The sequence below is a fragment of the Lemur catta genome, chromosome 10 (genome assembly GCF_020740605.2).
Source record: "Lemur catta isolate mLemCat1 chromosome 10, mLemCat1.pri, whole genome shotgun sequence".
Classification (NCBI taxonomy): domain Eukaryota; kingdom Metazoa; phylum Chordata; class Mammalia; order Primates; family Lemuridae; genus Lemur; species Lemur catta.
This window is the reverse complement of record NC_059137.1, coordinates 28,573,272-28,717,450: the sequence shown is the minus strand read 5'-3', so window position 1 is coordinate 28,717,450 and position 144,179 is coordinate 28,573,272. Positions and strand designations below refer to the sequence as shown.

General features: G+C 35.9%; 1 protein-coding gene and 1 pseudogene across 3 annotated transcripts; both read left to right on the top strand.

The window, feature by feature from the left end:
• The first annotated feature begins 26,473 nt into the window (after positions 1–26,473).
• Positions 26,474–49,152, top strand: LOC123646713 (annotated as a pseudogene).
• A 23,972-nt stretch (positions 49,153–73,124) lies between these two features.
• On the top strand, positions 73,125–120,628 carry SMC2 (structural maintenance of chromosomes 2). 3 transcript variants are annotated; one of them, XM_045562436.1, is made up of 25 exons: positions 73,125–73,281; positions 74,107–74,335; positions 74,941–75,090; positions 77,021–77,143; positions 78,241–78,279; positions 78,706–78,816; positions 79,009–79,053; positions 80,056–80,289; positions 80,515–80,664; positions 85,722–85,955; positions 87,499–87,658; positions 88,149–88,266; positions 89,223–89,361; positions 93,570–93,689; positions 95,885–96,089; positions 98,050–98,185; positions 102,252–102,376; positions 103,751–103,944; positions 105,103–105,246; positions 105,717–105,911; positions 107,803–108,003; positions 110,058–110,174; positions 114,627–114,787; positions 117,738–117,885; positions 118,788–120,628. In XM_045562436.1, exons 2-25 carry the CDS (start codon positions 74,168–74,170, stop codon positions 118,962–118,964), a joined length of 3,594 nt encoding a protein of 1,197 aa, XP_045418392.1. In that variant the 5' UTR covers positions 73,125–73,281; positions 74,107–74,167; the 3' UTR covers positions 118,965–120,628. The 3 variants fall into 3 exon arrangements, with proteins under 3 accessions (XP_045418392.1, XP_045418394.1, XP_045418393.1); XM_045562437.1 differs by lacking the exon at positions 73,125–73,281 and adding an exon at positions 73,429–73,452; XM_045562438.1 differs by lacking the exons at positions 74,941–75,090; positions 77,021–77,143 and having other exon boundaries at positions 74,107–74,111.
• Positions 120,629–144,179: the final 23,551 nt, after the last annotated feature.

Sequence of the window (144,179 nt, the reverse complement as noted above, 5' to 3'; positions counted from 1 at the left end):
CCTGATGAGGTAAGCCTTTCCAGGTACCTTACCAAATACACTTAGGAAGTAGGACAGAGGATGTGGAAGTTGAAACCCTACATTTTACATATATTATAGTAATCTGAAACCCCAGTAAAATGAGTCCCAGTGAATGTCTCAGGTTTTGACCAGTTTAGCAATTTCGTGTCCCTTAGAAAGGCTCTAGAAAGATGGTTAGACAAAGTGACCATGTGTGTTCCCTGCTGCTTCCTCTTCTATAAATTTTTATATTTTATAGCAATTTACAATAGTCAAAGTCTTGCCTACATTATATCACATAATCTACAACGAAACTCAGTGTTGAACATTAACATCTCTTTTTTTTTTTTTTTGAGACAGAGTCTCGCTGTGTTGCCCAGGCTAGAGTAAGTGCCGTGGCGTCAGCCTAGCTCACAGCAACCTCAAACTCCTGGGCTTAAGCGATCCTCCTGCCTCAGCCTCCTGAGTAGCTGGGACTACAGGCATGCGCCACGATGCCCCGCTAATTTTTTCTATATATATATTTTAGTTGGCCAGATAATTTCTTTCTATTTTTAGTAGAGACGGGGTCTCGCTCTTGCTGAGGCTGGTCTCGAACTCCTGACCTCGAGCAATCCACCCGCCTCGGCCTCCCAGAGTGCTGGGATTACAGGCGTGAGCCACCGCACTCAGCAACATCTCTTTTGACAGACATAGTACTTGAAGATAATAAATGTGAAATGTCTAGTCATGGTCATAAAGTTAATGAGCAGTAGAATCAGGAAAATACCCCAGGTCTTCTGAATGTAAAACTGTGGTATCTTCAACTGAGTGATTTGCAACAGAGCATCCTTCAAATGCCCATAGGAAAGCAATTCACAACTGGGGCGTCAGAAAGACTAAATATGTTAGAAATACCTCTGCAGGGTTCTCATAATTTACATGACCTTCCTTGCAGCCATTCTCAAACCCACCCAGATATGCTGCCTCAGCTGCCCAAGGAACTCAGTTATGCCTCTATATTGAAAACTCCATGTGTGTACAGTACATATATAGTATGGAAGAAAAAGAATGTAAGCAAAAACTTGGTCACTTGAAACACTTTATGTATGCATTTATGTCAAGAATCTCATGTATAGCTAGTTATTTCAATCTACAATTCAGACAAGTTCCTACCTTCTTGTAGGACTAAAAGATTGGAGGGACTGAAATTTCCTTAGGAAAATCTCAGTTCCCTAGGGATTGAGATTTCTGTAGGGAATCTCCACCCTAGAAAAGAGGAAGTTTAAACCATGTTGTGGTTCTGGGAGAAGAAATCTTTCCACTTTTGCCTACCTCAGGATTTGACCTCAGGAGAGAAGGAAAAGGTAGGCTTTGAAGTTTCTTTCATGTTGTTTATCCTAGCCCACCAGATCTCGACAAAAGTCAGAAACAGAGCAGAAGCTCTGTTTGTAAATAAGACATATATTTGAGGTGATAATTGCCTCCCTCTTCAGTTGTAAAGACATTAGTGCCAGTAAACATAATGTATGGTAATAGGACTTTTCCATGGTTGACAACAACCCCCAAGTCATCTTACAAAAAAGTTTTAAAATTCAAGTGTGAACATTTTGGAAATTCAGTGAAATGTGTAATGTTGTTTTGATATATTTCCACCAAAAATGAATAAAAATTATTTAACTGTCACTTGAAAGGGATCATTACATTTAATTGGAAATATGTTTTGTAAAACACTTACATAATTCTGTGGTACACTAGATAAATAGATACAAAAATAATGGGAAACTTCCTTAATAGTCTCCACCTCAGGTCTTTGATACTCAGATCTGCATGGTCATGATTCTGACATAAATATATGTTGAAGTACTTGAGAAACATGTAGGCTTGTTAAAAACAATTGTGAACTGACAATCTTCTAACCTAACTACAAGATCTCGTCTCCTCTGGAATCTAGTGCTGTCATCAAATATCCACCCATTTGCTTGCCAGGATATGCTTTTTGCTTTCTCTCAACCCACGGACAGAGACGTTTGATAACTTACAGCAAGAAAAAAAATGTTTAAAGTGGCCAATCGGTGTGAAACAAATGGAAAACTCTACAAACTAGAACCATAATTTACATTAAATTAGCAAATTAAACTAGGAATTAGGGACTATGGAGAAATCAGCCAAATAAATAGCCCTGGTTCTTTTTTCTGTAGATCAAATAACACCTGTCAGAAAAAAATAAGCCAATGAAAGGGAATATATATAAAAATTGTGAGAGTTACATGAATATAGGGGAGGGAGAGGGAGTTGGTGGGAGTTTGCCAGGGTTATAAGGAAAAATTTACTTTAAAATTTAATGCTTTAGTTTAGGGCTATAGTAATGTTCCTGAGTCTCCAAAGTTCATTATTAAAAAGACATGAGACAGGGTTATATCCCGTAGTGTTAATTTTGTAGCGTTTTTTTTTTTTTCTTCTCTCTTGAAAGAACACTGGGTATCATTTATCCTCCTCCACCCCACTTTAAAACAGAGATAAAGATTCAAATCTCATAGACTTACTTTAAAATGTGTTTTTTACCCCCTCTCAGAAACTACTTACAGTTAGGCTGGAGAGACAGAAGAAGGGAAGGAAAAGTGGCAACTTATACATAAGAGAGATTCATAGGAAGAATAAAGGAGAACATAATTGAGAGGATAAAGAAGAAACTTCTAGAACAGAGTTTCTCAAGCAGTGTTCTCTAGAAACCTAGGGTTACACAAGATGTCATGAGGGTTTCCTCAAAAGATTGTGAATGAGAAAAGAAATTAAATGTGATATTTGAAACTTTGTGCTCTGTGGAATGCTAGCATTTGCAGTGGTAGACAATTACCAAGCAGCCTTGTTTTGTGATTTCATTAGATGTCTTTTAGCCCTAAATAGCAGTGTGCAGAGGACTGTGTTCACTTGGTTGAGAACATTGTCAGTTTTTGACACAAGATAGGGGAGCCCAATGATAGTTGATGAGCATAGGATCACATTATCAAGGAGAGGATAACACGTTGATGACATCAGCCTCTCCCTTCCAAAATACCTTCCTCAGCCATCCTTGAAGCTGTGTTCCTTGGGTCCTCCTCTTGCAGGTGCCAGGATGGAGTTGGAAGTGAAAGAGATTTATTGGGGGAAATACCTATCAAAGATAAAGGAAAGAAAGAACAGTAGTAGTGGGGAAAAGACTGTAATGCTGATCTGTTATCTGTTAAAGGGGAAGGGAAGAAAGAAGAATTGGGTAGAAAGACTTCATGATGACAGTGCAGTTTGGTGAACACTTTCCCTAGTCTTTTAATCTCTTCCTACGTTCTTGACTATAGCTGCTTTCTACTGACTTCCTGTGAGAGAACAACTCTCCTGATATAATAGACAATAAAAGACAATTTTTCATTATAAAAAGGTATTTTTATCTGCAGTAACTCAGGTATTTTATTGCCACTTTGTTGTTATAAATATTGCAAAATGTGAATTGTGTGGGTTAAAGTAAATTGCAATATGATTATGAAGTTTTATTTTGCAAAGTTCTCATTTACTTATTTATTATACCCTTTTGTTTTATATTTTATTAGCATTTGTATTTCACAAGCAATTCTGATGGTCCAATGTGGTGATTTTTGAAGACAGGACGTGCCATGAAAGAGAAAGATTTTAGACTTAGGTCTATGAACAATTCTTGTAAAGTTGATGATGAAGAATTACAGTCTTCTCGGTTATTTCTTTGCATTAGTACCTCAAGGGAGACAAAAATTCTGTGTTTACAAGGAAAGCCATTTATTCATGAGTTTTACATGGGGTGGTAAGACAGGTTGTCTTGGTCCATTCTATCTTGTCTGTGGTAGACAAGTGAAAACCTTGCAAAGCCTCCAGAAATCTTGAGAAGACACTTAACTACAAATCACATATATTTGACAAGGAAAAGTGTTGATTATTTTAAACAGCAATTGATTAAAACAGAGTGAAGATATTGTCAAGAAAAGTCAGTTAGACGAAAGTCTCAAAATTGAGTTACTGAATAACGAAACTTTATCTAGAAGAAAGAAGTTACACAGTGGTGAGACACTAAAAAAAGAAAAAAAACAGCTTATGGTGAATAAAACAAGATGCAGTAGGAGGAGTTGAAAGGATTCCACTCTTGAAAATATATAGTAAGTTAATGTAGTGATGATATGTCATTTAATATTGAAGTGGTTTTGTATAATGAACTGAAAAACAAGAGCTTCTCTACCCAGGTTGATTGGAAAACAGATTTTACCAATAAAAGTCATGCTATTGCACTTGTAAGATCTGTAAATGATGGAGAAATTCAGGAAAAAGTTTACTGCTACATAAGTTTCTCAAAGCAACAGAGGTCAAGATATATTTAATGTTTTGTCTTCATACTTGGAAAAAAATAAAGGTATATCTTGTAGAAACTGCATGAGCATCTGTCCTGATGGTGCCCCGTCAATGATTGGTTCCATGAGAGGGTTTATCTAATTGTTAAAAGATGTCCTAACACTGTCTCGACACAATGCTTTCTTTGCAGGGAGGTGAAGATGAACTGAAATACATTCTGGTGGATGCTACAAAAGTGATTAATTTTATTACCCAAACACGAGATTACTTAAAAATGTTGTAAAAATCCTGGGCAAAGAAAACATGTGTTTCCTATCCATGCAGAAATCTGGTGGTTGAGCACAGAAGAGTTCTCAATATGGTGTTTAAGCTCAAAGAGTACTTTCAAAAAAAGTGCTTTCAAAAACAGTACTTTTAAAATAGTACTTTCAAAATAGTACTTTCAAAAAAAGTACTTTCAGAATAAGTAGAATTACAGTACTTTCAAAAAATAGTAGCTGGTTTTTGCTGAATGCTTTGAAAAAGAAAAATTCCATGGAAACTAGCCTACTTAACAAATATTTTTCTTCATGTGAACTAGTTGAACACAACTGGAAGATTCTTAGACTTAAAAGGAAACTAAATTTTTTTTTTGCGGGGGCCGGGGGGAAACTACATTGCAAAAACCTACCTCTTCCCTTTCTGAGTCAAGTATGATGAAACACAGAGGCAAAATAAGAGATAGAGCTGAGAGTATGTGAAAAGGTAGAATGAGATGAAGGTTTCAGAGCTCCCCCTTACAGTATTTTCTTACTGAGTACTGGCCATATGGGTGGGTTATTTTTAATTTTATTGGATCATTATTTTCTTTGGAGTGAAACTAGAGACTCCTCTTAGTAGCTGGATCCTAATGGCTTAACTCCTCATGGCTGATACCAGCTAAGTCATTGTCCAATAAATGCAAATTACAAATACTTAGGCTTCAAATTCAAACATTCAGCTGTTTCCAAACCACTCACTAACCAGAAACAATTCATTTGCTTTACAGGCTAACTGCATCTTGAAGCATATTTGCGTACTCTGTTCCATTTGGAACTCTGAACAAGTTTCTTTGGAAAAAAAAGAAGAGAGAAAATAATAAAAAAGAGAACAAGCTAATAAATTTTGGAAACAAATCCCATATTTTTAATGAAGCCAAGAAGAAGGAAAGGCATATAATTTGTAAAGTACCCACAGGTCCTAAAACATGGTTAGTCAAACACATAGAAAACATTTTCAAACCTTTTCTTAATTGTAACAGATGGTTGAGCAATAAATTTCTATTTCAGGCTAAAGGATATATCTGGCTGGAGCCCAGGTTGGCCAGGATAGATTTTCGTTGTTCAGAGAAGATTGTGTTTGTATTAGTGAACTGTTAGAATACTCCTACTAGCTGCCTGAGAGGAACTATTATTATTAAAATTGAAACCCTTAGTATAATAAAATTTCAGACCTAAAAGGAATAATCCTTCCATATTCCTCTCGTTTTACAGATAAAAGCAAGTAAACAAACAAAACTAAGGCCGAGACAGGTTAAGTGCTAATCCCCAAACCAAACAGCTGATTCATTGCAGAGCTGGAACCAAAACTTGAAACACCTGATCTTTAGTCAAGTGTTATTTCCATTCACCATTACATGTGTACATGTGTGATACTACCAGTAATAATGAAATTCAAAGAAATTACAAAATAACTTTTATAAAGTCATACAGTTAGTTCATAACAAAAGTCTGCATACATCCAGAACTTCTCACTTGAGATTCTATGATTTCTGCACTATGGTCCGTATGACAACTTGTAAAAGAATTCCCAGGACTTATTAGTTCTTATAGCAGAGAGTATGAAGCAGAGAAATGAGCATTGACTTTGGAATTAAATAGATCTAAATTCTAATCTCAGTGCTGTCACTTGCTGGCTGTGTGCAGCTTAGCAATAGACAAGTCTCATTACGTATCAGAATATTGGTTAATTTTCCATATAATCTAGACATTAACACCAAACATCTTAACTTGGATACGAATTTTAAATAAGAATATATGTAAAATACCTAGCACAGTGCCTGGCACATACCAGGTACTCGACAAATACTATTTTTGCTAGTTTCCGTCTATGTCAACATCAAAATGTTCAGATTCTTTAGGGTGGATGTTGCCAGTATGTCAATAATTTGAAGTAGGGAGAAGAAATTCTTCTACTCTGTGCAAACCACATCAGCCACTTACTCACAAGTTGAAGTCAGAGGTTGGGGCTGGAATAGGAAGAAGGAGTAAAAAAGAAAGTAAAAAAGGTATATCTAAAAAAATTTGCATCCACCTACTGTAGGGGCTGGACCTAGAAGAAAGGATGGCTGGATGGAAAGTGAGCAGGGTGAATGAAGGGTCAGGTGAAAACACCTGCCCAAAGCTGCTTGTTTGCTATGTTTGCTATGTTTTCAGCTGACCTGTATGGAAGTTGTTAAGGAAATTAGCAAACGGCCCTGACCCGCTGCACGTGTCCTTGGAAATAAATAGGGGGAGGAACTTGCCTGAGGAGGCCATTTTCTCCTTTAGGTTTTGGCCTCTCTTCTCTCTATAACACTATGTCTTTTGAGTAATTATTCTATTCCTTCACTATCAAATTCATCCCTTTGCTACCGAGCTCAGGAGCGAAAAGCAGCTGAATTGAAACACCAGAAATGATGTAGGCTTTGAATTCTAATGTCCCCTATTTCAGACCCTGTATGTTGTTATTTATGATATGACTTACCCGTAGGGAATCTTTCAAATACCAACTATAGCTAGAACCTTCTAACAGAAACTCTCACTTCACTCACTCCCTTTCCTCCCACCTCTATATGTAGAAGAAACATCGTCTCATCCTCAAGTCAGACATGAAGCCCTGTGGGGAAAGAAAAGAGCAATAAGAAGCCATGTAAACTGGATCCCCCTGGGAGGGAGGGTAGGTGAAGCTGGCACTTGCTGAAGGTACCCCAAGGTTGGGATGCCTTGAGCCTCTCACTGCTGTGATTCGGGAAGCCAAATGGCAATCCCAAAATCCTGACTAAGAGAGTTGACTTTATTATTTCCATTTTATGGATGAGTACCTGACCCTGACACAGATATTCATATATTGACCAAGTTAACATAGCTTCCTAAGTGACAAAAATCAGTATTGATAGAACATTGCAAGCAAGGGATGGAGGTCCAGAGTGAGCCATCAGAGCAAGAATTACAGAGAAAGGTACAGGGACTGGGGACAGAGCCCAGAGGGTCAAACGACTCAGAAACGGAGGTGGCAGCCACTCCCAGCAGTATCAGATTGACAGAGCTGGCAAACAGGCATAATGAATTCCCCTGACATTGGCGAACAGCAAGCCAAGGGGGTCCCGGGCAGATGCTCCCTGTTGGGCATTTAGAACATGGGTTTGTGCACAGGCTGTTTATTCTACCTGGAACATTTCTGTCTCTCAAAGTTATCTGGGATATAAATTAAAATATTAACCATATAGAGAGTTTTAGCTTTGTTCCACTGAGGAAGAAATATTGGCCTTCACCCTGTCAACATACACAGAAATTGTCTGGGTGTGTCAGGTTCTATTACCACAAACTCAGTGCCTTAAAAGCAAGCCAAATTTATTTTCCTAAAGCTTTGGAGGTTAGAAGTTTGAAATGAGTCTTAGGGGCTAAAATCAAGGTGTGTGCAGAGCTGCCTTCCTGGCTTCAGGCAAAAATCCATTTCCTTTCCTTTTTTAGTTTCTAGGGTCTGCCTGCATTCCTTGCCTCCATCTTCAGGGAACATCACTTTAACCTGTGCTTCCCTCATCACATCTCCTCTCTCTGCCTTTGACTCTTTTGCTTCCCTGTTATAAGGACCTTTGTGATTACATTAAACCCACCTGGGTAATCCAGGACCCTCTCCCCATATCAACTTCATTAACTTAATCACTACTGCAAAATCCCTTCTACCATGTAGAAGGGATAACACATTCACAGGTTCTAGAGATTAGGACATAGACATATTTAAGAGGCCATTGTTCTGTCTACCAAATAGATCTTAAATTGTTTCTTTAGAGTTTTAAAAACTGAGTAAAACCTATCCCTCTGTATTCATCAATCATAGTATCTTTCACCTAATATACTGTCCTGAAAATGTTAAAAACCACAGTGACTCCTTTCTCATTCCTGCCCACATTCAAACTCTAAAACATCTCCAAATTTCCCCCTCTTAATCCTATTTACATCCTTAATTCCAGACCTTTCTTAACTATTGCATGGATTATTTCAAAGACATCCAAACTTACTGTCAGGCCAACATTTTCTCCCTGCTCGAATCCATTTTGCAAAGTGCTTTCAGAGTTAAGTCTTAACCCACAATTGTGAAAAGAACTTTAGAAAGATTAATTTAACAGTTTATTTGAGCAAAGAACAACTCATGAGTCAGGAAGCGCCAGCCTGCACAGAGGTTATGGGCTGTGCTCCAGCAGCATGAGCAGTGAGTTTTATAGGCTGATCACAAAAGCAAAACAAAGAAATTACCTGATTGGCTACAGCAAGACACTTCGTTTGTTTGGGTAGAGGGTTTCCAGTTATATAACCAATCACCTGGTTGGCTGTTTGTGATTGTCAGAAGGTCAATTCAGTTTTTTTATTTTATTTTTGTTTTTAAGTCAGTTACAAGAAATGCCTTCAAGTCAAGTTTCAGTTTGCTTACTGAAGACCTCCTGTATGGGACAACCTCAGATTAATGGCCTCCTCATTTGCTTTAATGCAGTTATGTGTCAGATTCTTGTTTAAAGCCTCTATGGACGCTCATCATCTAACAGGATAAAGTTCACGTGCCTCAGTTTGGCAATCAAAGTCTCTTCACGATCTTATCCCAAATTACTCCTCTTTCCAACTGTCTTTCATATACCTAACATCCCAGCCACACAGAACTCACTGTTTCCCTAAGAGGTCTGTAGGCACTTGAGAATGCTTTGACTTTACCCATTGTGTTGCTGGATGACCTTAATCTCTTTTTCTACCTCCTGAGATTCAAGTCAGCCTTTTCATACACCCACCAAGATACCAACCAAATTTCACCTGCTAATTTCTCTGAAAATCTTTTCTCAAAACATCATATTCTATCAAATTAGTCATTCCCATATGCGTCCATAACAACCCCTAGTTCTCTTTATTATTGTATCTATGACTTCTTATTATTACTTGGTTATTATTGCTGTATGACATTTCTTAAACCAAGATCTCATTGAAGGCAGAGGCTGAGTTTCTTTTTTTTTTTTCTTTTAAATTTCTGGCCCAGCACTTAATACAGGCCTAGCTCATAGTAGATACTCGATAACGTTTTTTTCTTCTGAGCAAAACTGGGACTCAGTCTGGTTCTTTGCAGAATAATGGGTCAGTGACAGCCTGGGGAATCAATTATTAATATTGATATACATTTTCAATTTTGCTTGGTATGGATTATAAAAAGAGAAAAAACAATTTCTTTTATTTTTTTCTTTTTCTAATTGCACTGATATCTCGAGGGAAAGATGAAGAAATGGAAGGCAAGATATGCCTGTTCTGATCCAGTCTAAGAACTAGATCTGACATAGATAGAAAAACAACTAGAAAAAGCTGAAGGGATCATCATACAAAGGAATCTTGTGAAACTTAGGGAAAGAAATGCTAATTCAGAAGTCTTCATAGCAAAATTTCACAGAGGTAGGTACAAAGTAATCATCCAATCTTACTACAGTCTGTGGGATAAGAGGGTTTGAGGTGGTGACCTGTGGAGAATTTCTGTTCTGGCCAAGTATCAGGGGAGATTAAGGCACCCACCAAAGTCTCATTCTTACAGAAAGTCTGGAGGTCGTGGCAAGTGCAGAGGTTCTCCCTCATGTGGCTTTTGGGCATCAGATCTTCAGCAAAATATTGAAGCAGAAGAACATGAAGGAATTTATTCAGTTATAAGCTCCCTCCTGGGGATTCCCAGAGATAATCGTGGCAACTCCAGACGCATTAAGCAAGCTGAGGCCCTACAGCCATGCAAATTAGAGATAAAATTCATGGGAAACTGAATGTTAAAGTTCATGTAACCTCATATTTACACAAAGTTGGTGAGGCTCGAGGCCATTCAGGTTAAATAAAAGATTTAATGAAAGAATGAATAATAAGTGAATGATGAGCTGGGGGGGCTGAAGTTTTTCCACTTTTGCCAAAATATAGGTTTTATTTTCAGTACTCTGGTCTATTCTTAGCAGGACATTATTAACCAATTTCACTAAAGAGATGTTTCAAATAGGAGTTGAGTATTTTAAAAGCTTAATTCAGTGACTGGCACATGTCCTAGTTTGATTCCTGAGCCTATCATCCTACCTGAAATCAACTGCAAGCTTTTTACAACACTACACAGTAGTCTCCCTTTATCTGAAGTTTTGCTTTCTATAGTGTCAGTTACCTGCAGACAACTAAGGACCAAAAATAGGTTCGTACAGTACAATAAGGGACTATAGTCATATAACTTATTACAGTGTATTGTTTTACTGAGGTTCTATTTTTTATCAGTTATTGTTAATCTTTTACTGTGTCTAATTTACAAATTAAACTTTATCATAGGAATGTATGTAGAGGAAAAAACATAGTACATACAGGCATACCTTGGAGATACTGGATGTTTGTTTCCACACCACGGAAATACAGCAAGTGACATGGATTTTTCAGTTTCCTGGTGCATATAAAAGTTATTTTTATGCTATACCTTAGTCCATCAAGTGTGCAACAGCATTATGTCTTTTAAAAAGTACATACCTTAATTTTAAAAATAATTTACTGCTAAAAAAAAATGCTAACAATCATCTGATCCTCCAGAGAGTCCTAATCTTTTTGTTAAGTGGAGGGTCTTGCCTTTTTGTTGATGGCTGCTGAATGATCAGGGTGGTGGTTGCTGAAGGTTGTGGTGGCTGTGGAAATTTCTTAAAATAAGACAAAAATAAAATTTGCTGCATTGATTGACTCTTCCTTTCACAAAAGATTTCTCTGTAGCATACAATGCTGTTTGATAGCATTTTACCCACAGTATAAATTCTTTTAAAATTAGAGTCAATCCTATCAAACAAACCCTGCTGCTGCTTTATCAAGTAGGTTTATGAAATATTCTAAATTCATTGTTGTCATTTCAGCAATGTTTGCAATATCTTTACCAAGAGTAGATTCCACCACAAGAAACCACTTTTTTTGCTCATTCATAAGAAGCAACTTCTCATCCAATCCTGTTTTATCATAAGATCGCAGCAATTCAGTCACATCTTCAGGTTCCACTTTAAATCTAATTCTCTTGCTATTTCTACCATATCTGCAGTTACTTCCTCCACTGAAGTCTTGAACCACTCAAAGTCATCCATGAAGGAGAAAATTAACTTCTTCCAAACTCTTAATGTTTTGACTTCCTTTCATGAATCACAAGTATTCTTAATGGTATCTTGAATGATGAATCCTTTCCAGAAAGTTTTTAATTTACTGTGCCCAGAGCCATTAGAGGAATAACTCTTATGGCAGATACCACCTTACAAAATGTATTTCTTAAATATTAAGACTTGAAAATTAAAATTACTACTTGATACATGAGCTGAAGAATTGATTTTTCTGTTAGTAGGCATGAAAACAACATTCATTTCTTTGTACATCTCTATCAGCTTTCGGATAAGTAGGTGCAGTATCAATGGGCCTCAGGTAATATTTTTGAGAGGAATTCTTTTTTCTGAGCAGTAAGTCTCAATAGTAGGCTTAAAATATTCAGCAAACCATGCTATAAACAGATTTGATGTCATCCAGGCTTTCTTGTTCCATTTATAAAGCACAGCCAGGGTAGATATAGCATAATTCTTAATGGCCCTATGATTTTCAGAATGGTAAATGAACATTGGCTTCAACTTAAAGTCTCGTCAGCCTGTATTAGCCCCTAACAAGAGAGTCAGCCTGTCCTTTGAAGCTTTGAAGGTAAGCATTGAGTTTTCCTCTCTAGCTATGAAAGTCCTAGATGGCATCTTCCTCCAATATAAGGATGGTTTATCTACATTGAAAATCTGTTGTTTAGGTAGCCACTTTTATCAATTATCTGAGCTACATCTTCTGGATAACTAGCATTTGCTCCTTTACCTTGTGCTTTTATGTTATAGAGATGGCTTCTTTATTTAAACTTCATGAATCAACCTCTGTTGGCTTCAAACTTTTTTTGTGCAGCTTTCTCACCTCTCTCAGACTTCACAGAATTAAAAAGAGTTAGGGTCTTGTTCTGGATTAGGCCTTGGCTTTAGGGAATGTTGTGGCTAGTTTGATCCATCTAGACCAGTCAAATTTTCTCCATATCAACAATAAGGTGTTTTACTTTCTTATCACTCATGTGTTCACTTGAGTAGCACTGTTAATTTCCTTCAAGAACTTTTCCTTTGCATTTACAACTTGCCTGTTTGGTGCTAGATGCCCAGTTTCAGCCTATATTGGTTTTTGATGTGCCTTCCTCATTAAGCTTAGTAATTTCTAGCTTTTGCTCGAAAGTGAGAGACCTAAAACTCTTCCTTTCATTTGAACACTTAGAAGCCATCATAGGGTTATTAATTCATCTAATTTCAATATTGTTGTATCTCAGAGAATAGAGAGACCAAGGAGAGGGAAAAGAGACGGGGAATGAATGGCTGATCAGTGGAGCAATCAGAACACACATGATTTTCATCAATTAAGTTCACCATCTTATGTGTGAATTGTTTGTGGTGCTCCAAAACAATTACACTAGTTAAACATAAAGATCACCGATAACAGATCACTATAGCAGATTAATAATAATGAAGTTTGAAATATTGTAAAAATTACCACAGTCTGACACAGAGACATGAAGTGAGTACATGCTGTTGAGAAAATGGCACCAACAGACTTGTTTGAAGCAGGGTTGCCATAAACATTCAATTTGTAAAAAATAATGAAAAAACACAATATCTCCAAAGCTAGGTATGCCTGCTTAGGGTTAGGAACTATATATGGTTTTGGGCATCCTCTGTGGGTCTTGGAAAATATCCCCCATAGACAAAGTAGGCCTACTGTATATCAATTTTTTTTGTCCATGGAACAGAACTCTGATTTATCCCCTACATCATGTAAAGGAAAGGTAGACATGTAAAATGGTTTTTACTAAGGAATGGAAGAAGTGTACCAAATAAAGGATGATGATCTTCATAACCTTGCTGTTAACTGAGGGGGAAAGACAAAACAATATGCAGAGTTAAAAAAAAATAAATATAACATAGTTTATCCTTTCATTATGTAACTGCCTATGAGATGCTAAGTTGAAATATTATCTAACATTTTGCCAGTAGGGAAAAAAAATAAAAGCAGATGGGCCAAACAGAAGGCAGAGCCAAATCATTTTGTATTCTTTTCAATGTAGGGTTTTTTTTTTTTTCAGTTTTATTACAGATATGACTGTGATAGATAATCCTACATCAGAAAACATGTATCAGACATTCTTGTAATTACATCACACATGTGTTTCTTTTAGGGCCACTTCTATAGCAGGATATTATGATTATAGATAAAACTGGGAATGCTTGGAGAGTGGAAGAATTGTGTAAGAATGACAAAAATAGAGAGGCTACTACCAGGAACTGCATATTGTGATGCCACTGCCCTGCATTTGATGCTAACGGATTTTACCCATGAAGATGCTTATTAGTTACCATGCACTAACTCTGCTCCTGTTCAATTTGTCATCAGAAGCTAAGTGGTATAACAGCAAAGGCAACAGATGTTGGGGATGACAAGCCAAATTGCTGAAAACTCTGCCAATTATTTCCCCTCAAAAGTAAATGGTCTGACTTTCTAATCTCCTGAATTCATTTCTTTCACAAACAGTCTAAGAGTTTGCCTTGTTGAATTGTGGTGCCATCTGTTTCCTGGAGGCAGATAATCTTAGTTCCTGCCACACATAAGTTTACCCATCACAGTTCAACCATGTGTGTCATTGCAAACCACTTCTTCCAACGGCAACATTCTCAGTCAGGACCACAACTGGAAGACGGGTAACATTCCCACAGGAAATTCACATATTTTGGCAGGCCCACCGCAAATCCAAAGTTTTGAATTGCACATTATCCAGGATATTTTTAAAGTATTACTATAATTTTATGTTAGTAATAAGATTTATTTAAGTAATAACTTATACTGGATTGCTATTTGTAAAATATATATTAACTCATTGATTGTAACAACCCTGTGACTATTATCTATTATTTACAGAGAAGGAAATCAAGACCTTGAGAGTTTAACTAATTTATCAATTTTTATTGAGAATTTCTTGAGTGTTGGACAAGAAAGGCACCAAGGATGTAGCTATAATGAAATGGACATGGATTCTGCCCTCATGAGTCTTAAATCTAATAAAGGAGTTAGGTCTTAAATATGTTATATGATTAACTATGACAAATTCTATGAAGAAAAGGGTGCTATCAGAGATTATAGCAGTATGGTTTAATTTAGGCTGAAAGGTGAGGAAAGCCTTTTCTGAGGAAGGGACATTGAAGCTGAAACCACAAGGATGATTGGGAGTTAGTCAGGCAAAAACTAGATAGAAGAGCAGGCTGGGGATCCCTTTAGGAAGGCTTTAGGTGGGCAAGAACTTAACCCTTTCCAACAATGAATGGGAGACTAGTGAGCTGGTTTGAAGGTAAACCAAGGGAAAAGTGACTTGAGGCAAACCTAGGCAGGAAAGCAGGAGAAATACATGAGGTCACATTAAAAATACAGCTGACTTGCTTAATCCCAACAAATGGAAAGTGGCTTTGCTGAGACTAGAAATTGTCTCTTATTTTCTATCCCACTGGCTTTTCCACTCTACCACTGCATGGTCCCTTTATCAGTGAGTGAACAGAGATACTCCCCTATTTTGAATTCATGTTTTCAGATGATGTTCTTTAAAAGCTAACAATTGAATAGTGAATTACCACAATTGATCTTAGGCTAAATCTATGTCTGGATAGTGAGTTCTTTATATTCATTATATTAGAATTTTAGCGATGCAAAGATATATTGAATGCGTTCAATGTCCCAAGCTTTGAGCTTTTTGCTTTTCCCTATAGATTAATTACATTTCATCTCCATTCAAACCAATGTCTACTTTCTAATTTGGGACGTTGAAATTCTGGAAACCTGAATGCCTTTCCCCAAATCACGTAAATACAAAATACTGGAGCCACAATTTCAAAACAGGACCATCTAACTCAAAAGTCAATTCTTCCTATATTATTTATTATACTATCCTTTCAGCAACATGAAAAATTAAAGCAGCCATGATCAGTTTATTACTACTTCTTTATGGTGCTTTCTTCATTAAAGAGAAAAATGAGGTCCTCGTACAGAATCATGCATGTGTATAGGTGAATAGATGTTGCAATGAAATAAAACATACAACAATTAAGCTCATTTGCTTCATCATGTCTATTACCTGAAAACATGTTTGTTTTTGATTTTGTTTAGTTTTGTTTGGTGGAAGACTTAGGGTGGTCAGGTGATGATACATTGGCGAGTAAGCTTATTTTTATTGTCAAATTTAACCATCATGGGCAAAACAGTTACTTGAGCAGCTTGTCTCGTTGCTACTCTGAAGAAAAGTTGCCACTGTGTTATGATGGCTCAGAAATTTATTGTATCAACTGGTGTGAAATATTGAGTTAATCATTTATTTGAATATGCTTAAAGCAAGAAATACTAATAACTTTCAGGTCAGTTGATAGAAAGTTTTGTAAAATATTTGTTCAGACAGGCCCAATAATGTTGATATCAGTTAAAATATTTTATTATTTTTGTGCATTTTATATAGAACTTATTTTATGCCAAACTTATTAAAACATCATCACTAATAATTTTTACACACCACAAATTTGATTTTATCTAGAGCACTGGCTGCATCTACTAAAATGTAATCTCTACAAGGGCAAGAAGTTTCATCTATTTATTTCATCATTCCATCCCTAACAGAATAACACCTTACACATGTTGGAATTCCATATTTTTGAATTAATTAATGAATGTATCTTTGAGCCAAATAATTAATTTCTTTGGGGAATAGTTTCTTTACCTGTAAGAGAAGGCTGAGAAAGTTTTCTCAGAGGTCTTTATCAATTGCTCCTGGCAGTTATCTGCTAACCACAAGGGAATCAGTCTTAAGATGCAGACACTGTAGATTACAGAATGGAAAGAAGAAAGAACACAAACCCTTGATGAAATTAATGAGGGTTTCCATCAGTCAAACACAAAGCTTGTTCTACTTCTCTGCTTTTGGTAACGGGAATAGAAAAATAATAATAAAAGCATTTATGATTAAATTGATATGAGGTGAAATGTCCCCAACTGCAGTTGAAACCATTCATATTTCTACCTTTTCCATTTTAACATAGATTTAACTTGTTCTAGTATATTTTGGACTTACTAATACAAATTTCAAAGACACAGTTTTCATGTGCTTAGACAGTACAAAATTTTATACTGGGCAAAGATGAATGAGGTATGCTCCTAGAGGAGCATACAAACATGAAAGAGCACAAAATAAATATATAAATACCAATTATCTAAAGCAGAATACATACTTATTATGAACATATGTATAGATATGAGAGAAGGTATTTGCATTGTACATAAATATGTACATTTGGACACTGAACTATGTGATATTTAGTTTCCTATTTTCTTTTTCTTCTATGTATTATAATTCTCTTCCATTAACACCAACTATATAGTGAGTTGAATAGTGTCCTCCAAAACTTCATGTCCACCCAGAACCTCAGAATATAACCTTATTTAGAAATAGGATCTTTGTGGGTATGAATAAGGTGAGAATCTGGGGGAAAGCATACTAGATTCAGGCAGCCCTAAATCCAATGAAGGCTCCTTATTAGAGACAAAAAAGGACACACACAGAGGAGAAAATGCAGAGGCAATCTCTGGAGGCAGAGATTGGAGTGGTGCAACTGCAAGGGAATGCCAGTTACTGGTGGAAGCAAGGAAGGACTCTTCCCTAGAGCCTTCGGAGGGAGTGTGTCCCTGCTAGCACATTGCTTTCAGACCTCTGGACTCTAGAACTATGAGAGAATAAATTTCTGTTGTTTTAAGCCACCAAGTTTGTGGTAATCTGTTATGGCAGCCCCAGAAAACTAATACAACCATCATTTTGTTTTGTTACATATTATAATTAGGTTTTATAATATCTGTGCTTTGGGGGGGGGTGGTCTATGTTCACACTTCCCCAAAGTTGTTTTAAAAAGCTTGACCTGTCATTGCATAAAATAGCAACTACTAGTGGGAAACAATGATCGGTAGAGAATTTAACAGTTGTCAGAAACAAAGGAATTTGCTAAAGTGACCAGCACACAACAGGTTGGACTGTGGTATGTCTAAGCCTAGAAAAGGATTCATCCCTTCCCTCCCCTCATCGATGGTTGAAAATGAGAATCAAAAAAATAAAATAAAATAAATAAATAAAAAACAAAGATGTAACTTCTGCTCATCAATTTAAATGGGTTCAAATCATTCTAGGCTATTAAAAGAAATGGCAGTCCCTAAAAACCAGGAAAGTCAAGGGAATATAGGTTTACATAAGTGCATAGAGGAAAAAAATATGATAAAATTGATTTAGAAGAAGAATAGTGAACACTCCAGCTTCCAAAAGCGAATGTACCTTATTAGATACCTTATATCTTATTACCAAATTTCCACAGAAATTTTTTTTAAATTGGCCACATATTAAGTCTCCAGTAAAATTTTAATGAATTATATTATAGATCTTATAAACTACACTTTGTGATCGTACTTAAATAAAAAGAATAGTTTTTTAAAATCCAATCTCTTTAAAATAAAAAATAAATAATGAGAATAAAGAGAAAATTATAATCGGAGGAATAGTAAAAACTAGAATATTACAAAGCAAAACTGCAGTATTCCTGAAGCCCTAAATGTTTTCAATGTTCAAAAAGAATGAAAATAAAATAAATATCTCATTAAAACTTAGAGGAAGAAAACCAAATCAAATTTTTTAAAAAGGTTATTTTATTGTGCACCAGATATTTTTTCTATTATGCTAGGATATTCCGGGTCCTATATAAGTCTTTTATTTTAGCAGGCAGTCACTCTATTTAAATTTAGCACACAGGTCCTGGCCGACTTTTGCGGGCTGTGGTTCCAATGACAATGTAATTCTCAGAGCCTTTGCAGTGTGGCCTTGGCTGGCTTGGTTGATTTGGTGCCTTCAGGGCTCCCATTGGTACCTTCTGGTACTGCCTGAGGTGGGGAGATCCCCTTGTTGCCCCAGGTTTGGGGAACGGAATCTTAGGCCCCAAGGATAAGGGATACTCAGAGGCCAGCCACCATTGTGGCACAGTTCCCATGGCCAGTGTCCTTTAGCTGCCCCCATATCTCTCAGTGGGCAAAGGGAGTCTTGGCCCTAGGATGAAGAGACTTAGCTGTCCTGGATGCTTGTTGTGGAAAAACTCCCTGACCAGTGCCATTGGCCTGCTGGGTATCTCTGGGTGGCAAAAGAGAGTCTTAGGCTAAGCAGGAAAGGAGAGAACTTTTCCTGGCTACTTTTTTTCAGCAGGGATCTCAGTGGATTTACTCCTTGAGAATACTGACTGTTTTACTGGTTTTGTCTGCAGAACTCGGTCAATCTTGGGTGACGGATGAGTCTAGCTAGACCGTCCTCTGTTGCTAGGTTGGGGGTTGGAAACACCAAGCCTGAATTGTCTTCTTCTGTTTGGTGGGAATCATAAGAGGTCTTGTAGCTGTGTTCTTTCTCTAGTCCCGGGTTCCCTAACCGGTTCATCTTCCTCTCTGCCTTTCAGAGTTCTTTTTCCATTGCCTTTTGCATCATTTCTAGGTTTGTAGTTGTACTTAGTGGGGAAAAGCAGGAAGGAATTATCTGGTTATTTAGGCTTTTGGAACTGACACTTCCAGATCCCTCAAGGGGAAAAAGCCAGAAACAGTATGAATCCCTAGTCTTTAGTTTAAAGAAACAAAACAAACATAAAAACTATGGTCATATTATAAACACAGAAAAATAGAAAAAGATTGTCAAGTTCTTGTGTCTTACCTAAGAAGAAATTTTTAACAATGAAAATCTCTCTAGGTTGTCAGTAGATGAGTTGAAGAGCAGCCCAAGGAGATGACATTGTAGGAATTCCCTAAAACAGAGTCCTGAGCCTGTCCTCAGTTAGCAGTAAAGATGATGCTGCAGGAAGTCTTCAAGATGAAGTCATGAGTACATTGTAGATTAGCATTAATAAGGAAGGTGGCAGAAGCCCCACAAGATGTTTGGTGACCCAATAATAGAAGAGATCTATTCAATTTCCCTTAAAAATAACAACACTGTTAGTATATCTGGGACCCTGGGAGACCATAACAGGAGTTACAGATGCCACTGCAAGAAAGACACAGTAGAGATGATTGCTTAGGACTTGAGGTGAAGGCCCATACTTTCCCTAGGTCTCTAAGGGGGACAAGAAAGTTAACTGGGGATAGAGAGCTGAGGGCCTTAAAGGAGTTTCCCTGAGGCAGAGTGGACAACCCAACTGTAGGCAGGTAGAGGTGAATACCTCAGCAGATACTAGATGAAGGGATGATAATGGCCAAAGGCCAGTCAAGGCACTGAATTGTGGTGGATGCTGGCATGTGTTCCTTATTACCTTCTCCTGATATCCTGATGCCATGTGTCAACCTCTCTGTACCCCCAAAATTCCACCCACATTGAAAAGCAATTATAGGAAGAAGTGAAAAGGAGGAAATAGTAATTTGATGTAATAACACTGAAGTGACTGAAAACGAACCTGAATTTACTGATTTTACCTAGAATTGCCCAAATTAAGTTTCTCAACCATCAGGTGAAACAGTAGATTAAAATACAGATTAAATTTAGTTATAGGCATGACATCTAATACTCCTCTTTTGATATCCAAAGTCCAAATAGGATTACAACAACATGTATGTGGAGTAAAATTAATTATAGAAAAACAAATATATTTATATTTGTTATAGTCTTACCCAGCTATAAAATTGAATGGTGTTCAGAAAGTAAGTCTGAATCATTGTATATTCCCTAACAGCACATATTCTGTATGATTTTACCTCTTTTCCCACGTGTGATGGTAACACATAACATTCTGTAAGCAATTTCCCTTACACAGAATAACACCTGGTTTTTTGCCTCACTTTTTGAGGTGACATAATTGCAAATAGAACTTTAAGAAAACTGTAGTTTTCCAAAAATGAAAAAATGGGAATACCCTGAACATTTAAATATAGAGCAGTAATCAAGTAAATGATAATATATTGTGAATTATTTATTGTCAGTTACTAAAAGTCAGAATTTTTAAAAAAAATTTTTACAAAGTGATAAAAACATTCAGGATACATCTACCTGTCAATGTTATGGAATGTGAAAGATATAATACGCTTTGTAAAGCCCTGAACTTCTGCCTTTCAGTTTGAGGATATTTATACATTAATTCAGTCCAGTACATTTGTTCTTCATCCACATATAAAAGTCACCTGTTCTCTGAAGGTTTCACGATTATCAGTCAGAACGAATCAAAACCATCCCCATTTGTGCTTCATCTGTACTCTGCACTTAAATTTAATCAACACTTGTGGCATTGACTTCTTTCTAATCTTTCTGTCTTATTTTTGTGTCACTAACCACTAGTATTGAGATTATCATACATTAGCTACTCAGTCCATGTTTGTTGAACACATAAATTTATACAACTATTATGTGCCCATAATAAATTAAAAAATAATTTTTCTAAAAAAAGAGACAGAGCCCCGATTTTAGATGACATACTAAAAACAAGTTTCTTGGTTAACTGAAGAGATTTACACCTTAAATGGGAATTGTCAAGATGAATAAACACCAAAAAAGAAGAAAGACAAAGGAAAAGGAAAACTGACATTGATTTCAGAAGTCACACACAAGTTTATCAAATGTTCACAAAGTGAAAGCTTCAGAAAATACTGTGGAAGGCCTGAACATGTATTTGAAAAAGGATATCTTTCCTTCTTGGATTCTGTCAAGAGGTCAATTGATCAGTTAGAGACCTGCCACACAAGCACTTTGTCTGACAACTAGAGTGTTCTTAGCAAATTTTTTGATTAGCATAAAAGTCATAACACTGTATTTAATTTGAATTATTTTTTCTTTGCTAATTTTCTGGAGGGGAGAAAATTAGCCAAAAGGAAGAAAAAATGGTGTGAAAAGACAAATTGCCAACCAATTGTTGTAACTCAAAATTCCATTTATTCCTGTTGTTTATCAAGAATACAAATTAGAATTTCATTAATATTTCACTTTAAAAATCTAATTGCAAGTCTGTACTTTAATATGATAAGCATAATCTTGTAGTCAGTTCTAATTCTCAATATGTAGCACTTTTAGCTATTGTAAACTCTATTTCTAGTTGCTAGTTTAAAATTCTGATAATGGAACTCCATTGTGCTTGCAAAATCTTGGTGGGTCTTTCAGTATTTGTCATGAGTTTGACTAAAAAACCCTCTGAAGTTCTTGTATTAGGGAGGGCTGATGTACACTAACAGAGAAGTAAGTGTTAACATCCTCCACCCTGCAAATCTATCAAGCAAATTAATGATCTGCTCTGTTATGACTAACCAATAGTGTAAACCAACCATTATCTAGGGCCTTCAGGAGAAATTTAAAGTAGAAGGAGCAATAACCTGGGACATTTAGAGATACAGTTTATTTCAGCTTCACTTTATACCCTTCCACATCTGTCTGCTAAGTTACACTTTAACATTTTCTCAGAGAGATGAGACTCGGCAAAGTCTGAACACAAGTCTAGCCTCCAGACAAATATCCTATTACAATTTCACTAAATATTTTGAGTTTTGAATTTACCAATTCTAAATTCCATTGACTCTTAAGTTCCTGCTGCCCCCGTAAATGTAATGGAATCATAGATTGCGACCTCAGCCATTATCTGTTTCTCAATAGGAGTAATAGCACTTTCTAAGGGAGTATTTTAGAAATTTGTATATGCACTTTTCTTTGGTTGTTGAAATTACTGAGAATGCAACTAGTATTTAGTGAGTGGGAGTCAGAGATGCTAGATGTCCTATAATGTGTGGGACAGCTATCCAAAATGAAGACATCTCACATGCTCTGTGACTTGCAAGCATCCCTGGAAGATCAGTGGTTCTCAAACTTGAGCCTACATCACAATCGTCTGGGAGGGCTTATTAAAGCACAAATTACTGGTTCTCACCAACAGTTTCTGATTCAATGGGCCTGGGGATGGAGCCAGATAATTTGTATTTCTAACAAGGTCACAAATGATGCTGATGCTGCTCCAGGGAATGACACTTTGAGAACTATAGCTGTAGACAGATAGTCATGTACGTAAAAAATGATTTGTACTCATAGTTATCTGAGCCAGAAAACCAGCTCCATTTTATACAGAGAGAACTATTTTTGAATAGTTTTAATATGACTGAATATTCTAGTGCTACATCTACCATATAACTTTAGAAAAGAGACTTGAACTTTGTTGTGTTCAGACTTTAACAAAAGTTGTTTAACATTTCAGAACATCACACCACCAATAAAAGGTCATCATCAGTGACAATGCCAGCAGCAATAACACACACCTCTATCTGCCTACATTTATCGCATTTATGTCTAAGTATGTAAGAGAGGAGATTGAAATTCTGTTTAACAAATTTGAAACCAAGTATTATTAAATTATTAAAGTGATACAAAAAGCAGTGGTCTCTCTGTATTTCATTAATGTTAGTTACTTCATAATATTTATACCGTTGTCATCCTATTGCTGAAAACTACTTATTGTAAAAATTATTTATTAAAATCATTGATTTGTTTTGCATATGCCAGTTGGTTTTGAATCTTTTTCTGATGTCCTTAGAGATCTATCACACAACTTCTCTACCTCTTCATTAGTGCTTACTTTTCAATCCATCCTCTATTCCCCATCACTTGTCAAAGGCTATGGTTTCTAAGGTCCTTTTAAGTATTAGAGACTCATAGAAGGGCATATTTTTTCTATCGCTACCCTTTTCCATGTTGTAAAATAATGAATTATTTGACAATACACTTAAAAATAGGGCCTGCTTTATTTGCAATTATTTTATGGTCCCTCATCGTATCCACTTCTCCATCTCTGATTTGTCTTGGCATGTTAACCTGTTTTCAGTGAAGGTTATTCCCTCTTTTTCCTACTATATGCAAGGAAATATGACCTGTTTTTATTGACTCTAACAATATTTTTCTTATTTTAATGCACATGTTTATCTCTCTTATGTTCCTATACTTCTTCTATAAAATGGTTTTGATCACCTGCTGTTTAATCAATCCAAACATTTGTTGTAAGAAAGTACAATTATCTGACTACTTCAATGTGTTCTTCTGTGGAGTCATTACTCAACATTTGCCTATTGAAATATAGATGTGTAATTTTCTTAAAATATTACTTTCTTTTTCATTTATCTTTATATACAGTTAGGGCGTTATACATATTTTACTGATAAATATATTTGTAGGTTGTATTATACATGAATTTTATTTTAGATAATAAAGGAGGCATTAGAAATATTTGTTATATTAATAAAAGTAGATATTGGCCCTGATAAAGCTGAGAATCACTGATCTAATTCAATCCCTTCAGCTATTTTTTGTGGAAATGGAGGCTTACGTTTTTCTCAGGCAAAAATTTATTTGCTTGAGAACACATAGCTATTTAGAGAAATTGACTTCTAAAATCTGAATTTACCCATTTTAAATCCAATGATCCTACAACTAGAATAAAAATAATGCATCTAGTTGTTTTTGTCCTTTTCTTATTTCAACGTAGAAGGCAAGATGTTGAGTAGAGAGATGTACGTAATTTCTGATCATGAATGATAACATTAATTGAATTTTTTCATGGCTTCAGATATTTTTTATATAGAAAATTTCATTTATTGGTTTTCTCCACCTAAAATCTATAAATCCACAGGTTCTTATTTGAGCCACAGAAATTGTGTTGTAGATGATCCCTTTTTCATTATAGCATACCTTTGCTCTGCCTTCAAATGCTAAGAAATTGGTTCAGGCAGCATTTTGAAAGGGATACATTTCCCAGGAAATGGCACAGAATCGGAGGCAATCATCTTCAACTGACAGAGAAGAGTGGTGAGCTCAGAAAGGCTGAGAACTTAATCAATACTGAATCAGACTAAGCACAATGAAGTACCAGATTATTAGATAGTAGTCTTCAAAAGTGCAATACTTACAATTCAGGAGGAGCATAGGTTCTTTGAAAACTTGGCTAAGCATTTACTAAGCACTCCCATTGCACACATCATGGATTGCTGAGAGTTGGTCAAAAGTTTACCTCCACAAGATGCAATAACTGAGTATGTCTTTGTATGTAACCTAGAGAAATGAATCATTTTCAGCAGCATATATATTTTAAACTTATTACCTTAGCCTTGCACATAATCAGTGCCACTGCATTGGTTTCATTGGTGGTGGTGTTGTTATTGTTTTATGGTTTTATGTTTTTGGTTGTTTGTTGTTTGATGTTGCTCTTTCAGCAATAAGATCATTGTAAGAAACAGCAGTGTGAAATTGGTACAGGAAAAGGTTTAATTATTTTAAGGAATCACAGAATGTTGTTTCTTCTCTGATCACAAAAAGTGCATAAAATATCTGATCTCTGCTTTCATCTTTTCTGCCAGAAAACTCAGAGCCCAATTTAGAATACAACTATGGACATTTGGGTGCTTGTAGGCATATTTATCTTTTCTTTCCCACTCCTCTATTTTTTTCCTTTTTATGTATCAAATTAGTTATTAGTGCAGACTACCTCAAATCCTTTATTGCATGATGTGGAGGGTGGACAAATAGATTTGAATAAATTGGATCATAATGCTTGCCCTACACCAAACCACGTTAATCTCAATTATGTGTCTTTAGTTTTCCTTCTAAAGTTTCTAGTTGCCTTGAACCCAAGAGATGTTTTCTTAGGAAGAGAAAATACCTGAGAGCCTTTGTTGGGATCATTTTAAAAAGATAACTAGGGAAGAAATATTAGGTAACAGGATAGATTTTATATCTAATGAAAGAACATACTAGAATGAAATTACAATATGTTAACAAAGATATCTTAGCCCTTAGGTTAACACAGGAAAAGAAATTGTAAAATGAGCTAATTGAGGGTACAACCTACCTATATGAAAGCAGGGAAAAGAAGAGGGAAAGATATAAGGATATCCTGGAATTAGCAACTTAGAAGTCAACCAATAAATTTACTTTAGCTCTTGTGATCATGGCTCTGAAACTCTGCATATCTTTCAAGGAAAGTAAAGTGTGCCGTGAGAGAAAACGACAGGATAATTAGCAAAAGCATCTCTGAGGAAACAACATGTTAACTGAGATTCAAAGAATAAAAGGAGCCAGTCAGGTGAAGAGGTGAGCAGAGGAGAATATTCCAGAGAAAACCACAATAATAGATGTCTCAAGGTAGGAAAGAACTCGATGCATTTGAATAAAAGATTAGGGTGGTGGAAGTATAATGAGCAAGACTAAAAGAAGTAGAAGATTAAGTTGAAGACCAGAACACAGGGAGGGTTTACACAGGGCATTGCATAATCTAGATTCGCATTTTTAAAATAGGACTTTGGCTTCCAGGTATAGAATAAATTGTGTCTATTGATACAAGGAAGGTGAGCAAGAGAAGGCACAGATAGGAGACTATTGCAGCCGTCCAAGTAATAGAGAATGATGGCTTGGACTAAAGTGGTATCTGCAAAGGTAGTGGGGGGGGAGGGGTCAGATTCTGGATTTTTTTTTTTTTTTTTTTTTTTGAGACAGAGTCTCACTCTGTTGCCCGGGCTAGAGTGAGTGCCGTGGTGTCAGCATAGCTCACAGCAACCTCAAATTCCTGGGCTCAAGCGATCCTACTGCCTCAGCCTCCCCAGTAGCTGGGACTACAGGCATGCACCACCATGCCCGGCTAATTTTTTTTTTTTCTATATATATTTTTAGTTGGCCAGATAATTTCTTTCTATTTTTAGTAGAGACAGGGTCTCACTCAGGCTGGTCTCGAACTCCTGACCTTGAGCAATCCACCCGCCTCGGCCTCCCAGAGTGCTAGGATTACAGGCGTGAGCCACCGCGCCCGGCCTTCTGGATGTATTTTGAAGGCAGAATTGATATATCATTGGGAAAGAATTGATATAAGAGAGTAGAAGATCTCAGAATGAGTCTCAGATTTTTGGCATGAACATCTGGATGGATTGTGTTATTCTGATTAGTAAAAATGAGAGAATTGTGGAAATAAAATAGAAAAAGTGATAGGTTTTATTTGGAGCATACTGTTTTTGACATTCCTGTAAGATATCTAAGAGATGTCAAATAGTCAGTGGGATAAATAAGCCTCAGGCTCGGATCTGAAGTAAAGGTACATATTCTAGAGTCAATGGCAAATACATAATTTTTAAGGTCATGGGAAGAAGAAAATTGAGGAAAGAATCCCATACTTCTCTGTGTCTATTCCTCTTTCTACCCCTTCACTCCTAGGACCAAGCCAAAGGAAAAATATAAAGAAATATGTGCCCTATCATTACTTACTTTCAGTAGGTAAAAATTCCACATCACTCAGCTGTCAGTTATGCTAATTTCGTTTATTCAGTGGAGGATTTGCCTAATAACTAAATTGCAATCTTATAACAACTTTATCTCATAAGGGAGTTATTAGTTTTTTTTTGTTGTTTTGTTATGTTTTTTATTTTCATCTTTTTGCATTTTGTTTCTCACTCATTTAAGCAGGGAAAATACCATGAACCCATAATTCTAATTTTCCCATTACTGCCACCATTGTCTTTGGAATAAATAAACAAAATCCATGGAGTCAGAAGTTAGGGAAAAGGAGGCACAATAATATTATAAAGGAAGCCCAAAGAAAATAAATTTATATAGGGTTTTTAATATTTCCTAATTATGTTCACCTATGCTTTTCCTACAGCAAATATTTGAGGTAGAGGTATCTGACATGTCCAAATATCCTAGGCATCATGTAGACACTGGAGATAAGGATAAGCCTTCAAAGAGCCTACCCTGTATTGTATAGTGTATTATACTTTATTTAGCTTTCAGAACAGCATACAGTTGGGGTTTTTTTTAGTTATATGTTTAAACTCTGTATTATATATATATATATTAGTAATACATATAAGAAGGAAGAATCTAGAGTTGTTTTATAAATGAAGTCATATTTTTATCCAATTAAACAGATTTCTCAATTATAGCCAGTCATTATAAACTAAAATCCATAACCATTTTACAGCAAGCTCAGAAGGATGCAGCACAAAGTGTTTTTAATCTTTTCCCAAAAGATCAAGAGTTTCATTCACATCTTCAAAAAATGCTAAACAAGAATTTACATGAAATTAATTACTGAGGAAATAAAGAATAGTACAATTTTTAGAAAATTGAGAGATAGCATAAAATACTGTTCTATAAAGAGGTCCCTGTACAACAATGTTTAGTACATTACCTGACTGTGTGGTTAAAGATGTTTTTTAATAAAGATGCAAAACATGAATCTGAGCTAGTTCTAGGATAATGGCTAAGTGTTCAGTGGGGGTGGATGTTAAGTACTCTGGTTTATTACATTCTGTTTATAGCATTTTGAATACCTTAAAATGACAATTTAATGTAGCTAAAATTATAAGGAATGTATTTTCTGCCAGCTTCTTTTTAGTGAAAACCTATGAGATATGACCAGTGATCAGAGGTTAAGTCTCTATTACGTTTATAGAAACAAGAATGAATTTCTAAAAATGAAAGGGTAACTCCCAGCTGTGGAGAGTTTTATGTTTGTTTTTAATAGGCTTTCTACTTCTAAGCCATGAGTCACATTTAAGAGTTCTCCACTCTAGAACAGACCCTTGAGGCAGAGAATTTTAAATCATAAACTTAAGAAAACATTGATTTGTTGAAACTTTTAAAGGCATAAATGTAATCTTTGTGTGACCTTAACCAGGATGGGGAAACAGTGGTCAATCATGAAACTCGGACTCACTGGAGGGTAAAAACCTTCAGTGGAGTATCATAGCCAAGAAAAAGAAATCATGGGATGAGGTGTTTTTATGTTTGTTCTTAAGAAAACTAAATATAAACTATTATATTTCCTGGCTTTAAAAAGTAAGAACAAGAAACATAAAGTCTGTATATTTTAACTCTCATTGCTTTGGGATGATTCAACCAAAAAAATAGGTCTATTACTATTTTTTATATTTAAGGGAAGGGAGAGGAAGAAACAGAGGCAAAAGAAGATAGAGATGAGTAAAATAGGGTGAAGATGATGACAGAAGAGACAAACCAACTAAGCAGGGAAGAGAAAAAGAAAGAACCACATGTGTAAAAACACAAAGAACATCTTTATCAGTTAGGATTAGGTTTTGCTGAAGATAACACAAAAAGCCAAACTAACAGTTGCTTAAGCAAAGCAGATGTTTAATTCACTCCCACATAAAAGCCCAAGCAACCAAGACACTTCTAGCATGGTAGTCCCGCAACTGTCAGGGGCCCTGGCTCACTCTGTCATGTTGCCCTGTTCACCTTTACATGGTTCCGTACAAACCAAGATGGCTGTTCATGTGCTCATCCACCAAGGCTATATTTTCACCACTCTTTAGGAGCAAGGGATAAGCATGCCTTCTTCCATTGGTCAAATTTCCCTGAAGTTGCACACACTTAGTCACATGGCCAGACCTAAGATGTAAGAGAGGCCAAGAGATGTAAACATTATTTCAAGTTAAAAATTGGAGTTTCTATTCTACAATTCTTTTTTATTATCATTTCAGAGTATTATGAGGGTACAAATGCTTTGGTTACATAAATTGCCTTTGTACCACCGGAGTCAGAGCTACAAGCACGCCCATCCTGCAGACAGCGTGCACTGCATCCGTTAGGTGTGGATCTACCCATCCTCTCCTTCCTCCCACCTGCCAGACACCCTATGAATGTTACTTCCCATATGTTCACGTTAGTGTTGGTCAATTAGTACCAATTTAGTGGTGAGACATAATTTAGAGCTGAATCTATTGGTGTGATTAGCTAAAGCATCAAAATTTTATGTATTCTTTTCAGTCAAGACAAATTGTAAAATGTAATATTACATAAAATTAAGTCTGTTATCCTTTATAAGGCACTGCATGTAACAAATTAATGGGAAGATGTCATATTTATTCCAATATGCCCCTATTTAGAATTGAGAAAATAAGGCAATTTCTTCTATTGGGAAGAATTCTAAATATAATCATGTGAAAGGAAAAATTACACTAAGAATTTCACTTATGTAGTATTTACCAATATTAAAATACATGATCAAATTCTGATGAATATAATGCTGTGTGACTTCCAAGGCTAGGTCATAAAAAGTGGTTTTCTTTCTTCCCAGCTTTGTCTCTCTCTGGGGCATGAACCTTTGGAGCCCTGAGCTGCCATGTAAAATAGTATGTATCAAAGCTTATTGAATCTATTGATTCGCCCAACTAAAATCTATTCAATAATGATCCAGAACCCATCTCTAGAAAGGTTTTGAAGTGTAAGGCAAATAACTAAAGAATTGAAAGACAAAGGCAGTATATTTATTTTATTTCAGAAAAGAAAAATAAAAGTATTTTATTCAATGATCAAAGACTTTGAGACTTTGTGACTTTTAATTATAATAAAACACTACTCTTAGTTGAAAGAGAAGAAAATGTGACATATAGAGGGGACATAAACCCAATGGAAATAATACTATATAGTTTTCATGCCCTTTCATACATGCAGTCATGCCTTGTTGAGTATTATGGTGGGGATATGTTCTGAGAAATGCATCATTCAGCAATTTTGTCATCGTGCAAACATCACAGAGTGGACTTAGGCTCCGCCATCCAGGTTTGTCCACTACACACCTAGGCTCTATAGTATAGTCTATTGCTCCTAGACTACAAACCTATATAACAAGTCACTGTACTGAATACTGTAGGAAATTGTAACGCAATGGTATTTGTGTATCTAAACATACTTAAAGATAGAAAATATGTAGTAAAAATATGGTATCATAATCCTGTAGGACCACTGCCATATATGAGGTCCATTGCTGATGGAAACATCCTTATGCAGCACATGACTGTATTATGTTTTCCAAACTTTATAGCACTGCTGTATAGGATTAAAGGAAGGTTTTATTTGCACTCTAGAGATGAAGAAACTGAGATTCAAAGACACTACTTGGGTCTCTCTTCAAGCACCATTTCCTCTACAACCATCATGACTAGGTCTCATCTCTCTTTCATAAGTGTTTATAGCACCATATTCCTTTCCATCATAGTGCTTAAAATACATATAATTTATATTTATTTGCGTGATTTATTTAAATATTAAATTTGTCTTCCCCACAAGATTGTACATTTTATTGGAGGATGGACTGTATCTGTTTTTGCTCACTCTTGTAATCCCTAGCACGTCCCACATGTCTAGTTTATTGTTAATATTAAGGCATATTTTATGGATGAATTAATTTAGTCATATTCTCTGACAGTGATGAAATAATACCCCAGAAGTAACAAACCATTGAAGTGAATATGGGCCTCCAACTCTCCTGCTTTCTAGTTCTTCAAATATTATGAAAGGACTTAATCTCAGTGCTATTTGTGGTGAAAAATCATAGAATCACATAAGACTTTTAAAATGCTCTTCTGCTGAGATAAAATTCAGATTTTTAAACTCAGTCACCAGAAGAAAACAATCACTAAAAAAAAATCCTAAAGTAGAGGTTTGTTTCAAAGACAGAGTTTTCATTTATTCAATTATTTTTGCATTTTTTTCAACAAATACTTTTAAGTACCTTCTAAAACCACATTGGGTGCTGTGGGGAATAAAAACTTCACTGTAATAGGTAATCAGTGTTCTCAGGGTCCTTATAATCAATTTTAAGAGACTAGAAAATTATATGTCACTTTTTAAAATGAAAAATGACAAAAGATGATTAAGTTCCAAAAGTGTTGTGCAGGGAATTAGCGCTATTAAGCATTCATTGAAGACTGAAGTGGTTAAGTGTAGTTCCATGAGAGAGGCTGGACAAAAGTAGGATAAATTACGGATTTACAAGGAAACTTCAAGTATGACTCAGGAACTCCTGGATGTGTGGTAAAGCAGTTGGGAGAGGGAATGTGGTGACAATGATGGAGAGGTCAGCAAAGGCCAGACTGCAAAGGGCCTCCATCCTGAAATCTATTGGAAACCATAGCATAATTTTCCTGTCAGCAAGTCACCTGGAAATAATGTAGATTATGAAATGGGATAGGGCATGGTGAAGTAGCTTACAGAAGACAAGGAGATGAGCTATAAGTATCCTAGATAGTATAGATATGAGACATTGGAACATAAAAGCTATAATTCTTGGTTATTGAGTGAATACTGTGGGCTGGAGGGGAACGAGTAAGATATAGAAATAAAGCATGAGTCCTAGGATTTTTGTTTTGGAGGTTGGGAAGAAAATGGTGCCTTTTACTGAAGGAGAAGAAAGAACTGTAGAGCATGCGAATTTATGAGAGAGAATAAACCATTCAGCTTACATAAATATAAATTAAGGTGGCAGTGGAAGGTGTAATAGTAGATACTCAAGAGACAGTTGAAATTTTTAAAAAATATATTAAAAAATATAAATAGAAGGCAGAAGGTAAAGAATTGCTGTGAAGTAGAACAAAAAAGAGGGAAGATACATATTTGAAAGTTATAGCACCTGGGAGGTATTTAGTGGACAAAAATTTAGATTAAGCCATACAGAGTCAATACATAGTATGAGAAGAGCAGAAAGACAAAGACAGAATAATGGAGAATGCCAACAGTTAGGTCATAGACAAAACTAGAGGAGACCAAGTAGTATTGGCTCAGGTATATGAAGATCAACTGGTAAGACTAAAGACCCCAAAACAAAGGAGGACAGAGTTATGTGAAAGAGGAAGTAGTCAACAGTGTTACTTGCTGCTAAAATTTCAAATAAAGTAAGGACTGAAAGTAAATGTTGAATTTGTCAAGTAAGGTCTTATTGGTAACCATTATGAGGACAGTTTCAATTGGGTGACAGAAGCAGAGGGTAGATTTCAGTGGATTGAAGTGGAATTGGCAGGTAGGAAAGCCAGTTCTTCAGTGAGAAAAGATTCATTTTCAAAAATCTTGGCTATAGAGACAAGGCACAATGTAGGCTAGTGAGAACTGTGTGGTAAAGGGAAGGCCTTTTATTTTGATAAGGCAAAACTGAGAATGTCAAAAGAAGTACAGTGTTATAGGGAGGTGAATAATGAGGAGGTAGATAGGATGTGGATCTTCTAATCTGGATGTCGGTGGAGTTGATCCTGCCAATCAGACTGGAAAGCACACAAACAAGAATGTTGGAATTGGGTCTCAGAAATTCTTTTTGGGCTAGATTTTAACCCTTGCTTGTAGCTTGGGGAGATTCAGAGTGGTTGCACAGGAAGGGCTCGGTTAGCTAAGCCAGTGGGCATGGAGGAACCTTGAGATAGCAGTTATTTATCAAAATATATGGAATTGTTTACTTTAACAATCTGTGTGGTCATACCTGTACATACTGACTGAATGTCAGCCTTTAGTGTTGCCCAAGGATAACAAAGGGATCAGGCCTGCAGAGTTTGGTTATAATCTGTTTTCTATGCCAGTGGGCAAAGAGCTATTAGAAGTAGTGGTGGACACCACTAGTAAAAAGTGTTAGTTTGCAGTCCAGTTAGTTTGATTGATTTGAAACCTTTGCTCCAGATTCCAAATAGACAGTTAGTAAAAAAATTTTATGACTTAGCAAAGTTTATCTCTGGATAGAAGGGCTAGGGCAATAAAGTCATAATCATAATAATTACTATGACTAATAATTGTCATCACAATCATAAGAAATAGACGTGTCTTATTTACACATCCTCAATCACCCATTCCCTTGGTCACACCCTAAAGTTTGTCATTACTGATTAATAGCACCAGCTCCAAATTTTTTATTTCTAGCATCCCACTCGAGGACCAACGTTTTTGGACTTTTTAGTGAATTCTGTCTTGTATTCCTACTCCAAAATTATTTGACTACATCAGGACTTTCAATACATTGATCCCTACCATTTTTTCAGTGTCCACTCTCCAAGCCATGTCCCTCTCTTTCTTCTCACTCAGCTTAGATTTCATTCCATAGCACAGCATTAAAATAACCCCTTTGCATGTACCCTCACCCACTTTCTCCCCCTTTCCTCTGAAACAATCTATAAGGTAAAACCCTTTCCCCTATTAATTATACCCTCTACCTACGAACTTAAGCAGCTAAATGGATTGCATTGGGAGGAAAAAAAAAAAGCAATTGTGCTAGTTTGCCACACTTTAAATATAAAAGCCCCAAGCACATAGCAGATTTTTACCATTCCTGGACAAATCTACATTTTCCTAATTCATTTACCCTCCTACTCTACATACTACTAACCATTTAATACATTCCCCTCTCTGCTCAAACTTTCAAAGCCTGTTTCCCCTTCTCACCTTGAGCTGATGCCATTACTTTTTTCTTCATTGATAACTCAACATGTATGGCAAAAACTACATAGTGAAACTAGTCTTGAAAATTTCTTGGGAGTTAACCACATTGGAGAGTGCACAGCCACTCTTAAGTTTAATAAAACCAGTTTGTCCTCTAGCACTATGACTGTTTCTTTGGTTTAGTGACAGATACAGCATGCATCCACAGTCCATATTGTACCCAAACATCTGTCTTTAGACATTATAAACACACTTTCTACAGCTACATGCCCACACAATGAGTGATACATGGGAAGCAACTTCATCTGGGGAAAAGAGCAGATTCATCTCTGCTATCTCACTCTTACCCTGAGGCATAACCTCATTGAATGAAATGGTAGAATAAATATTTACATTAAATAAATTTACACTTCTGTATCTTTTTAGTCTCTCTTTTTTTGGATATGTGGATAGTGGGAGCTACTGAGTATGAAATGTTAATACATATTATATAACAGATGTATGATGTGACCCCACTGAAAACTATGATGCATTTTCTGCTTCTTATGAAATTTAATAGTCCATTTAAAATGCTTAACACAGTGCCTGGAATAGGGTACACAATAAATATTAGCTATTAATAGTAGTAGTGTTAGTGTTAATACTCAAGAGTTTATGTTACAGCCAAGTGGAGAGGACATATGAAGATAAATGGTGCCATAGGGTAAGTGCTAAATAACTATTATAGGTGCTTAGAGCAGAGAGAGATCACCATCAGCTGCATCCTCAATGATTAGATTTGAAATGTTATGCATGAAAATGCCTGAGATTACAAGAAGAACGCAGCCAGCAGCTGTGAACCATCAGTTCAGATAAAATAAGGGACAAAATTGGAAATCATTTCAAGACCATTTCCAGAAAAATAGACCACAAAGTCAGTTTGTATGCATATATGCTTTATGGTTTATAAGAAATGTTTACCTTCATTCTCTCATTTAATCCTCATAGAACTTAGCTGATGGAAGGGCAGATATTCCTATTCTCATTTGCTTATGAAGAAACTGTCCCTTAGAGGCTTGGTGACTTGCCTAGCCTCCTTCCACCCAGTGGTAGAATCTGAAAAAGAACTACATAGTGCTTCTCTAAGTCCAGTGCTCTATCCATTATATTCTTCCTGTTTTGGCTGAAACAATAATTCCAGGAGAATAAAATGCACTGTGATAGTAAGTGTCAGGCTTAATATAGTGCTTAAAGTACTTTGTTGTGTTGACAAAGTCCATTTAAGAAGAATGAGAAAATCTTTAAAAGTTGTGCAACCATCAATACTGTTTTTCCATTAAACAGACACGCTGGCATCATCTTAATTCAAATATTTGTAAGCAGAAAAGAGATACTAATTTTCATTCACAATGCCTTTCCTACCCCATCTGGCACAAGCAATTTCCTTGTGTTTGCCTTTAAACTGTGTTATAAAGAAATTAATTTTACCCTGAGGGCTTTCACTATGAATCTCACAACTTTTGTTCTGGTTATTTTTCAATTTCATCATCAGTAACAAATAGTTCTTGTGAGGGGAATTGTGCTTGTCAGTTTTTCTAGTTTAGCCCATCAGATTTTTCATTAGGTCTTGCCACTAACAAAATTCTTTGTTTTCTTTCCAAAGTTGTCAACAGCTATTATAATTATTTTATCATAACAATACATTTTACATTGGTGTATATTTATTAATTGGAAAGTTATCTTCCTAAATTAGTTTATAATGAGAATGATTATGTTTATTGTCACTTAGACAAGTGGTTGAGTGAAAAAAGAATCAATTTAAATGTTTGTGATTAATAACTAAAAATATAAATGTGTACCTTGTAATTGTTTAACCATACTTCTTGTAGAATTTTCTCTGTGATTTCAATAAATGATTAGAAATGTCCACTGATACATGACCTCAGATTCCTAAAGGTCAGTGGTCTTTGGGAGATAAAAGACAAAAAGAAAAATGCTATAACTTTTATTAATTTTTGCTTGATTCATTACTCTTAGTGGGCTCAGCCTTGTCATCAAGGATATAAAGGTTGGCAAGACATAAATAACTCCTGGCTTGAAAGAAGTCATAGTCTAAAAATGTCACAATATCAACAGCTACCAGTTAGTCAATATTTTTGCATAATTGGCAGACCCCCCAGGCTTTGTTTACAAGGCACGTAAATATTTTCTCATTTAAATCTCATATCAACTCTAGACAGAAAATACGTTGTCAGGAAAGTGAGAGTCACAGAAGTTACTTCCAAAAGGTTATAGAGGTAGTAAGCTATAGATTAAGAATGTGAACCTAGGGTCTCTCTCTTTCTCCCCCCTCCATCCCGCCACCCCTCTTTCACTACCTTGGGATAAGAGCTGTAATTAGTAGTGGTGGGACCACCACGGTATAGAAGCACAAAAGAGTCACAGCCTTACTTTTCTTGGTCATTGCTGCTAAGAAAGGCCTGACCTTGAATAGTCAAAGAAAACCCCATACTGACTGAGGTCACTATTTCTTTAACACACATGGTCTTCAGAGCATCTGGGAGGTGATGTCTTCCATGGCGTCCCTCTCCACAAACCACCAGGCATTGCCAAGACGTTGTGTCAGAGCTTCCAGATATCATCATGATCTAAGCCAAGAGCCATGACCAGTCAAACTCCTGCTGCAGTGTCTTCTAAACAACCCCTCAAGATATCATATCCAATCTTTAGTTTAGATACACAGACATTTTTGAGCTCTAACTTTGTACCAGACACTGAACCAAAAGATAGGGGTAAATGGAGGATTAAAACATAATGTCTGTCTTCAGAAACTGTAAGGGAGAGCACACCATACGTTCATTTTGATGAAGATAAAGAGCAAAGTAGAAATTTAGTCAGCAGTGACATGGCAAAAAAAAGTTTTTTGTTATCAGAAATGTCCAAAAACTCAACATTGTCAGAGGTATAAGAATGCTCTGTGTGGGTTGGTGTGTGGCAATGGTGGTAGTAGGATCTTAGTAAAGGTTTAACATTTGAATATTTAAAACAATTCCTAAAAATATTTATCAAAATAGGATTAGAGGGGCATCTCTTGAGAGTACATACTAAGGTAGACAGATTAAATTTAAATCCTAGTTTAATTTCATCAGTTACAAACTGTGGTCCCCAGCAAATTATCTACCTCTCTTAGACTCAATTTTCTCATCTCAAATAAATGCTTGTAATGACATCTACTTTTCATGTGTGTATGATACTTCATTGAGATAATGGGTATTAACTGTTTAGCACAGTATCTGGCACATATTATTGAGGCAGAATGTACACATATAACAGAACTAGTATTTAAATTTGCAAGATACATATGGTTTACCTTTGGAGATTCTGACTTAATGTAGGATACAAGGTATCAGGCTATTTAGACAATTATTTTAGATGAATATATACAACATTTATATGTAGAAAAGGGAATACAACATCAGAAATACTAGCTGGCATTATCCTCTGTTTGATGAAGCATCAGATAATACTGATTTTTGCTTTTTTGTCATAGGGTTGTTATGAGTTCTTCAAGCTAGAAGACCTCACGTATGCAACATAAACCTATGTTTACATGGCCTAGACCAGCATGCTCTTCTATGCTGATATGAGTGGACTGTAGTTATTCTGTAATTACCTGTGGCACTGTTATTTTATGGGTTTTACTGCAGAAACAATGATTTCTATCTTTGAATCTTTAGTGCCTAACACATAGCAGGTGCTCTTAAGTACCTGTTGAAGGGAAAATGATAACTTTTACCCATTTAAACATTATAAATTTCACCTTTTTGATATTTACATTTAGGACATCATTTCAATTTCTAATCACAACATAATAACAAAAATTACTGAGAAAAATCACAACTGGGAAAATGGATGTCATTAGTGTTACTTTAAATTCATGAACACCAATGGACAATGTATATAATCTGAGCTTTTATACCCCCATGAAGAGCTGAAATAAAAAAATAAAAATAAATTCATGAACACCATGATCACCAACCCTTAATAGATATTCACTAATACCCTGTGATCTTACTGTACTCCTCCAAGAGGCTTATTTTTCTGTTCCCTACTGGGCTACTTACTTTTTCTTGTGTTGGTACCTGCCCCCAACCACTTGTGATGATCTTGCCTCTTAGCTCACAAATAAAGCAGAAGCCATTGTATAGGAAGTCCCTCTTCTTCCTAACACCAAACCAACCTGACTCTGTACCCATTTTTTTTTTTTTTTTTGCCCATCAGATGAAATAGTGAAGGTGTCTCCTTCCCGACACCTAGGTCATTCTTTTGCATGCAGTCTATGTTTATTTGCCATTCACCTTTTCAAGGGCTTTGCTTCCTGATTATTCTCCCTCTCATGCATCATTCTTCTTCTATACTGAATCATTCTCACTAGCATGCGAACACTGTCCACCACCATCCTTCTTTAAACAATATTTTCTGACCTCCTCTTTCACTCTTCCCCATTTCTCTATTCCCTTTCCTGGCCAAACTTCTTCCAAGAGTTGTCAACTCACACTGTCCACACTTCTACTCTTAGCTGTTCACTCCTCATTCATTGCTGTTTAGCTTCCACCTCCACCGTTTCTCTAAAACTATTCTGGTTACAGTCTTCGATGACCCCCATGTCTTCTGCTCTCACTTGATTTTCAGCAGTGCACCATTCCCTCATGAAATACTCATCTTTCTTTGTGTCTACAACACCACTTTATCCTAACCTTTCTCCTCCCTATGTACTCCTTCTTGGTATCCTTAATCTTCTCCATTCTACCAGCTTCTTTTGTCTCTGCACTTACTGAGTGCACTCATCTATTCCCATGACTTTCAATATAACGTATGTGCCAACAGCTTCCCAGTGTATACCCAAACCTTTCTTCCCATCTTAGGCCCCATGAAAATAAATCTATTTGCTATATTAAAAAACTGAATTTATATTTGCCCCTCAATATGTATTCTTCCCTCCACCTTCGCTAATTCAGCAAATGGTGTCACGACCCACCCAAGTGCTCAAGCCATACATCTAAACATCACTGTTAATGTCTCCTTCTTGTTCATCTTTTACAGTCTATCAACAACAAATACTATCAACTATACCTTTCAAATTTATCCCTTCCTCTTCTTCTTTCCTCCTACCGCCTGTATTTGGCCAACATCATCTCCCACCCTGGATAACTGCAATAATTTTCCTACTGGGCCACTATATTTTCTTATTTCCCCTGTAGTCTCATGTATTCATCACACATTAGCCAGTAACTTTATGTTAAAAAGAAAAAGAAAAAAATCAGATGATGAGACTCCTCTGCTTAAAAATCCTTCTATGGGCCGGGCGCGGTGGCTCACGCCTGTAACCCTAGCACTCTGGGAGGCCGAGGCGGGTGGATCGCTCGAGGTCAGGAGTTCGAGACCAGCCTGAGCGAGACCCCGTCTCTACTAAAAATACAAATAAATTATCTGGACAACTAAAAATATATATAGAAAAAATTAGCCGGGCATGGTGGCACATGCCTGTAGTCCCAGCTACTCGGGAGGCTGAGGCAGTAGGATCGCTTAAGCCCAGGAGTTTGAGGTTGCTGTGAGCTAGGCTGATGCCACGGCACTCACTCTAGCCCGGGCGACAAAGTGAGACTCTGTCTCAAAAAAAAAAAAAAAAAAAAAAAAAATCCTTCTATGTAATTCCATTTCATTTACAATGAACATAAATTGTTTAATGGCCCACAAGGAGCACCATAATCTTGTTCACAAATTCCCTGCCTTCCTCACTATGTTTATGCCACATAGGTCTTCCATTCGTGAAACCATCAAGCTCCATCCTGCTACAGGCCTTTCCTCTTCCCTGGAATGATTTTCTCCTTGCTCTTTATGTGGCTAAATGCTTCACATCCTCAATTACTGCCTTCTCTGAGAGAAATTTTAAACATTAACTGACTACCTTACTAAATAGTATTACTTACTTTCCATTAATCCTCACAAAAACACCCTTCATAGCACCTTTTTCATTTATCCTATTTGTAGGTCAAGTTCATCAATTGACTTCCATGTTGCCAATCCAATGATCATTTCTTAATCTTCTAGCTCATTCCATCAAGTAGCATTTGGCACAGTTTATCAGTCCTTCCTCCTTGAAACATCTCGCTTTGTCTTTCTGACGTTACTGTTTCCATTAATGCAGTGTGATGCTCTCAGTCATGCAAATTAAAATATTTAAGCCTCCTTTCACCTTTTATTCCTCTCTCTTATTGCTATGTCTTACATCAACATCTGCCAAGTTTTTAATTATTACTTCTGCAAGGACTCGTTGCCTGTTTCTTTCCATTCCTACTGCCACACACTAGTTTAGACTCTTTTTGCTTGAAATTGTCTTATCATCTTCTAGCTCTTCTCCTGGTCTCCACTTTTAGATATTTTGACCACATTATGAACTAATTAATTACTCTAAATCATAACTCTTATACTCAATCCTTAAATGTCTATCATTTCCTATTTTAGGTGCAGTGGCCATAAAATTTATTGTCCAAATGGGGACATTTTTGAGAGTATAAGAGGCATTATTATTAATTATATTTATACAACAGATATGAACTAGAATTGTCCAGGAAAAACAAGATGGATGGTTATTTTAACTTCCATAGGGACTGTTGACTGCCTACTCAAAAATCATGCCTCTCTTCTTTCTGAAAGAAAAAAATGACTTTTTTTCTGGCATTCACTCTTCCTCAACATGATTTAGTGAAAAAAATGGAATTGTCTTAGCCAACATGGACATCCCATTCCTTTTGTCAGTAACTGATTTAAGAAGGAGCAAGTGATCTAATTATAGCCTGTGAAATGTGAGAGGCAGTCCGCTTCGGGGAAGGAGATTTATGAAAATGGTTTCTATACATACATATAGCTCTTATTTTATGCAGATTGATGTTTTGTCTGCATTCGATGCCTGGAACCTCAGTAGTCAATTTGTGATCAGGAGTTGGACTAGCAGAGGACAAAGCTGACATCCTAGGTTTAACAAACAGAAAAATGAAAAAAACTTGGTTCTTTGATTATATCATTGAGCTACTGAATTGACCAGACCTGTGGGTACTCTGCATGCAAAAGCAGTATACCCTTCTGCTTGTGTGAGATGAAGTTAAAGGAGAGTTTTCAGTAACTTGCTGCTGAAAGCATTCCTATTTGATGCAAAATAAATGTCTCTCTCTCTCCTTCTCTCTCTCTCTGACCTTCAAGATCCTTTGCCTATGACCTCTTCCCACTTATCTAAAACTTATAAATATACTTCACTTTTTAGCCAAACTAGAAGACTGGAATCTATTTTTTTAATATTATTCTTTAAATGTTAGTTTATTTCCATGACCAGGCTACCCTTCATTTCAGAAATAATCTCTGTTTATTTCTGCATACTAAAAACTTCCAGACCCACCCATCTCAGATATTATCTCCTCATGATAATCTCCTGATTCCTAGAATTAATCTTACTGTTCCTCTTTTAAACCTAAATTGCAATAAGTTCACGTTTCTCTTATAATAATGATTTAACACCATCCTATAGGTTTATGTACAGTTAGTTCTAAATCTCTTCCCCACATTTACTCTTCTTGGTATTTTTTAAACATCTGACATTGAATTTTGCATATTCAGTTATAGTTAGTAAATTGATATTTTGAAGGCATTTCACAATGTGTAGTTATTAGTGAGTTAAGTAACTTTTTACTATAATTTTCAAGGCACCACACATAGAATAATTGTGTTCCTGTCCTCAAACCACTATTTTAAAATATAGAATAGGGGAAAAATTAGTATGTAATGATTAATACATTTTCTTTGGTTGGCAAACATACGCTACAAATAATGTAATATTTCTTTTGTACACAGCTGCCCTGGGTAACTATTAATAGTTGGCCACAGTGATTTTATTGGCAGTGCATGTCTACAACATATATCAGACACTTTAAAGAGATAAATGGAAGCTTGCCATATAGAATGCCAAATTCAAAATTCCATTCTTTATTGAATTAAAAATAATAGAAGGGAAAGACAGAAACATGTATCAGTTTATGGTTATACTTCTTATTCAGATAAAATGCCTCTGCTCTAGCATGTTAATATTTCAATTAGACTTGAAATACTGCTATTGCTGTTCCAGTTCCTTTATTTTCAATAATTGAATTTACTAGGAGAGACAAAGGCAGAGAGTCATGAAAGGATTTACATTGATTGAAATGGTTAGTACATGCCTAGGCACCACTTTAAGACCTTCACGTGCATTTTTTAAATTTTATCTTCAGAAAAGTCTCACAGGGTAGGTATTTTATCTTCAGTTTACTAATGAGAAATCAGAAGCACCAAATAGTGCCCGTGAATATGGTTATTAAATGACAGAGGCAAGATTTGAACCGATATAGTTGGTTAACTAACCCCAGATTGCTTTCACCAAATATAGATATCTTAATATTTTTGATTAAGGGTCAAAAGCTATGTTTAGTAATACATAGAATTTTACAATGTAAATTAAGGAACTCACAAGTTAGTAGAAAAGGTAAATGCCCATAAATGATAAAATATTAAGAAAAATCCAATAAGACCATAAGGAGCTCAGAAATGAAAAGCTAAAATACCTGAATTTAGATTTGAATGTGGATAGGTTATTTGCAAAGTGAGAGCAGAAAGCACAAGCAAATAGTGCAGAGAGGGAGACAGGGAAGGGCAAAACACCAATAAACAGTGCATTAATAAATAAAAACTTCTATGGGCACCTGACGCTTAAGAGCCTGCTAAGAGCCTCTGAGGAATATGTGGAATCCACTTCAAAATTGCTCCAATGGGGCATGGAGATGCTGGAGTATTAATTTACCCACTCCCGTCTCTCATTGTTTGAGGGTCATCTCTGGGGGGTGTTACATCTGCAGCATATAGGGGCTTCCCTGCACCGGGGAAAGTCCTCAGGCAGAGAAGCAGAGATGCATGCACTTGGGGTGAGAAACTGTCAGGCTGCACACGCGCATCCACATGCATGGCACTTGCCCACAACTCAGAGGGGAAACAGGATGAACAACAACACAATCAGCTATTTTGGCAATGGAAAGGACAGAGAGTTTAAGTAATATTGAGGGAATCAGGGCAGGAATTACAGAAGAGATGACACTTTCACTGGAATTTGAAGGATAGATAGAATCTAACTCAGCTGGCAACAGGTAAGGAAAACAGGCAGGAAGTGGAATTACATTTTGCTCAATTTCAGCCTGGCCTGAACTCCCAATTTAAAATTGCAGCCTTTCCTTCCCAGCATCCCCCACCGCAATCCTGACCCTCCCCTTACTTGATTTACTTGTTTTCCATAGAAATTTGTAGCACATAATATAATTTACTCATGTGTTATATTTGTTGTTTACTGTCTATACCACCTACCTACACCATAATGTAAGTTCCAGTAGGGCAGGAATGTTTGTCTATTCTGTTCACTAATGTAATGTGCCTAGAGCAGTGCCTGACACTGCAAGGCTGTTTAATAAATACTTATTGAATGAAAGAATGAACTTAATCATTAAGCTCTTGAGTTCCTGGATGACTATCAATAAGTTTAATGAAGATGGAGAATCTAAAATGAGATGGAAGCATGAGAAAATAAATAACAAATTCAGTTTTGTGTCCAGTTGAATGTGAGGTGCCTAGGAGACATACAGGCGTGTTTGGTACCCTGGGGAAGCAAGAAAAGCAGGGAATCAATGATTTGTTGGCACCTTGTGTTTTTGCTATTTAACTTGATATTCAGCATCATACATTTAGTACATTTTCAAGGATCTTTTTTCTCAGTAAATCATCTATATTTATAGTATTAATATACTCTGGTGGGCATAATAATCTCACATTTTTCTGGCATCATCTATCCTCAAGGGCCTCTAGGCTTCTGTGTTGAAGTTATTTTTCTTGTAGTTTTGCATTTACTCCCTTAAACTGAGAGCATCTGTCACAGGAGCTGATTCTGCTTAGCAGCTCCCACTCACTCAATAGTTTCGTAACATTGCTACCCAGCTCAGAAACCTGCGTTCCCCAGTACTCATTCTTCTGAGCTAACGTGTCACAGCATTCTCTGACCACATGCCCTGGATGGAACTACGAGATACAAAGTCTTTAGAAGTAGACCCTGTTCTTTGACTTTGCGTCACAGGAAGTCTTAAAAGCAAGATTACCTTCTAGCTAGTACTAGCACTTCTGTTAGTTCTTGGATGATCAGACAGACATTAGAAAGGTTCACATGATAGCCAGTGTCTCTTTCTGACCTTTAGGTTTACATCTGCTTCACCCTGATAAAATGAAATTCACTTATATAGATTATAATAATTTGGAAATTTTCTTAATTGCGTTGATGTTTACTTTCGTGCTAATAATGAAGAAATAAATGGTTTGTTAGACAAATTAGTAGAGTAAAACCATTGTGAACAGAATACTTAAACTTTATAACTAATTCAAAGAAGAAATGACTTTCCAGCAACGTCAACCAATTTAGAAGCACCATTTGCATATAAATACCTGGGATGATAGGCTAATTACAATTGTTTTTATTTATTCGTTGTACTTCTTTCCCAAAAGCATCCTTTTAAACTACATTTTCATATTCTTAAGTATTTTATCTTCTTTGTTGCTACTGTGAAGGGTATTGAGTCTTTGATTTGGTTCTCAGTTTGATTGTTGTTGACATGTAGGAATGCTACTGATTTCTGTACATTGATTTTGTAACCTGAGACTTTGCTGAATTGTTTATCAATTCCAGTAATCTCATGGCAGAATCTTTGGGGTTTTCTAGATATAAGATCATATTGTCAGCAAAGAGTGATAGTTTGACCTCTTCTGCCCCCATTTGTATGCCCTTGATTTCCTTCTCTTGTCTGATTGCTCTGACTAGAACTTCCAGCACTATGTTGAATAGAAACGGTGATAGAGGAAAACCCTGTCTGGTTCCAGTCCTAAGAGGGAATGCTTTAAATTTTTCCCCATTCAGTATGATGGTGGCTGTAGGTTTGTCATATACGGCTTGTATCATTTTTAGGTAAGTCCTGTCTATGACTATTTTCCTAAGCATTCTTATCATAAAAGGATGCTGAATTTTGTCTAATGCTTTTTCAGCATCTATTAAGAGGATCATATGGTCTTTGTTTTTGCTTCTATTTATGTAGTGAATTACATTTATAGATTTGCGTATGTTGAACCATCCCTGCATCTCTGGGATGAAGCCCACTTGGGTTGTGATGGATTATTTTTTTGATAAGCACCTAAATTTGGTTTGCTAGGATTTTGTTGAGAATGTTTGCATCTATATTCACAAGGGATATTGGTCTGTAATTTTCTTTTTTTGTTGTGTACTTTCCTGGTTTTGGTATCAGGGTGATGTTGGCTTCATAAAACGTGTTCAGGAGGATCATCTAGTTTCCTAGAAAGTAAAACAAGTGAGATTTTTTTCTTTTGTTAACATTTAATAATTTAGATTCAACATTTAATAATTTAGAGTCATCACTAACTCTGCTTTGTCCCAATGAATGAGGTTTGCTCGCGGTAGTGTATTGACCAGTCATGAAGCAACATCATCAGATTACAATGTCAAATCCCAATTAAAAGTCTCAACATTAAGAAATTCCAGATTTTCTTTGAAAAGAAAGAGTAAGCACCTAATGAATATTCTTTAAGCCAAACACTTTAGAGTTTCCTCAAAGGCCTTAATGAATCTCCTCCAATCTATTCACTGCACTGGTACCTAAGAGACTTGATTATATTATGTCCCCAACATGTCTTTTAGCATTGGGGTCTCCACAGAACACTTTTGAGGCAGGAAAGGGCCACCTTGTCTCTCCCCTTTAATCAGGAGGCAAATACCTTCATAGAATCCCTACCCATTTAAGCACCTTATAAGCCAGAAACAGGTCACATGCTCACTTTTTCACCAACCACTAACATAGGGAAGTGTTTAGCTTGGACTAATCATACTTAATTTCATTAACTTAGCATACTGCCTACTAAGTAAAATCAGGCTTCTTTAAATGAAGGGACAGAATGAAAAGTGGATAAGAACCATAGTTAGTAGGTAACCAACATTTGCTGCATCCGGAAATAATGAAATAGCAAGAGGATAGCTTTCTTCCAGATTTTTAGAGAGAGAAGGAGAAATGTTTAAATAGTTAAATAATGACATACATCTCTTTATTTTTAGGAATATTATTTCAACACTCACTCTAAATGTTGTACTGCTGAAAAATGTGTATTGAATTCCTAATAATTATATTTGCATAAAACTAGAGGAATGGATGAAGATAATAATACACTTTTTATGTTTAAACATGAGAAAGGACACATGCACACACAGGGTTTAGATCTAAGCTCAGCTAAATAGACACCACCAGTCATCTTATGGCATACATCCAAAGGGCAGGCATACTACATACAAATAATTACTTGATTTCCATATTATTAGTCATGAATTTTGTATTTGCTTTAGAAGCATCACCTAATACATTCTGATTTGCATTTGTATGTACTGATACCATCTGCCCATTTAATATCAACATAGTAATTGTAAAGCAATGGCCAATGGTATCCAAATAAATGATAGATGGATCCCAGTGAAAAGAGGAGAGAATATCATGGCTTTTAAAAACTCTAGGTGTAAATGTGGCACATTCTGAATGTCGTCAGCCTCTGTGTAGTGGTTTCTTTATTGGAACATAAGCTGAAACTCAATTTCTGTTTCTCAGCAAAATGCCATCTTATTAATTATTTTACTTTCCTGTAAAGTATTGGACATGTTAAACATGTTTGCATATAGATTGTAAGTAACAATAAAAAAATTATTACACCAAAAATCTAAGTCTCTTATAGAGAATTAACAGTACAATCCACCAAATATCTGTTACCTACAACCATTTTTCTTCATGCACATTTCTTTTGGGTTTGTCTATTCTAGAATTTACACTGATAATGAGCTTTTGAATTCTGATTTGACATGACACAAGGTCACATTAGAAAGCTTTTTTATCAAAATAACTGAAGATATAATTTTAAATACATCTCATCAATACACAGCTGTCTTTAATCTCTGGGGATAAATAGTGACAAATGAGGCTTGGTTTTTGACTTGTTTAGCTGCTGCTGAAACAGACTGGGTGTTTTAATGGAGCTTTTAAGTGGATAATAGGCATGCAGTGAGCATTCTGAGGTATGATAATGAGTTCTATGTATGGATGCAGGACTATATTTTTCATTGTGTTTCTGCACAAGAAAGTATTTGCAATTTATAAAAGAATCAGAAGTCTATTTACATGGCCACTGGGATGTGTGCTCAATTTCCTTATGCATTTAAATATCCCTATTTTCACACCCACTACAACCATTATTTAGTTTGCAGATTCATTAAACTGTATAATGTGTACTTATTAACTGCCAAAGAAATCATGTCAAATTAGGTGTAGATTTTTATTACTTAAAAAAAAAAGTATACAATAATGTAACATGCTCAAAAAATGTCTGAATCACAAAATGGTTACAAGAAGAAAAAAAAGTTTGGATAAAAATCCTTCATCCAAGCCTTCAAATTAATGTATTTAATGTTAATGTGCTCCAATTACAGGAAACATTGGCTGTGATTTCAGCATTGGTTTGATGAAACCAAATCTGGATTCTCTAATTGCTGAAATGTGACAGACCACACAAATGACTGCAGGCAGAAGACAGGAGTCATGGAGTCCTGGAAAATAGGCAGAAACTCTCACTTCTACAAATCTCAATGGTGTTCATGTGAAAGAAGGAGTAAAGAGAGATGAAAGCAAAAGATTGGGTGCTCTGACAATAAAGTACTCTGGTTTCTTAATAAAATCAACAATTGATTTCCTGCAAATAAGCTAATGTGAAAACATATACAAGAATGAGGAATTTTATAATGCCCTGTGTTATATTACCCACTGTACATACCCTGTGGAAGATGGGAATGTAGTTTTATGATAATAGCATGGACTTAGGTGCAGACAAGTCCGGATTCCATTCCTATATCTGGCAATTCCTAGCTGTACAATTATGGGCAGACTACATATTATCTTTAATCTCAGTTTTCTCACCATTAGAAATTGTGTTGGGGATGATTCAAATGATGAACTGACTTTATGGCTCTATGGAATCAAGATATTCTAAAGGGCCCTCTCAGTACTAAATAACTAGATCTTGTATGTGTGTATATACTTTTTAAGACATTGCTGGACTCAAAGGAAAAATTTAATAACCACCCCTAAATTTTTGGTTTCCCAGAGTACAAATTCCAGTATTAGGGCTGCTATGTGAAGACTGCACCTTAGACTAGCTGCAAAGTTGGAGGACTGAAACTAAGCATTTCATGTTTGTTAGGTAAAGAACTTTCAAAGAAGGCTAAAATGGCTGCACATTGGGTAGTGGTGTCAGGGTTCTGGCAAGACCAAATATAGATTCCTTCTGAAGAAAGTCATACCAGATATAGGCTCTCAGGATTTCCATACACTAAGATCAAGCATATATGAGCTCACACGCAAAAGTAACAAAACAAAAGCCTCATGAGTGAGGATCGATAACACATTTTCAATCTCATTTTGAGACCAGCGTTATGCTTATAACGAAACCAGAAACAGACATTACAAACTGATATCCCTGAAAATAGATGTAATGATTCTTAACAAAACTTTAGCAAATTGAATCCAACAATACATAAAAATATATACTAAAAAGATAACACATCATGAGCAATTGGGTGGCCATATTAACAGACTGAGAAAGCCTGTGTTATATCTTCATAGATGTAGACAAAGCATTTGCCAAAATTCAACATTCATTATTAATGCAAACATAACAAAAAAAAAAGTTGGACAACTTTTCCAGAACAAAAAGGAAACTCATGCATCAGAAAAGGTGACTAATAAACGTACCAAAAGAAAATGGCTGCACAAATACCAGAATCTGATCAGATAAAACAATGTAAGGAATTTCTTGGGACCTACAATAAACTTACAGAAACCTGTTGTTTGGACTGTGTTAAAGACTTCACAACAAGAGAAGTAAAACCTGAAGAGACCACCTGTTCAGAACATTGCTTACAGAAATATTGAAAAATGACACAAAGAATATCCATGAGATTTCAGGAATATCATATTCAGCAGAATGAAGCTCTGGCAGCCAAAGCAGGACTCCTTGGCCAGCCACGATAGAGAAGTCTTGATGGATGAACTTTCCATGAAAGATTGCCAAGAGCTGCTGCACTGGAAATGAGGAGTCATCTGCTAGAACCCCCTGAAAGCATTAGCCACCATGTTAAACCATCTGTCATGACTGTTTGGCAAATGGAAGCCACCAGAGAAACAAAATTGCTATTTATGAGGAATAATCAAAATAGAAGGTTTTATTATTCAATGAAAATAATAAGATGCAATATTTATTGAGGCCTTAAGATTCAGCAGCTTGGTCACTTGATTAGAAAAATATACCATTGTTTCTTGAATTGTGACTTAATTTTAAAGCAAAATATGTGGTCAATCATGTATGAGATAGAAAAAAATTTTTATTACTAAAAGTAAAATAAATGGAAATATCAAAAAAAAGAGACAGGTAAAATTCTAAAAAGATATGCCCAGAATCTGTATGTTAAAAGACATAAAATACTGATGAAATACATCAAATAATAAAGGTATAAATGGAGTGACAGCTCATACTGATCGACTAGAAAACTCAATATAGTTAAGATGTCAGTTCACCCCCATTTTATCTATTGATTCAGTGCAATCCCAAACAAAATTGCAAAAGGTTTTTTGTAGACATAAATAAGCTAATTCTAAAATTTATATGGAAAAGCAAAGGCATGTACTACATTCAGAAAAGAAGAACAAAGTTGGTGGACCCGTGCTACCCAATTTTAAAATTTAGCATAAAGCTATAAAATCAGAAATGGTTCGTGTTGATTAAAGAATAGACACTTAGATTGATGGAACATAATACAGATGCCAGCAGTAGACCACACATATATGACCAACTGATTTTGACAAAAATGCAAAGGAGATTCAGTGAGAAAAAAAATGGTAAAATATTTAGTGTAATTTTTAAAATTATAGCAGAGAAAAAAGATAGAAACATAAAAGAGAGGTTAAGAGAAACTGAGAATAGAATGAGATGTTTAACATGTTTAGTCACAGTTGCAAAAGAAGAGATTAGAGAAAATGGTGAAAATAAATATTTGAAAGGTTAATAGCATTTTCTACTTATAAAATATATGAATATATACAAATATTAAATATATTGTTAATATCAAGCATGCTAAGTCAAAAGAAACCCACTTTGAAGAGAAAAAATAGGATACTAAATTAAACAGAGGATATCTTAAAAGCAGCTAGAGATAAAAGGTCACCCGCAAAGGAACAATTAGTGTGAGATAAGACTTATTAACAGTAACAATGGTAGCCAAAGAATAGTAGAAAAATGTGTTCAAGGTAGAGTGTTAAGAAAAAATAGCTCTCAACCTATCTATGAATAGGTGATGCAACTGCCGGTCAGTTTTCTCCACGATGCAGCAACAAACAGTTCCCTGAATCTCCAGTTTAAGCAAAGTTTTGTTTCTTGCCTAATTGCATATGGGCTGCTGATTGGCTCCTGATGTGCTAGCCCTGGTTCCTGTGTCATCTTCTTTATGGCATCCAGCCACAGTAGATATCCTTATTTGGAACATGCATTTCTCATGACAAAAGGAAAGGAACGGTGGCAGAACAATGCAATGACTCTTAAAGCTTCTGCTAGGCCTGGCACACATCACTCTCACATTCTATTGGCTAACACAGATCTCATGAACAAGACGCATATCTAGGGGGATATTAGGAAGACACAGCAAATTATAAGGCAATAAGCCGATATCTATAGTATTCTTATAGGGAGGAGAGCAAATAATTAGGAACAATAACATAGTGTATAACGGCTTAGTATTGTGTACCTAGACAGATCTTACCTTTAAAGAACAAGGCAAAATAAATAATTTTCAGATAAATAAAAGTAGGGGTGGATTTTACCACTCATAAATCTTCACAAAAGGAAGTTCTGAAGACTGTACTTCAGAAATGAAGGAAAATAATTATAAAAAGAAGATCTAAAATGTAAGAAGGAATGGTGAACAGATAAATGTGGGCATGCAACAAAACCTAACATCGTTTGCATAGAACAATAAAAATGTCTGAATTGCAGTGTGAAAACAAAACAACAGGATTAATGTGTGTGTATGTGAGAGAGAGGGAAAGCAGATTCTGAACAGGTCATTCTTTGATGACCTCTATGAATGCCTATTCCTCCTCTCTTCCCTCTGTATGCACCCCCAAACCCTATGCACCTCCAAACCCTACCTTCACTGGCTAACTCCTCATCTATTAATTTACTAATTTTTCAGAATTCTAATCAGATATCCTACAAAGGATCAACCCCATTCAAAGTCTGGGTTGGTGGTTCTAGTAAGTGTTTGTCTAGCACACTGCCATAAGTACTCTATCATAAAAAATTACCAATTATATTGTTATTGTCTGTCCATTTTTCTATCTCTAATGCTAAACTGTGGAACAAGAACTTTGTCATATTTTTACGGTGTATTTTATGAATCTAGCACGATGACTGTAGGTCCCTAGTACATATTCATTGAATGACAGGAGTTAAATGTAGGATGAAAAGATATACTATTTTTAGAATTGAATGTTTTTAACATTTATTAATATCTCTCTAAGGGGCAGCAAATGTCATTTATTATTTTATATACTTCCAATGAGTTCAGCTTTTTTTTTCCACTACTTTATAGTTTGCCATAACTTTTCCTGAGAAACAGAGAAAAGGAAGAAATTACTATCAGTTTATAGATAAGATCACTGAAGCTCAAAGCAGGTAATATCTCTTTCAGAAAGTAGTGCTAGCATTCAGATCCAAATATCTTTTTAAAAAATCAGCATTCAACACACAAACATGATACTTTCAAATGCTCAAAACTATAGTTCCTGATGTGGTATGAATTGAAAAAAACTATATTTCTTATAAGGAATAGTACACCTGAATGTGGAATACAAATAATATAGCTAAAATCTATACAGCTGTTATTACTCAAAGTGTTCTTACTTTTCAGAAAATAACTGACAAGACATTGAAAACATCATTTTCCAGAATTTTTTTTTTCTTTTTCCCTGTCCAAAATGTATTGAAGTGTAAGGAATTTGTGAGTAATTGTTTTGTCATTCATTCAAACTCTACCGAAGGCAGATAGCATAAATTCAAGGCTGTTATTCTCAAATAAATAATTCCAGATTGATGTTAGCTTACTGTTTCAAGAATCTTTAATTGAATCTGATAAATAAGAGAGATGAAGCATTTCTGTAAATAGGTAACTACACTGCTATTGGTAAACTGTAAAGAATCATCCGTAGGTGCCTCCAAGGACACTCATGGGAGTAATTGTTCCATTTTATTATTTTATTATTTTGTTTTCTATTTGTAGCACAAGAAATATTAAGCCAACAATGAAAGAAAGAAATAATAAAAAAGAAAAATATCTCACAATCCCACCTCACTAACAAATCCTTTGTTTTTAATTTTCATGTTCTCTGGATCATAAGCAAACATGTCTTATATGTTTGTAAGTATTGTGTATATTTTAATGTTTTTTCACTTGACATTATGTTATAAACATTTTTATGTGCTTTCATTTTTAACAATAAGATTTTTTAGTGGATGGTTTATGGTCTACAAATTGACATTCTGTTATTTACTGAACCATTTCTCAGTTTTTAAATATTTAGTGGCTCTCAGTTTTATATGACTATGAATAAGTTAATAATGAGTATTTTTACATGTGATTTTTCCCTTTTCCTTAAAAATAATATAGAGACGATAAATAATGACAACAGGTCAAAAAACTTGAACAATTTCAAAGTTTTTGATATTTTTTTAAAAAAGCTTACTACAATTTACACTCTCAGCAGTATACACAAAAGTGCCAGTTTCAACATGAACCGTCTTGCACATATACGCTAATTTAATAAATGCAAAAGGACACATTATTTGATATCACTTCTTTAATAAATAGTTACATTAAATTTTGTTCCATAACTTACTGCTTGTACGTGAACTCATTTCTTCTGGATTACAGCTCCCTGACATAAGGACTCTTAAAGACAATGACAAGGTCACAAGGGAAGCTGATAATCCTCTGGAAGGGAGTAAATGATCCTACGCCTCTTTTAGTCACTTTCCAATTGCTGGCTCATTCTTCAACTATATCTGAAAGGAATTCATATCATATTTTACTCTTACCACAAAACACTAATTCAATATTTTCTAAAGTATGCATCATTTTTATTTCATTTTATAGAGGAAGTAGGGATACCAATTCAGATAGAGAAGGGGCAGCTGCAGCCTCCATCACTGTTTAATAGCATAGTTATTTCTATTTGACATATAAATCTAAGAAATCATGTAAGTGAAATATGAAGAATGCCTGCACTTAAGAGAACCACTGAATTTATTCATTATTGTATCCATCTTTAAGGCCACTATTAACACTGTTCTAAGTGAACTTCTTAATGCATTAAATGTTAATTTTGCACAAAAAATACTATTATGTGTTAAGTGCCCACTATGTGCTAGACATTTCTGCATACCTTATCTCTAATTCTCCCAACAATCCTGTGAAATAGATATTCATTGTCTCCATTCTACAAGTAAGGAAACTGAGACTCCGAGAGGTTCAGTATCTTGCCCAGGTTCATGCAGCAAATACCTATGGTGAATTTCATATTCAATGTTGTCTCTATTTAACATCTATGATCTTTCATTTGTTTAATTATTTAATGCTAGTCATTTCAAAGATTGAGTGTACTTTTACCTCTAAACACTTAATTTTCTATTATAAATTATACTTTGACATCAGTATATTTTAATCCAAAACATGAATAAACTACAACCCAAGTAAATTGAAATGGTCAACCCATTACTGTTTCTGATTATAAACTCATAAAGCTTCCTCTCTCTATAAATTTTCATCTGAATAAATTAAACCCCAGGATGAATGAAGTCCACTTTCTTGGCCCAACGCTGTGTTAGGCCAACTGTGCTTTTGGGGTGACAGGCTCATTTGCCATTGTTCAAACATAATTTTCACCTTTTTTCTTCTGTATCTTAGCTCATTTGCAACTGCAAATCTACTTTTCCATTTATTAATGACCCAATTCAAAGGGCACCTTCCTTTCCATAGCTTTTTTAGTCCCTTCAAAGTTAACTCCTTTGTCTTTGGAATAGCTATACAACTTTGTTCTATACACTTCTACTTCATTATTTGTTCATTATGGAAAGAACATGGGCTTTAAAGTTGTACAGGTGTGATTCAATATTTAGCTATAATCTAAATTATGTCACTTTTCTAAAGATCGGTGTGTCAGTTCACTATTGCTATGTAACAAATCACCCCCTAAAATTCAGTGGTTTAAAACAAGAAGCATTTCTTACTCCTCTTAAGGCTGTGAGTAAATTAAGTGGTTATTCTAGTCTTGGGTGAGCTTATTTAAGCAGCTGCAATCAGCCTTTCATTAGGAAGGCAGCTCTGCCGATCTTGGCTGGGCTCTTTCACATGCTTGGTGGTTGGCTGGCAATAAAATGATCTAAGATGGACAACTGGGCTCTTTTCCACATAATTTCTCAGTCTCCAGCATTCCAGCAAGACAGCCTGAGCTTTTTCCACAGGGAAGTGATACTGTTCCAAGAGAAAGGAAGTAGAAACCCTCTTGAGGCCTAAGCTAAAAAATGACAGTCACTTCTGTCACATTCTCTTGGCCAAAAACTAATCACAAGGGCATCTCAGATTCAAGTGGTAGGAAAATAGACTCCACCTCTTGATAGGCAGAGCAGTCAAAGTAATCATAAGGGAATAGCTACATTTCAGGATTATCCTGAAATTAAATAGGATATTTGATTACAATGTCCTTAGCAAATGTTTTGAATATAAGATATTCTCAATATAGGCTAAATTATGTATCCTTTATACATCTTTGTCCCTCATATCTTGCACATAATATGTCTATAAGCAATATCAAAAGAATGAATTATAGAAATATATATTTTAGAAGGCCTTTTGAAAACAGATTTTGAAACACATTTTAATACAAATGTGCAATTAAGTAGATGTATTACTGCCTCAACATCGTATTTAATTCAAGTTCTGTAAATATATAGCAAAATAAATACTGATGTGAAAAATCATGACAGCTTTAACCATTTTTCTTCAAACTCCTGAATTTCCCAATTTACAGTTTTATGCTATATAAAAAGTGGGAATTTTTAAAGGAGATATTTGATCATACTCAATATATAATTTGTACAGGACCATTATTTTTGGCAATAGATTTTCTTTTATAGGAGCAAAGTAGAGTATATAAATTTTGCATCGCATGCTGGGAGAAAATCAGTATAGCTACACACTTTTCATGCTTCAAGGATTTTTACTGTAATAGAAATAGAACATAACACCTTCGAACTTCACTGCCTAATGTATATTAGACAGACATGGTGAGAATGCATTTCCATGGGTTTTACTTGCCAAAATAAAGCTTATATAGTGTTTAGTAGTCAAACAAATATGCTGATTTTATTTACAATTTTAGAAGTGACATTTTCTTGTCAAAGAGCTTTGAAACAATAATCTGCTTAAATCAATATGTCGATTTTAGAAATAGGTAAATTAGAGCAAATTGATAATACTTGTGTTTATATATGTAGTAAAACTCAGAGCTGGGATTTGAGTTATTTAAAAATGGATAGAATTTCTCTTATTGAATGAGAGACTATAATCCCCTATGATAATGGAACATGTAACTTCCCTAATTAACCTATCACAGATTCACGTTTCTATAGAACCCTGAGGTGATACTTCAATGTTTCTAACATTTGGTAGTTTATCTTTTACTTATGTCAAAGGCAACTTCCTATACATGTGAAAAAACACCTAAGCTTGAATATGCTATATATAACATCAAAGCTTTTTAAATCAGTGTTTCAAAATTACAAAGTAACTCACAAAACTTATCACTTATTGTTATAACAATATAGCAATAATATGATATAATAACATAAAAATAACAATAATATAATGAAAATCATGTGCTCTGCCCCCATGTTTATCATATTCCCATATTATTCCATACTTGCTTTAGTTAGAGTTCCCTATAAAATCCTTTATATTTCCATTATCTTTGCTCCTTCTCAGAGGTAATCTATTCTCATTGATTCAATGTTTTTCATTTATACTTAGGTTTTCTAATGTTTCTATATTTTATTTATAAATATATACATTTATATATAATGATTTTGTAGAGCTTCTAACTATATAAATGGCATCATATTATAGCTATTATGTTTCACATTGTTTTGTTTTATTTAACATTATATATATGAGTTTCATCCATATTATGTGTTGCTTTATTTATTTTGACTTCATTATTTACACCATTCTATTTTATGATTATATCACACAATTTATTTATTTATTCTCCTGCTGATAAGCTCTTCAAATGTTTCAGATTCTTCCCTTTTTCAAACAATGCTACCATAAACAGTCTTGAACATATTCTCCTTTTGTACACATGGAAGAGTTTCTCTGCTAGAAAATGAGCTGATGAATTGTGGGGAATATACATCTTCAACTTTAATAGATATTACCAATCTATGATTCATTAGCTGTGTATGACAGTGACACATTTTTTCTTTCAAAGAGAAGTTATGCACTTTCTTGGTTTCATGTGATGACACCTATAACCTACTAATATGATTCCTTTTTCCTCTGAACTCACTCCTCAGTACAGTACTCAACTCTGGTAACTGCTAAACTCTCTCCTCGTCAAATAGTATGGGTCATGATTATACAGCAAGGAGGAACCATATCAATTCCCCCTCCATGGTTTGCAGCAAGGAATGGATTTGTTTTGTGGGAGGTAGGAATCAGAAATGTTAGATTGGGCACCTTTCTCTGTTTCCATGTGGAGGGATTGTTTGATTAGGTAAAGACTGACTGTATATTTGGTAAGTCCTCTGTAAATAGGCATAAAGATCTCACAGGGGCTCTTGATATACTGTAGCCTGGAAATCAGTAGTTAAACATCCTTATCCCTCACTCTCGAATTCTCCCAGAAAGCTTATTTCTTGAGAAATTCATCTTGTCTTTGGAATGAGACTCTTTTGGTCTTTGATGTGTTACAGGTCAGGATCCAGCAATTTCGGTCCTCTCTTCCCAGTCAACCCCCAAAGTGATAAGCCTATGCCTACTGCTCTGATTCTAATCTTCCATGTAGCATCAGATTTTCCAGATATGGTAGCAGGACAATAACTTCTCTAATTCCCAGATGCTTCATTTATTAATACTACAGGAGAGGCAACTGGGAATCAGAGAGGAGATAAGTATTTTCTCAACACAGCCAGAAAGTAGCAGAATGTAGAACCCAACCTATCCTTCTGCTTTTTAGCAAAATGTTCTTTCTGCTACACAATTCATCCAAAATGATTCCCTTTAGTTTCTCTAGTTTGTCCTCTGAGATTTTTACTGGTGTCTGCCACACAACATTGAGTTTTGTTAATATTCCTAGAAATAATGCCATATAAATAAAAACTTTAGTCTCAATGTTATATAGGTCCTCTGTATGCAATATTCAGTCAAGGGAAACACTATCTTTCACTTCTTGAGTCTTATAGCCACAGAATTTCAGAGCAGGACTGGACCCTCAAAAAGTTGGCTCAATACTCTTAATTTCCAGATGAGACAAAAGTGAAAAATAAAATCTAAAAAGATTAAGTTACTTGCCTGGTGTCATGCTGCTTGTAAGTAGCAGAACCACTATCATATCATTTTTTTTTCTGATTCTAACAGTAAAGAATAAAATAAAAATCCACCATAAAGTCCTACCACACAGAGATAGTTACTATTAAAATATAATTGTCTATTTCTCCAATTAGGTGTACATTAAGAGGAGAATAGATAAATAAATGGTGGCACTTATTTAATACTATTGTAATCATCATAGTCTTCTTGGGTTTAAATTCAATTTAGACATTTATTAGATGTGTGACCTTGGACAAATTAATCTATCTGGGCATCAGTTTCTCCATAAATAGGGGAAAATAGTAGGGCTGTTTTCAGGATTAGATGTCATAATACAGGAGAACATTGACATATAATCAGTGTTTAATAAAGCATGGCTATTATTCTCTCTAAATAAGTGAAAACATAGTTTATGTTTCATTATAACAGGAAAGATGCATTTTTATGTTTTATAGCTCTTCTCTTCTACATACAGACATATATAGATACAAATACATATATATACTCTGATTTATATTTTTAAAAGTATGCTATGAAGGAATAATTTTTGTTTCTCTCCCCTTTTTTAAAAAGGGATCCATTAGATCAATCAGAAACTTGAGCTCTGTTGACCATAAGTTTATCCTGGGAATTGGCATCCCACTGGGCACAAGCACATGAAAAAGTTGTCATGTCCTGGAACAAACAATAAGCAGTGGAAGCATTTAGATCACATTCCCAACCACTTCATAGTCTTGAGCAATTAGATTCATATATGCATTACAGATCAGATTAAAATGACAAAGTATGTAAAATATAACCTTAACTATATAAAAATTATGTACAAATATTAAGAATATGTGTATTATACACAAGCATATATTTAAATTGGGAGGAAATATGTCAGGAAGTTATCACTGCTTCTCTCTGGAAGTTTTTAAAATATATAATACTTTTCTATATTTTATGAATTCCCACAATGAATTGTAATAGTTTTATAACCAGAGAGTTCCTAAAAGAGAAATCAATAAAGGATCACTTTCTTCTTGTATTAATTGTTTAGCATATCTGAAAGTAAATGACTTTTCTAATTGAAGATAAAGACAAACCTTTGAGAGTTCCACTTAGATTGATTTAACACATTACAGGATGTCATGAATTGTGCCACACCTCTGTGTCTTTGCCGATGCTATTCCAACTGCCTAGAATATCCCCTTGCCTCCTTTTGCCTCCACTACTTCATTATCACCTTAAATAAAAAACCTCACCATCTCCCTGGACGCAATTAGTTTCTCCTTCTGAATTAAGCCTATTTAAATTACACACTAAGAATTGAACACTCCTCTCTTTGTGACACACTGTAGCTTGAACATGTATTTGTCACAAACCTGAAAAAATTTTTTCCATGTTTCTGATTATATGTCTGTACCTTGAGATTAGAGGTCCTAATTATTTTTGTTTTTCCAGTGCTTAGAATAATAGGTGCCCTGTGAATATTTGTTGAAGATGGGGAGGGACACAGACAGAGGAAGAAGGAAGGAATGAAAGAAGGAAGAAGGGCAGGAAGGAAGGTAGGAAAGGAGGGAGAGAGGAAACAACCAAGTAAATGTTCGGTGATGTGCAAAGGATAAACACATCTCATGTAGATTTGAAGCATTCTTGTGAAATTATTTGAAGCAGGTCTACTATTCATATTTTTCCCATGCGTAGACACACTTGCCCAAAAGGCTGAAAACATATTAAAATTAAGATCATAAGAGAAAACTAGATGAATCAAAACATTGAAAAACTGATTGTGCCCCTCTGGCTTAATATAATTATTAGCATCTGTACAGCATTTTAAAATTTTCATAGCCCCTTTCAAATGTAGTACACTTTAAATTCTCATAGAAACCCAATGATCTAAGTATCATTATTCTCAGTTTAAAGATGAGGAAACTGAAGTTCAAAAAGGTAAAATGACTTGTGTGAATTCACACAGCTAAAAAATGGCAGTTTATTCTTTAGGAACATTTCTCTCAGATCAGTGGTTCAGCACAAACCAGGCTTATTTCTCATTTGAGTTTTCCATTATATATCAGCAGGAAGGAACCATATATTGTAGACTCCCAGTGACTCAGGCTAATGGAGAAGCCACCATCTCAAACATTGCTAGTTATTGTGTCAGGAACAGAGAATTCAGAATTTCCCACCAGCAATGACATGTTCTACCTTGAAGTGACACATGCCACATTTACTAACAAATATACCAGTCAGAGTTATTCACATGACCCCACCCAACTACAAGAGGGACAAGAAATACAATGTCATCATGTGAGGAGAACTGAAAATATTTGACAATATTTCTACCTAGTATCTACCACTCCTGAGTAAGAGTGAAAGTACTCCTCAAGTACTTTCTCAGTACAAAAATAGAAATAACATGCTCTTTCTAAGTACTTTGCCTATCAGAAAAGCAATAGAAACAACAGGCTTTTAGAATTTTAGAGTTACATTAATCCTTCAAAGTCATATTTGTCAGAATAAAATTATTTTTGTAATTGAATTTAATTACCTATTCAGAAATGTCTGTCCTGAAGCAGGCTGTTTGGAAGCAGGTAGTCTAGTTTGTGTCTGTTTAGTTCAATTCTATTTACACTTGGAGTTGAGACATATAAACATATTCTGATAAACTGGAGTCAGACTGTAGAAAGGGACAACAGATTGGAGCATAGCAGTGATTCTCCACTGCAAACAAGCACTATATTAGAGACAGGAACATTGATAGTGCAGCCTGGAGTAAAAATAAAGGCTGGCGACCAGTGGCTGCCTGGACTAATTTGTAGTCCATTTGTACCATCTCTTGTATATGCCCACCAATGTGTCCCAATATTGGGATACAAGAGATGCATCCTAATACATATCCCAATGGGATTATTTTCATTGTATAATTTATTTCACAATTAATATTTATGATTGTTTGACAACATGTTGGCAAAAGTTTTTACACTTTGGTTGGAGTCTCCTCCATCTCCTACCCATTAAAAGTGGGTGAGCCTTTGTTACTGTTTTAATGAGCAAAGGAATATGGTGGAGATGGCAGCTGTATTACGTGTGACTTCCAAGACTAAAGAGAGAGTAAAGGCCATGAGACTTCAGCTGGTCCTTCTTGGGACATTCACTCTGGGAGCCTTTTGCTGCCATGTACAAAGCCCAGGGACCCTGAAGTTGCTATGTAGAGAGACCATGGGGAAAGATGACAGAGACAGCTATGTCTGGGGAGCCCCAACTATTCTAGCTCCCAGAGTTTGAGTCATCCCAGACCAGGCACCAAACATATGAATGAAGTCTTTGAGGTAACCTCAGCCCCAGCCATCACCTGATTGTAACTGCCTGAGAGACCCCAAACAAGGATTGACTAGCTGACCCCAAGAAACTCTCAGGTGAGTTAAAAAAAAGTGTTATTGTTTTAAGGCATTGTTTTAGGGTGGTTTGTTCATAGCTACAAATAACTGCAATAATAATTAAATTATTTCACTCTTCTGAGTCTCAATTTCTCTATCTGCAATATGGGAATAATTTTATTAAAACCTTCTGAACCTACAGCACTGTAATGTTGTGGAAATAACATTAATAAAATATGTAAATTTTCTTTATATGCTATAAGAAGCATTAATTAGAGGTACAAATTATTATAATTATTACCATAAATCCTCATTAACTTGGAGCAGAGTGTACAGAATACCAAAAGAACGTGGTTCCTAATCTCAAGGAGCAATGATATTAGCTCTCAGTTTATAATCATTTGTCCTAACCACAGAAATGTAAATAGAAGGGTCTAGTGGAAAAGGGAAAATGAAAATAAAGAAGTGGATTTAAAAGCAATAATGTTATATTTGTTTTTTTTTATCTACCCCTTCAGTACAGCTAAGATCAAAAGGGTATTTCAAGTATATTTGTAAAAAATATAACTTTGTCCTCTTCCACCTCCAGATGTGGAAACTTAGCACTTCACAATTCTCCATTTTATACTCACTAAACATTGCTCCTACCCCCCTCCTCTTTTTGTTCTCTGCCCTATATATTTTGAATACTTGTTATCTTCAACCAGATATAAACATCTTTAAAGAAACAATTCAAGGATTCATAGTTGTGCTCTAAGGTGAACCATTACTCTATTTTGTAAATAGAAATTGCTTAATACATATTTATAAAACAAACTCCAAATAGCGTAAATGTGATTTGAAAGATAGTAAAGGATCAAAAATTACATATTACTAAACTCCTTTTTATTTAATTGAAAGTTTAGAATTCAACTACCTGTTTAACCTTTTTCCTTTTTTAAATTTTCTAGGTTCCAAAATTTTCCTCTAGTCTTTATTAGTGCAGCTTGCTACATATTTCAGTTTTCCCCACCCTTGCCCTTCCAGGCATATTTTGTGATTGTACTTTCTGAGCTTCTTGTGATGAACACTTGTGGTGAAATATGAGTGTAAGTGATGTGTGTCACTTTGGGTAGAACATTTATGTTATGGTTCTAAACTGCCCCCAGAGTTCTTGTTTTCTCTGGCAGTGATTTGCAAGATTCAGGGTAGTAGCTGCTCCATTAGCCTGGCTTCCTCAGAAGCTTCCTTAGATGATAAGCAGAAATACCTTTTCCCTCTTTTGATATGACCTGAAATGGCCACGTAACATCAACAAGAAATAAATCATTGTTTCTTTTTAAGCCTTTGAGATTTGGGGGTATTTTTGATCCCACACCACAACTGCCCCATACAGCCTTACGGATAGAATATATACACTTAGTCATCAGAACTGACTGATGGGTTTGGCAAAGGTTCAGAGCAGGAGAGTAATAAATAGCTCAGGTACAATTTCTCTTCTTTCCAATTCCTTGTCAGTGGAATCTAAATTGGTTTAGTAATTCAGCACTTGACTTGAAATGCCAAATTGTTACCATAGAGACCACGAGCCAGCACTTTTAATGACTGAATCATATGTACTTTTAGGCTTTCCAAACTCTATGTTAAATTCTGTTAAAATAGCCTATTGTGTCTCAAATTCCCCAGAGAAAAGACTTGGAGACAGATTTGTACGCAGAAAGTTTATTTGAGAATGCTGTCCAGAACACTTGTGACTTGTACAGAAAACACAATTGTCCAGAGGGAGATGCTGAACTGAGATGCAGTCAGAACAAAGCCCTCAGCTAAAGGTATGAGGAGCTGTTTAGATGGCCCTGGATAGCTGTCCTAGTTGAAGCAAAGGGCCTGGGCTTTTGTCCTTGTATCAACTAGTCATTGGATATGGGTGACCACAGGGGAGGAGGTGTAACTTTCAGCTAGGCAGCTTCCTTCAGTGGGGTGTGATGCCCAAGAAGGGACTCAGTGCTGAACTGTCACTAACCAACACTCTTGCCAGCTGGAGGAATTTTTGCCTCTGTCCTGCAGAGGGATTCTGCATGCTGCAACACAGCATCCACTGTAAAGTAAGATGTTTCTAATAAAATCCCCGGGAGCCTGCCACCAGGTCATTTCCTACTGAGTCCATTACTTCAATTTTTGTCCACCATGATCTGTCCAGTTGGACTGCTGTTTCCCTGCTTCCAACTATCAAAAGAATATTTAACCGTAAGGATTCAGCTCAAACATCATCTAGGAAAATCCTCCCAGGTAATCTCTCCTAATGGTGTTCCCAATGATGATTATATTTCTTCTTATGAACATTGGCACTCTACACCAATATTGTTTTATTATATAAGTTTGTTTTGTGTGAGGAAAGGCCCTCTAAGTGGATGACTGTGGGGCTGCTCCTCAAACCTGAGGCACAAGAGATGCTAAGATGGAAGACCGTAGAGGTGGGAATAACGTGAGGGACTCAGAGATACTTAGGTCCCATTGCACTAAGTGTGAGTCCCAGAGTATCTTATAGACTAATGTCTTTTAAACCAGATGCTTCTCTCTTTTCACCACAATACATGGATTGTTTCCCCCTTATTATTCCTAAAATTTTAGTAAAGGATTGCTTAAAATCTCCATTCTTGACTTGGTCTTGCTTCAGGACCTTAAAGGGAGAGCAGATCATTTCAATTCCTTCTCAGGTCTTTGTCCCCATCCCCCACCTCTGTCTTGATGCCCATTCTTGACTGAAGTATGTGTGGTGGACCTGGTGTTCATTATTGAGGGATTTTGCCAAGGGAGAGGGAAATATTAGAGAGAAAGGGTCTGGGGCTGTCAGGTCTAACTCTTCTTTACCTAGTAGAAATGCTCCCTACAAAATCAACCTTTGATCATCTGTTTTAGTTTTGTTTTACAGGGAAGCAATTTCTTTACACTTTCAAGCAATTTCTTTACACTTTCAATTAAAATTATTTGTACACAAATTTTATTTCCTCATTAGACTTTAGGTTACTTGAGATAAAGAGTAAACTTAGGAAAATCACTAGAAGCCTTAATTTCCCCATTTACAAAATGAATGGCTATAATTCTTCAAGGGCCCATTTATCTGCAGAATTTACTAATTTTATGTGAGTCAGCCTAAAATGATAGGATGTCACAATTCTAGAAAGGTTGAGAATACCTCATCTCTGGTTTTCACATTAGTTTGCTGGCAGATATGCTGCCTACGTCTTTTTGTTACTGTCAGGTAAAATAACTGCTCTGGAACAGACGGCAGGAATAACACAAAGAAAGTAAAACAAGGAAATTTCACAACAGTCATCATCAGGAACTCGGGGGGCAATTTGATCTAAAGCAGCTTGAAATTTTAAAAGAAAAACAGAACATAGAATTTGTTTTCTCATTTGCTTTCTGTTTCCTCTTTAAACAAGCACACTTTATCTCTCCAAAGCTTTCCCCCCAGAAAGAAAACACATTGCACAGCTTGACCTGTAATTTAAATCACAATTAAGCCTCCAGTTAGAATGTATCTTCTTCATAAGTCTGCTATAAATCCCCTAGTGTTCTGTTAAATTCCCTTATCCTCTTAAACAGCATGACCCCAGTTTTATTTTCCCTAAACATAAAATGCTGAATTATAGCTTATTTATGAGTTTCATGAATAAGACTAATTTGATTGCCATTTGCAGAGAAATTCTCACCAGGTTATTATACTCCTAGATCCCATTAACTAAGAAAAAATACACGAAATAAAAATTACTCCAAATTAGTCATCCAAGCAAAATTGCTGGCAAGATTTCTTTAGATAAAAAAATGCCACCAACCAGCACCATTCGGAACATTTCCTCCTGTTGCTCCTGGTCAGCACAGCTACCTATGCTAAATCCAATCTGCCTTCTATAAACATTTACAAATCTACCTTCTAGCCTGTTATAGCATTTATTCCTAGGGGACATTGCTTTTTCATTAAGAATTCACTCCCTATGAGCAGTGCCTAAATTGGTTCAGATATTATGTTCCTGACCTAAATCTGGGTACTCCCTATAAATCCAAACTTGACTGAGAATGTCCAAGCATTTTGTGAGCTAGGTCACCTGTGGTTTCCAAAGACTTGAGGGCTTCAATAGACACACAGAAAGGACAATTACTTGAGGCATTAAGTCTGACGGCTACTCCTAGGGTAATGTAAGATTGTTGCAAAAAGTTGTGCTTTAAAATCAATAAGAACTGATATCCACTATAATATAAGCTCTGTACAGCAGAATTTTTTTTATGGTACTGTTCACTGACATTGTAAGCACTCAATTATTATTATTTGTTGAATGGATGGACTTTCACCCCAGCTCTATGATCAAAGGCTAGTTCTAAGATCCAGTTTTTTTATCTGTAAAAAGCAGATAATAACAACAGAATTGTATTATATGAAGTAACTTAAGGAAAGTTTTTAGAACTTGGTACAGCACAAGTACAAATCAATATTTTAAGCAATAAAATTACTTTTTAATAATAACCACCATAAATAACTCAAGCTAAGTCAAATAAAAGGTTATTTTAAATACTTGAAGAGCAACAATGGGGAAAACTGTTATTTAAAAGTTGAAAGCATTGTTCTTTCTCCTAAAATGTGAACAATTAAACTTTTGGGCACAAAAAGCCTTTGTTTTTGTAAAATCATGTGAATAGATACTCAAGTTTATACAAATGTAGAATGTTCTCTGTGACAATAGAAATATATTAGACATGTATCAGCAAAGAAATAAACTGCTTTGCTTTATATTGTAGCATACTGACGTTAATGTAGGCAGTTATGTTTATTTTTAAAACATCTTTCTTTCCTATGTGTGTATCTGCACCATACTATGCCTATACATTGTTGCTTGTCCTTATGAAAGTATTTGAGCGTTTTCCCCAAGTAGTTGTCCATAGGATATTGAGTGAGGATGCCTGAAAATGGCAGAAAAGACTTGGAGACATGATTGATTTGGATTGTTGAAGCCTCACCTCAACTGTACTGTGAATGTCCCATAAATGCTGGTATTTTTATTAATAAGAAAAAAATCCTCTTACTCTCAAAAATAAATTGATGTCATAATACCACGGTCTAAAGACCCTTAGGAACTAAAGGGTCAAATCACACCCTTATGGGTGGGAGTGGAGAATTAAGGAGAATAGGGAGTATAGGGAGAGTAGAAACCAAAAGATAATAAACAGAAATCTATGGATCCCCCATGTCCCACCTACCCACAATGGCATAGAGGTGGGATGGAAGTTGGTGTTTGGAGATAAGGGCAGAATGAGAAAGGTAGGGGAGATACTGAGCAAAGTAATTCCTGAGTTTGTATGCATGTTAATGTTTGATAGAGTATGCAGGTAATTACTTAGAAATTTAAATATGGGTAAAAATAACAACAAAACAACAACCTTTCATCTGAAAAATCTGGAAAACAGAATGGTTGTTCTCTGGTTTGGAGAGAATGACCATCTTTATAATCTTTGCATGTTATATGTAGTTGCTTATCCATTTAATAACATTTATGGAACACAACTCTGTGTCAGGAACTTGTCTGGATGCTAGGTTAATAGACATTATAAGTGACCATAAGGCAAGACCACTGACATGAAGGTGCTCACAGTGGGTGGAGGAGACATATGAATAGATACTTGTAACAGAAGTCTGTGTGTGTAATAAAAAAGCACAAAGGAGGGTTGGTAATTATACCTTGACAGCAACTAAGGAAGCCATACTTGAATTATATTCTTTCAGCCTGAAACTACAGCTGTTCTTATAGCATAGCAGAAGTTTGTTTTTATTTTATAGGCCAGAAAATCACAAACCAAGGAAAAGAATATATAGTGCTGAGAGCCCTCTGAAGCATATCACAGTGGTCACAGATGATATTACAAAAATAGAACACTTTGCTTACAGGTATAAAAAAAAAAGTCTTCACTGTTACATCAGTGAGAAATTATCACTACTATTAACTTGCTGAACCTAAAAACATTGCATATTTTGTGGAATATATTGTATACTCCAGTACTGAGTACTTTTCAAACCTTGTTTTGCTTTTGAAAACTATTCTTTCCTTTACCTTAATGAGATAGCAACAACTGAACCTCCTGAACTTACTCATATTTAACCAATATTTATTAAGTGTCTATTCTGTGCTGAGTATATACCACAAAGGTATGCCACGATAGAAATAGAAGACAGAAGAAAAGTATGGATAAAGGGTTAAGTAATTACAGAAGAGGTTGTAAATAAATTTTCCATATGTGGATTTGATTTTGGGGTTGAAACATACATAGAAATACACATGGGGGGAAAGTGGAGAGGAGATGAGCATTGCAAGATCAGCATGTGCAAAGATAGAGATGGAGAAGTGAACATCAATGTTTCAGGAATGACAAAAAGTTAAAGATAGCACATAAAATACTCCATAATCTGGCTTCTGTGCATCTCTTACACTAAATCTTGCTACTTTTTGCTTCATATATTGTTGACCTGCTGTGCCATTGCCTGTGCAATCCTTTCAGATTTCCTTCCACTCTTCACTTCCTCCGGTTCATGTCTTTACATGTTTTTCTCTACTCAACTATGGACTTCTTGGAGATAGACCCACATGTTATTCATCTTTGTATCCCAGCATCTAACACAATTCTTGGCATAATGCAAGCAGTCTGTAAATGCCTACTGAATACACTCATTCATCTATCCATCACAAGGTTTTTGAGCACTTTCATCATCGGTTGGTACTTGGTTCACAGAATGAACAAAAAAGATATTGCAATCTAAGGAAGAAAATAGCAGATGAATCTGGGATAGTAGGTGGAGAACATAATAAAAGGCCAGGCATGCCACCTTAAAGAGGTTAGAATGAATTTTGTAGGCATTTTTCACCAAAGTTTTATGTAGAGGAAAAAGATATATTTTTGATATAGAAACACACTTTCTTTTTTGACTTTAGAGAGGGCAGAACCTGGCAGCTAACAAGTCTTGCTAAAGTAGGAAAGAAAGTTAGAATTTAAAGTGGAAGTACTTGTGATTGTAGAGGACTCCAGAATAATGTAAGAGGTAGAGGAGATAATTGCAGAGTCAGATATTGTGGAAAAATCTAACAGTGAAGAGTCTGTTTGGATTTAGTAAGCACTGAATTTGGTAATAAAAAGCAACTAATTGGAGGAGTATTAGGCAGATATGTATGGATTTGAAATAAAAAGTAATAAGGGACTGCTATTACAGGGAGAACAATAAAATGAGAATAACATTTGAGGAAGAACTAATAATTAGTTCCCTAAAGGAAGGGGTGTGGTAAAGCAGAAGAGAGATGAGATGGATAATGTTGGCTAAAACCAGCACAGAAATGATAAAAGCAAATGATAGCTAGAAAAACTGAACAAATGTGAAACAAGTAAGGATAGATCAAATTTTATGAGTGGTGTATAAAAATATTTTCTTAAGAGCTGGTACTAGATTTATTTAGAGAAATAATTATTGGTTTTAGGAAAAGCTACTTTGAATATAGAATGTACAACAACAAAAAGGAAATTCTTAGTACCAGAAGCAAACTGAAAAATTGAAGAGCAGAAAGCAGAACTGACACTATGGTAGCCCCCCAACAATTTTTACTTGGTATCTATATGCCTCAGGAGCCAGTAGCTGGGTTTTAATGTCCAAGTACAAGGCCTTGAGCTTCAGTGAGGCACAGGAGCTCAAACTAGGCCCTTAGGGTAAAACTGGGAGCCTTAAGGAACTCCAACCACAGGATCTGGAAAAAAATTCTACCTACTAGTCTGAGGTAGAGAGAGGCAAGGAAGTTTGTTTGTCTAAGGCTTTGGAAGGGGAAAAAAACAGAAGGTACCAGTGAAAAATCAAAACTTTAGTCCTGCAACAGATCTAAATTTACAATATCTGCATAATTCAGGAACCACAAACTGAGAAATTAGCATTTAAAAGTGCTTCAGGATCTTTAAGAGCCAAAGTATGCTTGCAGAAGCAAATGCATAATTGCTCTGAAGGGACTCTTTCACAACTCAGGGCATAAGAGATTCCCATTAACAAAACAACCCCACTGAAGAAGGGCACCACATGAGGAAATAAATCACTATGAAAAAGAGTCAGCAAAGGTTGTAAACAAGAGAGTTAGGAACTCAAAAGCTGGAAATAACAGAACTATCAAGAAAGACGGTAAAATAAAGATGAACTTGATTAAAGAGGCAAAATAATAGAAATTATGATGAAAGAATAAGCAGATTTCACAAAGAACCAAACAGAACATGTAGTTTTGAAAACAATATTGTCAGTGAAATTAAAATAGATGAGTCTAACCAGATCCCATGCGTGAATGAATATAATTGCCTCCTTTTCTATTCCTCATTTAAAATTTTGCTTAGCTATGTTTCTTTCCAACTTTGGCAGAGAAGTTATACTCAGTAAAACACAGTACAAATAACATGGTGGTAGAAATGAAATAGAGTCATTTGTCACTTAACAATGGGATACATTCTGAGAAATGTGTTGTTGGGAGATTTCATCTTTGTGAGAACATCATAGTGTACTTACACAAACCTGGATGGTATATGTAGCGGCCCAATTACAGAACAGGGGATGAACACAGAAAGAAACACACAGACACACAAAGACGATACAAGACTGCAGCCCGAAAAGCACCAGTCGCTTTATTTTTATACTCTTTTTGTCCAGCAGCTACTTTCTGGTATGTGACTATCTTTAGAGTCCTGATGTGATATGTTCCATTTCTTATGGAAATTGCTCAAGGAAGGTAGACATTTGCATGTTAACCTTTGGACCTCATTACCGCGTGCAGGACAATGAGACATGCCTTGGCTTGTGTGCAGGACCTAAGGCCCTTGGCTATTTTCCATAGGGAACAGTTTGTCTGTTCAATAGGCCACTCACCTTTAGCTCCAGGGAGCATTCAGCAGTCAATAGGCCGCATCCGGCCCTACTGACTTCTGGTGTCAAGGAGTATTCTGGACCTATTGACCTTTGGACCCAAGAAGCACGTCCAGCTTCGCTGACTCTGGGCTCAAGCCAATTCTTGCCCAGGGACAGTCCCTATAGTATAGCCTGTTCCTCCTAAGCTACAGACCTGTACAGTATATTTCTGTACTGAATACTGTAGGCAACTGTATGACAATGGAAGTATTTGTGTACCTAAACATAGAAAAGGCAATGCATTGTGCTATGATGTTAGGACACCACTAGGCAATAGGAATTTTCAGCTCCATTATAATCTTTTTGGACCACTGTCATATATAATACAGTCCATGGTTGACCGAAATGTTATATGGCACATGACTGTAATCAAAGTGTGCTGCTACTCAATACAATTTAAAAATATAAACTTCCTGTCATTATCAATTCATCCCTTTGAACCCCAAAATAATTGCTCAGAAAAAAAAAATCACCCTAGCTTATTTCTGCAGTAAAATTCTTTCTTTTTCTTCTTCTGTCCCAAGTTCCAGGGGCAGAGGATTCATTCGGGTCCCTGTAAGAGCTGCTTACTTTAGTACTCTAAAATTAGAAAAGTATACCTTAGGAGTAGAAGACCCATCTTTCTCCTAGTTTCTGCTTTATTACTTTATCTGTGTCCTTGTTGGTATTGATGCTTTCCACATAAGCACTAGGACTCCACTCGCTACCAGATTTCTGCTTGAATCACTGCCTGCCAGTGTTGAAGCTTTCAAAAGATTTTAATCCATAGTGATGAAAGAAGTGTTCTGTTTTTACTATGTTTACCCTACAGTCTGTTTCCTGCCCTCACCTCTCCAAATTAGGGAGTATATTGGCTTAGTACCTTGGTCTTCTCCACTTAATTTGTGGTGATCTCAGGAGGCAGAGTTGTAACTTAGCTATCACTGATTTCCTCAAGTCCACCTGTCCTATATTAACAGAAATTCCTTGGTGTTTCTGGCATGTGCTAAGAATAAAACTAATAGAAATCTCTACCTTTACTAGCAATTTGCACTTCAATAAAATCTTAATGAGAGTCGTTAGATGTGTATATTCTTATGACTACCTCAAATTCTTTATCGAACAGAAGTGCATTTGTATGTAAGTTTTCATTCATTTGACATGAGTATATCACCTAGTTATTAAGGTAACTGCAAACGCTAATGTCTGTCCTAACACTTATATTTTCATGCCAAAGCATAGATGAAAGAAAGAGGACATAGCTTAAAGCATATGTGTAAGATTCAATAGAATCAATACAAGTGAATAGCTGTGACATAGAAGGTGCAGGAATCAATGTAGACAAAGATATCTGCTTAATTAAATTGATGTTAGGCCATGACCTGTGGTTGACATCACCAGGAAGTGGGTAGTGTATCAGAGTAAATATATGAGTTTTTTAAACAAATAAACAAACAAAACAACCCATAAAACTTATTTTATTCCCTTAAGTAAGGAAAGAAATTCAAAGTATAGGCCCATTCTTGGTAGTTTGGTTCCAAGTACTGCAATTCCATTCCAGGGCCAAGAAAGCAACTTTTAAATACATGCCATATCCTACTAAATATGTTTCACATGTTGAAAACCTAACCCCTAAAGTGATGGCCTCAGCATGTGAGGCCTTTTGGGTGATGATGAATGGGATTAGAGCCTTATAAAATAGGCCCAAGGGACCTCTCCATGGGAGGAAGCACCGCGTGAAGACAGTTAGAAGGCACTCTTTATCAATCAGAAGCCGGACTTTCCAGTCTCCAGAAATATGAAGTATAAATTGTTCATAAGATCCCCAGTCTATGATATTTTGTTATAGCAGCCCAAAAGGATTCACACACCTTAAAATAGTATTATTGGCTACTCCATCTTTTTGTACCTCACCTAGGATAATACCGTATCCATTCTGGAGTTATGCCCTTATTAACTCAGTATTAATGTGCTCAAACGTGAGTAAACCTGACACCTTTTTCCTTCTTAAGGACAATATATACTGATAACAGGATTGGTTACTAGCAATACTGGATTCCATACACGAAGTATGTATTAACTGTGTAATACTTAAAAACACCCGCTCTGGAGCCAGGCTTGCCTGAGAACAAATCTCGGCTTCTTTACTGCTATTCAGAGAAGTTGCTTAACCTTTTGTGACTCATCTTACTTATCTGTAAAATAAAAACAATATCAGATTTCGCGAGGTTTGCTAAGAGCATTTAAAAAGCCTTTGGAACACAACCTGACATACAGAACTCAATAAATATTAGCTGTCCTAAAGTTTCCAGAAACATTCCCCGAGTGCTAGGCCTGCTTATCATTCCACAGAAAGACCTATTTGTCTGGCACCTACTACTCGCCCCACACAATTTCTCCCTCGGGCTCATGACAACTCTAGAGAGCACTGTAGTCCCTTCCGGACGTGGAAATTTGAGATGAAAAGGCTCCCCGGGGTCATAAGCCAGCGAGGGGCGGAGCCGGGGCCGGACTTCCCAGAAGGCCGGTGCCTCCCTGGTCCCAATAAAGTACAGCTTCCATTTCTCAGGAGTCTGAGCCAACCCGAGAAGATACTGAGGCTTCCGAAACAGAACGAGAACACTGAAAGGAAGCCTCTCCACCCCTCCCCTCCGTCTCTTTGAGACGGTGGCAGCCACCCAAAGCCAGCACCACCCGGCCCTCGAGAAGGCGGAGTCTGCGGGGCGCGGCGGACGGGCGGAAGGGCCTGCGGAGGGGCGGGGCTGGCAAGGCGAGGCCCCGAGGTGGGGCTGGCCTGGAGTGTGCCGGACGCCAGTGTCAATATATGGCACCTGCGCCTTTAGTCCGCAATCCCGTGCCGTTGCATTCTGGGAGCTACCTTCTTCGAGACTCTCTTTCCTGTCGCCTTGTCATTTTTATCGTTCTAGTGGAGGGAAAAGATGGAACCCAAAAGTCAGGCAGCTCCTAGTCACCAACAGAGGAAATAAGATTGGCAGTGGGGTCCTTTCCTCGCGCCGAAATTTAAAGTAGTAAATGGTTCCGGTGCGGGTTCTGAGCTTGGGGCCGCAGTGGCGGAGTTTGCCTCGTAGCACTTGCTACGGGAGGGTTGGCTTTCTCTCCGCTTTTGTGACCGGGAGGAGCTTTGGGGGCGCCCCAAGCCCAGGCGACCTGAGGCGGCTGTAAGGCGGGGGAGTGCGCACGGCCGGTCGGGCCCGGCTCGTGTCTTGGCGGGAAATGGGGGTCAGGGGAAAGGAGGATGGGTAGCAGAGAACCTCAGTTGACAAGTAGGAGCCGGTGGAGGAGGTGTAGAGAGAAAGGCCGGGGCAGACGAGGGAACGCTCTGAGTAAAAGTAAGAAGCTGGAGAACATGAGATTCATCTCATCTCTTTAATAAATACTCAGTGACCTGCCCTTCCCCCGGAGTCGGGCACTATTCGCTGATACAATGTCGGACGTAGGCGAAGATTCTATGAGAACTCATAGTCGTAATGGGTTGTATGGACAAGTAATTACCATTTAGAGACATCTTTAATTGCCATGAAGAGAAAAGAAAGCCGAATTGGAGGGATGAGTAAGGGTGCTCTTTTACGTAGGGAGGTCAGGGTGGACCCCAGTGAGTTGACATTTGAGCAAAGACGTGACTATAGCAGAGTGAGCCATGCCAGTATTGGAGAGAAGCACGTTATGGGCAAAGAGAATGGGGTGTGAAATAATCAGTAGTCTTTGTTAGCTAAAGTATGATAAATGTGGAAAGCAAGCCTGGAAAAATAGGTAGGAGAAGTGGTAAGGAGTTACGACTTCCAAGTTGAGTGGTTTAACTTCCAGGTAGTGGCTATCTCTCCTATATTTTTAAGTAGGCAAAGGATATCTTTACCGCAGAGAAGATAGTGTGGCAAGTGGCTATTTTATTTCGATTTCCCTGTCATTCTTGTTTTAGTCTCTCACATATATTACGATTCCAGGTTTATATGCCACTTACGTGGTGTTATTTCTGTTTTGTACAGAACTGGTGTGTGTCCTGTTTGATTCCTAGCAGAGGTTGATGGGCCCACGACAATATTGAAAATGCATATTAAGTCAATCGTTCTGGAGGGATTCAAGTCCTATGCTCAGAGAACCGAAGTTAATGGTTTTGATCCCCTTTTCAATGCTATTACTGGTTTAAATGGTAGTGGAAAATCCAACATATTGGACTCTATCTGCTTTTTGCTGGGCATTTCCAACCTGTCTCAGGTAAAGTGTAAACTTTCTGATTTATGTGAATTTAAGTCTAGCAAGGAAATCCTCACTGAATTTAGGAGATGCTGATATTCTCTTCATTTGCATTTTTGTACTTTATGTGAATTATCTTATACTTCACAGCAGCCTTTTAGGGAAAATTTTTATTCCATCTGTTAGATGAGAAAACGGAAACTTAAAGAGGTTGCCTCAGGTTTATCCTCTCAAGATGTTTAGGAGTAACACTCAAACTCAGACATTCTGACTTTAAAGCAGGCTCAATGGAGAGTTTGTATTTTCACTCCTGTATCGTAATGCCTTTTCAAATCCTAATGGATTAGATGACTAATGAAATCATAGGTACTGTCTTCCGTTAAATCTTGTAAGTTAACTTTTGTTAAGAAATGAGTAGAAAACAATTCAGAGTTGAAGGGTTCTAAAGAAAGACTCCCTTTGTAGAAAGTCGCCCGTTTTCCTTGCCAGTGGATGCAACTGCCTGTCCTTGTCTACTTAATGGGTACTACATTGGTGGGTTTCCCAACAGCAAGAAATCCATTTTTAGTGCTAATTTGTACAATATGGAATTTTGTAGTGGGTAAACTTTTCTTCTTTTATTTTAGGTTCGTGCTTCTAATTTACAAGATTTAGTTTACAAAAATGGGCAGGCTGGTATTACCAAAGCCTCGGTGTCAATTACTTTTGATAATTCTGACAAAAAGCAAAGTCCTTTAGGATTTGAGGTTCATGATGAAATCACAGTAACAAGACAGGTGAGTGGCTACTAAACAATTGGATACCCTAAGAACTTTTCATGTCCTATGTGGGTTTTTTGGCAATTTGGCTTTGCAAAATGATAAAATTCATGAGCAAAATTGATGTATCAAATATTGACTAGATTCTTTAAGAATATTTTCTTATATTAAAATTTTGATGATGCAGATTCCATCATTAAGAGGATTGAAAGAGGTCTGAAAAATTATCCATCCAGTGTAAGAACTGAACAATCCTTAAATCTTTTTTAATGATTTTTTTTTCAGGTCACATGGTAACATGCTTAAATCTTGAACCACACTTATGTCTTCTCTGGCAGTGCTTGAACACCACCAGTACCTGAGATCTTGCTATCTTCTGAGATAACCCATTCTGTTTTTCGACAGGTCTTATTAGAAAGTTATTCCTATAAATTCAGCCTAAGTCTTCTGTCTTAAAGTTTTACTGTTTAATCCTGGTCCTCTTGAGAGCACTAAGAGCAAATCTAATTTATTCCATATTTTAGTATTTAAAAGATCTGCAAGCGTGAATGTTTTCTAAGCGAAATTTCACCAGGTCTTTGACTTGATGTTTGTTTCTAGTTCCTTCACTTGCCTGATCACACCACAGTATATTCCAGTTTCCCTTCTTGCCCCCATCTGTCTATCTATCCATATGTTGTTTTTAAGGCATGGCACCTCAAATTGTGTGTCAGAGTTGGTCTAGTTAGAATTAAGCAGAATTATTACTTCTTTTCATTTTAGATACTCTGCTTCTATTTTCTCCCAGTATGACGTTGGAGTGTTCCTAATACATTGTTGATTCATACCATATTTACTTGAAACCACTCTGATTTTTTTCAGGTGTGATATTACTCAGCTGTGTTACTGCCATTCTTTTATGTATGCAGGTTTTTGAAACCAAAGAAGAACCTTACATTTGTCCCTTAAATTTTTTTCTTATTATAGTCAGACAATGTTTTCAGCTTGTCAGAATTTTGTTTTTAAAAATCTGCTCCCATTTACTCTCCATCTTAGCATTATGCCACTTATAGATTTTCTCCTCTATATTAATGAAAGGCTCTGATTAATGAACCAGAAAAATGGTTGACTAGGTTGGGACAGAATCGTATTCTATGTCATTAGGCTTCCGTCAAATAATTACCCTACGAGAATTGTCACTAACTGTTACTAATCTACTTGATTGTTTCTGTTCTCATTTAGGCTATAAGCCTGTATCTTTACCAAAATACTGTCATGCAGTCCTTGTCAAATTACTTATGGTAGATGTACTAGGTCTGTCTTTCAGGACCTCAAAACCTGGTGGGTGAGACGGTCTTACCCAATAAATGACGGTTTAAGTATGATAATAGAATATGAATAGTGTCTGGCATGACTTGTTCTTAATGAACTCATACTAAAGCTCCACAATTACTCTTTTTCTTTTAAGGGATCACGAGTCATATCTTCATTAATGCCTTTTAGAATCTTGTCAAGAATTGAGGTTAAGCTGCTTGTCTTTAGGTTTTACCATCTGACTTCTGCTCCCCTTGAAAAGTGGAAAAATAGAGATTAACCTCTGAGTATGGAAAAATTACAGAAAGAAGATGATAAAGAAAGGAAGATATGTTTTACATATACTTGGAAACACAAAGCTACGTAAACCTTATGGAAATATAAACCTTAGAGACCTAGTCTAATGTAAGGTGGGTTAGGAGGCCTGTGGTTGGTTATATAACTAGTTAGCAAAACTGCCTGGATTAGGAGCTAGTTGTCCTGACTCAAGTTAGTGTTTTTGACCATGTCACACTTCCACTGTTTACTCAGAATTGGTTTTGTTTACCATTAGTTGGACAGAACGAATAAGTGCAAAGTAATATACTTAGTAATTTATCATTTTAGCATAAGGTGTGTGTGTACATTCATATTTTTAAAAATTCTTCCTTTTTAGGTGGTGATTGGTGGCAGAAATAAATATTTAATCAATGGAGTAAATGCAAACAACACTAGAGTACAGGATCTCTTCTGTTCTGTTGGCCTTAATGTTAACAACCCTCACTTTCTCATCATGCAGGTATTTTGTTTGAGGTCTTTATATCTCTTTCATAATAGTGTTGATATCTTTTATTTTTAAGTACTACAATAGAAGTACCTTCTTTTTTGGATTTTCCATTTTTTATTTGCTATTATGCTGTGTTTGGAGACCTATTAAGAAATGTGGATTAATTATTTGCACTGGTATCTTCTACCATATTACATACATTTGAATTTTGGAGAACGTTTAGAAATTTTTCTTTAATTTTATTTTATCACTATAAGAATAATACATGTTAACTATTAAAACATTGTCATATTCTTTTATTGTTAGATTAAAGCATTTTAATATTTTAAGCATAAAGTAAGTTTCTTCATTAGAGACTTATGCAAATAAAAAGTAAAGACCAATGTTATCTTGAACTTCTATTATTTCACTTGACCCATCCAGCTGTCCCTTGAGAGAGTCACAGTAAGGCCAATGGGAAGATCCTGATGAGACCAACATAAAAATATTTTCACTACATCACAGTTTCAAAGCTGGAAGTTTGCTTCAAGTGAATCTCAGTCCTAGTAATATAATTCTCTGAGTGTGCAGGTTTTTTTGTTTGGTTTTGGTAATGAATGAGTTTAATGATTTTATGGCATTGGAATAAAATATTTTTTTATTCTATTTGAGGCCTAGAAATGTGTCCTCTATTTCATGAAATTATTTTGGAAGGATATCATTCAAAGAAATCAAGAAATGTTCATTAAGTATGCTAAAATGTATCTATTTACTTTCCATTTTTAAAATTGTTTCTGCATCTTTAATATTAACTGTCTCAGAAAAATGGTCTGAGTTAACTTTGTATCATCTAAAATATTGTTTCATTTGTGTCATTTAGTAACTTATGTAACACATCACTGGTAAGTCAGGAAGTAAATAGCAAAGTTCCAAAGTTCTAGAATTACATAAGCTATCTTTGGTAACAAATTTAACAAAAGAAACATCTTTTCATGTAGGTGAACGATAGACCTCCCCTAAGATTGGTATATTGAGATTCAGCAGCTTCAGTAGAGATAAACATGAATGCCTTTAGGTTGGATTTTCTGTAATTTATTATCATTATAGTATGTTTACCATTTTATTTTCAGGGCCGAATTACAAAAGTATTGAATATGAAACCTCCAGAGGTAAGAGTACTATTTATGAACATTAAAAATAGTAATTATAGATATTGTTTTAATCTTCTAGGCAATCAACTTTTTAGTATAATTTCTCCAATTACAAAGTTCTTGGAAATATTGTTTAAGAATGACCAATAAAGTAAATAATTTGTTTATTTAATATTTGGCAGTATGCCCAACATTAAAAGAAATTTTGACTGTATAATGTGGTCTTGCTCAACTGATGTTCTGCATCAGGATTCATCCTTACAAAAAAACCCTACAGAAGAAGATTTATATAAAATTACTGTGTTTAACTTCTTTGGTCTATGTGGGCCATTATTTTTGTAAGATGCTTAGTGAGGTCAAGACTATAAATGATATACTTAGTGTAAACTCCAATGAGACACATTATCTTGGATTCTTAAAACATTAACACAATTGTCATTCCAGATTTTATCCATGATAGAAGAAGCAGCTGGAACCAGAATGTATGAGTACAAAAAAATAGCTGCCCAGAAAACTATAGAAAAAAAGGAGGCTAAGTTGAAAGAAATTAAGACGGTAATTAAATTTTTATAAAACATTTTTGGAGAAGAGTGTAATCTTGCTTTTGAAGTTTGTGCTATATAGATGGAATTTTTTTTTCTCAGTTCAATTTTCTATAGTCTTTCTTCCATGACACTTCTCTTTTGAAAATTTTTTATGGTACTTTTCATACTAAAAATACTGATTTTTTTTTCCTTTATTTTCCAGATACTTGAAGAAGAGATTACTCCAACCATTCAAAAATTAAAAGAGGTATATACTATATATGGGAGGAGAGTCAGAATGTGTGGTGATATATCCCAAATTATGCACATGGGAATGAAATATATACTATTTCTTGGGGATTGTTTTCTGGGATGAGATAAGGAGTTAGAGTTGGTACTCTATAACTCAGTCTTCTGCTTGCAGACAATATGTACTTCATATCTGTTAAGTCATTATGATATTGGAGAATGATCTTTCTAATCTCAGAAAATGATATGTCAGATTTTCATTATTAAACAAGTCTGGATTTCCCTGGATGATTTGACTAGAACAACATTTCTTAACCATACGGCACACTTAGTAACCCTTGTTGGTAGAATGAATGAATAACTTCTAGGATAAGAGAGGCTAGCACTGTAATTATTGCTGTCAAGGCATTTTGTAAGTGAAAGGTATTAAAACAGAGTTGAGTTTTCTCTTTGATTTTTGCAGCTCCTGATATAAAACTTGGCCATGTTTCAGTAAAAGAATACATTTATAAACTACATTGTTTTTATAGATACCCATTGAGGAATTTATTAAATGCTCGTTAAAATTTGGTAATGCTGAAAGGTGTTTTATTAATTCTTATAGCAATGTAGGTGTTGGAAAAAATGAAAAATTGTGATTCTGAAGGTGCCCTTTTTGTATACATGATTTAAAAATATACTTAATAGTGTATCACTGTTGGGTATGTAGATTATCTTTGTAGACTTCCTGCCACCAGTTTATGGACCTATCTTTCTTTGTTAATCCCAGCTGCTTGATTATATGTTAGAAGAAATAGCCACATAGGATTCACTAGAGATGGTATAATGCTATCTAAAAATCCAGAATTTTAATGTAATGTAAAGTTTCCTAAAATTTAAAATGCCATGATCATTCAATATGAGACAGAAATCTATTATATCATGTAATGGGAAATATGATACATGTTATAGATTGATTGTTTCCAAATTTGTTTAAAAATATGAATTTTGAATTATTCTTCATTGGTGACTTCTCTTTCAGGAAAGATCTTCCTATTTGGAGTACCAAAAAGTAATGAGAGAAATAGAACATTTGAGTCGATTATATATTGCTTATCAGTTTTTGCTGGCTGAAGATACCAAAGCACGCTCGGCTGAGGAGTTAAAAGAAATGCAGGATAAAGTTGTACAGCTTCAAGAAAAATTGTCTGAGAATGATAAAAAAATAAAAGCACTTAATCATGAAATAGAAGAATTGGAAAAAAGTAAAGATAAGGTCTGGACATATATATTAGTACAGATAATATACTCCGAAAAAAAATATTAAATGATATAACTATTTAGGGTTTGCTGGGCATTGTGTTCCATATTGATTTGTTAATCTTAAAGTAGGATAATGAAATAGCTTGTAAAAAAGTAAATATTTCATATGGGAATCATATGAGAAAATGACAACATGAACAAATTTTGAATAGTTTGAATTGGGTGCATTTGATTATAGGAAATTGGAGGTATACTTCGATCTTTAGAAGATGCTCTTGCAGAGGCTCAGCGAATTAATACTAAATCTCAAAGTGCATTTGATCTCAAGAAGACAAATCTGGCAAGTGAAGAAAACAAACGCACAGAACTGGAAAACAATATGGCTGAGGTAAGCAAATAAGCCTAATTTAATTGCTGCTAGTGTACATTTATCCATTTGGTAAATATTTTGTGTTTGTCCACTATGAGCTAGGTGTAGTTATTTGGGCTGGGTATATAGCAATGGACAAAATGGTCAAAAGTCCTTGCCTTGTGGGTCCTTCATGCCAGTGGGGGAAATGATGATACAAATAAATAAAATGTATAGCATGTTATATAGTGATAACTGATGTGGAGAAAAAGTAAAGCAGAGAAAGGGATTAGGGGTATAGGGGAAGAAGAGTGCAATTTGGGATTTTAAATTGAGTAGCCATTGAAGTATGGAGTTACCATTACCTAAGACAAAACAGGAAGAACAGGTTTGAGTGGAGAAAATAAATACAGTGTGAACAATATAGGCTTGAGATGCCTGTTAGACATCTTGAGTGGTGATGCTGAGTAGATAATTAAATATGTTTGAGTATTGAATCTAGGCAAAAATACAGATTTGGGGGTCATCAATGTATACATGATATTTAAATCCATGAGACTATATAAAATTATTAAGGGTGTGAGTATATAAGAAGAAAAGAGGCTTAAGGTTTGAGCGCTGAATACTTATTTTTTTTTTTTTTTTTTTGAGACAGAGTGTCACTTTGTTGCCCTGGCTAGAGTGAGTGCCATGGCGTCAGCCTTGCTCACAGCAACCTCAAACTCCTGGGCTTAAGCGATCCTACTGCCTCAGCCTCCCCAGTAGCTGGGACTACAGGCATGCGCCACCATGCCCGGCTAATTTTTTCTATATATATTTTAGTTGGCCAGATAATTTCTTTCTATTTTTAGTAGAGACAGGGTCTCGCTCTTGCTCAGGCTGGTCTCGAACTCCTGACCTCGAGCGATCCACCTGCCTCGGCCTCCCAGAGTGCTAGGATTACAGGCGTGAGCCACCGCGCCCGGCCAAGCGCTGAATACTTAAGAAGTTAGGAGACATGAGAAAGAATGAGCAAAGAGATTGAGGAGGTATGAGCAAAGTCTCAGGGCAGTAAGTTGTCATGGAGGCCAAATGTAAAAGGTGTTTCAAGGAGAGGTGGCCCTGAGTTCCTGATTAGAGTGTGTTCATACTCTCACAGAACGAAGGCCAAAACATTTAAGAGTGAGTATACATAACTTTTTGAGAAGTTTTCTGAAAAGGCTAAATAAATAGGGAGCTAACTGGAGGGTAATGTACAAGTAAGAGATTTTTTGGCTTGATTTTTACATTGGATAAATAACAAATTGTATTGATGGAAAAGATGCAGTAGAAAAGGCATCATTTGTGATTCAGAAAAGAGAGATTGGAGAATTATTAAAACAAGGTTCCTCAGTAGATGAGAGTAGAATAGAAACTATACAATTAGATGAGGTCATCTTTGCAAGTAGTAGGACTTGGTCATCCATAGTAACAGAAGATTCAAGTGTATAGTCTCATACGGGTAGGTAAGTAGGTGTGTATTGGAGCTTACGGACTTCTCTTGAGGGTGATTCTGTTGTCCCAGTGAGAATAAATATTTGTCTTTTCATTGAAAAAAATAATGAAAATAAAATATTTCTTTATACTGTCATATTAGATGTATTTGCACATTCAATTATCAACTTAAACAGTAAGGTAAAAATTTAGACAAAAGCAATATGAATGTGATATAGCAGCAGTCTGTGTTTTGACACATAGCAGCTAAAATCAGTGCATCAGATTTTTTTTTTTTAATTGAGGTTTGTAAAGCTCTAAAGTATGGACCTTTCTTGGTTTGGGTTCATTTTTCGTTAATCTTATCAGGTCCTTAAGCTTCACATAGTGGCCCTGATTACTCCTTTTTTTATCTTCTTTTCTGTATCCGCTTATTCTTCCTGATCTCTAAATTTTAGCATGTTCCCGGGCTAACACTCAGACATCCTCTATATACATTCATTCAGCCCTGTTGCTCTACATACCATCTACATGTTGATGCCTTGCAAATCTATAACTAGGCTTAAATATTTCCTTTGACTCTGTGAAGGAGGTTCACTGTGCACTGGTTACTAACTTGTCTGAGGTCAGTAACACAAAACACTCATATATGACATATTACATGAAGTGAATGTATTACTTATAGATAGGCAGCAAAGGAAAACAAAAGTCCACGATTTGTTGCAAGCTTCGTAGCTGAATGGCTGGGATCCTGGGCGAGTCGGTGCTCCAGGCAGGCCTGATCACCCTGGTTCTGATGGTGGTCCTCCTGGGCTAGTGAAAATGCATTCTGGCTATGGCTCAACAATACTCAAGGAGATTATGTCAGTCAAAGTGTTACATCCATCTGAGGAGACAAATAACCTCCTCTTCCAGATTCATGTCCATAGAGCATGCATTCTAAAGGCAAATAGTAAAAAGTATGGTTGGGAACACTGATACTGGGATTCATAGGTGCTAACAGATGATTAGAAATGCTGAGATTGGGATTTTACAGGTGCAGTCTAAGCAGACAGCTGCCTGATCCACCTCCACCCCTAGCAAGCTCAGTGTTTCTCAACATCCACTGCAGCACTGTTTCCCTTGAGCTGGAGTATAGTATTTAGTGTCCACACTGCCCTTGTCCGATGGTGGTACCACCCATTAGCTCATCCTTTTGATGTCTCTCAGTTGTTTTATGAATCAGCTGTTCCATTGTTGAGAGGCTCCATTGGCCTGTGGATGACAGGGTACATGAAAAGTTTATCTTATTCCACAAGAGAGTGCCCTTTGTTGTGTTGCTTGGGCAGTAAAGGATGTTCCTTGATCAGAGTAAAGTCTGATGGGGTATCTAAAAATATGACAAATTCCTTTCAAAGGTGGCCTCAGCATTCACATGAGTGACATATATTTGTCCCTTTCAGGCAGCAAGCTGTTGCCATAGTCCTTGTCTCCACATAGTGGATCTTTTATCAGTCTAGTCACTCAGTTGCCATTCTCCTGAGCAGATGGCTAGGCTGCTGGCAGCAGCCCATGAGTTGTTAAACATGTAGCAAGATACGATGGTAGGGTGACCTGAGTAGACATCACCACTGCCTGTAGTTTGGCCCACTGGGCAGAATATCCATGTTCAGTCTCAGTCAAATAATGGCCATTCATTGGCCTGATGGTGGCTACAGTCCAGTGGACCCTCTCTGCCTTGTTTCATCTCAGAATCTTGGGCCCCAGGTAGCCAGAGGAGGAGTCAAAGCATCCCCTCTGGGTCACTTGGACCCTTCTGGTAAGCTAGTCGTTTGTTCATGGAGCCTAGTGATCCTTTGGGGTTCCGACTGGACCTGATCTTAAATATATCATTTCTGCTTGATAATTGAGCTCTGTTGAGCTTAGCCAAATTATTGGTGAGATTTGTAAGCACCCAGGTAAAAATGGGCAGTTCAAGTTGCAGACACATATGTATGGTATACTGGGTTTAACGTGTTCAGTCCCTACCAGTGCACAACAGCAAGCTAGGAGTTACCATTCAAAAGGATTACATCTGGTGGCTGCCTTAGGCAATTTACAAGTCAGAAAATCTGAGAGTCTAGCACACTTTAGTGGCAATTTTCTGTTGCCATAGACTCCAGTCAGTGTGCATAGAAGTTGTGGATACTGTCATTGCATGGGGCTAGCAGGTTCTAAAGAAGTGTTTAATGACTTCTAAGGCCTGCAAAAGGCCCCAGTCAAAGTTGGCAGCTTTTTTTGTCACCTTGACTAAAGGAACCAAAGAACACCCACATGGGGTATATGTTGTGTTTAGTATCCCAGAGGCCTCCCAGCTGTCAGGCTACCAAGGCCAAGAATTTTTGTTTATATTACTCACTATACTCTTACTGCAGTTCTTCAAACACTCAGACAGGTTCTAGAGATTGTCAAGTATACTGCCCTCCACCCAAGCATTCGCATGGTAATTCCTCTCTCTTCAGTCTTCTGCTCAAATGTTATCTCACAAAGGCCTCTTCCCTTATTATTCTTATTAAAATAGTACTTCCCATCACTTTCTGTCTCCTTCCCTTGCTTTATTTGTTTACTGTGTCTTCCACCCTTGAATATAGCCTCCCTGAGGACAAGTTTGTAGTCTGTGTCTTTTTTTTTTTTTTTTTTTTTTTTTTTTGAGACAGAGTGTCACTTTGTTGCCCGGGCTAGAATGAGTGCCGTGGCATCAGCCTAGCTCACAGCAACCTCAGACTCCTGGGCTTAAGCGATCCTACTGCCTCAGCCTCCCTAGTAGCTGGGACTACAGGCATGAGCCACCATGCCCGGCTAATTTTTTTGTATATATATTTTTTAGTTGGCCAGATAATTTCTTTCTATTTTTAGTAGAGACGGGGTCTCACTCTTGCTCAGGCTGGTCTCGAACTCCTGACCTCGAGCGATCCACCCGCCTCGGCCTCCCAGAGCTAGGATTATAGGCGTGAGCCACCGCGCCCGGCCTGTAGTCTGTGTCTTTAATTTTCCCAGAACAGTGCCTGCTGTATAGTAAGTGCCTAGTAAGTGTTTGATGAATCATGACCTAATCAAGTGGGCCAAAATTTGTGGTCACTTTCTTGTAAATAAGATAGCTAGATTTTTTTTTTCATTTTCCAGTGCTGGTCTCTTGCATAGTGTTGAATATCTGGTTAGTATTACTTAAAAGGTATTAAATATTGGTAATACTTTCCCTACAACTGTTTAGTACTTAAATTTTATGGCTTTTAATAATTTATAAAATATTTTCATATACATGTTCTTAATCCTAAAACCTCTACTTTTAAGCTTAGTGTAGGATGGCTACTATTTCAACTTTATAGCTCTAGAAACTGATTTTTAGTTTCTTCAATATGCAATGATTTTTAGCTCAGTTTCTCTTAGATTTGATAATATATGGAATGAAAATATTTCAGGTAGTATAAGAGTTACATTTATCCCCAAAAGTGAGAGTGAATTTCAAAGTAGTAATTCAGTATTTATAAAGTTATGATGGTTGAATTATTTTCTTTATCATGCTCACTTCAAATTGCTATGAAATGTGATAAGGTGAGGGTATATGCGTGTAAAAAAGTGAATGTTTTTCCTAACATATATTTTTCAATTTGAAACTCTTTCTAAAGGACTCTAAAACTTTAGCAGGGAAGGAAAAAGAGGTTAAAAAGATAACAGATGGGCTGCATGCCCTTCAAGAAGCAAGTAATAAAGATGCCGAAGCTCTGGCTGCTGCACAGCAGCACTTCAATGCTGTTTCCGCTGGCCTGTCCAGCAGTGAAGATGGAGCAGAAGCGACTCTAGCCACTCAGATGATGGCCTGTAAAAATGATATAAGTAAAGCTCAGACAGAAGCCAAGCAGGTAACTACAGACATTAAGCAGTGTGTGATTACTTTTTTTCTCTTTTAAGAAGTTTCTTTTCACATTATGCTTTGGCAGTTGTTACAAAATTCTGAAAATAATCAGTGTCAGTGAACCTGTTTACTTTATTCTGTCTCATCTCTGTGATACCTAATACAGCAAAAATATATGTTAATTGCTAAATATTGATTTAGCAATTTAATTTGTCAAGATGCTGTAAAACATAAATTATCTTAATTCAGTTCATAAGTGCATTAAATGGTTTGCTCTGTTTACAGCATTGTATGGAATATTGGACGTTAGTCAATTCTTTTCTGGCTGTTTGTTTTTATTGACATCATAGTGTTGAAGTCTTAAGCTTTAACAGGAAAAAAAAAAAAACCCATCCTCTCCATTGCTTTGCTTTTCCTACCTAGTTCTTAAAAACCTTGTTTCTGGAACTTTACAACATCTTTCTAGGAAGTCTCTTTACATGAGCTCACATTTACACACATTCCAATCTTTGGTCTCCCTACTCTGATTTCATAATCTTCTGAGTCTTGTCAGTCTACGTAATGTTTGTCAAATATGGTCACATAGTGTAAAGTCCTATGAATACAAGAGTTTTGCTGGCAGAAAAAAAATATTTTATATATATATATGTGCGTGTGTGTATATATATGTACACATACACACACAAACACAGGTCATTCCTTTCTTTTTATAATGGAGGATGCAGCTTTTAAATGTGCACACAAATATGTGAGATTGTGCATTAATCCTACTGAAGTTTATCTATGTATGTATTTGCAACTTTTTCATTCAGGGCTGACAGAAATGTTAGTCACAAAAATTTATAAGAATTTGACAATAGAAAAACTTGAAAGTACTCTAAGTTTTTCTGTTCACTTATTTTATAAAAGAACCGTGAAAAATCTATTATTCAATTTTAGAGGAAGGGTACTCCCTTATACATCTTACAATACTCAATTATGTAAACTTCAGATGTATTAAGGTCTGATGCATTTAAATAGTGCTAGTATTTAAATATTTTACTCTTAGCATTTAAATTTCTCTGTCAGTTTAGCCTCCTTTTCCTATATAATCTTATTTCTCATTGCTCAGTGCAGCTTCTCCACTGTTGTTGGACAGTACTCACATATGTACACATACAATAACACCTAATTGGAAAGGAAGGAAACTAGAATTGTGATTTCTAGCTTTCTATTGTATTTTTAATTTAACCAGCTACTGACATTTTCACTGTGATATAATTTTTCAACCTTGTTAGTATGTCATGTTTTATAAATGTTAAAATATGGACTTATATTGCAAATTATTTAATAATGTATATTAATTATATATTAGTTTATACTCCATGTAATTTCTTGAGGAGGAAATACTGGGAAATGATTGATCTGTTGAAATGCCAGTCCAAGAGACCAAACAGTTATGTTTTCTAGGCTAAGGTCTCTTAATTAAACCAATCTGAATCTGTGCCCATTTAATTACTTACATTATCTGCTTCATATGTCATATTGTCTGTTACATTTCTTTGTCACAGGCTCAGATGAAGTTGAAACATGCCCAGCAGGAATTAAAGAATAAACAAGCTGAAGTTAAGAAGATGGATAGTGGCTACAGGAAGGATCAAGAAGCTTTAGAAGCTGTAAAGAGAGTTAAAGAAAAACTTGAAGCTGAAATGAAAAAGCTAAATTATGAAGGTTTCCCTTTAAAAACATGATAAATTATTAGGAGGGTAGTGATTATTGATAAAAAGTAATTTAAAGGGAATAAGGAAGTAGGAAACACTTTAGCCTCTTAATGGGTATTAGTATAAGAAGTATTTGTAAAAATAGTCAGAAAAATATTATAAAACAGTGCTTTGAATTTTTGAGAACTCCATATTGAGAATTTCCTGTTTTCATCATTTGAAAGCTCAAAAATGTCATTTGTATATTTTTACATTAGTGGGCATTCAATTTATATGTTGTTTCTTTGAATGAAAATTTTGTTATTTGTTGTTGGAAATAATGCCTGCTTGACATTTGATAGAAATTTGAATGTTAAGCATTTTTTAAATTTAATACTTATCAGAAATTTATAGTTTGCTTCTAGGAATGCTTTTGAATGAAACAGAGTTTACTAATATTTTCCTTAAAACAGTAGAATGAGTTTTTAAAATTTGGTTTCTATTTATGATTTACTCTTCAGAAAATAAGGAGGAAAGACTTTTGGAAAAGCGCAGGCAGCTGTCTCGTGATATCAGTAGATTGAAAGAAACATATGAAGCTCTCTTGGCCAGATTTCCCAATCTTCAATTTGCATACAAGTGAGAGATTTAAATTTTGAATTTTATCATAGTAATAACCAAGACATATTTTCATTTAAGCTGGAACCAGTCTGAAAATTAACACCAAGATTTTTGTGTGGAACTTCTTGTAAGCTGCTTTTCCGTAATGAATATTTTTGCCTTAAACATTTATTGAAATGCTTCAAATATTGGCAGGGGAAATTTTTTTGAAATTTAATGGCTGCTCATGCCACTCATCTTAAAACCAAAACGAGGGGAATTTAATCTCAGTTTAAAGTATCTAAAGTTGTTCTATCATTATTGCTAAATATCTGCATTTACGTCTTTTTTTTTTTTTGATACAGAGTGTCACTTTGTTGCCCTGGCTAGAGTGAGTGCCGTGGCGTCAGCCTAGCTCACAGCAACCTCAAACTCCTGGTCTCAAGCAATCCTACTGCCTCAGCCTCCCGAGTAGCTGGGACTACAGGCATGCGCCACCATGCCCGGCTAATTTTTTCTATATATATTTTAGTTGGCCAGCTAATTTGTTTCTATTTTTAGTAGAGACGGGGTCTCGCTCTTGCTCAGAGCTGGTCTCGAACTCCTGACCTCAAGCGATCCACCTGCCTCGGCCTCCCAGAGTGCTAGGATTACAGGCGTGAGCCACCGCGCCCGGCCTGCATTTACGTCTTATAACTTGTTTAGCTATGTGGGTTTTTTTATGGAATACTTACCATAATCGTATGTATGTATTATAGTGATGAGGACATCAGAGTTGTTTTTATTACATTGAAAAAACATACTGAAATATCTATTGATTGATATAAAAACAACAGCTGGCTAGTCATTTGAAACATGTTAAAATTTTTGTTTTCTTGAAACTGTGATTCTTCTACTTTCAGTTTAATGTGTTGTCAAAGAGTATTTGACTGGTAAAATATGCCTTTCTCTATTTTCTTATCTAAGATTAATTTTTGTCAACTTTTCTATTTTAGGGATCCAGAGAAGAACTGGAATAGAAATTGTGTGAAAGGACTCGTAGCTTCTCTGATTAGTGTGAAAGATACTTCTGCAACTACAGCTTTAGAACTGGTGGCTGGGGAACGACTCTACAATGTTGTAGTAGATACAGAGGTAAATTGATTTTAATAAAGAATATTTAAAATTGCTGTGTAGCTTGAAAAGTTATATGCTGCTAGAAGAATTGGATGCTCTTTTGATGTTTTAAGATTCTATTTTAAGGTCACTTATCTTTATAGGGTAAAACTGTTCAGTTAATGACTTCTGGATAATTGTACTTTAAAAGAAGTCTCAGGCTTATTTAGGAACTCAGAATGCGTATTATCAGTCTTTTTGGAGATTATTTTTGCTGTGTAACTTTGAATTTATTTAAATTTGTAAAATAATCTGGGAATAAATGACCTGTTTTTAATGTCAGTCTTCCCATCAAGGTAATAGTGAATTTATCTACATTTCTTCAATTTTCATTTTTTGTTCCTCTGTAGAGTGCTCTTCTTCCTTCATATGAATGCTACATAGTCATTGTTGAATTTACATCCTTGTGTCTTTTGAATTTTTTTATTGTATATATTTAAGGTGTACAATATGTTTTGCTACATATACATGGTATACATACATCATTTTCCATAGTTACCTTTTTTGTGTGTTAAGAGCACCTAAAATCTCTGCAATTTTCAGTATGTAATATTAATTATAGTCCTCATGCTGCACATTCCATCTCGAAATGGGTAGATTTATTTATCCTACCTAATTGCAAATTTGTACTCTTTGGCATATGATCTACTTCTACCCATTTCCTTCCCCCTCCCCACCTCTGGTAACTACTCTTCTACTCTCTAGTTCTTCTTATTCAGCTTTTGTTTTTGTTTTTCACATGTATAATTGATGCCATACAGTAATTGTTTTTCTGTGTCTGGTTATATCACTTAGCATAATGTCTTCCAGATTCATCTGTGTTGTTGCAAATGGTAGCATCTCTTTTTTAAGGCTGAATAATATTCCATATTGTTTGTGTGTGTGTGTGTGTGTGTGTGTGTATGCAAGAGAGATGAGAGATAGAAAGCACTAAACATTTCTTTATTCATTCCTAATTTCAAAATATCAGTAGGATACAAATGTTTTTTGTTTGTTTGTTTGTTTGTTTTAACATGGCTAGCTTTTATAATACCTCAGTAAGGGCTGTTCGTGTGCCCATTACCCAAACAGTGTTCATTGTACCTGTTAGGTAGCTTTTTACCCCTCCCTTCCTCCCACCTCCTCACTTCTTGATTTCCAGTGACTAACTTCTCTGTGCCCATGTGTGCCTATTGATTAGTTCCAAATTATTAAAGAGTACATGTGGTGTTTGTTTTTCCATTTCTGAAATACTTCAGTTAGGATAATGGTCTCCAGTTCCATCCAAATTGCTGCAAAAGACATTATTTCATTCCTTTTAGTGGCTGAGTAGTACTCTATGGCAGCAGTCCCCAACCCTTTTGGCAGCAGGGACTGGTTTCATGGAAGACAATTTTTCCACAGATTGGGGTGGTGGGAGGTGGAGCTCAGGTGGTGATGTGAGTGATGGGGAGCAGCTATAAATATAGATGAAGCTGCTTCTTCACTCCCTTGCCTGCTCGCCTCCTGCTGTGCAGCTAGTTTCCTAAGTTTCAGGGAAGATAGTTTTTCCACAGATAGTGGATTGGGGGGAGGCGGAGTTCAGGTGGTGATACGGCACAGTTCCTAACAGGCTGTAGACCAGTATCAGTCCTTGGCCTGGGGGTTGGGGAGCACAGCTCTGTGGTGCATATATATATGCCTCATTTTGTTAATCCACTCAGGAATTAATGGAAACTTAGGTTGATTCCACTACTTTGCAGTTTTTCCATAGAGGTCATACTAATTTGCAGTCCCACCAACAGTATTGGCGTACCTCCTTTCTGTCTGCATCCACTGCAGCATCTGTTGTTTTTGAGTGTTTACATTGAGTGTTATTATTGATATGCAGGATGCCGTTCTGTTTATCATGTTGGGTAATACCTTATTGCTTTGTTTTCCTTCTTATGCTATTTTATAAGAGCTATGAGCTTTAGCTTTCGGGTGATTTTGTGCTAATCCATATATAATTCTGTCTGAGTATTTCCTGTAGGGCAGGCAGGTCTGGTTATGACAGATTCCCTCAGTGTGTGCTTGCCTGGAAAAGTCTCTATTTCTCCATCCTTTGTAAAACTCAGTTTCGTAGGATACAAGATTCTTGGCTGGCTGTTCTGTTTAAGAAGACTGAAGATGGGGTTCCAGTCCCTTCTAGCTTGTAACATCTCCACTGAGAAGTTTGCTGTTAGTTTCATGGGTTTTCCTTTGTAGGTTAGTTGTTGCTTTTGTCTTACTGCTTTTAGGATTTTCTCCTTCACTTTGACTTTGGCCAGGTTGATAAATACGTGTCTTGGAGATCACCTATTTGCTATGCGTCTTCCCAGTCTTCAATGACCGTCTTCTATCTAGATATCTGAATCTCTGGTGATACCAGTGATTGTATTTTCAAATTTCCTAAATGACTCTTTCATTTCTGTAAGTTCTGTTATATCCTTTTTATGTTGTCTAGCTCTTTAGTGACTTTTTTATTTTCTTCATTTATTTTCTGAAATTGTTTTGCTTTCTTGTTGGCTTTCAACTTTCTCTTCATTTCTGTTCATCTTTTTTGCCATTCATATTCTGAATTCAAATTCTAATATTTTGACATTTTCCTTTTGGTTGGGATCCACTGCTGTAGCTCCATTATAGTCGCTTGGGGGTGTCAAACTGTTTTGTTTTTTCATGTTGCCAGAATTTTTTTCCTGGTTTCTTGTAGCTCAGGACTGATATGTTTTCAGGGCACCTGTTCTTTTTTTCTGGGAACTCTCCTACTTAGTGAGAATTCTGAAAGAGAGGTCACTAGATGGCGCTTTTGTGTCCTACTGTGTAATGTTGACCCAGCAGGGGAGGGGCAGGCACACTCAGACTGTAGTGTAGCTGTTGCCTTTGTCCCTTCTGCTGTGATTGTCACTGTTCAAGCCACTGCTGGATGATCCTTGTGCAGGGTGGTGGGTTATTCTCCAGCTAGTTTTGGAAGCTGGAGTTTGAGGCTGTGTGAGACCCTCCCCACAGAGGCTGGCTTTGTGAGGGATTGCTCTGCCTGGGGTCTCCCCACGGAGGTGACAGTGGAAGCTGGGTTAGGCTGTCTAGTCAGTGGTTGTGGGTATCCCACCTATGGGTGTTTGCTCAAACCAGGTCTATGTGTAATGTCAGCTTGAAGATGGGGGTCCCTGGTGGAGTGTTGGGCCTCTGGGGATTTCTGCAGTCTGGGGGCAGCTCTATAGTTTCAGGGGGTGGAGCCGTGGTCTCAGCAACTGCTGTGAAGCCTCTAGGGCAGAGCCTCAGGCCTTGGCATACCGGGAGCCTCTAAGCTAAAACTGAGGCCGGGAGGCAGGGTAAGAGTTGTGTGGGCGGGGCCACGGGTTCAGACCACAGTGTAGAACTGCAGAGGTTGTGCTGCATATGTGGGTCATGGCTCCGGCAGCAAAGGACCCTGGAGGTGGAGCCACACATGGTGGGCCAAACCGCAAGGCTTCTCAGGTGGTATCTGCAGTGCCTGAGGTGCCTCCTGTGCTCAGATCCCGTGTTGGGGGGAAGGGGCTCTGGGCATGCAGTCACAGGGCATGGCAGGAGGGAGTGTCCACTCTGTCTGCTCCTCTTCCCACTCTGCGGGGACTGTGTGGAAAGTTGGTATTGCAAAGCTAAGCCCCTGCAGACCTAGCATCCTGTACTGGAAAGCTCAAAGTGGCATCACTTGCAGAAACCCAGATGAATAGCCACCATATTGCTGCTGTGCTCTGCTCTGTGGTGAAGTGTCTCTGCCCAGACTCCTAGCAGCTCCCCGATAAGTCCAGAGGTCTGTGGCGGTGGTGGTTGTGGAGGCCCCCTTACAAATCTGGCCCAGAGGCTGCAGGGTGAATGTGGAGCCCCAGGGGTCTCTCCTCCTGACCCTCCCCATGTGTGGATGCCTCCCCAAAGTTCCCCCTCAGTCTTGCTGAATGAATTGCTGTATCACCTTCTCCATCACTCTGAATGTCCCCTGTCATTCTTACAATGTTCCTTCCAAGAAGAGCCATCCATAGGTAGGCCTCTGCCTGCAACTTTCTATCCTCTTCTTGAGAGCAGCACATACAAGCTGCTTCTAGTCCGCCATCTTCTCCGGTCCTCCATAAACATTTATTTGATTATGGATTTCTAAACTTGTATTCTTTCCATTTTAAGGTTTCCTATCATTATTAATATATATTTTTCTAAATTTCAAATGCATGTTTTAGGTTACTGGTAAAAAGCTACTTGAAAAAGGGGAACTGAAGCGTCGATACACCATAATTCCACTCAATAAAATTTCAGCCAGATGTATTGCTCCAGAAACTCTGAAGGTTGCCCAGAATCTTGTAAGTCTTATTTTTGTCTTATGTCTATGTAAGTTAGGAGTTGTTAATTTGAGGACACATGCTCATATGCAGAACCACAGATTTTTAATTTAAAAGGGTTGGCTTTTGTGCAATTGGATGGCGAGAGAATAGAAAAGTTGGAAGACAAGAACTTCCTTTGATACTTCAAAGTGTAGCATTGGAATGTCTTTAAACCTTAAGTCACATAACTATCAGGTGGTAGTAAAAATTATACTTCTGATTTCTTAGTAGAATTTAGCTTATAGATAAATATCCAAAATTCTTTAAGTTTTTTAAATGTTGGACACACTTAAAATGCCTACAAGGACAACCATTATGGAAGACATCTATCAGTATTGTAGGGAAACTTACTTTATTAGAGTTCTTCTAGATTGGCTATTCGGCCTGTACATAGCAGGTGCCCAGCATCCTGGTCAACTGCTGAGGTGGATCTAAGGTGCTATGCTTGCTAGTAAGAAAATAGATGAGTACACAGAAATACATTTAAAAAGCTATCGTGATTGTGTAATACTGACATGATGCCAGTCATAAAACATTCAGCAGCAGTATCAGTTTGTTATTGAGCAGGCATTCCAAGTCCATGAGTTGAAAAGACAGTTCTATGAAACCTAGAAATAAATCTGTAACTAAGTGCATATAGTGTGTCCTTGCTGAAATTGAGGTTTCAATGAAAATGATTTAAAAATATAGTTGTATTGATATGTATACTATCAAGAGAGGGAGAATAAGTACAGAGTAATTGGAAGGTTGTGTTTTGGGTTGATAATTTCTTTACTTGAAAAGTCATCTTTGGATTAAAAAGGCTCAGGAAGTTAATTCAGCCATAGGTCAAGTCCCAGTGTTAGAAGGAAATTGGGATTTTTAAGTAACAGCAAAGATAGTTTTCACTCAGATCCCTTAGCCAGACCTGTTTAATGGTAGCTGCTATGTCAAAGAACAATACTGAACATATGTTAATGGAGCTGCCTTCATTTTGATTTCTGCAGCTGCTATAAAGCTCCGAAAGGGATACTTAGTATTTTAAAAAAGATGGGCAGAAGTAGACTTTATAAACAAAGACTGAAAAGAGGCAGTTGGATCAAAATAGAAAATTAAGGAATTTTTAAAAATTATTATGTTTTACTCAATTCTGTTTTTATTTCTGTAACTGGCAGGTGGCTACTCTAGCATGTTTAATTTGAATGGAAGAATATTTGTTGTGGGATAACCAAATTACTAATAATTAAAACAAACATTTTATGTAATTGTGTTGATGTGGGAATCATAGTTTGAGCATCCCAAGTCTGAAAATCTGAAATCCGAATAATTTTCCCAAATCTGAAACTTTTTGAGCATCAACATGATGCTCAAAAGAAATATGCTCATTGCAGCATTTTGGATTTTTGGGGAAAAGCACTAGAAATGTTACTTAAAGCTTGGTGTAACTGTAGCAAACCTTCAAAAAAATCAAGAAGATAGGTTGGCTTCTGTGGAACAAGGTGATGGGGTAGGCTGAACATATAAAGTCTGATTAAAACAAAAAAAATCGGCCTCTTTATTAATGTCATAGTTTTATTACATTTTTACACGATTATAGTACCAACAAGCTAGTTTCACAGTTAAGAAAGTACAAAATGGTTTTTGTTTTACTTGTACAGGTTAAGCATCTCAAATCTAAAAATCTAAAATGCTTCAGAATCTGAAACTTCTTGAGCGCTGACCCGATGTTCAAAGGAAATGAGTTATTGGAGCCTTTTGGACTTTAGATTCGGGATGTTCCACTGGTATAATGCAAATATACCAAAATCCCCCAAAAATCAGAAATCCAAAACATTCTGGTTCCAAGCATTTAGGATAAGGGATACTCAACCTATACTGTACTTTCATTAAGAAAGTTTTGTCTAGGTTAGTCTATTTTGGATTTAGAAACTTGGTAATTGCTTTTTCTTGATAGAAACTCTCATAATGCCTGGTATTAGCTAAATATTTTACTTAGCAATAGATCTTTCAATATTTAAACCTACAATTTTTTCCTTAAAACTTCTGAGTTTTACATAGCTTTTTAGAAAGTTCAAAAAGAATTTTCATGCTAAGTAATACTTATATTTCTATTACAGCAGTTCTTATTAGTGTAATATTTGAAAGGAAAAGAAATAAATAGTATGTACTATGGCACATCTGTTTTTTCCCCACAGGTTGGCCCTAACAACGTTCATGTGGCTCTTTCCCTGGTGGACTATAAACCAGAACTTCAGAAAGCAATGGAATTTGTGTTTGGAACAACATTTGTTTGTGACAGTATGGATAATGCCAAAAAAGTGGCCTTTGATAAAAGGATAATGACTAGAACTGTAACTCTAGGAGGTGATGTGTTTGATCCTCATGGGACATTGAGTGGAGGTAAGTTTTATATTTTTTTTGTCTTCACAATTCTGTGTGGTAAGTAGGAAGCCCTCCCTTCCATTTTTAAAAATAGGGAATAGAGTAGAGGGGTTGGGATGACTTAATTTAGAGTTTTATTCCTAGTCTTTGGTTAGAACCAGGACTAATGGTCGGTCAGGTTTTATACTTAAGATCCAATGTGTACTTACATTCCATACTTACATTTACTTAATGTAAATCTAAGGATTGAGTTTAATTTTTAAATACTTACCATGTGACAGGTACTTAATAATATTGAGAAATCATATAATGTCATAACCCTCAAGGGTCTCATAGTTTACTAATCAATTTCTTAGCTGCTTTTATTTATAGCAAATCTATTTCTTTTTATTATTGCCTTTTGCTCTATCAGAATATTCCTTCCAGTCACTGGGAAATTAAATCTTTCTATTAAGTACATATTTAGCCTAACTATCCACTTCAGGAAACATGTTAACTCCTGATTTGTGTATATACCAGTACTGTCACTGCTCCTATCAAAAGTGAAAAAAACAAAAAAAATCTGCCCTTCACATGGTGCCTTAATGCCTTAAAGGAATTCTTAGTTGGTGATTATATTCCTTTTGTTGTAATATTTGCCACATTGAGTTTCCAGATCTGTGTCAAGTGATAATATAACAAACACTGAATAGTACTTAAGTACAGGCAAAGTTCTGAGACTGTGCATACAGTACACTAGCCACTAGCCACATGTGGCTCTTTACATTTTATTAAATAAAAGTGATTTTCTCAGTTGCACTGCTCACACTTCAAAGGCTCAAATGGTTAAGGGGTAGACAATGCAGATGTAGATCTATCATTCCATAAGTCCCTACTCTATGGGCTTTAAATAACTTATGTAATTCTTAACTATGAGGTAGGCATATTATTATCATCTCTGTTATACAGTTGCAGCTATGAAGGTAGAGAGTGGTTAAGTAACTCACTATTAAGTGGCAGAACTCAGAGTTTGAAGCCAGGCACTCTGAGTTCAGAGTTTGTGCTTTTAACCAAGTAGACAATATAGAACCTCTTGAAATATCAAGTGACAAATGTCTTTTTAGGCCAAGAAAACATTAGCCAATTTGGTGACTTTCATGATCAAGTATTAAGTTCTTCAGTAAAATGACTAGTATCTTCAAATGGAAGATAAAGAGAAAATATTTTGAAATATCTATAACAAAAGAAACATTTTAGGTTTTATTGATTTGGATATTCTTGAAGTTTCTTCTTAAGGGATAGCAAAACCCCATATCTTAGCAAAATGTTCATAACAGCATTTCTAATTGATCTTGGCATTCTTCCATCAAATCTATGTTGACAAGTTTTCTTGTCAACATAATCCCTCCCTGTCACTACTGGATGATTATAGTTGCTTACAATGTGAAATCAGTTTACTCTGCTCGCCCTGCTGTATCAGAGCTTGGGTCAGATTATGATGTGGTAACAAACATTCCCAAAATCTTAGTAGCTTACAACAAATTTATTCCATAATTATACTGCATTTACGGCAGGTCAGATGCCTCTCTGCTCCATGTTGTTATTCTGGGACTTAGTCTGAAGGAGAGGAAATGCTTAATTATGTGCTACCTCCTAAAGCTTACTTTCAGAAGAAGTGCATTTCCTATTTCATTGGCCAGAACACATCACATGGGCAAGTCTATTGTCAGTGGAGTGGAAGATGGGCTTTGGAGGGATGGGCCCAGTAGACAAGGCAGTGGTTATTTTGAATAAATAATCTACCACATCTACTTAGATCTGTTTCTTACCAATTCTTTATGTCCTAAAGATGAAGTGATAGAATGAATTATGTAGTTTCATAAGCTTACTGAAAGATTAGCTATTGAATCACTTCCAGTATAATTCTCTTAGAAGACTTTTTATTGTTTAATATGTGGTAGCTTAACGTGCAAGCCCTGTTTCAATTTGCCTCTATCAGGTGCTCGATCTCAGGCAGCTTCTATTTTGACCAAGTTTCAAGAACTCAAAGATGTTCAGGATGAGCTAAGAATGAAAGAGAATGAGCTACAGGCCCTAGAGGAGGAATTAGCAGGTCTTAAAAACACTGCCGAAAAGTAAGACTTCTGTTGGATTAAGCTGTGTGTATGTGTATGTGTGTGTATTTTGCTTTTTGATTGAAGGCATGGTAGAAAATTACAGAAAATTTACTTTCATTTAAAGAAGTATGACTTCTGATTTTTTAAATAGTATCCTTGGTTTTATTTAAATATTTGAATGAATTATGAGTTGATAATTTGTTATTTTTTTCTGATAAAAGTATTGTCTTTTTTATAAGAAATTAGTATAATCTTATTTAAGCAAAAGGAAAAAATAAAATATTTTACTCTCCCTGCTGTGATATATATTAGGTTATTAAATATGAAATGTCCCATTTCCTTAAGTACTAAGTTTGACAGTTAATATTTCTGACATGTCACTTTGAAAGTTCTTGTTTTATTTTTATTGTGAAGGTACATTTTCAGTCTTTCAAACGCATGTTTTAGCTTCAGATTATCTTTCACGTGCTTTTTTAGAGCAATTTTTATGAAACCATGGATAAGTCAGAAATTCGTGTTATTTTCGAATTTGAATTCTGTTGTGGAAACAATGCAGCTCAGACAGCTCGAAATATCAATGAAGTGTTTGGGAAAGATGTGGCTGATGAACTCACAGTACGTCCAATGGTTTGAGAAGTTCTGTTCTGGTGATTTTAATCTTGAAAATGAGCCACGTGGGTGACCTGAGACAAAGGTGGATAATGATTGAGTTGAAAGATGTAGTGGAAATGAATCCATCTCAACCTATGCATGAATTAGCAACAAGGTTTGATGTTACTGTTCCAACAATATTGGACCATTTGAAATAAATTAGCAAGGTGAAAAAGCTGTATAGATTGTTTCTGCATGAATTATTTTTTTTTTTTTTTTTTTTTTTTGAGACAGAGTCTCACTTTGTTGCCCGGGCTAGAGTGAGTGCCGTGGCATCAGCCTAGCTCACAGCAACCTCAGACTCCTGGGCTTAAGCGATCCTACTGCCTCAGCCTCCCCAGTAGCTGGGACTACAGGCATGAGCCACCATGCCCGGCTAATTTTTTTTGTATATATATTTTTAGTTGGCCAGATAATTTCTTTCTAGTTTTTAGTAGAGACGGGGTCTCACTCTTGCTCAGGCTGGTCTCGAACTCCTGACCTCGAGCGATCCACCCGCCTCGGCCTCCCAGAGCTAGGATTACAGGCGTGAGCCACCGCGCCCGGCCTGTTTCTGCATGAATTAAATGAGCCTCAGAAGAGAAATCATCTCGAAGCTTGCCTTTCTTTGCTGTCATGACATAAAGGCAAGCCAGTTCTACACTGTACTGTTATGTGTAAGGAAAAATGGATTCTTTTTGACAATTGCAAGTGTTCAGCACAATGGTTGGATAAAGATGAAGTACTGAAACATAGTCCAAAGCTGAATATTCATCAAAAAAAGCTAATGATATCTGTTTGGTGGTCCAGCACTGGTATTATCCACTATCCCTTCATGAAACCTGGTTAATCGATTACAGTGGATGTCTGCTGCAACCAGTTGGATGAAATGATGAAGATGCTTGTGATGACGCTAGGATTGGTCAATAGAGACCAGCCTATCCTCTTGCAAGACAAGACTTGACCACATGTCACACAAACAGTGCTTCTCAAACTACAGAGGCTAGACTTGGAAACTCTCTGTCATCCACAGTATTCACCAGACGTTGCACCAACTGACTACCACTTTTTCAGGCTTTGGACCACTTCTTGCAAGGACAAATATTCAATTCTCAACAAGCTGTTAAAAACGCCTTTCATGATTTCATCGCCAAAACGGTCTCCAGGTTTCTTCGCTGCTGGTGTAAACGAACTACCATTAAGATGGCAAAACTCTGTCAATAGTTTAGGTGCATACTTTGATTAATTCTGCTGCTTCTTGTTTGAGGTACAATAAACTAAACTTTTGATTCTGATTTGGACATTTCAGATTTAATGAACCTAACAGCTGCTGGGGTTGGTGGGGCATTCTTAGATACTCCGGAATCTGATACCAGAGGATACTTGAGTTTTTTATTTGAAATTATATGACACAGTATAGCATTGATCAGGTATCTGTGCTAAGTTTAGCAGCATTATGGCTATCCTACAGATATTGAAGACTACTAGGTTGCGTAATGAAGGGATAAACAAGTTCACGTGAGAAAGTCAGCACTAAAATTTTAGTATTTCCTTATAGTGTTTCTTCTCTGTGGGTATAGGTATAGTTATGTATGTATACTTTTCGTCATTACTTGTGTTTGTGTATAATAGAAGTATATGCATATTTTAATTTTTTCAAAATTGGGATCATGCTATTTAACTTCTTTTTTTCACTCAATGTTATTCACTCAATAAATATTTATTGAATGCCTCCTGATGTGCTAAGTATTCCTAGGAGCTGGGGGTACAGCAGTGAATCAAACAAATAAGTATCTCTGCTTTCATCTAGTTTTCCTATAGTCGGGGAAACAGACAATAAAGAAAGATAAATTGGTAAAACATATATTAGATAGTTGTGAGAAGAGAAAAGTAAATCAGGAAAGGAGATAGGAACTACATAGGGCAAAGATGTGTTGAAATTTTAGAGTGGCCAAGAAAAGCCTGAGAACATGACTGTTGAGTAGGCACCTGAACCCTGTGCCTATGTGGTTATCTGGGAGAAGAGACCCCACTGGCTTTCAAAGCTTCAGGAGTTGATGTGTTATAGACTTACAAAGTTGCATTATCTGAAAGTCTAATTATAAGTTTTTCCAGTCCCTCTGAAGAAGAAAAGTAGAGACTGAAAAAAAAACATCTTATTCAGAATTCACAATACTGAATATAGGGTGTAAAAAGTCTAAATAAATTTTGAAATGAATTTTTTGGGGTCAGTTTTTAGCATTCAATTTCTGAAATTTTCAAAGCTTAAAATGGCACCAAAACTTTTGGGACACTGTATATGGAAGAGATTTTTATAACCATTCAGAGTGGCTGTTCAGAGATATATTATAAATTATATCAAAATGTTCACTTTCAAACATCACATACATACAAAGCCTGCATTTTACCTTTATTAACATAAATTAACCATAGAGAACGAATTTTTTGTTAAAAAGTTACAACAAAATTTTTTTGTGATATGTGGAAACTCTAGCAAGGTGATTTGTTCATAGCCACATTTGGCTTAGAACTATCACTTTTGTTGAGTAGTATTAGATCAGTTATTCTGCAGAATTGGTTTGTTGGCTAATTGTGGCACTGAGGTCAAGGAAAGGAAATAGATTTTGAAAAATAGGAGAATAGAAGGATCAGCTAAAGCCATTATTTCATACCATATCAGGAAAATAACATATCTCTTTTCTTCAAAATTTCTACATGCCACAGTTTTAAATAACTTGAACTTAAAATTACTATTTTAATAGCACAGTTTCAGGCAAGAATACTCAAGGTAGCATTTATATTTTATAAATTTTGTCCTTTTTTCCTCAAACCTCATGGATTTCTAATGACAAGGCACTTTGTGAATTTATATTAACTTGAAATTTCACTGTAACTGAATTAGCTAAATACCTTTCAAAGAAATTTCTGAACAGCCAGAACTTGGATAGAATTATAAGGATTTGGAAAAAGTACAGTGCAGATGATTAAGTTCAATACTAAGTCTTCCTAAACTGTTAGTCTCATGATAAAAAGTAGGGAATATTATTTAACATTTGAAAATGGGCATTAATAAATAACCAAATATTTGAAATTTTGTGTAATGGTTATTTATTTTTGTGGTGAGTAGTGTGTACTTTTTTCTTTTAGGAAGTCAGCAGAAGGGACTATTTTTAAGGAAACCTATTCAAAAATTATTTTTAGTGTTTTCTAAAAATGACTATTTCTGTAAATAGTTATGGATTTTGGTCTTTTAGAGTTGTTACCTTTAATGAGCAAATCAGATTTGAATTAATTGATGCCTCAGAAACTTGAGTGTCATCAAAACTATTCTTATAGCATCTTATATTGTTTATATTATATGTGAATTTAATTTAGGTAAGAGCCTGAAGTTTGAATTATGTCTCAAATACCAGAAAGATTATAGGCATTTATTATATACTTCTCTTTTTGTAAGGTATCGCCAACTAAAACAACAGTGGGAGATGAAAACTGAGGAGGCAGATTTATTACAAACCAAGCTCCAACAAAGCTCATATCACAAGCAACAAGAAGAATTAGATGCCCTTAAAAAAACTATTGGTAAGATAAAAACATTCTGTGCTTAATCTCTGTTTCTGTTGATATCTTTTACCTTACTTTAGGTATTTGGAGGACTCTGTTAACACATGTAGGAGTGTTTCTTTAGGGTAAATCCAAATATGGGATTTCTAAGTCTTAGAGTAGGGTCATCTTCATTTTTATTATATATTGTCAAAGTTCTGTCCATTTTTACCAATATTCATTTCCACTAGTAGCATATGGAAATTTCTATTTTTCCAAATCCTTTTCTTTATAGATTTTTAAAAGTCTCCAGTCTGTTGGTTATGAAGAGATAGCATATTAACATTTTAATTTGCATTTCCCTGATTGCTGGTGAAATTTGGGATTTTTTTTATGTGTTCATTGGACTTTTGGGTTTCTACTTCTGTGAATTTTCTATTTATTTCTTTGCCCATGGGTGGTTCATATTTTTTTCTCATTGTTCTCATACTTAAGAGTTCTCATTTCTTGTAGGATATGTGCATTGCAAATACCTTTTTTGGCTGATGTGCTTGTCTTTTAATTTTTTGTTCATACTATTTTTGTCAGACAAAAGTTTTTAATATTTAATATAATTTACTATATTGCTATCTCCCTAATTTTAAGAAGCTGTCTTATACTTTTTTCTCAGAATTTAATTGTATATGATAGTTTTTGTTTTGTCATTCCTTGGGACAATATCCACACACCTACACACCTATTTCTCCACTAATATTTTTGTTCTGCAGTGAAAAGTAGTTTAGGAAATTCTGCAGTCATGGCTTCCAGGGTTATATTTGCACTTAAGTGCTAACACTGACAATGTATGTCAGGTGTGACAGCACGTCTGTTCTGTCTTGCTCTTTTATTTGTTTCTTTCATAAATTTTTGGATGATGTTTTTATCTATATTGTATCCTAGACATGTTCTCACAGTATTTGCCTACTTTATCGAGAGGTTTATTGAATATGTATAAATGGACAAAGAACATAAAATAAGCTTGTTTATGATATTGATTTTAAGCTTTCTGGCAACTAAAATTAGGGAAAAATATCATGGTTATACTGTCAGTTCTGAATTTAGGAAGCACATAGTTGTGTTAAAAATATGAAGTGTGATCTTTTTTATATGTTGCTTCAAAACCTTTTTAAAAGTAGGATAAAGTTTATGTTACTAATTTTATACCAATAGAAATTATTTCTTTACAGATCTTAGATAATTCAAGTATGGTTCTTAGGATGTATGTTTCAATATACCATTTCTAGACTATCGTTGGGATAATTTTTTAAACTCGAGCCTTTAATTTTCCAGATCATTTCTTCTATTAAAAGTTACATTTATAAGCCTTTATCTGTAACTATTAATTTAGCCACATTTGCCCACTTTATGATGTAGAGGAAAGTGAGGAGACTTTAAGAAACACTAAAGAAATTCAAAAGAAAGCTGAAGAAAAATACGAAGTGTTGGAGAATAAAATGAAAAATGCCGAAGCTGAAAGAGAGAGAGAGCTGAAGGATGCTCAGGAAAAACTGGATTGTGCCAAAACAAAAGCAGATGCATCTAGCAAGAAAATGAAAGAAAAACAACAGGTAATAACCTTTCTTGAAACAGAACCAATCTTTTAATGTCTACATGGAGCTGAAGGTGGTAGAGCATCATTTGTTGGCCTTATTCATCAGATTTGATCCCCAAACCTAAAAGCAAGCTGTGTTCTTTAGCACACAAATTATGCATCTTATAAATAAAATATACAGGATGAGCATCTCCAATCCAAAATGTTGCAAAATCTGAAACTTTGAGTGTCAATATGACACTCAAAGGAAATACTCTTTGGAGCATTTTAGATTTGAGATGCTCAATCAGTCAGTATAATGCAAATATTCCCAAATTCTAAAAAGCCCAAAACAGTTCTGTTCCCAAGTATTTTTGATAAGGGATACTCAAGCTGTATATTTCTCTGAAAACCCTGTAATTGAGTGTTATATAGTTGTGAGTATAGGATGCATTGGCTTGCTAACTTTAGGCAAAGAACAAAGTTGCCTTTTGGTAAATGGATTCTTAGGAGTGGACAACTCACCACCAGGAATGGATTACATGATGTTGTGGAGCTGTAATATCAGCAAGTCAACGTTTCTATTTGATAATGCATATGTGGATGTGCACTTTGAAAGAATGATGTAAGAAGAGCATGTTATGTTTACAAAAATGCTAAAGCTGGAATTTGAACATAGAGTTTTGTCTCCAAAGGCTATGCTCTTAATCACTGTTCTGTACAATGTTACCTAAATATGTTTTCTTCACAGTTTTTTTAACTCATTGTAAGATTCTATCATTAAATAGCTGTACAAAGTATTTTCTAATTAACTAAAGGCTATAATGGGAAAGAAGAAAATTGAGAAACTTTTGTGCACATTGAGTAGTTTTGTTTAAAAAAACTGTTATCTCCACTAATTTGTTACATGGAATTTTATATTGTTTTCCCTATAGAAATAAAAGGATAAAGGAAATAATTTATGGAGAGTTCTTTGAACCCATAAAAATTACACATTTGTCATTTTTTTTTTTTTAAGTATAAGAAAATAAACTTCTTTCTTGCCTTCTTGTGGGGAAGATTAACATGTACTTTTGGTAGTTGAGTGATAACTAAACTGTTACATGAGAATATTATTAATTTAGCTACTCTGTATGTGTTTATTTTTTAGTAGTTGACAACCCATGTGAATACCCAGTTACTGTGTCTTTTATAGGAAGTTGAAGCTATCACTCTGGAGCTGGAAGAGCTTAAGAGAGAGTATGCATCCTATAAACAGCAGCTTGAAGCTGTAAATGAAGCTATCAAATCCTATGAAGGTCAGATTGAAGTAATGGCAGCTGAAGTGGCTAAAAATAAGGTAAGATTTTTTTTATCAAATTGGAAAAATTGAAAATGCTAATCTCTTTATGAAATGTTGGCTTAAGGTGTTTGACTTTAGTGTTCTTGATCTTTTCACTCTTGTCATGGTAAGAGCGTGAGACAAATATGTTGATTACTGTTCTAGAATTGTCACTTTTCTGAGAGATCTTACAGGTCAGCTTCCAGTAGTCCCTCTTCCTCTCACCCAGTGTTAATCCCATCTAAACCACATCCAGCAGAAACTCTTTATTTTCAGCCTGAACATTGCATTTCAACCTTTTTTTCTCGTGGTAATTCATTAGTCTTTTTAATGATGATAGAAAGTATAGAGGGTTAGGTGACCATCTATCTGCCTGTAATCCAGTTGCCTTCTTACCCAGAAGTCTCTCAGACAATTCTTCGGTAAAATAAAAACATTTATATAATATTTTACCTAACTATATAATTTCTTATAATTTTTTGTTTCAGGAGTCAGTAAATAAAGCTCAAGAAGAGGTGACTAAGCAAAAAGAAGTGATAACAGCCCAAGACAGTGTAATTAAAGCTAAATATGCAGAAGTGGCAAAACACAAGGAGCAAAACAATGATGCTCAGCTTAAAATTAAGGAATTAGACCACAACATCAGCAAACATAAACGGGAAGCTGAAGATGGTGCTGCGAAGGCACGTTCATGTTCATTTTTATCCTTAGTAATCAAATATTTGTGTCTGGGCTGTTGCAAAATTTTAGTAAACTACTCGATGGAGAAAACTCAGTACAAATGGCAAAACTACAGCCTCATGTGTTAACTGCTTTTCAACAATGCTCATTTTTAACAAATGACATGTTTCATTTTTAAATTTAATTTCAGATATTTGTTCCCGTCTACCACATGTATTTACCAAATGCCTGGTGTTCTCCATGGAAATAACTGTTTTTTTACCCCCAAATGTTGATAGAACTAATTACTAATATATTAGTAATAATAATTTATATTCTTTGCCTTATTTCATATTGAATTAAAATAACTCACAAACATATATACAGACAACTTAAAAAAGGTACTTAATTGGCTTTCAGATGTCCTTATGTGGGTCACTACTGTCAATTTTTGTAACTTTATAAAAAATCTGATATTTGGCCAAGCAGTTATATTTTTGAGGTTATCCTGCTGTTTTTTGGTCACTCTTAACATTTCCTTCTTTCATGTATCACAGTGCCTTTACTTAAGTACTTTAAAGAGAACACATGCTTTTGCAGAAATTTATTGCTTGGTTGAGAGGCTACATTTGTGTGGAATTAATAATTCATCCTTCATGTTTTCTTTTGAGTTTATAACTGTTTGGTACCAGCCTTTTCAATGCCCAGGATCTTTTTTAGCATTGTAAAAAATACACCAGCTTTAACTTCAGAAAGATCAAGAATATATGAGACAGTCTCCCCACACTCTGAAAGAACCACAGAACTTGGTTTAAAGAACATTTTTTATGGCTACATTATAATCTCCCACTTTATTTTATTACTATTGATTTCCCATTAGCCTAGTAGCTTAGTGTTAGTGGATTCACTGAGATATTACCAATCCCAACGTTATTGCTAATAGTTTTTTGGTAGTATTGGTGATTGCTAGGGGATTTTATTTGCTATTGAAGAGGTGTAAAAGAGGAGACTTGCAAGTCGAGCTGCTAGAAGCCAAGGATTCTATGAAAAACATAGTTTATCAAATATTTATTGCTTATCTACGAGTATCAGATACTAATGCCATGTACTGAAGATATAAAGATGAGCAATATGTACACAGAATGCCTTCAAAGAGCTTACAGGTCAGTAGGCAAGATAGACTATAAATGATAATTTTACTTTGGGGCCTAGAGGTGGGACCATACCCATGGAATTAATAAGGATAAACAAATTGACAAGGATTGGAGTCTACCAGTCAGAATGAACCTTAAATAATTTTAGTAGAAGAAAGTCTGTAAGCACTATAATTTGAACTTTATAATCAGTTATATGAACAAATATTACACTGTGTCATTGTCAAAAGTGGGTGGCAGCAGAGAGACAGTCAACGTTTAGGGCAGTTTTTTTTCCCTCCCTCTTAGGTTATAATTCTTAGAAAAAATTATTAGATACCAGTCAGGATTAGGTTCCCATTTTACCAATCTATCACTTAAGTATTATAAGAATTTGACTTCTCACAAGTTGTTTTTTGAAGTGATAGAATTAGGTAAAATCTGAAGGAACCTCATCTGATTTATTAATACATTTCATTCTAATGGAATTGTTTTGCATATACTCTGTAGAAATTTCTCTATAAGTTGGCTCCTCTTCTAATGCTTAAATATTTAATAATAGGAAGATGTCTTGCTATACAATCTCTTGTTTCTGTAGCCTGTGCTCCAGGCAAAAATACTCATCTTTATTCCTGTCAATAATGAACTTCATTTTTTTAAATAGTCATTATGGGGTTTTCCCCCCAATATTTGATTTAAAATTAATAAGTATTTAAGAAACTGGTTTATAAATGTTAGTTTGTAAACAATCATAGATCCTTTTATCTTCATATGTGGCTAGGTATCCAAAATGTTGAAAGATTATGACTGGATTAATGCAGAGAAACACCTCTTTGGCCAACCCAATAGTGCCTATGATTTCAAAACTAACAACCCCAAAGAAGCTGGTCAGAGACTTCACAAGTTGCAAGAAATGAAGGAGAAACTAGGCAGAAATGTCAATATGAGAGCTATGAATGTACTGACAGAAGCTGAAGAGCGAGTAAGTCAATTTCCTGTGAATAACTGGCCACATTCAGACATGACTGGCATTAATAGCACTATATGATTTCTGATGCAATTGTTAGACTTAACCTTTTGCTAGATGTCCTTGATAATTGTTTTCTTTCTGCTTTCCTTTTCTCCCTTTTATTCATTTTTTTCTTATTTCATTCTTTTTCATCATTAGTTGTTTTTATATTCTATTATATATCATGAATGACTTTTCTACTGGCTTTTGTTCTGCTGTAAACATGTTCGACTATTTTCTTATTCTTGGTGTAAATACAACACTTTTGGATCCTGTTAATTCTTCCCATTTCTATCATTCCTTTCACTTGCCCTGAAAAGCCTTGACAAATAGGGTATGCTGCTGTCTGCCTCCTCACCAGTCACTCTGTAACTGCTGCTTCCTTTTGACTCTGGTGTATACAGAAACCATTATATAAGTAATGTCTAGAATTGTTATATACATAACCACTGTTTCACTAATCTGTAAATCCAGCAGTATCTACTTGGTTTTAATGCTCTCAATTACTAGATAATGTTACCCATCTCCCCTACCCTGACAACTTTTAGAATCTGAGAAGGGAGTTTTAATGTCATCTAGTAATGAACTTGGGAGGCCCTGTTCATTACTAGAGAAACCCAGTGGGAGAAGCAGTCCTACTCTTGACAGCAACATAAAAAATAGCAATCTTAATAATTTTATATTAATGCTTCATACCTTCTTTAATTCTATAAAATTCTGTTTGAATTTGTATATTAAAGTAAAATAAGATACCTGCAAAACTGATAATGCTTATGAGCTCAATTACTTTTAAGAAATTTTTCTATAATGAATTTTATTTAAAACTCTTATTGACATTAGTATGACAAAGAATCTAGGTTATGTTAGATACCAAACAAGCTAATAATGTAGGTGTTGCGATCTCTGTATAAAATACTCCTGCTGGTTTTCAATTTTACATTAAAGCTTTACAATATATAGCATATTTGTGGAAGGAAATCTTTGGTCTGAATTTGAGGTGTATAATGTGGTGAAATGTGTTTTGCTTTTACTTGTTTTGCTTTTATTACATAATGAGAACTGGGTCTCATTTTTTTTTCCAAAAGAATTCTTCAACTCCCATCTCCTTACAAGAGAGGAAGGTGCTTGTTGATCAACAGGTGGCCTTTTGGTTTTTCTTGTGTTCTGTGTCTCTCCGTTTAAGAAATCACATGGACTTATGTAAGAAATAAGATAACGATGTGGAGAGGAGGTTTTGGGATCTTGGCCATAAAGGAGAGCGACAGCAAGGAAGATAGCAGGACTGGCCAGAGTTGTTAAGGGAGAATATGAACCCTCCTTAAAATGTGAGGCTTTGAGGAGACAGGAGAGTTTTAGAAAGTTCCACAGCTGTTCATAGTATAATTATCCCTCTACAGCCTTTCTCAAAGGAAAGCCACACTGGAGAGATAATGGGTAAGCTGACACTGGAGGCACCAGTTATGTCTGGTAGAAAGGGTATTCCAGGAAGAAAGAACAATGCAGGGGCCATAAGACAATAATGAGTTTATTATGTTCAAAGAACTGAAAAAGACTATAAGACCAGAACCTGGGGGAGGAGTCTGATGCCATGAAGTCAAGGTATAAAAGGGCCAACTTAGGTAGGACCTGTACATCATGGTAAAGAACTAAAATTTTACTCATGTTGCTGTTAAGACTGACGGATGAAGAGAGCATTCAGGGCTAGTTTTACTTGAATTTATATATGACAGGTTTTTTTTTTTTGTCTTGGCTGGTTGAGAGATAAGGGAATATTTGTGGAATCAAAATATTTCAAGGCCTTGTACTATAAATTCTCAATCCTAGTAATTGAATTTTATGATGCATATGTGGATGATTTTACTCACAGTTTGGTTTATATGATAACCCTTTGTGTATTATATCTTTTTGCTAAGCAGGAGAGTATGTATTACATATTTAAAAAAATGAAACCTTTTTAATTCCTGACTGAATTTCAGAACATAGAGGAAATTTTATATTTTCCCAATTAACTGCTTTTTATCTCACAGTATAATGACTTGATGAAGAAGAAGAGAATTGTAGAAAATGACAAAGCCAAAATCCTTACAACTATAGAAGACCTTGACCAAAAGAAAAACCAAGCCCTAAATATTGCCTGGCAAAAGGTATGTCTTTTATTTTGTATGAGGAGGCAAGAATGAAAAATATTGTCATTGAGTTTATACTCGGAGAAATTTGTGTTTGAATGAGGCACATGTTCATACCTGAATGAAAACCTCATAGACTTTGTCTTTTAAATGCATTTTGTCTTTTGGACTTGACTACTACTGGATGCTGTCACCCTGTATCTCTTTAAGAATTGGACAATGAACAAGCAAGTTTAGTACTCTTTTATAGGACTCTTACTCAGCTGTCCCAATTCCATTTTTGCTTTATGACAGCTTTGGCAGATCTCAAGCTTCTTCACTGTTATTTCCACTTTCCTGCCTTCATCTATCTATCTTTAGGATAATTCCTTAGCCTCCCATGTGAAAGTTTTCTCATTTTTCTTATAGCAGAAGACTTGCTTAAAAGATTCTAAACATAGTCGCTGTGCTATTTAATAGTTTAGCAAACCTATGCTTTCTGCGATTCACTTGGGCACCTTGCCTCTTTTTCTTTGTAATTCTACAGGAACTTTGTTTTCAGCAGTGGCAACACAATTATCCCTTCAGTCGTCTTGTTTTTCTTGCACTAAGACTTTGATATTCAGTATTCCCTTCCCCTGTAATATTGTCTTTTATTAAAAATGCATGTAAAAAGTTGACCCCATTATTCTTGTACATATCCATTTAACACTGGATCTGAAAGGTTTTGTTCCTTTTTTTTTTCATTATGGTTCCTAGATTTACTACAAATTAGAATCTGTTCTTTAAACTGACCTTGCTCTTCCTATTACATGTCAATCACTATTCACAAATTAATTTTCTCATCTAATGCTCACAATATTCTAATAAGGTAGGTATTATCAGCATTATAGTTTTCCTTCTGGCATCAAGCATACTTGATTGACAAAGGCAGATTTATTATAGGCATTTTTTATTTGTTTTCATACTTGCATAATTTCTGTTTTATTTCATCTTTACATCAGTCTTCTTTACTGCCCATTAACTTGATAAGTTTCTTTTTTCTCTTTTGGAGGAATTACCACATGGGGTCCATGGTTGTGTTCAGAGTTTATTAGCATTCCACTCTTAGTCCTGAGCTGTCTCTCCTCCACCTGTCCTAATAGGAAAAGAAAAAGAACTTAGGGTGTTTATACATACTGTGGGTGTTTATACATACTGTGCTGTCTTCCATCATTCTCAGAAAGACAGTGGTTCTTTCCCCCTTTTGTGATGATCATTGCCTAGCTCTGGAAATCTATCCCAGATAAAACTACAACTTGCTTCTGTGTAGGATATTACTTAGCAGGTGTGTAACTGCTTTTAAAATGTGTGTTCCTCAGTAAATCTATATTTAGGAGCACTGCTTGTGTCTAGGAGATTTCCTTGTTATAAGTATTCATAAAAAAGTATATTTACATTTGAATTTTATACACTTGCACTTGAATTTGAAGATTTCTGTAGAAAACATGGCTGTCAAATCCTTGTGTGTTGTACTCTAAAATTCGACTGCAGAACTAAGATTATTAGTCATGTTTTTAAAAACAGATGGCCAGATTCCCAAATAAGTGCGTAGGCACAAAAGTTACCCTCTTACAAGTGAGCATTTTGGCCCTAAAGCACTATGTAGTCTTCTTTTTTTTTTTCATTTTTTTAAATTCAGGATATTATGGGGGTACAAACATTTTGTTTACATGTGATGTGTTTGCCTCGCTCAAGCCAGGGCTACAAGCGTGTTCTTCCCCCATACAATGTGTTCCACTTCCATTAGTTGTGGGTTTACTTCTCCAACCCTCCCCACCTGACCAGCACCCAATGAGTATTACTACAATGTGAACACCTTAGTGTTGATCAGTTAGTACTAACTTGATAGCGAGTACATGTGGTGAATGTTTTTCCATCCTTGTGATACCTCACTTCGAAGGATAGCCTCAATCTTTATCCAGGATAATATAAGAGGTGCTAGTTCACCAGTTGTTTTTTGCAGTTGAGTAGTACTCCATGGTCTACGTATACCACAGTTTATTAGTCCACTCATGTGTTGCTGGTCACTTGGGTTGTTTCCACATCTTTGCAATTGTGAATTGTGCTGCCATAAACATTTGCGTGCCAGTGTCTTTATTATAGAATGTCTTTTTTTCTTTGGATAGATGCCTAGTAGTGGGATTGCCGGATCAAATGGTATTTCTATTTTTAGCTCTTTGAGGTATCTCCAAATTACTTTTCACAGGCTTTGTACTAATTTGTAGTCCCAACAGCAGTGTAAGAGTGTTCCAATCTCTCAACATCCATGCCAGCATTTGTTGTTTTGGGACTTTTTGATATGGGCTATTCTCACTGGACTTAGGTGATATCTCATTGTGGTTTTGATTTGCATTTCCCTAATGATTAGAGATGTTGAGCACTTTTTTATATGTTTGCTGGCCATTAGTCTGTCTTCTTTTGAAAAGTTTCTGATCATGTCTCTTGCCCATTTATTGATGGGGGTTGTTTGATTTTTTTCTTGTTCATTTTCTTAAATTCTATATAAATTTGTGTTATCAGCCCTTTATCGGATGTGTAGAAAGCAAATAATTTCTCCCATTCTTCAGGTTGTGTATTCATTCTAATGGTAGTTTCCTTGGCTGTGCAGAAGCTTTTTAATTTGGTTAGGTCCCATTTGTTTATTTTTGTTGCTGCTGTGATTGCTTTGGGGGGGTCTTTCTTCATAAATTCTTTGCCTAGGCCAATGTCTGAAAGAGTCTTCCCGACATTTTCTTCCAGAATTCTTAATTAAGGTTTAACGCCTTAGATTTAAGTCTGTTATCCATTTTCAATTGATTTTTGTGAGAGGTGGGGATCTAATTTCAATCTTCTTCATGTGGATATCCAGTTTTGCCAGCACCACTTACTGAATAGAGATTCTTTTCCCCAGTGTATATTTTTGTCTGCTTTGTCGAAGATTAGATGACAACATGAGGATGGCTTTATATCTGGGATCTCCATCCTATTCCAAAGGAATACCGTTGCCTGAAATGGTAGCACTGCACAGTGTCCAGGTTGTAGACCCTCAAAATGGAGGTTATCCACCCACATAGAGCTAGCGCTGGGGGCGACTGCGCAAGAGTTGGCAGATGGTCTTGCTCTTTCTGTCCTGCCTGGAACTGGCCTAATTGTCAGCTGTTTCCAGGGGTAGAGCCCCCTTTTCAGTGTTCACCTCCTTTGTGCTGGCCCCAGCTGACCACCGGAAGCGAGGTGTCTTAGCTCCTAACTCACTGGAGCGGGAAGTGATCCCTTAGACCAGTCCCTCCCCTACCCACTGCAGTCCTAGCACCGGGGAGTTCAAAATGTTTCCAGCTATTGTCCCCTCTCCACAGAGCCCACCACCTCATGCTGCAATTTTGCACTGACTTTAGGCACATCCCTGTCTGAGTGGGTGTGGAGGTCAGTGGGGGGACCAGGACGTTCTCCTGTGGGTCAGAGCCCACTGCACTGGCTGGCCGGGCATGCACGGCCGTCCCATGCTCTGTTCTCTATTGTCTCGCACTCTACAGACTTTGCATTCGTATTTCCGATTCACCTTTTTTTTCCGCCTGCGTTGCAAGTCCCACGCTGTTTCTCTGCAGTTATACAATGCTGTTCTTGGGCGGGGAGTGGTCCTCTCGTGTGGCCGACTGAGTTCTTCACCTCTTTCTGTGGGAATAGAGAGCCAGGAGGTCACCTCTACTCCACCATTTTCCTACCCTCTGCCTTTCCTCTATGTAGTCTTCTACTGTGGCAAGACAAGGGCAGGCCAAACAGCTTCCTATTCTATTGGGATTGGGTCCTATTCCTGGCCCTCAAGACCTTAACCTCATTGGCTATGAAATGAGGCATATAGAAAAGAATAGTTTAACACCTTGAACAAATCTAGTCCTTTGATTTTATGCCCCTTTTTCCTGGACCTCACACCCTGATCTACTTAGGGTAGGATGGGGCTGTCGTTACTAGCTAAAAGCCTATCAGTAAACAGAAAAGTTTAATAAGAAAACACTTTATTCCAAAAAGAGTTTGAGTTTCATGTTTGCTTCTCCAAATATTTTGGGTTTTCTTCTCCTGTGTGATACAGTTCTGTGTGTCTTAAGGATTCCTGCAATATGTTCTATAAGAGTATCAAAACTTTGGAGTAGAGTTAGAGGTATAGCTTCTAGTTCCCCCTGGAAATAGAAACTATTTTTTAAGGGGCCAGATAGTAAATATTTCTTGGTTTGTTAGCCACCCAGTCTCTGTTGGAACTACTTAATTCTGTTGTAACACTAGCGCTAGCACCCATACATAATTTGTAAAGAAATGGGCATGGCCAGATTTGTCACACGGGCCATAGTTTGCCAGCCCCTGAGTTAGAGTAACAGACAACAGAATTTACCTGCTGAATTGCATGTACATATATCAACAACTTATTCTTCTTAGAAAGTATTCTGATATTTTAATATGATTTTTCTTTTTTTAATCCAGGTGAACAAAGACTTTGGGTCTATTTTTTCTACTCTGTTGCCTGGTGCTAATGCTATGCTTGCACCACCAGAGGGGCAAACTGTTTTAGATGGTCTGGAGTTCAAGGTTGCTTTAGGAAATACCTGGAAAGAAAACCTAACTGAACTTAGTGGTGGTCAGAGGTGAGTAATCCCTTTGCAATATTATTTCTCATTTTTCTTACTTTATTGTAATCCATCATCTCATTACCCCCTAATTTTATTTATGTTTTGATTTTCTTAGCTACCTTTGCATGTAGAGTTTAAGGAGCCTAATACATAGAACTAAAAATTTTGGTTGGAACATTTGATTGAAATAATAGGCGACAAAAGAGAAATAAGAATAAGCAAGTAGAAAACTAGACAAAATATATGAAAAATAATTACTTTCAAATATTAGAAAATGAACAGCACAAGATTATGATACCTGAAAGAGGAAACAGGAGTGCTGAGCTCTGTGTTCACTCTGGCTTTCTCTCTAGTAGCAGTTGCTGGACTTCAGATACAGAGAAGGAAACCCAAACATAGTCTAAGTTAAAAAGACAGATATTATTAGAATTTTGTGAGGCCCAGAGAGCTGCACCTTGGCATTAGGTCTCTACTGTCCCTAAAAGTGAAGGTTACTAGACTCACTCTAGGAAACTTAACAACAGGCCTTAAAGAGCTCAAGCTGATCTACATGTCACTTAATTGTTTATCAGAACAAAGCCCAGTGCTCTTTAAAGGAAGATAAAAGAAATTGAGATATTAAATAACATAATCATCACAATGGCCAGCATCTAATAAAAATTACAAGACAAAAATCAATAAAATTTGACTCTAACCAAGAGAAATCAGTTGAAACATACTCAAAAATAACAGAGATGAACCTCAGACACAGGCTGGCAGGAGGATCCCTTGAGCCCAGGAGTTCGAGGCTGTAGTGAGATGTGATTGTGCCAAAGCACTTAACCTGGGCAATAGCGAGACCTTGTCTGTAAAAACAATAAAATTAAATTAACTTAAAAAAAAAAAAAACCACACAGCAAGACATATCATATAAAAGTGCCAAAAACCAGTGATTAGGAGTAAAATCTTAAAAACAGGCCAAAGAAAAAGAGGCATATTATGTGCCAGTGAACAAAGAGAAGAATGACTTCAGACTTCTTGTCAAAAACTCTGTAAGCCCAAAGTCTGGAACATCTATAAAGTGTTGGAAGAAAAACATGTCAACTTAGAATTATATATCTAACAGAAATATTCTGCAAATTGAAGGCAATATGAATAATTTTTGAGATAAAAACTGAAAAAGTTAGATCTAACAGAATCATACTACAGGTTAAAGGAAGTTCTTAGGCAAAAGGAAAATGATACCAGATGGAACTTTGCATCTACATAAAGCAATGAAGAAGAGTGTTGGAGAAAACATGGATTTGGGGAAGTTTCTCCTAGCCTTACAACAGTGATTCTGAAAATCAGCGTAGTGATAGAAACTTAAAAGGTCACATGTCCTAACACTTTACCTGTAGGCAGCCAAATAATTAAAACCTCTGAAAAGAAAATTATGAATTTCCATGTAATTGAAATTGGTTATTAATTTAGTATTTGCTTTTTCTCCTGTCTAACGTATATAATCTATAGGCCTTGAATTGTTTTTCTGTGTCCTATATTAGTATCATGTAACTTTTTTTATGTACATAGAAAAATTAATTTTCCCTGACTTCTTTTATTATTTTTGTGAGTAGAAATGTATTTATATTTTTCATCATTGATAAAATTCCTAAATATTTTAAGCATCTGAAAGACAGTTCCTGCTACCTGTTAATCAAAATTGAATTCCACAGTTTAGATTACAGCATCTTTTAACTATGTTTAGCAAATGCCTGGAAAATGTTCTGAGGAAAATAGGAAATGTTTGTTTCTCTTCTTGGGGGGGCCTACAAATTATTGCCATAATTAAGATGCTGTAAAATTATTTTTAGATATACCACTGTCGAGCATAGCAGTTCAACTCTTAGTGTGAGATATATTTTTTTTAAAAATTAAGTTTAAAGCTGAATGCTTTAAGCATTTGGCACAAAGAAAGCCAATCCTCTATAGAGGTAAATATCAGCCTCACTATGCTTTGTTTTTATTGTACTGTTTCATCCCTTTCCTTTTCTAGAAATCTTGGTTTTTCCTCCACTTGTGTACACATTCTTTCCTCACTTATGTGTTTCTTAATTAATACCCTATTGGAATGCAGCAAGCATTGGATTGACTATTCTAGTACTGCATGCCAGGAGGTATTTCATTATAGAATAAGTATGTGACAATTGTTATTGTAATTTTTATTCTAATGTTAAATAAGTATAAATATTTTATATTAAAAAACAAGGCTTTTTAATAAAATATGATTCTTAAAACAAAATATTATAAGGATTATTTTGACTCTTCATACCAGATTAGAATGAGAACAGCTTCAGTTAAAGCGAATGGTGAGCTGGAAGAGCACTGAAAACAGAACTATAGAATTTTTGAGTAGGTGTAACTATAAATCTTACACAAGGATTGTTCGAACTTCTGACACCGTAAAGTACTTAGGATAATGACCATAATCTCTGCAGCTTCCTAGCAAATGGTGCCTATATATTTATAGTGTCTTTGTGTATGTGGGTGCATACATAATAGTTTAAAAGAGGACATCTAAACCAGTTATACTGTTGCCAAGACAAGAGCTATTGTCTTAACAAATAAATATGTGGCCCTCACTCACCTGCTACCTGGGCTCTAATAAGCAATTGGGGAAGGAGAAAAAAAAAAACTATTAAAACTACCATGGTCTTTTCTTAAGGACAAGTACTGAATGAACACAATATGGCAATATTAAAATTATTGTATGAAAACAGTATACTTATGAAGAGAGGAAAAGTAGAAAGCTAAAATAAAAGAAATATTTTAATTCAATAAGTGTTGACATTTGAAACTTAAGATTCTTTTTTATATGACAATCTTTCAGATTAATCTGCACTATTCACCATAGTAACAGCATCACAGATTTGTTTCAGTGTTTTGATAAAAAGTGGTATTATAAAATCAAATTTTTATGGATATTCTTCCACTGACCTTTTCCTAGGTCTTTAGTGGCTTTGTCATTAATACTGTCCATGCTCCTCTTCAAACCTGCTCCAATTTATATCCTTGATGAGGTAGATGCAGCCTTGGATCTTTCTCATACCCAGAATATTGGACAGATGCTGCGTACTCATTTCACACATTCTCAGGTGAGACTAGAAAAAAAGTTCTGGTAATAGTTTAAGATACTTAGGATTGAAGAATATTAAAGTATTATGTATCTACTTAAATAAACTTACATTCAAATGGGTATAAAAGGAAAAAGGGTTCAGTCTCCTTTTAAAGGAAGAGTCAGGCATTAAAAACGTTGATTGAAACATGAGGGACAATCTAAGTTAGTCATAATGTAGAATTGATGTAGGGTTAACATTGTTTAGCTAGCTGCCATGAAGATGTACAATTAAAACTGTTTTGGGGACATAGCTCAGGTATGCGGGACTTGATAGGGGAACTTTGTCCTGGCTAAAAAGTAAAAACGAGCTTCTTGACACTAGGGACAGTTTGTTGTTGTACTATGACTGTGTAGGAACTGGGACTGCCAAATATAGCTGCATAACTTATACATGGTACAACTTTGGGGGCTCTATTCATCGTACTTATCAGATTGTGTATTTCTTTATTATGGCAGTTTTTTGGCAGGTAACATTGAAGTGGTGCCTTAATTATGTAAAGGTTCTATTTGGGCTAGTGGTAGTGCTGTAGGAACTTGAAACCTTTTTTGAACATTAAAATATCACAAGGAAAAATATTTCACCAGGTCTGTTAGAGCTAGCAATAAAACAGTGAATGAATCCCAGCTACAAAACATAGCAACAAGCAGTCAGCCACCAGGAAATAGTAAACCTGCGTAAGAAAGATCTCGAGATAAAATTGAGACATCTAAAACCAAATAATAAAAAGCTAGCATTTATTTAGGGGCCTTATATAACTGTTTAAAGAAATAACAAAATCAAAATGATCTCCAAACAGTTCTCATCCTCAGTATAAAGGATTAAACTTCTTTAATAATATTATATAATGTTTTTTATGCTTTTTTTCTTTTTCTCTTAAGTTCATTGTGGTGTCGCTAAAAGAAGGTATGTTTAACAATGCAAACGTTCTTTTCAAAACCAAGTTTGTGGATGGTGTTTCTACAGTAGCCAGATTTACACAATGTCAAAATGGAAAGATTCCAAAGGAAACAAAATCGAAGGCAAAAGGACCCAAAGGAGCACATGTGGAAGTTTAAACTACAAATTGAAGAACTTGGAATATCTAATTTGTTTATGTAAAAAAAATGTTATTTTGTTACTTAACCTATATTTTCTCTTCCTTTGTGTAATCACTTATAAATGAACATAGATTCCTCATCTCTTAATTAGTATAACTATGGTCCAATTACTGTGGTTGTGATTTTATGTGTATCATCAAAATGTTTTTTCTTATGCATGTCTTTTATAAATTAGGGATCCTGAGATATCTAGTTGGTGATAAATTCTGTATGTAATAGCAAATATATACAAAGAAATAGATGAAATTAAATTACAGAATAAGTATAGCTGATAGTCAGCTTTTAATTAGTTTAATTCCTAAGGCAATATTAATGTGTTTTTTATTGCTAATAAAGTCATTCGGGTAAGGAAGAATTATAAAGCAAGTAAGTGGACCAGCAATGGAAACACAAAGAAAGCTATTATGCAGGCACTGAGCTACTTGAGGCTAGTTCCTTGAGGCTACAACTCTAGATCCCTGATTTAGACTGAGATGGGAAACAGATCTTGAAAGATTTTTTTCATTTTAATGATGTTTGAATATCATGTTTCTATATGCTTAATTGGTCTTTGCAACCTTAAGTTTTTTGTTTTAAGCCTTACGAATATTTTAATTGAAGCTTGGGAGGAGGTGTGTTGTATCGTGCTTATCTGCTGCAAGTTTATCTGAAGTCTAATATTTTTAAAGATTCTTGTCAGCCTTTTCATAATCTAATCTCTGACAACCTGTTAGTGAGTGAGAATGTAGGAGCCAGAAGACTAAATCAAATTTGTAGTTTTCCTTGAGCCTGATAAATATATAAATAGATCCATCTTTTCCACCAAAATAACTCAAAAGTTTGATGATTGTAATTCTTAGGGTCTTCTGCTTTTCAGTTCAGAGGGTTGAAATTCCTTTAGAACTTGAAAGATGGAGCTAAGAAACACCATAAGAATACTATTTATATTAGTATCTCTAGATACATCAACAGAACATTGTCCCCAAACTGAATCCTAAAAGCTCTGACATGATCAAATCTGAATTTCAGTGTTTTTGGTTTGTTCCCACATCTCTTCCTGATATTTGAGTCTTAGTTCCTGAGTGTTACTATCTTACTTTCCCAGATAGATGCTCGTACTGCTTGGCTCTGGGTTTGATGTTTCTCACCCTTCATTCTCCATACGTATCTGAGATGTCAGAACATACCCAAGGAATTGATATTATGGGACACACTGGAAAGGACTGAATCTGGAATTAGTTGTGTCCACTGCTGGAGGGAAAATGCTATCAGTATTGAGTTGCAGGAAGTCCAATATCACAGGCATACAAAGTTTGTTTCTGTTCAAATGTATTGCAAACACTTTGCCAAAACAGTTGTATAAATTCAGACTGTCATCAATAAAGTACAGTATACCATTTGACCACAAACTAGTCAGTACTGGCTGCTAATTTTAATATTTCTGATTTAATAGCTATAAAACGGTACTTCATTGCTGTTGTAGCCAGCATTTTAAAAATACTTTGTGAGGTTGAATATTTTGGCTATGTACTAATTTTCTTCTTCCTCTGATACAAACTTTCTGTTTGTGTGCTTGCTTTCCTAATTTTTGTCATATATAATCTTGATTCTTGAAAGTCCCCATATTAAAATTTTGTGAGTAATGCTATTGTTATTTTTTGATTAGAGGGACATTTATTTCACACGTCTGCAGTAATGTGAGTTAATTAACATCAAGCTCTTTCTATATATCAGACACTGTGCTCATTTGCGTGTATTTTCACATTGAATCTTCACAGTAACACAGTGAGGTAAGTACAGTTATCAGCATTATGTAATTGAGGAAAGTGTGTTGAGCAGAGAACTTAGGAAACTTGCCTAGGGTGCTAATACAGTTAGTGAGCGGCAGAGCCAATATGCAAATCATGGCAGTCGTTCTCCAGAACCTATATTACCTCACTGACAGCCTAAACATTTCCATTTGCATTTATTGTATGAAATAAATTTAAGACATACCTGTATGAAGCAATGTGAATATTATCATCAAGAACCTCTAAAACATTTAAAGAAAGGATTTGTTGTATTGTTTTTGGCATTCCAAGTAAGCAAACGGCGAATGCACAGCAAAGACATGGTGGAGCAATCTACCAGGCCAACACTCCCACAGATAATAAATATAGATTCTGGGCAAAATACCAGGAACAACTGCCCAAGAGCTCTGGAAACTGAAGAAAAAGCAGGAAAAGTTTGGATGGGATATGAAATTTGGAGGAGACAGGCACAAGCTAAATCTAATGCTCTTGCACCTTGGACCTAAGTACTGGCTATGGTCCTGATGTAACTGTACGACAGCTAAAACTGCAACAGAAAGCCTGCTGTCTATCTGGCCTGGACAAATAGAGGACAATTAAAGGACTGGTATAACCACAACTTCTAGATAGTAAGGGAGAAATCTCAGAAGGAGGAGCTAGAGAAGAGGGTCCCCAGATTTATAGAAGAACACAACCTATTGACCCCTGCACTATGCAAACAGAACAAGTTAAAGATAAAGCCAGATTACCAGTTAAATTAGTAAGGACAGATTTTAAGCAGTGATATACTATTGCAATAAGAAGAGTCCAGCATAAACTGAACTTTGATTTATATTGAACTGCCTGGGTGTTTTAAAGGGAGAATAGGAGAATAGGGACGGGCAAGTGGGGGCTCAGTAGAGTCAGGGAAGTACTATATTAATAAATGGGGAAAAGGAAGGTTGGTCCATGTGAAACCCATTTGGGTTTGTTAACTGGCTCTTATCCCAAGCAAGGTTCTCACCTTCATACATAGACTGGGACACGGGGACTGTGTCTTTAAGTGTTGGCTGGAACAAAGAGTAAATTCTTTTAGCAATCTTGAATTTTCTCAGACAAACAAACACTTCGGGGGCTAGGCTTATCCTAGGGATATGACCTTGAGTTGTTAGAAACAATGTCCATGATTTCTAAGTCTTTACAGGCAAAGGTTTAGGGCTAGTAGAGAAAGGGCTCAGAGGAGCCTGGCTAGAGTTTAGTCAAAGACAATCTGTCAAACAGACAAGTAGTTTACAGTTTAGCCTAATACAACTGAATTGTAATTTCAACTGCCACCACTGGGCAGTTCTTCAGGTGGCCTTGGACCAACCCACTTCTCCCCCCTTTTCTCACTTGTAGTTGTCAAAAAGAACCATAGAATGTGCTGGGAATGCAAACTCTAGAGGAGGGACTGCCCAGGTGCTGTTCTAGTCCCATCCCCATTCCCTAAGACAGGGTTTCCTTCAACACTTTAGGCCAGCATGTCCTGGGTCCATGGGTATAAAACCTATGCAGGCAGCTTTCCAGCCACCCCTCTGCCCTGGGCAGTTTTCCTGAACTCTGGGGGACTGGCTTGCCATGGATCCTAGGTTTCTGTTGTCCCTTGCTGCCTATTTGTAGGTAATAAATCTGCTTTGTGTCATTTGTTGTCACCAAACTCAGGTTGGTAACCAGTGCACAACAAACCTGCTTCACAAAAACTCTCACAGTGAGCAAGTTGCAGGCTGACAATAACCATGGTGTTTGATGATGCTGGCAGGGCAATATCCCTCAGTACCTGGCCCAGGGTGGAGTATCTGGCTTAGGGCCAGAGAGCTCAGAAAGTGGGTACCACTCAGATGGACACCATACTAAGTGGAGAACAGTAAGTTACGGTGGTAATTCAAAACCTGCTACAGATAAAAATGTTACAAACCACCATGTTACAATATATTGGCCCAGTTTGGCTGGTCAGAAAGCCTTTGAGGCATGGAGACTAACAATGGACTGCCAGGGGCTGAATACCAAGACCACTTGGGCAGGAAACCAAAGAAGTATTCCAGATAATATCTAGTGAAAATTGTTGGTCTTAGCAGCACCCACTCAGAAAGGAGGCTCTAATAGCTGGTAGGCCTTTTGGGTACTCAACCCAGCATGTACCCAACGTGAGTGTTCTTTTGGCTCCATGGTCAAGGTGAGGTGATCAACAAAGCTGCCAACTTTGAACAGGGCGCTTTGCAGCAGGAGGCCTTAGAAGTCATTTAACAAGCTGTGACCCAAGCACTGCTTTTAAAACTTTCAGAGCCTGTTAACCCTATGCAATGATGTGTGTCCATAACCTCCATGCATGCTAAATGGAGTCTGTGGTAACAGAAAATTGCCACTAGGGTACACATGTCAGATTTTGGACAAGTTACCTGAGGCAACCCCCAGATAGATCCCTTTGAATAGTAACACCTCTCTTGCTATTGTGCACTCATGAAGGCTGAACATCTTAAGGCCAGAGTGCTATACGTAACTGCTACTTGAACTGTCCATTCTTATTTGGATGCTTACAAACTCTACCAATAAATTTGGCTGCACTCAACAGAGCTCAATTATCAAATGGATTTGGTACATTCAAGACAATACCCAGCCAGAACCCCAAGGAATCAGTAGAGTCCATGAAGAAAGTTCACCAAAAGGTACCAAGTGACCCAAAGTGGATGCTTTAGCACTTGTGGTTACCTGTGGCCCAAGATTCAAAAACTTTCATAGTGACCATACGTATATGTATACACATCCCATGTTTTCTTTATATCTGGATTATCTCCAGTTTTTTGCTAATATGAATAACTGCCATAAACATTTGTGACAGGCCAGGGACATCTGATCCCTCCATTCTGGTGGGCGACTCCATCAGAAATGTCAAGTTTGTCGAGGATATGACCTCCCTTTTTGGACTGGAAGACTGAGGCCAAAGGATCTGAGTCAGTCAATCAACAAGAGCAGTGAGGCTGCAGAAGTAGCAGCCTCAGGATAGACAGAGACAGACTGGATCCCTACACCGATTCAGCCCAACCCCTACCCCACAGTTAGGGAACCTGAGAGATCTGGATGGGTGGGGGTGAGGCACTAACCTGTCCATACACTTTTTACACAAGGGGATGAAGCATCAAAGGTCTGGAAGCATAATACCTTGCTTAGGAACTCCCAAGCTGTGGCCAATGCTGATTGCCTGACAAAGTGAACTGCCATCCCCCACTTCACTCTGTCACAGACGACAACAATTTAAGTCTCATTAATGCTATCATTGCATTAGCTCACTTTCTTCCATACAATATTATTCATGAAGCCCCTACCCAGAGGGCTAGCAATAGTCCAGTCCTTGTTTTTGTTGTTGCCATTGGGATACTTCTCCCTGTAATCAAAAGAAGTGCATTGAAGTACTAGCCCACCAAGGTCCTGACCCTTTGCCAGAGTTCCTTAAATTGAAACAGGGCACCAGCATTCCTGACAGCACAGAGTACACCAATAGAACCTGAGCCCTCACTTACTGAGTAAGCAGCTGGGGGGGGGGGGGAGGTGCCCTGTTCTTTTTTTTTTAATTTGTTTTTATTTTACCTATGGATATCCAATTGCACTAGCAAAATTTGTTGAAAAGACTATCTTTCCTCCTAGGAAAACATTGAAATGCTTTTGCACCTGTGTCAAAAAATAATTGGGCATATTTTGTAAGTCTGTTTTTAGGTTCTCTATTCTGTTCCATTGATCTATGTGTTTATCCCTCTTCCAATACCACAGTCTTTATTGCTGTAGCTACATAAGTCTTGAAATCAATTAGATTGATTCTTCCTACTTTATTCGTCTTTGTCAAAATTGATTTATTGTAGATTGTTGCCTTTCCATATAAATTTGAGAATGATCTTAACTGTATCTAAAAAATACCTGCTGGGATTTTTATAAGAATTGCATTTACCCTAGATATTAATTTGAAGAAAATTGACACCTTTATTATTTAAGCCTGACAATCCATGGACAAGGATTGGATGTCTCTCCATTTATTTAGATCTTTGATATCTTTCATCATTGTTTCATAATTTTCAGCATTCACATTCTGTACATGTTTTGTTAGACTTATACCTAAATATTTCTTTTGAGCTATTATAAAGGATATTGTATATTAAGCTTTAATGGCCATGTGTTTATAGTATATATAAATGCAATTGATTTCTGTATGTCTGTCTTGTAAACTTTGTCCTTATTAGTTCTAGGAGGTTTTTTGCAGATTTTGGAGAATTTTCTATGTAGACAATCATATAATCTGCAAATAGAGGCAGTTTTATTTCTTCCCTTTTGATCTGTATGCATTTCACTTCCTTTTGTGCCTTACTGCACTGGCTGGAACTTCCAGCACTATATTGTATAAGAATGGTGAGAACCAGTATACTTGCCTTGTTCCCACAATTATGGAGAAAGCACTCCATCTTTCTTCTCTAAGTATAATGTTAATGGTAGGTTTTTGGTAGATGCTCTTTATCAAGTTGAGGAAATTTGCTATTACTCCTAGTTTGATGATAGTTTTTACCATGGATGTGTGTTGAGTTTTGGTAATGCTTTTCTGCATTGATTGATATGATCATGTGATTTCTTCTTTAGCCTGTTAATATCATGAATTACATGGCTAGATTTTTTAATACTGAATCAGTCTTGTATCCCTCAAATAAACCCCATTTGTTCATGGTGTGTATAATTCTTATACATTGCTGAATTCTATTTGTTAATAATTTGATCATGATTTTAGTGTCTATATTCATGAGGCACAAGGCCTATAGTTTTTTTCCTACTGTCTTTGTTTGGTTGCAGGGTAATACTAGCTTCATGGAATTGCATTCAGAAATGTTCACTCATCTACCCTCTTCTACTTTCTGGAAGATTGTGCAGAACTAGTGTAATTCTTTAAATATTTGGTAAAATTCTGTGAAACCATCTGGGCATGGAGATTTTGGGGTGGTGGTTGTGGTAAAATTATTAGTACAATTTCCTTAATGGTTATAGGACTATTTAAATCATCTGTTTTATATTCATTGAATTGTAGGAGTTCATGTTTGAGGAATTGTTCCCTTTCATCTAAATTGTCAAATTTGTGTGTAGTTATGATACTTCCTTATTATTATCCTTTTGATGTCTTCAGATTCTCTAGTTGATATCTGGATATTGATTGGTAAGTTGTGTTTTTCTTTTTTTTCTTTTTTTTGGTCAGTCTTGCTAGGCAGTGGTTTGTCTATCTATTCTATTGATCTTTTCAAGGAACCAGCTTTTTGTTTCATTTGCTTTATCTATTATCTTTGTGATTTCAATTAATTGATTTCTGCTTTTAGCTTAATTATTTCCTTTTTTCTGTTTGCATTGGGCTTACTTTGTTCTTCCTTTTTTAGTTTCTTATGCAGAAAGCTTAGATTATTGATTTGAGAACTCTGAGTTTTTCTAATAAGCAGTTAATGCCATAAACATCCCTCTTAAGTAATCTTGCAGCTTCATCTCACAGATTTTGACATGTTGTATTTTCACTGTAAGTTCAAAATTTTCTAATTTACCTTGACATTTTTTCTTTGACTTATGGTTTTTTTGGAGTGTATTTCTTAATTTCTAAATACTTGATAGTTCCCAAGTATCATTTTCATCCTGAGTTCTAGTTTAATTCTCTTTTGGTCAGGGATCATAGTTTGTATCATTTCAATTTTTAAAAAATGTTTAGAGAGAAACTGATAGATGTAAATACTTCTATTAAGAAACAAAAATAGGTATAAATTTAGTGGTCTAAGGTTCTACCCTAATCTTGTGTTCTCAATAAATAAGAACAAAGTAAACCCAAATTAAGTAGAAAGATGGAAATAATAAAGGGTAGAAATCTACAATACAGAAAACAATGGAGAAAATCAATGAAACCAACATCTGGTTCTCAATCAACAAAATCAGTATATCCCTAACTACCCATCAAGTAAACTAGAGAAATTACAAATCGCTAATATCAGGAATGAAAAAACAGTCACTACTGTGGATGTTACCTGGATTACAAAGGTACAAAATTATGACCATATGCCAGTAAATTTGACAACTTAGACAAAATGGAAAAATTCTTTTAAAAATACAAGTTACCAAAATTGGCACAAGAATAGACAAATCTGAATAGTCTCACATCTACTAATAAAATTAAAATTATTATTAAATGTCTTTCCACAAAGAAAACTCTAATCCCATGTGGTTTCACTCATAAATTTTACCATTCAAGGAAGAAACAACATGAGTCTTACACAAAGTCTTTCAGAAAATAGAGGCGGAGGGAACATATCCCAGCTTGTTTTATGAGGCTAGTATTGTTCTAATATTAAAACTCGACAGACATTACAAAACAAAGAAATTAAAGGACAAGAGTCCTCATGAATATGGAAACAAAAATTTTTAAGCTATTAGCAACTTGAGTCTAACAACATATTATGAAAATAAGCCATTTCCAAGTTGTTTTTTCAACAGATGATACTGACAGCTTGATATTTATATGAAAAAATGTAAACATTGACCCTTCATAACATATACAAAAAATAACTAGAAATGCCTTATAGGGCTAAAAGTAATAGCTATAACACTTTTAGAAGAAACCATATTAATCTTATAGTATACAAAGTTTTCTTAGACCACAAGAAACACAAAGAAAAATTGATAAATTGGACACCAAGTTGAAAAAAATCTCTTCAAAAGAAAATGAAAAAACAAGCTACAAAACAGGAGAAATTATTTGCAATGTACAGACTTGACAGAAGAATTGCATCCTAAGTATATAAAAAACTCTTGTAACTCATTTGTTGATATTTGCATGAATGGTGAGTAAAACTACTAACACCTTAGCATAAATCAAGGTAGTGCAACACACTACTTGGAGTGATTGCATTTTTTCACTGCCATGCATTTGAATTTTTCTAGAAAACAGCAGTTTCACTTAAGCGTCTTTGATGAAGCTATAAAAATCATTACATTTTTTATGTCTCAACTCCCTGAGTACATGTCTTTAATAATCTATGTGATGAAATGAGAATTATATATAAAGCACTTCTACTGCATAGCAAAACATGATGGTTATTTTACAGAAATGCAGTTGTTTTTGTTGGGGTCTGAAGTAAATGCTTTTTTCTTCTTGGAATACCATTTTTACTTGAACAAATGACTGACAGACAAACTGTGGTTATTAAGTCTATGGTATTTGGTAGACATTTCTCAAAAAGGAACAAAATGAGCCTGTCACATAAACCTGACATATTTGTTGCCAATAATAAAATTGTAGCTTTCAAATGAAAATTAGAATTTTGGCAAACTTGTATTCATCATTGTGAGCTTGACATCCTTTTAATACTTCAGGACTTTTCTAATAAAACTGGTGGCAATATTAACAATGAAGTTTTCTTTATATTGTATTATGAAATATGCTAACATTTAGAAGATATGCACAACTTAGTGGATAGTATTTTCCAATGACCAATATGTGATGTTACAAAGTCACTATGTGGGTAAAATCACCATTCAAAATGCAGAATTTTAATATTACAGAGTACAAAAAGTTTATTGATATGGTTTCAGATTCCACATTGCAACTAAATTTTGAGAAGCTATTGTTGTTAGCATTAAGAAAGAATATCCACATTATTTGAAAAGACTCTTAAAAATACTTCTCCTTTTCCACTTATTTGTTCTCAATACTAGGAGGGGAACTTCATTTGCCCAGAGTTATACAGACTGTATAGCTGACAAGCCCACACTTTCAGCCACTACACCATCATAGTGAATTGGTTATACTTCTGGGTTTGTGCCTGGAGCTGAGATAACATTTAGATTCCCCCAATACAGAAATGCAAGATTCTGTTCTTTCTTGTCGTACATGGGTGGTAGCAAGGAGATACATATTTAAATCTATGGTAGTAAAAGGTTTTGGTTTGGTCCTGAGACTCATGTTAGTGGTTTACTCTATGCTAATCTAGTGAGATAATATGGCTACCAATGCCTAAATGTGTGACAGAATGGTAGGGGTAAGCTGTCCCTTCTTTTGCCACCAGTTAAAGACCTAACTTTTCTATGCATCGAGGCCTCACATATTATCTGTTACAACTTTACTTACGTGGTTTGTAGAATGAGCTGTGTTACTTGATGGTCATTAAGTATCTTCTAAAGCTCTTTTAAACCTCAAAGATCACTCCTGCTCCATTCTGCATATTAGTCCTAGTGCACATTATATGCTATTTAAACAGTCTGGCATTCCAAGGCCTCTATTGCTTGCTTTCCAGGGTTCCAGTCTGTCTCAAACTAACTGGCTGTATGAATCCTACTTTCCATCCAACCTAAACAGCTACTGCTCCCAGAGCTTCCTTCTTTGTCTTTGCTCATGCTCTTCCCTCAAGGTGGAACAGTCATTCTATGCCAATCCTACTAACAGTGTGCTCATCCATAAAGGTTCTGCTCAAAGATCACCACTTCTGTGGATCCTTCTCTAGTCCCACCCCCTATTACAAGATATTTAGTAGAAAATATTCTGTGATAATAGTATTATAACTGAACATGTCTTAATTCTTCTAGTAGGCTGCAAACTCAGTGCTTCTCTTTAGCACCCACATTGCCTATTTGATGTCTCAAACTCAAAGATTATTTGTTTAATGAATATAGTGAATCATAAAAGTTAAAGATGAAAGAGTCTATGGGGGTTACTCAGCTACTGTGCCAACTGTATGGATTAGCAATTTGACTAGTATGAGATTGTTTGACCTAGGTTCACTCTCTGAAAAGTTACTATCAGGATTTTGTCATACACTTATGCTTGTAATGAAGTCTCACAGTAAAATGTTATAAGCAAAAATTTCATGCTGGAAACTTTTTTCCTCCAAAGAATTTAAAAAAATCAGATCAGTAGTATCAGCCCTTTTATATATTACAGCTATTATTAATACTTCCTATTCTATTTTTGTATGTGTGAAAAGTGTATAAATTGCCTAAGCTATTATGTTCCAAGGTTGAAAGATTTTTATTTTCATATCTTTCAACTTTAATCAAAGACAAATTTTTAAATTCCTCAGTAATTTAGTTATAGAAGTCTACTATATTGCTAATTACTTAGGATTGAAAATTCAAGGCAGATGTTAACTTGAAGAAAAAGAAAACTAATGGGGGAGAAAAAGATTTTTATCCTGAGATTGCGTCTAGCTCAGCATAAAGAAGCAGGTGTTAAACATATCCTGATTACCTCTGCTTTTGGGGACCAGGAAGAGCATGGGTAATTTACTTTTATAAATAATTCCAATGCTTTAAGCCTTATCTTCCACGCACTCTCTCACATAATTTCCATCAGGACTAAATGGACCGGAAGTGCACTGTGCTGCTGGCCCATGCTATCCTGGTGGGTTGCTACCAAAATTGAGATGGAAAATGTGGGTTCAGGGTAAAGAGAGAAAAGAAAGGAAAGAAACAAGGATATATTGATTGCACATAGTTTCATCTGTTATCTCATTTTAACGACTCGGCAAAGTTGATACTATTGTTCTCATAGACAAGAAAACACAGCTCAAAGAAGTTAATTTACTTCCTCAGCTGAGGTGCAGCAGCATCAGAATTTGAATATGTCTCTTTACTTCCAAGGTACATGATCTTTCAATTATACAAGTGTTTATAAAATGCTATTTAATAACATAAAAACTATTTAAAGGAAAAAAACCTTTCTACACAGATTTAAATATTTGTGAGCATAAACTTAGAAATGGACTCCTTTTGTTCCTAGAAAACTAAAAAACAAAAAATAGACAATAATACAAACAACCATGAAAACAAAATTTAGCTCAGCATCTATTTAATTATGCAGATAAAGGGGTGATGTAAAATTATTGCTTAGAGTGAGGCTAAGATATTATCTGCTACAGTGCAAGCCCTTTTAATTTTAACATGCTACCATGTAATCACTCATTCCCCCACCACTTTTCTCAATAGAAACCACTGTACAACCTTGTACAGTGTGCTATAATGTCATTTGGTCATCACTCACTAGGAACACTCCATGTTCATATTTAGAACATTTTCTGTTCTTTTATTCTATGGCCCATTGCATTAAAGTACCCCTACTTCATGCTAAAGAAATTGTTATACAATTATAAATATATAAATGCAAGCAATGAAATCACCATGCAGTGCTTAAGATACACATTGTCTATTGAGATGAGCCTCAAATACGCATGTTCTTATCAAAATAAAAGCACAAGATTTATAATATTGAGAAGTTTATAGACCCTGAGAATATATTCTAAGACCCTTCCCTAAAGGTCCTCAAACTGCAGTTTGAGAAAAATGGCACTATAGCATATGAAAGATACATTTGCTTGTATAGATGGGTCATTATTCTCTGATAAAGTTTCCTTCTACAGTACCATTTTCCTCAGTGGATTTTTACTGGTATGTCTCATCCATGTTCCACTGTACTTTGTGTAAAGTCAAGCTTTTCCCCCATCTTCCAGAAAGGTGACAGCTTCCAAAACATCCCTGTTATTTGGGACTAAGGAAAGCTAGCTAGACTAGCTCTTTCCATTTGGGTCTAGCCTTGAATTTCTCAAAGTCTTGTACCAATGCTAAATATAATATAATCTATTGGTATTTCTCTTTCATAATGTGAAATTCATAATATTAATTTGGTAGATTGATAGAAAAATTAAATCAGAACATGGAAAATATTCTTGTACTTTTACAACACATACAAGGTACTAAAAAATGTTAAATCCCATCACTGCTAGTATAAACCAAAATTATTCTATAATATTCCAAATGTACATTTCCAGTTGTATATCATTTTGTCATGCAGGTTAATTTGTCATCCCAACTAATCTAAACTCTTTGGACTTGCAGAGTAGACTTATTCTAGAATTTTCAATGCCTAACATAGTGCCTAGCACTTAGTAGTTTTTCTATTAATGAGAAATTGGTGAATCAGTAAATTCTAGCTAATGTTGCTTCACATTTGATGTGTAATGCCTTGGTGTAAAATTCCGTTGTACCTACAATTTTATTTTTGACACCTCCTTCCTACTCTCTTTGAATTCTCTTTCTTCTATGTAACACAATGCATGAAACATAGTAGGAAATGATTGTATAAATTAAATCCCACCTCCACCCAACTCACGCACACCGCTCCTAATAAGATCATCTGATTGTATGTATTTTCCATATGAGGCTGTTTAAGCCTCAAGAGGTTAAGAAACTTCTGAAACTTGTCTCTGAATGCCCAACTCAATGCTTTCTCCATTATATATGCTGCCTAACTACTCAGTCTGTGTCCTAGTCACTTCAATTTTTCTTTTTCTTTCTTTCTTTTCTTTTCCTTTTTTTTTTTTTTTTTGCTATTACTTAAACTTTCCATGCTCTTTTATTTGTCTGTTTCTTTTGCCTGGAAGCCCTTTATTCTGATCTCTGCCTAGAAATTATCACTGTATCTTTCAAGTATCAGATTAAATGGCATGTATGTTGAGACCTTGCCACCGGATAGAGTGAGATACTGCCTCCCTCTGTACTTCTTCAGTATTGTCAAGACCTCTCTTACAGCACTTACTATATTCTATTCTCTGTATTGGTGTTATCTCTCTGTAGAGCAAGGAGGGCAAGGACAATGTTTAATACACCTCTTTGTCCTTAGTCCCTGGCACAATGCCTTGCACAGAGGGGTCAACAAGTGTTTCTTAAATGGAAAGTGTTACACTTGCAAAAAAGTTTTTCATTTTTATTAGATAAAGATTAAAGAGTTTACAATTAGGGAAATCTCAAGCTCTTGGACAAGAGGTAGAGCAGATATTTGCCTTGCAGGAGGTCCATTATGGTACCTGTAGCCAAACCACAAGTGGTCTATTTGTAAGACATAGCTATAGTCATGGAGGCTCTGATTACTTCTAGGTAAGAGTGGGAAATGAATGGCTTCCTTACTGGAAGCCAAAGGCAATGTCATTCCAGGGAAGAGGGAAGAAAACACATAAGGCATGAAAATGTGAAAGAACACTGAATGTTGGGGGACTGAAAATATTTCTAAATGCCAAGATCATAGATTGTGAAAATGGAATCAAGAAAAGCAGCTAGAAAGGAAGTCTAGGACTGGAGTGAGAAAAGTCTATTTGACTTTACACTGTCCTCCTCACACATATGACTTGACTGGAAAATTAGAATACCCTAAAATATAAAGAAAAGATGGTCAAACAGGAGAAAAGCAATGTGACAAAAAGTTTTTACATGTGGATGTGGACCCCTGATCTAACCTTGAGAATTGAGCACAATCGTAACAAGAGCAATAACCAGAGACATAATTAAAATTTTCCTGAACGGGAAGAAAACTACTACAAAGGCAAATCAAAGGTGTTCCCTGTATTTTATGCAAAATCAATGAAAAAGGAACCATACTAAAAATTACCTTGGCCTTAAGAGGCACTATTCATAGTTACATTTGGAAGTTGATATATTCAAACTCAAATTGAAGGTGTGGAAATTGTTGATTCACTAATTTTTAAACTGCAGGTACACTGTGAAAAACTACTACACTTTTTGCTACCTCCTGCTTTGTCCACCTTAAAGGTCCACCACAACAGACCTAACTCAGAAACCCAAGATGGAAATAAAGTTGGGCCTATATTAGGTGCTTGACCCTATAGAGAGTCTGAGTGACAGTCTCAGAATCAACAAGCCACTTTGGGGCTCCACTCATTCCGTTACCCATACCCCAGGTACTCTCCTCTTTCCTGCTTCCCTCCTGAAGCCACCCACTCAAGTCTTGCTGACTATAAATCGAATATTCACATTTTCACATGGTCTCCTTTTGGTTTTTAATCACTGGCATGCTCTTGTAGGTCTTTTGCCAGTACTTCTACAGGTGTTTTCCCCAAAAAACTACAATCTTTTTCCAAAACCTTGCTCCTGCCCCACTCCCAGGTCCAGCCTCAGTTTCTAAAACTATAGCCAGGCTACGCCTTTGATCTGCTTGTCTGGGAAGAGAATTTGGACCTTTATAATATTTACAGCTGAAAATATCTTAGTAAGCAATTTAAGTCATAATTTCCTTCTTTCTCTAAAAGAAAATCAAAAGTTTGAAAGAGTAATACCAAACTAATCTAAGTAGGTGTAGTTATTGCAAGATTCCTTAAATAATGCCACTCTCTAACACGTCACAGGAAACATCAAATAATCCAGATAGAAAGACATGTTGTACATTAGGTTTATAAATGTAGCAACTGCTACAATGAAATGTGCTAAGAAATGAAAGAATTTCTTAGCACTGAATCTTTAAGGGTGAAAAACAACAGTTTAGTGTGTTAATACAAAAGCCTATTTTAGCCATGTGTAGTTTGTGACAAATTCCACTGAAACTGCGATTAGTAGCCTTCATGTTTTTACATTTGTTCTCCTGAGCACACATGTTCATAGATTTTTTCAGTTCTAGTTTTTAACTTCTCACCCAAACTGTCATTCTTAATCCAAATTCCTGTTTGCACTAAATGCATGCCATTTCAAGTGGTACTTTTGAAGAGCGTGTACATATTAGTCAATGTTAAAAGGTTTCAGAGTGAACTTTTTTGAATAAACACACAGCTGCCTTTTGATCAGTTTGATTCAGAATACAGAATAAGCAGGCAGCAACTACTGGAAAGGAAGTGGCATCAAAGATCACTTTTTTTAAGATAATATGAGGTAAGCTACATGTTAAATACTTCTGCTATCTGCCATTTCCTAAGAAAGCAGAAATGCCCCAAGCAACATGTAGCCTTTGTATTCTATTAATATATACATGTGAAACAAAATTAGAAAGTACTAATAATATTGCTAGAATTTTAGAGTTTTTCCAGGATATTTTTTCATTTCAAACTTTCAATTATATTGTTACAATTATTTTAACTATTTTACTTATTCTTAGTTATAAGAAAAACATGTACATGTGCACCAAAAGAAATTCAAATTTTATATTTTATATCCATAAAAAGAAAATTATTCCTCCCACTCTTCACATACATTTCTATTTCCAGAGTAATCCTTTTAGACCATTTCTATTTTAGTCTTTCTTTCCTAATTAATATTAATTTCCTAATTAATTTATATTCCTAATTAGTATCCAATTCCCTCTTTCCATCATGACAGTATCATAAAGTTATTTGAGCAACTTTTTTTTTTTTTTTTGATCTAGGAGATATGGAAGAGACTCTCCTATTTAACTGTCTTTGAACAGAAATGCCATCATGCATTCTACAACTTATTTGCATTCTTGATTAAATATTGTAATAGATCTACTCCTTGTTATGTAGTAGACTACTCACAAGCTAGATATGTCAAATGACGTTATCCTAAGACAATATTTATATTGGAATGACAAATAATATTGGTTCACTCTCATTTTTCTCTCACTGGTGATATTCTTTTACGTCTATCACTCTTATTGTAAACATAGGACATTAGTTTACCTCTGATGCCATTCAATTATTTTTATATAAAAATTCAAGGCAACATTTTGTCAGGTTTTCTGCTGCTTCTCACATGCCTAGTTATTTAAGTCTCAATAATCAATAGCATAATTTTTATATAGTTTGAAAAAGGGACTCTGTTTAGACAATGTTGTATGAGTTTTGCCATGGTCCACTCAACTACCTCCCTCTCCCCTAGGAGGAAAGAAAATAATACAGTGAGTGAGGAACAAACTTTCTAGGTCCCAGCCACCTTACAAAGGTTTTCTTAGTCAAACACAAACCTGCATTTCTCTTTATTTATAATTGCTTTCAGAAACATACTACATATATTTGCTTCTTTTTTTCCTACTATGTGAAGTTTTGAAAGATTTGAAAAACAATATGCAAAAATGTGATATCACAAGAGAGTAGTATTATGAGTGTTTTTATGTTAAATTAATTTGTCCATATTATTGTTATAGTAGTATATTTCATGTTTCTTAAAATTATGTTTATAAGCATAACATTGTTAAGAAGTCAGAACACCCATAGTTTGTATCTGAACGGAATGCTAGGACACAAAGGAAGTTTGTTGCAGTAAGATGATTCAACTCAAAAGAAATCTAGTCTGTAACATGACGTTTCCTGCTTGAACTACCCCAACTGTTTTGTTTCCAAATCAGCCTACTCTGAGCTGATCATACACATTTATATCAATTTATTAGCTAGCCATATGAAGATAAGGGAGGAAGATTGTAACAGTAATGAGAGTGGATAGTTAGGAGGTCCACCTACGTACAGGTAAACATGGAGTTTTCAAACACCTCTAGTAGTTAAAGTAAATAAACCAAAATATCACTGAGTAGAATTTACTGGTCATTGATATCTCCTCCACAATATTATACAGAAGAAGATATTTGAATAGAATCTACATGAGAAAAAGTTGTAACATAAATTCTATATTCAGCCAAGTTGTTAATCATGTGAGAAAGCAATAGCATGTCACTCCCAGCTGTGCAAAGTTTCAAAAAAAAGTATCATCCACATAGTCTCCCTAACAAAACAAAACCAGAAATAACTCCAAGAAATAGTCCAGCTACTCAAGGGATGACTCAAGATATAGAATGAAATAGGGAAGTTGCAGTTTAAAAAACTTAATGGTAACCACTAAAATCAACATTGTTGAATTTATTATTATTATTATTTTTTTTAGGGACAGGGTCTTTCTCTGCTCCCCAGGCTGGAGTGCAGTGGTGTAATGATAGCTCACTGCAGCCTTGAACTCCTGGGCTCAGGCAATCCTCCATCCTCCTGCCTTAGCCTCCTGAATAGCTGGGACCACTCGCTCATACTACCACACCCGGCTAATTTATTTTATATTTTGTAGAGACAGGGTCTTGCTATGTTGCCCAGGCTTCCCTTGAACTCCTGCCCTCAGTGATCCTCTTGCCTTGGCCTCCCACAGTGCTGGGATTACAGGCAGGGGCCACCATACCCAGCCAGTGAAATTATTTTTAAAGTAAGATTACAAAATAATGTAAATATAAAAATTAATTATTGAAAGAAAGCAATCAATAGATTTTGAGATATACCTGGCCAACAAATGCAGCATCATGGGCAGAACCAATCTTTGAGTTGCGCCAAAATGTCACATACTATCGTTAAGGAATCACATTGCAGGAATGTTAGTTGTACCTTGCTGTGAGAGAGGCTTTAATGCTGCTTCCACAGATGCGCACTAACAAAGTCCTGGTGTCCTGTTTGTCCATGTGAAATGGCGTAAGTTGGATAGCTAACAATTTCTTGTTCATATTTGTACAACATTCCCTAGTAGGCACTTTAAAATTTTTTGCTTACTTAATTCTTACAACATTCTTGAAAGGTAGGTATTATGAGGCCTATTGTGCAGATGTGGACAATAAGCATCAGACTGGTTAAGTGCCCAAGGACACACAGATGATAAATGACAGAACTGATATTATAACACAGGCCTGTGTCATCCCAAAGCCTGGCTTTCCCTGTCTACATTACATCACTTCCTACCAATGTCCATTTAAATGGTTTTACCAGTCACTTTAGTTAGGAAGGAATCTTTTTATTTTTGTTTCATCCTAGACTAAGCTTAACAATTCCACATTGAGTGCAGCCTCCCTTTATTCAATATACAATACATAATGTATAAGCTATCCAAAAGTATACTGTTTCTCTAATTTTATTTTTTAAATGTTTTTAGTTTTGAGTATTATGGGTGTATACTAATTGTATGTCTTTATTAGGTACATGTGATGTTTTGATACAGGCATACAATGTGAATGAAGTAAATCAGGGTAATTGGGGTTTCCATCACCTCAGGCATTTAACATTTCTTTATATTAGGAACATTCCAATTCCACTCTTTTAGTTATTTTAGAGTATACCCTAAATTATTGCTGATTATAGTCACTTTGTTGTGCTATCAAATATTGTTCATTCTATCTAACTATATTTTTGCACCCATTGACCATTATTCCCATTTTATCCTCCTCCCCAATACCCTTCCCAGCCTCTAGTAACCAACCATCATTCTAGTGTCACCATGAGATCAATTGTTTTTAATATTTAGCTCCCACACATGAGTGAGAATGTGCAAGATTTGTCTTACTGTGCTTGACTTATTTCACTTAACATTCTCCAGTACCATCTATGTTGTTGCAAATGACAGGATTTCATTCTCTTTTGTAGCTATATAATATTCCACTGTGTATATGTACCACAATTTCTTTATCCAGTCATCCACTGATGGAGACTTAGGTTGATTCCAAATGTTGGCTATTGTGAACAGTGCTGCAATAAACATGGAAGTACAGATATCTTTTTGATATACTGAATTCCCCTCCTTTGGATATATACCCAGCAGTGCGATTGCTGGGTCATATGGTATTAATAGTACTATGCTTAGTTTTTTGAGGAACCTCCATACGTTTCTCCACAGTGGTTGCACTGATTTACATTCCCACCAACAGTGTATGAGAGTTCCCCTCGCCACATCCTCGCCAGCATTTGTTATTACCTTTTTGATAATAGCCATTTTAACTGGGGTGAGATGATCTTTCCAATACCGAAAATATGTTAAATATAATAGTAAATTTTATTACTTAGAGTTTTTCATGGCCTTGCAGTATAGTATGTCTCTGTCTTTTGTCTATTCTTTAATGAGTCCATTGCCTACACTGCTTCCAGTATTCCTCTAAATTACAAATCTGACCCTCTCATTCTTTTAAAACTCTGTATTATTTTCCATTATCTACAAATACATATACAAGGACAGTTGGATTTTAACCACAGTTGATACTTCCAGGCTCAATCTCCATCGCACCATGCTTTCACTCCCACTTATTTTGCTCCAGCCACCAGTGGTACATGTTCATTCATGCCCTCCCGCCTCATGCACTCTTCCTTCTTGATAAACTCACTCATTTTTTAAAACCCAACTCAAGTGTGACTTTTTTGTGTGTGTCATGCATTTCTTCATTCTCCTATAATTGTGAGCATTCTTCTATTACAGCCCTCATGACTCTGAACTGTATTGAATTGTTTGTATCTCTATATCCCAAATTAGACAATGAACCATTTCAGGAACAACAGACTGTGAGTTCAGGAATAATATTTTCATCTATGTTTCCCTAGCACATTAATGAAAATTGGCTAATAATTCATTTTCTTTAGTATGGGTTTAGAATAAAAAGAGTAACTACAATGCTTCAAACACTTGTAAACACTTTTAGAACCTAACTTTCAGTAATCAAAGTGATCAAATACTATTTTACTTTAAAATTAGAACTGGTAATCACAAGAATTTGACATTTAAGAATTTTTTTTTTTTGCCAAGATAAACAGGACGCTACCAATAACTTCTATGATTTCCCTATATCTAGTTTGAAACTAAATGAATTCAAAATGTAGCCTTTATAACATTTCTCCCTCTTTTTTTTTTGCTCAAGTTCTGTATCCCTCTTTGTGTAAATAAGAGTTAAGTCCACAAAGAAACAAATGAAAACAATATTTATGAAATTGTGGCTCATAATAAATTCAGAGTATCCTAAAGGAAAAAGAATTAAAATTTGACCAAGGATAGCATAGTTTATGTAGACTAGGGTTATTCAGTGCATTTTCTTGTCATGGTGTAACTTATGTATAGATAATTTTTACTCTTGTCCTCTGGATTTATTACTTAAATGAGCTTTCCTGATCCATGAAAATTGCTAGTAACCTTTTCATGCTCTGAATTTTCTCACCCTAGTCTACCAAGGGAGTCTGGCCAAGATGAACTTTAAATAACGGTGCTGAATATGTTTTATGGCCTGCCTCAATGCTAGAGAACAGAAACATTTATACTATGTGTGAAAACATTTGACATGGCTATAAAAAGCCTATTGGGGTGAGGACACAAGAAGTGTGGGCCATGAGGGGCAAGGCCTAGAAAAACTGACCCTAAAACAGGCTGATTCTTGAGAAGGCACTGGTGTGGAAAAGACTTTATTCTGTTGCCTACAGATGCTGGTTAGGCAGTTATGGGCACAGTAAGGGAAATCCAGACATGATGGAATGCCTAGAGTTGCAAGAGTAACATGGAAGCTTCTCATCAGAAAAGTACTGGGTAACCTTTTATAAAAATCATTTCTGGGTTTAATTAAAGCGCAACTCATCATCTCTGGATACTTCTCTAGTTCTCTAGCTGTTCCTAGACAGCTTTTCTTTTTCCACCCCCCCTGCACCAAAACACACACGCAGCTCCGTGCCAAAGCAGGGCGTGGTTTACTTACCTACTCTGAGTGGCTCTTATCAGTATCCCTCGGCTATCTAGACTTTCTCCTCCCAAACCTTGTTCCCTGTAGGATTTATAAACACTTTCCAAATCCTTCATGTCTTTTGTTTAGGTGTTTTTTGTGTGGTGTTTTATGGCTTTGTTTGTTTATAATTTTATTTTAATAAGCATCTTGTTAAGTATAACATAGTAAAGAAAGGTGCACATAGCATAAGAGTATAGCATGGTGGATTAGAGTGAACACATCTACCCAAATGTCTAGAGCTTGTGTTAGGGGTGGAAACATAAAGGGAGGTGTTCCCAGGGACTTGACCGTAAGTTGCATTTACATAGCTCCATTCCCAGGAAAGCAGAACATGAGTAGTAAATAAGACAGAAACTCAGTCTTAGGAACTGGGTCAACCTGTAGTCAAGAAAGGCTTGAGTAGGGAGGAAAGGTAGTGATAAAAAATGAATTATGCATTGCAGAGGGCATCAAAAAATAAGTTTTCTCTACTTCACTGATCCTATAAACCAGTCTTGGTCAGAAATATTGAAAAGACTAAAACACTTTTAAATATGCAATATAGTTTAATCCACATTTCTATTTCAAACTCACTTATTTTCCACCACCACCTTAGACAATGGGGTTTAACTTATCCCTATTTGTATATTTCTATAGAGTGTTTAGAGGGGAGAATTCTGAGCCATGTAGATTAAAACAAAGAATTAGGAAAAGAATAGATGTGACTGGGATTTACAATATCTCACTGAAACATACTTACAGAAACCATTATCAAGCATACAGGCTTAAGCAAATCTACAGAGGCGTGCCCCTCCCTGCAATCCATGAAAGTTCATGACCTGCCAGGAGTGCAGCTGCTTTCAAGGCAGGTAAGATTATCAATTCTTTTCTTGTTACGTGTCAGGTCTCTCTCACTATTTTAACCAAAATGTAACAAAGAAAGAACAGGATTTGTGATTTTTGTTGGGTGTAATGATAGCATGTTGTTCTGATGAGATTTGTACATAAAAGAAAATGAGAGGCACGAAGAAAATATAGATTGCCCAGGCACCATTCAATGGCACATTCCTCACAGCTGATTACTAGCAGTGGTATTTCTTTAGAATGATGGTTTTCAAACTGTGTTCCATAGGGTTCCATAGATACCTTGCCATGGGATTGAGAGGAACCAAGTGGTTTTGAGTTCCAGTCCCTGATTATAGCAGAGATGTTTCACTCTTTACTATTGAGTTATAGTTTTTTGTTGATTTTTTTTATAGAAATTTGAATAAATTTAAAAGATTAAAACAGAATAGGTGGGCATAGCAGTATTTAGCTCTACTGTGTGTCTGTCTGTCTCCTAGCTCAGGGTGCCAAGAAGGAAAGAGAAATGGGAAGGAAGAGATTTCAATTGTTACCAGAAAGTTGTAATGGGAATGCATGGGGACTCTGGCCTCTCAGTGTACATTAAAAGTATTGTCCAGGGTGTCCTAAAGATGGTATCACATGAAAACAAAATTTAGCCATGAAAGTCAACTCAAACTTTTAATTCATTCAACATCTATGTAATTTCTGTGAAGTGCCAGTTATTATCTTACTGTTAGAGAGAGGACACTGAGGCTCAGGCCTGGCCCTGCTGGTAGAGGTGGGAAGGGTAGATTAGTGGGAGGACATTTATTGGAGAAGAGAGGAACAGACACATAATTAAATACTTATAATACAATGTAGTCATTATTTAATGTTGAGTGGATACTGGAATAAATGCAAAAAAATCTACAAGAGCACAAAGGTGGAGCTATTTCCCTAAAGAAATCACATGGAAACTTGGTCTTGGTTGACAAGTTAAGAGTTTGCCTGGAGAATTATGATTAAAATTTACATACTTCCATCATAGCTCTATTAGAACTGTGTTCCAATTGTTGGTGTATGCATTCATTGAACAAGAGGTATTTACTACCTTATCATATGTCAAAAACTCTGCTAAGTGCAGAGAACATTAAGACGAATGAAATTAAGTGCCTATTCTGAAAGAGTTTACAATCTAATTCAGAGTTTTATGACTTCTCCACAAATCTGGGGCTAGGCATTTTTTCCCTTTTGATTTCCAGATCTCAGCACAGTTCTTGGCATACAGTTAGATCTCAGGAAATACATATTGAGTGCATGAATTCCCTTTACATCGCTGAAACATGATTTACTTGTCCCTTTTACTCATTTCAGCCTTATTATGTCATTGAGGAAATAGAGAAATGTTCCCCACTGGGAAAAGCTGACACCTAATGGTTCAGGGAAAGCGATAGCTTAATATAAACACAGGAAATACCAAGAAAAACAAGGCCTGGAAGGCACCCATAAACACTCTCTTGTAAGCCAGTTTAGACTATCTATAGCCACTTTTGCTGTCCTATAGTACCCTTTAGCTAATTGTAATACTAAAATCCCTGTCTTAGGGAGAATTATAATATCATTAGCATAACACAGGTTGTATGATGGCACATGATGATGGTACTGTGCATGCTTAATGTGTTTAGCCTGTACACATGCAAAAACGCTAGGAAAAAACCCATGTCTTTTGTTAGGGAAAAATTTAAGGTGCCACAGCTTGCAGGCAGTGTGGTTTTACTCCCTGGAGAAGTCCTGTGCCACACAGGAGTGAGGGCCCTGTGTAAGTAACCTCTAATAACTCATCTATCTCGCCATGCTGGACTTGTCTGAGGACTTCTTTAGTCTCTTGACACCACCTCATTTTGGGGAGGGGTTTTTCTATACTGTCCCATGCTTCTCCCAAAGCAGTCATCAACGCAAAGCTTGTTATTATAGCCTTTCTGTAATACTACACTGAGTAACTGTTCACTAGAAACTGATGCAGCAGGTCAGTATCATTGTTCACCCAATACATTTCAAAGGAAGAACACATGAGGATTCTTCTAAGAATACTTAGATGATAAAATCATGCTTGGTCCCATGGACATACTTGGCCACCCCTGAATAAAGAAAGTTGCACAAATGCTATCTGTTGACAGTGGGTGAATTTAATAATGGGAAGGTATGGTGGTTATATGGAGAGATAATACATTTTAAGCACTAATAACTATAAACTACTATGCCTGTCAATTGTACAAATATTTTATCCTCACTTAATCCTAGCAACAATCCTGTAAAATGGTGGGGAACATTCCATTTTTATAATGGAGAAAGCTGAAGCACAGGCAGGTGAAATAACTTGCTCAAAATGATGGTAAGAGGCACAATAGAGAAAATTGTTTTTAAAATTAAATTTCAGTATCAAAATTCAGATATTTGTGGGAATCTGAAAAAGTAGGAATTTATAGGAAATAATGATAATTATTAGAAGTAAAGTTGTTCTCTTATTATAAAAACTAATTTAGTGTACCATCAGTGATAATATTAGGGTCAGTTTACTGTAATGCATTTTAAAATTTGTAAGTTGTACATAAAGCACATAGATGCTATTATATAATTATGAAATATAGATGCTAAAACCATTTTTGCTGGGAAGCAATTTATTCTCAAACAAGACTAAAATCCTTAACATTTAAGGAGTCATTTCACTTAGGAAGTGAAATTATATAGAAAGATTAAGAGATCTTTATGCTTTGTAGTAGAAATGCCAAACAATTACATTTATTCACAAATAGTCCAACTGAACCATTTGTCAAACAGAACACTTAAAGTCCTTGTTATGTCAAGGAGTGGCAAAATCATTTAATGCATGAGAAGAACTGAAACTACAGGATAATTCAAAACTAACCAAGTAAAAATAGTCTAATAAGAAAAACTATTAAATGTTCCCTGTCATTTTTTAGTTTTCTTAAATGTCAGGAACCTAATTTATCAGAAAGGTAATTATTTGGTAACACTCAATATTTTTGGTAAGATTCACAAAAACTTACTCCTAAATTTTTCAAACTTCAATTTTTGGAATTGAAGTTCCAGTTAAGTTGGAATAAACATACTCCACCCTCTTTCTCCTACATAAAACCACTGAGAACTCAAAAGTATATTTGAAAGGGAAATAAAAACTCAAAGAATGACCAATACAGCCTTGACTTTCCTGTTTTGTTTTGTTCTGCGAGGTCACCCACCCTAGGCTTTAGGGTATCCCAAATAAGTGTGTGTGTGTGTAGAGAA

Coding starts and splice junctions, on each gene's coding strand:
- SMC2 (XM_045562436.1), top strand. CDS start 74,168: ATGCATATTAAGTCAATCGTTCTGGAGGGATTCAAGTCCTATGCTCAG. Junction 105,912..107,802: donor CTGAAGATGGTGCTGCGAAG/GCACGTTCATGT, acceptor ATATGTGGCTAG/GTATCCAAAATGTTGAAAGA. Junction 110,175..114,626: donor TAAATATTGCCTGGCAAAAG/GTATGTCTTTTA, acceptor TTTTTAATCCAG/GTGAACAAAGACTTTGGGTC.